At 41.2% G+C, this 139,914-nt stretch overlaps 3 protein-coding genes across 7 annotated transcripts; 1 reads left to right on the top strand and 2 right to left on the bottom strand.

Moving 5' to 3' along the window:
* Positions 1 to 14,261: 14,261 nt before the first annotated feature.
* BAMBI (BMP and activin membrane bound inhibitor) lies at positions 14,262 to 19,149 on the bottom strand. The gene is made up of 3 exons (XM_051611938.1): positions 18,798 to 19,149; positions 15,503 to 15,793; positions 14,262 to 15,061 (listed from the first exon to the last, which is right to left on the bottom strand). The coding sequence occupies exons 1-3, from the start codon at positions 18,871 to 18,873 to the stop codon at positions 14,643 to 14,645; spliced, it is 786 nt and encodes a 261-aa protein (XP_051467898.1). The 5' UTR covers positions 18,874 to 19,149; the 3' UTR covers positions 14,262 to 14,642.
* A 24,506-nt stretch (positions 19,150 to 43,655) lies between these two features.
* WAC (WW domain containing adaptor with coiled-coil) lies at positions 43,656 to 105,079 on the bottom strand. 3 transcript variants are annotated; one of them, XM_051609350.1, is made up of 14 exons: positions 105,062 to 105,079; positions 104,230 to 104,266; positions 102,622 to 102,820; positions 79,860 to 79,966; positions 78,988 to 79,103; positions 78,463 to 78,575; positions 76,706 to 77,014; positions 66,233 to 66,478; positions 64,117 to 64,239; positions 62,249 to 62,397; positions 57,621 to 57,739; positions 50,959 to 51,145; positions 47,252 to 47,379; positions 43,656 to 44,879 (listed from the first exon to the last, which is right to left on the bottom strand). In XM_051609350.1, exons 1-14 carry the CDS (start codon positions 105,076 to 105,078, stop codon positions 44,810 to 44,812), a joined length of 1,920 nt encoding a protein of 639 aa, XP_051465310.1. In that variant the 5' UTR covers position 105,079; the 3' UTR covers positions 43,656 to 44,809. The 3 variants fall into 3 exon arrangements, with proteins under 3 accessions (XP_051465310.1, XP_051465309.1, XP_051465308.1); XM_051609349.1 differs by lacking the exon at positions 105,062 to 105,079 and adding an exon at positions 104,410 to 105,012 and having other exon boundaries at positions 50,959 to 51,142; XM_051609348.1 differs by lacking the exon at positions 105,062 to 105,079 and adding an exon at positions 104,410 to 105,012.
* A 110-nt stretch (positions 105,080 to 105,189) lies between these two features.
* On the top strand, positions 105,190 to 106,685 carry LOC127380449 (microtubule nucleation factor SSNA1-like). 3 transcript variants are annotated; one of them, XM_051609353.1, is made up of 2 exons: positions 105,190 to 105,331; positions 106,194 to 106,685. In XM_051609353.1, the coding sequence occupies exon 2, from the start codon at positions 106,236 to 106,238 to the stop codon at positions 106,539 to 106,541; it is 306 nt and encodes a 101-aa protein (XP_051465313.1). In that variant the 5' UTR covers positions 105,190 to 105,331; positions 106,194 to 106,235; the 3' UTR covers positions 106,542 to 106,685. The 3 variants fall into 3 exon arrangements, with proteins under 3 accessions (XP_051465313.1, XP_051465312.1, XP_051465311.1); XM_051609352.1 differs by lacking the exon at positions 105,190 to 105,331 and adding an exon at positions 105,425 to 105,516; XM_051609351.1 differs by lacking the exon at positions 105,190 to 105,331 and adding an exon at positions 105,446 to 105,516 and having other exon boundaries at positions 106,191 to 106,685.
* The last annotated feature ends 33,229 nt before the right edge of the window (positions 106,686 to 139,914 follow it).

Consider the following 139,914-nt stretch of genomic DNA (forward strand, 5'->3'; position numbering starts at 1 on the left):
GTGATGCTCATGGGCTGAGACGGGCAGGGGTGCCATGTCCCAGCAGCAGAGGTCCATCCAAGCAGCCTGATGGACCCAGGAGCTGTTGGCACAGAGGCTCCGTATCCAGCAGAGCCGGTGCTGATGGGTAAAGGCTGCCGGAAAGGAGGAGAGGCTGAACAGCAATGCCCTTTTTGTCAGAGGAACTATTTTAAACCGTCTTCTCTGTGGGTAGCCCTTTTGGCTCCCAAGTCTGTCTGAGGCAGAGGTGTAGAAAATGTTAGAGGGCAGAACATCAGAGCAGCACTCCAAGAGGACAAAGACAGTCTGTCTGTGCCGGAGGGCAGCTTTTCACAGAGCTAAGAGGCACACTCACACTTGCTCATCTGAGACCAATGGTAAAAACATATCCAAGGCTTCTGTAGCTACCTCAGAACTTCAGTTATTTAAGAATTTTTTTTTTTTTTTTCCTTTTTCTTCTTACACCAAACACCCCCCTCTTACTGCACAATGTCCATGCAAGCCATGGAAAGCTGCATGACCCTGGAGGACACCAGTTCACAAGACCCTGATAGAAAATCACTGATTGCTCCAAGCCACAGCTTCTAAGGCTACTCAGATGTTAGTCAGATGAGCAGAGTCTAAGGAGATGAGTTACCAGCATTAAGATGATCACTAAATCTGTTGTCTACAGTGGTAGGGAGGAAGAAAGCCAAGAGCAAGACAGGGACAGACTGCATCCCCTGGGACCATGGATAAGAGACCTGTAGTCTCAGGGGTTGCTTAGTCTTGGTGAAGCAATTCTGCCTCCTTACCAGGGCTCATGTCACCAGCTGGGCACCAAACAGCCCCTAGCCAGGGCTGGAGGTCTCTCCTGGCTGGAAACTAGGGCTGAGAAGTTGGAGGCAGGGTAGACTTGAAAGCAGAGGGTTCTAACATCACGAGGAAGCCCAGTCTCCCTCTCCCAGGGGATGCCCATGCCTGTGGGACATTTGCTCCCCCTTGGCGCAGTATGGAGGGACACAGGGCATGGGACCTCCACAAGTGTTGTAGCCCAGCTTCAGCCTCAGCTGACCTCATGGCAAGCTAATTCCCAGATTTTGAAATCCTGATAGATTGAGTTTCCCTTGAGCTTTCACTGGTAGCAGTGACTTACTTTTCTGGCATATGGGCAACGTGCCTGACTGTCCTGACAAAATATGTCCATGCCTTCCCATCTTCAGCAGAGACCAAAGGCATTTTCAGCGTAAGGCAGAGCTGCAGCAACTTCTGCCTAAACTAACATTTCATTTCCTTGCTACAGCTCACTTCTATTGTCATCACTTTCATGCCTCTAATTAACTTGCATCTGTTTCGTGTTTGAAGTTTATAACACTTGCCCACTTTGGCTACAGTAGTTTATAACCCAACGCTAAACATATGTTTATGTTTACTGCACACTAGCTCTGAATCCTTTGCTTTAGCATTGTATCAGCTCATTATGCCATTAATGGAGAGCTTCTGAGACAGGGCTGAAGCCTTCAGTGGCAATAAATCGGGGAATCGTTTGGAGATGATTGAAAAGAGGTGGCCAGTGAGGACATGCCTGGCCTGACATCCAGAGGTGTTGAGCACTTGCCACCCACCCTGTAACCACTGGAACTTTTAGCACCTCCAAACATGAAACCACAACAGCTTTCAGCAAAACTGTCATGTGAATCTCAAAGAAGAGACTTAAATCCTGTGCCATCTTGGCTCCAGAGGCCCTCCTCATCCTACCTACCTTTAAACTAAGTGTCCATTGACTTTGCATTAAGGCTAATGAGATCATCAAAAGGGTCACAGATGGCTGGGAGGGAGGGGGTGTTGTGCATTGTACCATATTACATATATAACGTATAGCATATTGCTAGGTAATGCTTAACACCTGCTCTAGCTGCAAGGTAACTGGCTGGTGTACTGGCACCAGCTGAGGTGAATATTAAAGTCCATTTGGCCATTCAGATCAGTTTTACTTTCATTAGCATCAGTGGAGCTACTTCTCATTTCTATCAGACATGACAAACCACACCAGCATCTGGGTGAAGTAAGAACACTGCCTCCCATAGCCTAAGCCATTAAGGTGATGCCTAGATAAATGTGTTTATTTTTCATACAGATAACAGGATGCTCCTTAGAGCTAATAAGTATTTACTTTCTCTTGCATTACTATTATCTTCTTCATTGAGAACTGTAATTAGCATCATTGATCGTTTGTGTAGTTTGCCTTCCAATTTTAGGGTTTTTGTTTTTGTTATTTGTTTTTTTGTTTTGTTTTGTTTTTGTGTGTTTGTGCTATGGTTGACTGAAACTGCAATGTGCATTATGTCCATACAGGAAAAGTTATGTTTGACTTCTGCCTTTGCACTGTTTGGACTGATCTACCCAGGAGCTGTGCATAAGCTAATCCTGTGACACACCGCAACACTTTACAGTGTGCATCCAGTTTGTAAGGGACAACCATACATTTTCCATCCAAGCAAAGTACCCTCCCTTCTAATATTCTCACCAAACACTTGAATTAGCTGCTCCCACTTCTCTTGTTGGTTTCTTGATGGGGATAGACAGCCAAATCCTGAGGTTCTTGCTGGGCAAGTTTCTATCAAACAAAAGGGCAGGTGGCATGTAGCTCCTGTCTGGGGACCCAGAGATAGGAGGACTTTCCCCTCACTCTTCCTCTGCACAGGCACTACTCTCAAGAGGTGGTTTTACACAGGACATTTTCTGCAAGCATGTGATCTCTTGCTGACAATTAAAAATGTCACAACAGTCTGCTTGTTATTGACTACGTACACAAGGATTAAATAAAACCACAGCCATGACGCATAAGGAAATGCCCACTCGTCGAGCCTGAGATGTGGAGATCAGTGCTGTATTGCTGAAGTCAATGTCACAAAGCAGCTTTGCAGCAATAGATATCTGACCAAGCATCTCCAGGACTGTCCTTCCTGTTTGGGAGAAAGCATCAGTTTACATCCATCTGCAGCCATCCATTTTTTTCAGATAGCAAGAGCTACACAAATAATAGATTTACAATAATAAAATATGTACAGCAAATTGACCTGGAAACTAAAAACCTATCTACAGCTTTTATTTTTTTTTTCTGGCTTCCATACACTCACAAAAGCGTGAGCACACACTGAGAGAGGCACACTATGAAGAACCCTTGCTTTCCAAGCAGTCTTGAAGGAAAAAGCCATTCCCAGCACGAGAGCCACTAGAGAAGGACCTCAGCACCCTTGGAAGTGTGGCTGCAAAGGACATCAGATCCTCCAGCATCCCCCTGCAGGAAGGGTCATCCCTAACACCAGGGCAGGCCAGCCACGGAATCACCCAGCCAAGGACAAACCAACCCAAAGCAACAAAGCTTTGCTTCCCCTCTGTATCTTCCCAGGTGTGCATTACACCTGAGCTGCTTTTCAGTAAGAAGCAAGCTGGAAGAGAGTCATCTCAGCTTTTGCCATGTCGGCCTGCATTACTTCCTAACCTATTAGAAATCTCCAACAGGGAAAGAGTCCTTATTTCTTTTGTTTTCTATCAACTCCTTGGACAGGAAATGCCCAGACTCTCCCGTAATTTGGCAGAAATTCAATTCACCTAGTCTCAGACCTTCAGAGCAGAGAAGAATCCATTAAGCTCATTTCCATTTGTCCTAGCAATGAATCGGTATATGGAGACATGAAGAAAATAATATTTAAGTACCTTTTCCATTATCTAGTTCTCACTTGCTGCCATTTCTCATTCGCCTAGCCTGGCTTCTTTATTCTCCTTGCATCCAGCCCATAGCAATTATCTCAATATCTAGGAAAAAGCATTAGGTTTTAAGATCTCAGGCTCCATTTTGACAAAGGCTTTGCAACCCAGAGACACTAAGTGGAGAGGGTTAAACCTCCATCTGTTTGCCTTGAGGGGGCAAAGCAAAGAAATCAGAGAAGGGTCTCAAAAGATGCTCATGTGATAACACTGCACACTCACTAGGCAGGAAAGTCTCAGGTAAGATACAACTGCTTGGGAGTCATCCCAGTCACAAACTGGAACAGGTTCTTAAAAATTCACTTTATGCACAGCAGGCTGGAAAGATTCCTTCAGATCCCTTCCTCTAGAGTGCCTGATTGCCTCTCTAGACCCATGTCATCTTCAGCTACAGTTCTTCAGACAGGAGTGAGGAGGTGGGCTGAAACACCACTGCAGCATCACTCAGAGGGAGCAGAGAGATCCTGAGAAGGAGTAATCCCATCCCTTGGTAAGGGTGAGCATCCCATAGCACAGCCAGGGCAGGAGGGATGGTGGGACCACCACCTGCTCTCCTGCAGCACCCCAAATCTGGGACAGTGCCCTGTCCCCAAGGAGTGGGTGTGCAGGAGCCACCATAGTCTGGCCCCCACACTGGGCAGTGGCACTGACCTTCCAGGGACAGAGCTGAGCACAGCCGTGACTCATCAGCCTCCACTCCCCACCACTGGCTGGTGACTAATTGTATTTACTCCCATTCTTCATGTTTTGGGGAGAACAAACATAAACAGGCTTAGCAGTAATTGTTGCTATGTCTCTACTGTTTCCTCCTTTGGTTAAGTAGGGTTTTTTCCCCATACACACAGTTTTAGAGCAGCATTTTAAGCTTTTTTTCTCTTTTAGTATTTTTTTTTTTTTTAAGAAACAGTGTGAAGGTTTCTCAGCTAGTGGGAAAAGAAGGAAGGAAACTCCAAGGAGTCACTTCTGATTTGGTGCAGACTTTGCTTCAGTAACCTGTCTATAGAAGTAGGGCTGGTCTGCTCTGGGCAGCAAACATTGCCACAACACGAAGCAGATTGCTTCCCAGTGCCCTGGAGAAGTCCCTGTCAACTCTGGAAAGATCAGCTGTGAGTACTGCATCTGATGGTCCAGAAAAAACAGCATCCTTGGAAACAGGTCTTCTGGCAGCAACGTTAAGCTTCCCAAAGGCTAGTTTGGAGAAATAGCTGCTTCCCAGTCATTGACTGGTAAGTGTTCACATGTGTTCATACACACATAGCTATAGTCCCTTGCACGTGCTTCTGCATATGCAGGTATTATTTCACTTAGATGTATTTAGTGGAAATCTGCAGCTCTTGTCTGAAAGGGGCCTGAAAAGTCCTTGAGAGGTAAAGTCTCCTCCCTACCTGGAGAATGTATAGATTGGCCAAACAAGGAGAAGAGCAAGGGATAAATCTACAGTCTCCTGGACAGGGCACTCAAATTAACACAGGTTCTGCTGAATGAGTTAGTAGAATTATAAAATCCTAGAATGGTAACTATATTAAAACATCACACAATTATAAAATAAATTGTGTAGTATCTATTTACAAATAAATTATGTAATTCCAGCCTCACCCAGAAAAATCAGATTATATTATTTATAAATTTTATAAACATATCTTTTTATGTATTTTAGAATATCTATAACATAAAGCTCAGCAAGCAGGACCCTTTCCTGAGAGAGGACCTTTGCTCAAGCTTTCAAGTACACAAAACCCAGAAGACTGTTTAGTGACAGTGCCCTGGCAAGGCAACCTGACCCAGCCTGGCCTCAGGCACAAGTTGCCACCCAAACTTGTCATTCCAGGTTTAAGCTCAACTCTGTCCTCTGCCTGCAAGCTGGCCGGCTTAGAGAGCTGAAATCTTGCTTCAAGTCCCGGCAGCGGGCACCCAAGGGCTCCATGCCCCCGCAGCCAGCCCCGCGCTGGCTTTGCCCCTCTCTGGGAGAAGGGAGCTCTGGGGGGCGATGCCGCCGCAGCCTGCGAAGCACCAGACACCGCAGGGCCCTGACTCACTGCCCTGCAGGTGCTGCACACAGAGCAGAGCACCAGCAAAGAGCTGGAACTGAGCTGCACTCTCTGCGCTCCCCAGCGCCTGCTGCAGCCGTCTCACCCGACCCTCGCCCAGTGCAGCCATTTGCAGGCTGTGACCTAAGCTGGTCCTGCAACCCCACACAGGCATCGAAGGCTGGAAGCCACATTTCAGTGCTGGGATGGGTTCCTTTATTGCTTTCCCTGTTAATTTTGTATATCAACCCTATATGATAGTCTTGACAACGCTATCGCTCTTTACACATCACACCAGAGGGGGATTGCTTACCACTACACCTACAATTGTGACTATTTTCAGGGAAGAAATGAGACTTTGCATGCTCTGATCTTCCTTTTGTGCCAAATCCACCAACTTGCACTCAAGCAAAAGCTCCCGATGGCTTTCTCTGGAAGGACTCCACCACCCTGTTCTGAAACCTAGTGTTTCATGGCAATTACTCTTCAATTACTGCTATTCAACCACGGCAGCTTTTTAGAAAGCTGTTGGGAAAAAATCCCAAAAATGAAGAAAAAAATTAGTTTAGTATCTGTCAGTCCAGATGGGCAACTTTTACTCAAAGGAGGAGAATGGCTGGTTGTGGAGGAAATCAGTGGAATAGGATAAAGACTGCAAACTATGCCTGTGTATTATATTTCTGATGAATTTTCATTGAATCATAGAGGTAGCAGATACCTGTAATCATGCTGTTGGTGGAGGTTTCTGTAAAACAGTGCTGGGACAAATATCCTCTGAAGGCATTCCAAGCTGTGATTAAGCAGACACCAGGCAACCTGTCCTGCAGCAGCCTCTTCTCCAGAGCAGAAACTCCAGAATCCGAATACTGGCAACTACTTACCAATTTGTAAACTATTTGCAAGTAAATAATTCTATGATTCTATTAATTCCCAGAGGATTTCATTGCTCATTACAAATTTGCAAATTGTCCTTGAACGTTCAAATATGAATATGTAGATAGGGTGCAGTATCCAAAGGGATCCACTATTTCAATAAGAGATTAGTGGTGTCCAATGGGCACCCACCCACCTGGTAATATAGTTGGACTGTTAACATCAAGCTGATAGATTGCCATTTAAAAACAGGAAATGTCACTGAATATACATATTAAATTCATACATTAATATGTATTGAAGATTACTGGGCCATTACAAGCTGCTTGCTAAGATGCTGATAGGAGAGAGCTGAACACCTCCCTCCCTGTGTGTGAGGAGACACTAAGTACAAAGAGCTCCTGAAGGCCTTGGGGCAGTGGGTGCACTGGCTCCAGCACACACACAGCCCCAAGGTGGAGCAGACTATTTTTCTGATACATTGTACATAATACTCCACCCAAGCCTCCCTGTGTAAATAAAAAATAAAGTCAAATTATACCAGTAAAGAGTGGATTGCACTGGTCACCGGGAGTGCTTGTGTATGTTCAGCCATAATCTATGATAAGGTGCTTGCCATAAAATGCCTCCTAGAGGCAGGTCTCCTGGAAGCTGCAAGATGCCAGCAGAACCACCAAGATTTCACTTCACCTGGTGGAGACAGCAAGGAAGGGACTGAGGAACAGGTCCAAGTCACTCAGGTTCACAGAAGTCCCCTGGGCTGAGGGGGTTCCATCTCTCTTGCAGGAGAAATGCAGCAGCATCGATTGCCACCAACAGATATGAGGGGACGAAGTTCGGTTCAAGAGGTAAAGGGTGACAACCTTTCTACAGACAAAACTGTCGTCCCACGGTCAGTAAAGCATAGCAGTAATCTAGGCACAGATAACAGCATTTAATGAAGACAGAGATTACAGAACCCCCCAGCAAATCCATCCTGCAGAAAGAGCTGCCGTAAAGCAGTTTTAAAGCTCACCTATAAACACAATGAGAAATGTGATGCTTTGGTACAGGATGTCTTTAAGAACAAAAATTTATGTGAAGTTTCATTGCCATTATGATACACTTAAAAAAAGTCTGAGCAGGCCCCAAATTTGATGCATTTCCTACAAACAGAAGAACTTACTTCTGTCATCCATTGATGCAGAAATAAGTATTGTCGACTTCTGATACAAAAGCCACATGAAAACTCACTTCCAAGAGAGTTGTTTTTATACTTTTTATTTATGAAGAGGAAGTCCCTGGTGTTTGGACCCATCCCATTCTGAGGTGAGGCTGCTCATGGGTCACTCACCCATCTGGGAAGCCAGCGAGGGGGGAAAGACACTCCCAGCTGCCCTCCCAACGTTGAGCAGGCGGGTGGAATTGGGTTTAAAGAAATACTGTATTGGTTGTCCCTTACAGTCCCCCTAGGGAAAAAAAAAATCATATAAGGGAAAGGTTATTGCAGACTGATAACAGCTAGGGAGGCTGGGTACGGTACCTGTTGCCAGGGAGAGTTTGCTTCAGTGCGGGCAGGGCCCCCCGCGCCTCTGCTCCTGCGGGGAGAGGTCGGGGAAAGGCATCCAGGGGAGGGAGGGAGCTGGAGAGGAGCACTGCTACTAGATGAGGAGCTGAGGAGAGATTGCAGCCAGCCAGGCCGGGGGCCCAGGTGATCAGGGAGTGAGATTTGAGGAGGGGGTTTTGTGGGAAAAAACATCACAGGCGTTCATATAATTAAAACTTTTGTCATCGTGCATGTGCACCAAGGAGGTGAATTGCAGCTGGAAGTGGAGCTTTGAGCGCTTGGTAGCTTTTAAGAGCTGCTCTTCTGCAGGTTTAGCAATCATTTTGTGATTTCTTGTGTGCAAAATAATAAAGGGCCGTAAGCCATGGAAACTTTTTGCAGAAAGAAAGGGAAATGGAAAAGAGCAAACCCGCCAGCAGCAGATTACTGCAAAAGTACCCACACTTCTGAACTTGCTGCTTTATCCTGCTCTTGCTTGAGCCCTGAGCATGCTTGGGAGCAAGCACAGGGCTGGAGAAGTGGAGGATGAAATACATCACCCCACTGGCTGGAAATCAGTCTTATAAAGCCACAGCTTGCAGTGGGCTTACATGCCATTGTGGTGCCCATAGGCACAGGGCAGGGACAGTGTGGATTTACTGGGCAGGCATTGTTTTGGGTTTGGGAAGCAAAACCAGCTATGACTTTAAAACCTTTAAAATGTGTTCCCCCCTGAGCACAGACTAGTCTCGCCATGCAGACAACCAAACCCAGCCCCCCAGCCACACAGCCCCCCTTTCCTTTGCACTGTCAGGGTGCTCCTCCCCAAGTCACCTGCAGGAAGAACTGGCTGCAGCCCAGGGCAAGGCTCCTGCGCCAGGTGAGAGGCTGTCCCTGACAAACACACATCCATGCTGATCGGCACCCTGAATCGTGTCCAGCATGGGCATTTGCTCCCCCACCACCACTCCCAGGTGTGGCAGCTGGGCCACCACTGTGGGGAAAACACCAAACTGGTAACTCTGGTAGTGTGATTGAGTGCTGGCTTCATGACATTAACTATCAAGCCCCCCCCAACCAGGCTTTGACAAAGTAAAGGCCATGTCAGGAGGGACCCCCCTGTGCCTGCTGTGCCCTCCCCAGCAACTGGCCCGCTGTGATCGCAGGTGCCCTAGGAGGAGCTCAGCAAACCCCCACCAGCTCAGTGACAAACACCCCACCTGGGACCACAGTAAATTATGCACATGCTTTAATATTTGCAGGTTAGAGGCCTTTGTTCACTGGGTTAAAATACCAGAAGAATATAAAACACCCCTGCCTCTGGAACCCACTGCACTTCATAAAAATCCTAGGGACCCTACTGGAGCTAAGCCATTGTTGATAGCCATAAAAAATTGGTTAATTAATCTTCCTCCACTGATGAAATAGCTACTTCACAGCCAGAACTAAACAAATTGAGCATTTCAAAGCAACCTGCTTGACACAAGCCCTGATTTGCACACCAATACAAGTATCCCCACTGCCCAGCCTGGGCAGGACCCTGAGCCCTTGCTGTTCATCCCTCCCTGCTGTCACAGCCAAGTGCCAGGAGAAGATTTACTGCACCAATATTTTCCTCCCAAGTGACAGGAAGGGGATTTAGCTCTGCAACCCGCAGGCAGTTAGGATAAAACGATCCTAAAAGGAAGACCAGCCTGGTACAAGGCAGCCTCACTGGCTAACTGCACCAGCACTGGTCCCTGCTGTCTGGAGCACTGTCATAAACAGACACTAGAAGTTCATTACAGTGTGGGTTTTACCTCTTTTGGTTGCCCTCTTTTTAAAAATGGCAATGTGATTAAAATAAAGCAAATTTCTTATCTCACTCTTCTGAACTGTCCTAAGCTGCTCTGAAAGTTTAACGTAATATGTGAAAAAGCAATGAAAGAAGAGGCTCCATTTTTAAAAACAGTCTCAAGTCAGTATTTCTTAAATACAGCTGATAGCCAAGATGAGGAGAATAACACATTTCACTAGCTTTTCCCAACTGCAAGGCTTTTGATATATTATAATAGTGCTAACTAAAAAGAGGTGGGACAGGTCCTGCTTCCAGGCAGAAATATTCAGTGAAAAGTTGCATCTAAATATTGATGTTTCAACCAAACACTATTCGCTTACCATGATGTTCTATATTTGCCCAGAGAATCACATTAGTGAAGAAAAAGCACATTTTTAGGCCCTTTTAGCAACACTGGATGACTTGAAAACAGTGATGAGCAAATACAAAATTTTTCAAAACCATTTGATTTGGGGCTCAGATTTCCTGGTAACTTGCTAGGGTTTGGGTTTTCGAGACAGGTGTTTGGCATTTTTAATCCCTGTTCCCTTTAGGAGACATCAAACTGAGCATTAAACTCCTACAGTTTTGAAAGTTCAAGTCAAGGTGGTTTCTGTTTTGCTTTTCCCCCTGAAGGTCAGCTCAGAATTGAGTCCTTTTGACAAGGTTGGCTGGAGAGCAGAAGGCTCTGTTAATCTGCAGGCACTGCAGCTCCCTCCTGGCTTCCTTCCCTTGCAGTTTGTTTTACTTCAGGAATCACCCCCTGGGATTATAAAGGCTGCAGACAGGGGGGGGGTTAGAGGTGAAACAAAGAAAACGAGATCGGTTGTTTATTCAGAGGGAGTGAGAATTCATAATGTTGGAGACACTGGGCCCATCCCAAGAGATAACTGTAATTTTACAGCACCTCTCCACAACTTTTTTCTTCCAAAAATAAAATACAGTGACAGATCCTAAATACCACTTCCCTGAGTAACTCCTCGAACCAAAACAAGAAAGAGGTTTTTTTCCTGCAAAGTGACCAGCCACTGTAACAAAACAAATGTGATCTCCACGTGGGAAACCATCTCAAGAAAGAAAAAAAGAGGCAATTGCCTCCTTCAGAGACTTTTCTACTTTTATTCACTCGACTTGTACCCTATTATGGAGGTATTTTTTTGGCCACAGATCTTCTTTCCTTGGGAGATAATCTTCTTAACCCCCTTTTCAATGAGAAGTCCAGATTTTTCTTTCATTTATTCACTCTGGACCCCCTACTGACTGGGAGCTAACAGGCACGTCCCATCCCATATCAGCAGCCCAGAAAAATATTTCCTCTGTTCGTACCTCGTTTTAACAATCACAACAGCAGCAAGGGATGGTGCAGATGCATCCATCGCACCTTAGGAAAAACACTGCTCTTTTCCCAGGCTTTTCTGGGTGTTTGCCCTCCAGGGCAGCATCCACTTGCAATCAGATCACTGGATTTACAACAGAGCAAGTGGTTGTAGAACAACAAAAACTGGATTCCTGGGTCCTGATAAGATGGTAAAGCGTCCTGCAGCCAGAGCCTGGCCAGCCACCCGACCACTAATCCGGGGTGAATCTGCTGGCGTCAGTGGCTTTACACTAAGCACACACTGGGGTGAAAAATGAGAGTCACAGCTCAGCTCAGGCAGCCCTGCTCCAGCACTCTGCTACCAGAGGTGGCTGCTTACTTTCAAGCTCTCTGCACAGCCTGTAATCACCCAATATTAAAACCAGATTTACAAGCTCTTTAGAGGAGGAGAAGTTTGTGATTTCCAAAGCAGACGCATTTGGTATTTCAGAGAAAGGTCAAGCCCCCTGTGGGGTAAGGGGGTTTTAATAGAATCAGTTCAGCAGGAGTTAAGAGGAGACATACCAAGCCAGTGGCTCTCAAAGCCAGAAGCAGAGACAGAAGAGAAGCCACAGCAATTACTGTTTTGAGGAAAGAGTCAGGGAAAAGAAAGAGGCACACGGGAGGCTAAATTACATCTTGGACATTTTACTTCATTTATTCCAATCTGAAGAGACTTTTAATGTTAGAAATATAGAGGCTTGTCCTTCTTACACTGCAGGGCTTGCAGCAGTTTCAAAGAAAGGAGTGTTTGTTATTGTCCACAGAGGAAATCTGAGAGCAGCACAATGACAAATCCAGGCTCCTAAGTCAAAGGCATTTTAAAAGGATAGCCAGCACTTACCGCCTCACCTCTTCAGCCTCCGGCCAGGTTCTTCAGCTATTAACGTTTGTTCCCTGCCTTGCTAGCTCACAAGCAGTGAGTGTCTGGGACTACCTAGTTCCACATGGGTACAGCTAACTCAAGAGCAGTCCTGAGCAACACCATGGCCTTGATCCCAGGCCTGCAGGGGATGGCAAACAATCTCTTTTCTTCTTTAAAGCATCTCCACAGCAAGGGGCCAATTAAAGCATCCTGGTCTTATGGGACTTCTAATGGCAAGCATAAATAGGCCCTTATATATTAAAATCAGCAGAAAATGACTGGTGAAGGTCACAGGATGCTTAAATGACTATACAAGATGCTCCCCTCAGATTTCTGGAGAAAGCACTTGAAAGGTTTAGCCATCAGATCTTCTAACTTGTCTAGTCATCCTAAGTACTGGTGCAGCTACGGCAGACACCGTATTTCAGGCTTGTCTCTTTCAGTACCAAGCTCCCAGCCATTCCCAAAAACAGTATCCTTTGCAGAGCAGGCAATTGCCCTGGCCTTTCAGATCAGTACAGAAGAAGGGGAGAGCTCTTCTAGGAAAGCAGCACTATGAAAGGTCAGCCAGAAGACCACAGGCCAGATTCCAAATACAGCTGCTGCCACGTAACTTCTTAAACTTTAGCAGCAGAAAAAAGGTAAAAATCAGAGAACAGTCTGGAGCATTAAAAGCAAGTTTTCAGGCACTTTGAGGAAGTAGGAAGAGTCAGCAGCTTGAGGTATATAGATTAAACTAATCCTCTAAACTACATTTTAATATTGCAAACAGGGGCATTGCCAAGGCTCTCACTGCACTCAGCTGGTACAAGTAAGTCTGAAATATCAAGACCTCTGTTTGCACAAGCAAGTGACCAACTTATCTCTAACAAGCCTGCCACAGAGTTTAAGTGTGCTTTCAGGAACACAAACTGGTGACTTAAGAGGGGCAGGTTTCCCTTGCTAACATCCCTTGGCATTTCAGACCGTACATCCCAAAGCAATCTACCACAGTGAGCAGAACAGAAGACCAGAGCATTGCTGCAAAGACGTTGCAACCCCTTTTGTGCCATCCTCTTTTCCACTGGTGGCAACAGTAGTGGCTCAACTTTAGAACCAAAGCATTTCTAAAGCTATTTAAAACACAGATAAATACTATCTCTTGCAAGCAGCAGCATTCTGAACTTCTCTTTCATGGCACGTGTCTTTTAAGCATATCTACTTTAATTACTGCAACAGTCTAATAAAAGAAAAATAAATACAGTAAGCTCCTTTAGACAATCCAGAGGTTTTGTTTGTTTTTAGCAACTAGGCATTGAATAAATAAAGTGATCAAGTGAAGCCAACTAGCTGAAAGAGTAAGAAACAACTAAGTTAACAAACAGGCAGGGAAGAAAAGCCACCTATGCAAGAACAGCACAAAGGAGGAGCCAGAGATTAAAGAGACTACACTGTTGATTCTTCAGTCCCACACAAAAGTAGCAGCATGTGATACCGAGTTACACTACAAAAAAGCAAGGCAGATGTTTACCACTGTGCCCAGAGGGGTTACCTACAGAAAAATTTACACAGAGCAGAAAAGGCCTTGTGGTTTTGGGGTTTCCCTCCTCTTTCCTCTCCCCCCCAAAAAAAAAGTTGAGTATAAAGGTACAAAAGGAAAAAAGATCACAGAAAATAAGAATTCAGAGACAAAGGAGGAAATCCAGCTATAAAGAATGAGAAGCCACTTTCTGACACGCTTTGCACAGAAAAAGGGAAGCACTTCATTAACAGAGAGAAGGAAAAAGTCACCACACAAATCCGCAGAAGAATTCAACCAGCTTATGAGCAAAATGCAACAGCCAAGAATTGAGGATGCAGGTTCACTGCTACCTACACTTCAAGCATCAAAGATTAAAGCTGCCACTTTCTTTCTGGAATAACCACCTAATTTCCCTCACAAGAGTAGAAAAATAGACTCTGAGTTTAGAATCTAATTGTTAATGCACAGCATTACCATACATACCTCCCTGATTTGTTTCACCCATCCCCCCCCAAATTGTTTTCCAAAACAAAAAGTCACAAGCAAGTTTCAGACAAAATATATATATTTTAAAAATCTTTACAATAAGTCAGGAAACATAGGAGCTTGCATACAGTTTATTAGAATAACTCAGCTCTCAGCTCCCTACAGTTCAGATAACCCTGGTGACAGTGTTTACAACTTCTAATTTTTGCTTTCATATCTTTAAAGCAAACAATACATTTGAGTGTATTTTACTCTGTGCAAATAAGACAACTTTTGGAATCCTTCAAAAGAAATATCCAAGATTCTGTTTGCAGAGGTCCTTTCTTTCTCAAAGATGATTTATGAGAGTTTTTGTTTTCAGATAAAGTGCTCCTGTCCAGCAGAACCCAAAGGCCTTCAAGAGTTCAGAGAGTAAGTTTAGCTCAGATTAAAAAATAATTGGTCATACAAATTCCAGCTTCCCATGTCCGCTGTACATTCCCCAGTGGACTAATGAAAGAATTTTATCATTGCTGAGGTCTGAATGTCTCATTTTATCACAGGTCATGCAGCAGTTCTCGTGACCAGTCACAGGCACCATGCATTCCAAGTCCAATTTTGCCACCTGCCCTTTTTTCGAATGATGTCCGTGAAAACTATAGTGCAAACGGGAGAGCATTTGCTGTCGTTGATCTTGCAGTCTCTTATTTTCACTCCTGAGCATCCGCAAAGCCAGCATAATAAGGAGCACCAAGATTAGCCCTCCAGCTATAGGAACAGCAATTACAGCTGCCCTGAACCATAACTCTTTTGAAGAGGTCAACTCCTGCACCTTGGTGATGAGATTCCTGCTGTTGTCATGTTGATATCTGCTCCCTTGCCCTGCAAACGGGAAAGATGTGAAGTTTATTTCAGCATCAAGAACTGACTCACATATACACACATCCCTTAAAAGCCACACTGACAAGTTTACAGAGCCACAGCTAAACACTCTACTATCTACAGAAAATATTCATACGAAGTGAAAAATTAGTTTCTAAGGCTGTTTGTAACAGGGAATTTCTTAACCTGCTAGCTGATTTAACTAGAAATGCCACTGCCCTTTTTAGAAGCAAGGTCCAGTTGGCAAAACAGACCTCTAACATTAATGCAGACAAAAGCTAGTCAGCCAGGATGCTCCCATCTGTCCATCTATCCCACCCACTTTTTCTGCCGGTGCCTCTACTTAAACTGACTACTACACTAATAGCAGATCTATGAAGTCTCAGCTGTCACCAGCCTCACGGCCAGAAACCATATTTCATTGAAGCTTCCTTGCCCTACCTGAAGTCTCACTCCTGGAAGGAGACAAAACATCATGTAGTCCTCTGTAATTGCACATATCTTCATGACAGCATTCCAATGTGGACGTGGTGGTGGTGCCAGAGTGGTTTTGTGCTTGTTTGGCTTGGCAGATATCAGCTGTGCTTGCAATAGAGTCCAAGCAGCCATGAGTAAGTGGGGAATGTGTATTCTGAGGATCAAGCAGTCTGGAGAAGCAGGCACTAAGCTCAGATTTGCACATATAGCCAGTTGCAACACAGTGTGCAGCATCACAGTAGCATCTGATTTCACCTAAAAAAAAAACCACAAAAATTGTGAAAGAAAGGTAAGAATTCTTCCCTTTAGGGACATGTTACTGGATACTCTTATTTAGCCAGAAGCATCGCACAGCCTAACTCAGGGCCAGTTTTGGGGTAATCCTCCAGACTGTAAATCCACGAGAGCAGGGGTTGTTTCCTTCCCATCACCTTACAGTGCCTAACTCATAACCTTAATCCCTGCAAATGCCTCGGGGCACTTGTTTTAATTACTAGTACTATAGTCCTTTGAATTAAAGCAAGAACATTTCACCAAAACGGGGATTGGGGGAGGGCTGAGGAAGGTCACAGAGGCTTTTTTCCCCAAGGTAAATAACTACACCACCATTTTATAGCAACTTCCACTCACCTTCAGCAGTTGCATTAAAGCACATTTAAAATGAAATCCCAGTTTTAACAGCAATACACACCCCTTCAGTCCTATTAGGAAGTCACATCTATGTTTTAGACCATTATTACTGGAAAAGCGCTCTATTTTTAAAGAGGTAACACTTCTTTTCACTGGGCATAAGCACACAACAAAAATACTCGGTTTAAATATTTATGTGACAAATGAAAAAAAAAAAATCGGAACTGCTGAATTGTTTATTACCTCTCAATACTGTGCCAAAATTTAAAAGGTTGAACTAACACCTTATAAAGCTATTAGCTAGAACCATTACCATCTAAGTCTCCCGGTCAGGAAGGTTTTTACTGTGTGAAACTGCACAGCTATTTAATTTCTCCAGAAAGGGAGAAATTCTTAAAGTAGCCATTCATGCAAAATGGATTTTTTATCAGTACCATAAAACAGAAACGGTGCCATTTATAATTAATATGAGTCAATGCCTCTCAACTCAAATGTAAAGTTATTAAATGGGGTGAAATTGCAAGGCTAAAAGCTCCCCCTTGCCCCTCCCCAGCTTTGCATGCAATCCAACATGCGGTCAAAAGGGGAAACGCTTAGACTGAAAATCCTCTACTGGCTCTATGAAAAATCTCTCAGGAAACCTCAAAAATTCCTGAAGGAAGCGATAAAAAAGTTCCCTTCATGAAACTCTTCATTTTGTGCTCTCCAAACTGCTCTGGTACGAATTATATGTGTCCTGCGCTGAAGGGAAAACTTTCTAGGTAAGTTGCAACCCAAGCATAATTCAAAGTGCCATTGATCCAAATCGTAAGAAGGAGAAAGATTTTGGAGCTATCTTTAGAAGAGTGGACTTCAAACTACTTCTAACGTGCCTGGTGTATTTGCCATCATAGTGGCACCAAGACTTTCAAAGTCAACTGATTCATCAGATGTCTTCCTACAGTCTGTACCCCAAAAATTAATCTAGGTTTCCTTGCTACTATCCCTTTTTATTATGCTTCCTCCCATCTCATACCTAAAAATTATTCTGAAATATGTTAAAAAAACATCCCAACCAAGTAAGCTTCCCCTCTTCAGCCTACCTTAGTATTTTCCCCAAAATGCTACTGCGGGCTCCAGGCCTTGAAGTTCCCGCTGCTCTGTTTAATAGAAGCCAAATGATGGAGTGTCTCACTGTCGCCAGCCCAACTCCCTTGGGCTTTCAGACCAACTAACCTAATTTACTGTGAATTCACATATACTGTCATCCAGCATGCTATGGAAAAAAGTCTCGACCATTTTCTAAGCGTTTTATGTGAGGTCTTCCCTCTAGACTCTCTGAAAAAAATTTTCATCATTTTCTCACTGTGAGTTAAAAATAAGATGCAAACAAGGAGCAGCACCAGAGCTGACAGTCCTTTCACGAGTCTCAGCGTTGCATGGAAGAAACTGAAACAATACACATACTTCCGTTTTAACTGTTTATACAATCTACTGTAAAAAAACAATAATCTACATTTTATTGACCTAAGAGAACCTTAGAAACAAAATCTGACAGGCCAGTCATCAGGTTAATTCAACTGCTTTTTAATTAAAGCCACGTTTTTGGGGAACAGAATGGACTTAGTATTACTGTATAAAAACTGTATTTCTGTCAATTCATAAAGTTTCTTCCTGTGCTATGCAAAAGGCCAGAAAGGGTATTTAGCATTTTGAAACAGTGAACAATGCCCTTCTGTTCCCTCCTCTTTCTTGTTACTGTATGTAGCTATTAAAGAAAAATGTCTGCTTTTAGTCAAGATGGCTACAGGAGAGACTGCAGGCTTCTTTAAAAGCTTTTGAAGTCAACAGCAGCCAGAAGTCTGTGATCCCCTAATTATATCATTATCAGGCACATAGTTTCAGTATCTGCGACTTCACATCACTCAGTCACTCCCTGTTCTGCCCGCTTTGATGGGGCCAGCAGGCTCCCCCCTGCACGCTGCAAGGGCTGTTATTTAGGGTTAATTACAGCCTTCCTTCCAAAATAAATAAATACCGTCGCACATCATCACCGCGCCAACTTATCCTTTAACCTCCTCCCCAGAGCACAGCGATTACAGGCAGCCAGAGGGTCGCCCCTGCCCCGGAGGGCGCTGCCCGGGCGGGCGGACACCCCCCAGACACCGGGCGGGCTGACACGGCACGGCAGGACAGGACGGGACGGGGCAGGGCAGGACACGGCAGGGCAGGACACGGCAGGGCAGGACACGGCAGGGCAGGACACGGCAGGGGCTCCCGCTTTGACAACCGCGGGCCCCGCACCAGGGCTGACCGACACCGGCGGCCAGGTAGGAGAGACGGGACGGGGCAGGACGGGAAAGCGCAGCCCCGCCAACAAAGAGGCGGCGAGGGGCTTCCGAGACAGCGCGGCCCCGCCGCCCCCCGCTCCCGCCCGTCCCGCCCGGGGGGCGGCAGCAGAACCGGCCCCGCCGCGCTGACCCCGCTGCTGCCCGAACGGCTCCGCCGGGCCGGCCCCCCAGCCTCCTGCCTCCCGCAGACAACAGGTCCGCCCCGCACTCCCGCTTCCTCCTGCGCGGCGCCCCTCAGGCTCCGGGTCCCCGCAGCCCCCGAGTCCCCTGGCTCCTCCGCTCCGCCGGCGCGGCCTCACCTCTGGTGAGCAGGACGGCCATGGCACACAGCTCCAGTTGCAGCCAGATGAAGATGTAGCTGGAATGGCGATCCATTTACCCGCCCGCCCGCCCGCCCCGCAGCGCCGCGCCGCTCGCCACAGCCGGCAGCGCAGGCACGGCCGAGCCGCCGCCGCCCGCCCCTGCCCCGCCGGAGCACCCAGAAGCCGCTCGCCCGCGGGCAGAGCCGCTGCGCGGCCACCGCTGCAGGGGGAACGGCCGCAGCCCCTCTGCCTTCCCCTCCCTCCGCCGCGGCGGCTCCGTCCCCCGGAGCACCGGCGGGCACAGCAGCTGCAGCTCGGCAGCCGAGAGACGCCGCCCGGGCGGACGCTGCCTGACTGGCGGCGGCGGCGCCTCCCGCCCGGTAAATAGGGCCGGCGCCGGGTGCGGGACGGGCCGGCGCGTCCCGCCCCCCGCCCCGCCCCGCCCCCCGCCCGCACCGCTCGGAGCCCCGGCGGGAGGGGCCGCCCCGCCCCGCCCCGCTGCGCCAGGCGCGGTCCCGCCCGCGGCGCCCCCGGGCGGCGGCGGCGGGTCCGGGCGGGCCGGCGGCGCGGGCAATTAACCCCGCTTAATTCAATGATGGGCACTAAGTGCCCGGCCCCGGGTTGCCTGGGGCTCCGCCGAGATAGCGATCGCGGGCGGCCCGGAGCGCGCTCAGGCGGTTCGGGGGCTCGGCGGGGCGGGGGGATGCGCTCCGCCGGCAGCCCTGGGAGCACCCCCCGTGCGGAGGCAGCCGCGCCGAGTGTCACAAGCAGATGCAATGGCTCTAGCTGCGGGCTCGGCGGAGCCGCGTGTGATGCACAACCAGCACTGCCGAGCCCTCGCTCCGTGAGGAAAGGCAGAGCCCAGAGGGAAGCGGCTGAGCCCCCCCCGCTCGCTGCCGGCGCTGCCACCGGGCCCGCAGCGCGTCTGCCGCCAGCCCTGCCCGGCTTCTCCGCTCCTGACACTCTAGGCTACACGAGGATGCGAAAGTGTTGCAACACCCGAGATGCCAGAAGTTTCACTGGAGCCGGGGTGTTTCCTTTTTTTTTTTTTCCTTTTTTTTTTTTTTTTTTTTCCCCAAGGTTACGAGAATCCGGCGCTTGGGCTGGTGCGGTGCGGAGGTAACAGCGACCGGGCTCAAGCGGGGGAGCAGCCGCCGCCTCCCGTCCCGCCGGGTCCGCGCCACCCTGGAGGCCTGGGGCGCACCCCGCGGCTTGGGGGTCTCCTGCGCCTCCCACTCGGCCCCCCGGGATCTTCCGCAGGCCCGCGGGTCAGAGCTGTTAGCACATACACCCCACGGGAACAGAATTGTTGACACGACACTCTTCCCAACGTTTCCTTTCGAAAAACGTCTCTTGGGAATGGAAGCACGAGGTGATGTTCCACCACTGAGCTCCGACAGCTCCTGTGGGTCATGGTTAGCTGGGAGAGTTTTCCTTCACGTGTTGGTCGTAAAAACAACTGCCCCATAGTTCACATTTCTTTGCTAACTCAGTTTTCTCCTTTCTTTTCTCATCACATTTTATAAGCCTTGATTTCTACAGCATTTGCACACCGACTGGTTTCTATTTACGGGAGGAAAATGTTTTAAATTCTTGGGTCTGCAGCTAGTGTTAAAGCTGTTGGATGATGTGTAGATCATAAATAGCAAAAATCACTTTAGAATTTTAATTCAAAGTGTTTTGTGAATCTTGACCATCGGTTTCAGCTCCGGATATAGTGCTTTGTGACAGGGACATTCCTCGCCTGAAAGAGAAAGGAGGAAATATGAAATCTGAGATCGAGATAACCCCAGTTTACTTTGGCAGGGAAGAGCAGACTGGATCTCCAGCTAATTAGTGCTGATGCCATCACACGTTATAATGGTTTTCTTTCGAGTCTTGTGATTTGCATATGTATAAGATAGATACACGTGTGCTGCACCGCAGCCTTTACGCTCAGGTTATACATATTTGCACTCCACCACAAAGTAATTTTCTAATTCTTGTTTCTGTTTAGAAATTACAAAAACAGCAAGATCAGCCAAGCCATATCTCCCACTCTGGCACCAGCTATCAGACACTCATTTGCAAACATATAAAAATATCATTCATTATAACTTAGAATCATTACAGCAACATGTGCAATTCTGCTTCTTCTGTTCCTGCCACTGGTGACAAGCACATTTAGCAGGTCTCATTTGTTACAGGCGGTACCGACAGACTGGAAATGGCTTTTACTCGTGGAGCCACATTACTGCACTAAGTAACATGAGAGACTCCCTGAATATTATAAACATCCTGGCTGAGGGAGCATGGACAGACTAACCAGGAGGCAATGTGCTTGAGATCAGTTTTGAGCAGCAAATTTCATTGACAGCTGTCAAGTTTGAATTGTGAGCTACAATTTACTGTAAAAAAATGCTGAATCTGTATGCTGAAAGCATGCTTCGAGGGCAAAAAGTGACTGAGGGGCTGTGGGAGTCACCCCCCAGCCTTGGTTCCCCTAATTTAAAGACCCTTTTGGGAACTTGTGGATCAAGCCAGGGTGTCAGGAGGGTTTTATTGACTTACTGTGTGTCCTCACTTGCTGGTACTCTGCTGAGGGAGCTGCACAAGGATTGCGTGGGGTCCTCTGACACACCATAACATAAACAAAATCATTCAGCTTCTGCAGCACTAATTTGCTTTTGTTTTAGAGGCAAGAGCAAACAGGGCCAGATTGGCCTGTAAAAAAGGGACAGGAGACAGACTAAGCACAAAGCAATAATAACAACATGTTCTGCAACCAGAAGGAATGTGGGATAATGACTACAAGGCACCATCAAGGAAAGTGCGTCAGGAGCCCCAGGCCTCATGAGGTGTCTCCAACAGCTATGGGAGAGGAGCCTGGAGCCTCCACTGGAACAGGCTGTGCAGCCCCACAGAGCACAGGGCTGCTCTCTCCCACCAGGTACAGTGAAGCTCTTTGATACCAACATGAACGAAGGACCTGGTTACAAAATCAGCCTCTGGGCACCTCTGGGAAAGCACACTTCTTTCTGCATCAGCTCAAGACTGTGTCCCTGACGCAAAATTTTATCTTTAAGAAAGTGAAATTCCCAACCAAAATAAGAGATCATCCAAAGAGGCTTTGCAGGTCACTCAAATACTGGTTTGGTTCTTTATCACACAAGCCAAGAGTTGCAGTGCCAGGAGAACTTTAAGAACTAGTAAGTCCTTCTTATAGATGAATTTAAACAAGCATCCAGGGTCCAGAACTATTCCAGATTGGGGCTTCTCCTGTCAGGCAAGCAGCTGCTCAGTGCAGGGCCTATTTTCAACTACAATCACATTCAAGAAAAAGCTTGCTGTTTTCTGCCAGAAGCACGTGGGCAGTGCAGCCATGGGAGAATCTCCCTCCCCATGTCAGCTGGTGAAATCCTTCAGGTGAAATCCCAAACCACATCCACCATCTTCTCCAGAAGCTCCACTGCTTTTTAGAGCCCCAGCATCGGCACAAAGAAATAACTGGCATAAGGGATTTAGGTCTTTCCCAGGTCAAGCAGGAAAATAAGACAAGCCAAGACAGAGGCTGAACTGCTAGCACTTTCTGATTGTATTACTTTTGAACAAGAGAAAAACTGCTCTTTGGCTCTGCGGGAAAAAAGTCAGCCTCCTCCCCTTGTATTGCTTCTTTTATACATTCCCTTTCTCTTTTCCACATGAATCAACATCAACGCCTCTCGCTGCTGCTCCTGTCTACTATGTACGTGCTACCAGCAGCAGCATCCCTGCAAAACTGATTACATGGAGTTGAAACCTCAGACAGCAAAGTGCCCCTGATTTAAGCAACTAGGTTTGCAGTGAAAAGTAATTCCTACATCTGGCAGCTTTGAACATTATCATGAATTCCTCACCTTTCTATAAATTTGTTTGGCATGCTGGCAATTTGCCACCATTTCCCCCAAATGTTTGGATGGAACCCTTCAGTCTACCTCTAACAACAACCATGTTGAGGTGATATTCTCTGCTTGTTTAAACCCTTCTGCCAGCCTCCTCCTCCCCTTAAAAAAAAAAAAAAAAAAAAAAAAAGATAACAACTGCAGTTTGGAAATCCATCCAAGTTCACTTCAATAGTCAGGACAGAACAGCAGCCCTGTCCTGGTGAAACCGACATTCCTTGGGTAGCTGAGGATTTGCATATTGCTGGATTTACATGTGCACGCTGGCATTTGCCAATAGTGCCACATAAGATACTAATTCCACTAGCAAGGGAGGGTCAGTACTGCTACACTCCAGTAATTTCAAACTGGTGTCAAAAGCAACGTTTGTCCATGATATTAATTCTTTTTTGCACCTTGCAATTATCATTTGGCTGGGAATTTCTCATTTGGAAACAGTATGAAGTAAAAAACATTTGGACTGTTTAAAGCATCTTTCAAGTGATATGAATCAGAGCAGTATTTTTTGTTAACTCCTCAACACTAGCCAACAAACAACTCCCCCCCACAGTTATTTTGCTAGCATTTTTGATATAATAAACACAAGTTAATTCTACTGAATTACCTTTATTTATGCTGATTATTGCCTTTAAAAAAATAATTAAGACTTAAGCTAGCATAGCTATGCTTAACATAAAGCCCAGGGGCAAGGAACATAATATGACTCTCTGTAATTTCTTTAGCTTCCCACCTCTGGGGCTGGCTGGCCATGGATTTATTGACTCAAGTAGCCATTACAGGAGCTAAGACATTGCGGAGCCGAAGCCTGGCTGCTTCCCCAGCCGCTCCCCTGTGACAGACAGGCTGCCGAGCAGGTTCCCACAGGTGAACAACTCCCAGGGAGCTTAATCCCCCATAACTGGGGCAGTTCAAAGGGGTGGATGGAGGCCTGCACACTACACGCCTGCTCACTTTCAGCAGCAATTAGCATGTCCTCAGTGAAACTCAGTTACCTGCAAACCAGGGGAGAGGACCCGTGCTCCAGAGACGCTCATTGATGCCTGTTCACATAAAATAAATAGGAAACAGCAGCATCCAGCTCTCCATATGTATGTGGCACATCACCCAGGTGCCGCCAATCTGCATCCTCCCCTCTCCCTCCCCCCCGAGATACAGGACATGATAAGGAGACACCTTTTAAGGGGCCCAGAAAGTGAAGCATTTCCTGCCACGATCATCAGTTTACTTTTTTTTTCATTTAAAACTAATCCTCCCTCCCCCAAACGAGCTACACTCCACCCCTCCGAATCAATAGGACGATTTGCATTTATCCTCCTGGAGGCATCGCTCCTCGGACCGGGGCCAGAGCGGTTCAATCGATGGGGGGAAGATGGAGCAAGGCTGGAAAAGAAGCAGCAGAGAGATTCCCCCAGGGAGAAATGCAAAACACTGGAGAGAGGCAACAATTATTGTAATTGAAGGTAATGAGGCCGAGGCGCCAGCTCCAGCTCTGCTTAACATCATTCAATACAAAGCGAGACACACATGAAGGAGACAGCCCGAGCCCGGCTCGCCCGCCGCAGCCCTGCCCGGCTCCCTGCCTGCAGCCCACGGCCAGTCCTGCCCTTTGCCACAGCCTTATCTCCCGACTCCAGCCTCCTCGGCTACAGCCCCCCGCCGGCTGCAGCACAGATGCTCCCAGGACAGGTCTGTCCCCTGAGGTGACAGCTCAGCAGCACTGGAGATGATGCATTTGGGAGTCTGACTGGCTCTGGGGTCACGGAGTCCACCTCTTCCTTTCCACAGGAGACTCCTGTGTCTAAAGCATCTTCAGTGTATTTATCCTTACTGTGCACCGAAAGTCACATGCTAAGCACCAAGGCGCTCGACCAAGGACTAATGTTCTGTCCTGTGGCAGGACAATAAATTAATCCCCTTAACCTTCATACCTGCCCTGAGCATCCCCCTTTCTGCCATGCCAGCCCTCCTCGTCCGCGGCTTCCCGGGAGTGCAGGGGGAGGTGGGGGAGCAGGCTCATCCGCAGGGGAGAGGGGTGACGAGGTGCTTCTGCTGCCTGTGCATTTCCCTTCTGATGCGGCCTAGGCACGGTGTAGGTGTCTCTCTACCTCTAGTACTGCACCTGGCCTGCACATTTGCTGGCACTGGAGCAGAGTTCACACGAGCTTTATAGGCAGCGTCTTTAAAGGAGGCACAGCCGCATTTTCTCCTCTGATCCCTTAAGCACAGAGACCCCCTCGCAGCTTCAGTAGCCGGAGGGGCGGTCAGTAAGCCGCCAGCACCGTGACAGGCTTATGGAACCCTCCGTTGTATCAAGGCGGCCGGGGCCGAAGCGGTGGCTCCAGAAGCGGAGGCCGGGAAGGCAGCAGCAGCCGGCTCCGGACCTGCGGGCTCAGCGCGGACACGTCTTGCCCTCTGCTGGCAAAGCCAGCCCTAGCAGGGAGGTGCCGGAGCCTAGGAGCTTGTCCCGTGCAAACGCAGGGCCAAAAGGTGCGAGACAGAGGCTTTTTGAGAGAAAGATGCAGCTGCCTGCAGGCACTAATCCCATTGCCAGGACAGGCAGAGCGGTGCAGGACCCGGTGGTGCGCGGGGGTCACATCAGCTCCTGCCCCGGGCCACATCCTGCACGCAGGAGCTGACGTTGGAGATTCAGCCATCACCTTGTGAAACATTCACATAAAGGTGTGACATGTCAGAATTCGTAAACTGTACCTAAGAAGTCAAGCACCGCCTATCAGATCTGAGTTATCAGGTGTCTAGAGATAAGGTGTGGCAAATATTAGGAATTTGCTTTAGATCCCAAGCATGAGAAGCCATTGGTTATGTCCTGACACAGCATAGCAGGCATACAGGAGAGCAGGGGTAGCGTGGGAGTCATGGCACCGCCAAAATAAGCTGGAAATTAAATATCACTGTAATGGGACAGAACATACTGTTCAAGTAACATTTATTACAAAAAGCTATCGTTTGGATATAAGACATCTAGTGAAACAGTCAAACCAGGGTCTCTTTTGAAAAAAAAAAAAAAGAGCCTGATACCTTTCTAAGGAAGCATCTCAGGCTCATTTTTGCATGTGGAAGACATACTGTCCACAGGATCTGATCACAGCTGTCAGTTCTTTGAAGGACTTCTACACAGCAGTCAAAACCATGGACCTCTACAGGGGCTGGGAGCTACAGGAGGCTGTTTTCTGCTCTTGCAAATAACTACTGTCAGCAGCTCCTCCACAACAGCAGCTTTAAAAGCTTTTGATGCAAATAAAGAAACTCTCCAGTGATATGTTACTCAGTATTAGTCAATATTTATTGCTCAACATCTATTTTCTGAGCTGCATATTTCAGAGTGAAATGCCAGAGACAAGGTAGTCAATGCAAGTCGGGAAAGCCTATACACATTCTGATAGACTGGAGTCTGAGCTACTTAAGTAGGCAGCACCAAGCTCCAGTTCTGACAGGTATTTGCAAATGCAATAGAAAAGGCCAAAGACAGAGCTAGATCTCAGAGCAAGGACCAGCAGCTTTGAGAAGATGGATATATATCTTAATAAGACCTTAATAATTCAGCCCCAGAAAGCTGCTGTTTGAAAAGAAGTCAGCAGGACAGCTAAGCACAGACATGCACTAAGTGTAAAGCCTTAATTCTCACTTTACCATGAAAAGCAGAAATGACAAGAGTATTTGTGAGACAGGAAATGTGAGGAGCTGTGAGACAGGGAATGTGAGGAGCTGTGAGTCAGTAAAGGCTGTAGACCAGCTTAAATTCTAACAGAATCTGGTGATGTGCTATGGGATGGCCAGGGAGGCCGTGGCCACGAGGGGAGAGCCTGGAGGTTTCCCTTCTCTGGTTCTAGGGCAGAATCAGTAACTACATCAGAGACAGCTTCTAATGCTGATAATTGGCAGACAGAAAAATTGTAAAAAGAGGAAACAACAGGGCAAAAGGAGCTGCAGCAAGCTTTGACAGATACAGAACAGGCTGGAGGCACTGAACACCCCATCTGCTGGGTAGGGCACCTTGTGAACCATCTCTGGTGGGTTTAATCAGGGAGGGTGAAGGTGGTCATATCCTCATCTTCGGCCAGCCCTCCCTGAGGGACTCCCACCCTTGTGGCAGGGGCTGCAGAAGGGACCACCCATCACTGTCATTCACAGCCCATCTCTGAAGCACCCAAGGAACAGGTTTGGGTGCTGCCCTGCCACCCTCCAATAGAGAGGATAATCTGAGGCAAAAGAGGATACTAAGTATCCAGTAACTTATTGAGATGCCGCAGGGGTTTATCTGTAGGAGCACTGCAAGATAAAAGACCCATAAGGCAGAGGAAAGAAGGGGTGGAGTGACACAGCATGTTGGCAGAAATTGATACCGAGTGGGACAGAAACTCAAATTCCTCACAGTCCAGGGCTGAGAGGCAGTGAGAGGTCAGGGAAGATGAGCTGAGAGAGTTGATAATCCTGGAAGTGGGAAAAAGGGTGACCCCTGTGTTTTCACAGCCACTAAAAGGAAGAGCACGAGTCTTCAGAGTTACACAGGACTAAAAATTCAGAAGCCTCAGAGTAAGAAAGCAGTCTTGATTACTCTCTGAGCATCTTTTATAATGCAGATTATTATATAGTAGATTGGGACATTAAACTGAGGTCCTCCCCACAGGTAAAGGCTTGCAAGGCAGTAATTAAACATGAGAGTTCAACTCCCTGGAGGCGGGGAGCGGAGGGTGCTGCCCAGAGCCCCACAGCCAGGGCTGCTGGGCAGCCAGCTCAGAGCCTTGTCCCCAGCCCCTGCCTTCACATCTCTGCACCACAAGACACAGCTGGTGTTTGCCTCCTCCAGGCTGCCATCACCCTCCTCTGCCATATCTCCAACATGCTGCTTTACCACGCTTTTGTGTTTGTCACACCTTTAAGGAACAGTTTTCTTTCACTTATTATTCCTCCTTTTTGTTTATACACAATGAAGCTATAAGAAGGAGGTAGTGAGAGTGGCTTTGTTGCAGTCTGAGAGCCAAAGAGAGCTGGGCTGTGGGGATTGAAGCTCCTATCTACCAAAAGGAAGAAAGAGGTTGAACCATGGCATTCAGCAGATACGCCAGTCTGCCACAGACCGTGTGTGTGTGCTGGCCAGCTGCTTTGTTTTACCTTCATTGGCACTCCTTAGATACCGATGGCAGCGCTGTGCTGCCTGTCCTGCTGCAGCCCCCTCTGCTGCACACCCCTACCCTGCAGGCAGGACCACGTCTCTCCTGCCTCCTTTTTCGATCAATTCAATCATGATCTAGTTCTCACTTTCATCTTCACTATCAGAGTCCTAACAAAACAAAATTATATTAGTCTCTTTCATACACTTTCAGCCTGATACTAGGAATGCCTCTTTAGCTCTGTTTGGAGAGCCAGGCAGGAAGATTGATAGTGCACGGAAGGATGTTCTTTTGCCTCCCAAGCACAGATTTTAGACTGATCTTATTCAAACCATGAGAGTACCAGAAGGGCCGGTATTGGAAGACCAATTAAAGGAAACTGCTGCTGAACTACATAATGAAAACCAGACACAACAATCTGCATTAATTAGTATCTCTCTTGTTAACCCTAGAAACATGCATTTCTACATAAATTCAGGTTATATTAAACTGAACTGCATTCCCATATAAAAACGCTGGACTCAAGCTACATGCCAAAGGAAGGGGGTCCCTGTGAGCTTCTGTTTTCACAGTAGAGGTGGCAAAGGGGAGCACTGACATCAGCTCCATCCCCTGTGCCACCTCCAGCCAGGATCTTTTCATCTGACCAAATGTCTTTCCTCTTCCTTAAAACCTCAGGTAAAAACAACACCAGCTAATTCATGACACAAATCCCAACTGAAACATTTCTATTTCCAGCAGCAAGAGGTGCCATTCAATTCAGTTCTGAGGAGCCTGGCAAAAGATTTCTCTGCCTGTCTGCCCAGCAGCTCTGCCTGTCCCCCTTGCTGTGGCAGAGACAACACCCAGATGCCCAAAGTCACCTTGCATGCACTAGATAACATTTTTCTACCATTAAAGCAGAAGGGGAGCTCAGTAGGGGAGTGAAGGAGGGACAAAAATAGGGCAGAAGGAGAAAGGAAAGTCACTCATGAAGATGAGAACAACACCAGCACCAGCTGAAGATGCTGAGGGGCTGTGGGTAGCAGGCTGGGTGTCCCACCATGTGAGCCTTCCTCTGTAGCACCAAGCACCTCCTTCTCCTGCCGCTGCTCCTGGGCAGTTAGCAAACTGTCCTACATTTCATCTCCAATGTTCAATGATTTACTATCCAACTACTACTTCTCCCTTGGCCTTTTACAGGAGAAGTTGCTATCTTCCCACCTTTCTCCAGCCTCATTCTTTGTCTCTGGAGAAATCTGTCCTGTAAAGCTGTGTGTGACACCACGTCAGGCTGCTTCCTGCAGCCACCTGCCTGTGCCCTGGGGCTGTGAGACATGGCAACTGGCACAGCCATACAGGGCTCCTGGGCTTTGCACAGCTCCAGGGCTGCTCTTGGTTTTGTGCCAGCCTTGTGCTCAGGCTGAAGCTGATGTTATTCTCCCCACCCTCAGCAGAAAGGCTGGGGAAAGTGATGAAAATACTGCAATGGTGACAAATAGAAAGGGGCTGAGAATAAAAGCAAGTATTTGCCTCAGAAACACCACCCATGGTAGGAAAGCTTTCTCATGAGTACCAGCTATGCAGCATGTCCTATGAACAGTCACACTGAACTCACCTGGTATCATCTGAACGCTTTTGCTGCAGAGCCAAGATGTCCTTTTTTCTTCCTTCTGACCTCCAGACTGGACTTTGTGAAGACTCTTGGCCATAGGCACTGCCAAGCAGCTACTCAGGAAAGATGACAACTCACAGATTAAAAGTTGACCTCAAGTGTTATTAGGGCTCCTGCTCTTGCAGGGTTACAAGCCCATCCAGCCAATGCTGGCTGCTTCAAACCCCACGTGCTACACGAAGCCACTTGTCTTCCCAGCTTTTAACTGTTTTCCATGGCAGGACACATTGCAGTGCCTGAACTATCCACCCCTTTCTTGTGCTGGTGGGCTCTCCCCCATCTAAATCTTTGTGCTTCACATATTGTCAGTACCCAACGAGCTCAAGGTCATCCTTACTGATACACTCTTCAGGCCTCTCCCCAAAATCCTGAATTTATCTTTGTCTCTTCTCTTGCTCACACTATTTTCCCCTGTATTTACACATGAAGCTAGAAAGTAGCAATGGGAAGATGTAGCAAGTAGTTGAACAAAGTGAACAGGCCAAAATGGAAAGGAGCCCAGAAAGTTAGCAAGGAGGAAGGATGAGAAATGAGCCAGCAAAGCAAAAAGCAGCAAGTGGATCCGAGCACAAATCCGCAGAGAGAAAAGCTGGCCCTGGCACAGTGCTGCAGGAACAGTGTGAGATGTGCCAGGAAAAAGGGATGTGGTAATGAAGGCTGAGGACATGGTGACTGACAGGCACTGGCACTGCCAAACATCCACGTGTGAGAAATTGTCCTCTTGGTCCTCTATACTGGCATGCAGTTTGACAAGCTGATGAGCCCAGCTGGCACTGCAGAGGTGCTGGGGAGAACTGGGGATGAAGGGTAGGTGCAGAGGGAGCACAAAGAGGCCAAGATGCACCTGAAGTCTGAGAAGCAGATGTTTGGCTTGTGACAGGAGGACAGGAGCCTTGCAGGGACACCCCCTGCACAGGACAGTGCTGTCAGGATCCCTCATCTCTGTGGAAAGGGGCTCCCTGCGTCCTCCTTGGCAATTCTGTAACAGCACATATACTTTCATTCCCAAAACATGATACCTTGCTCCAAAACCAGAGAATTATTTCCAGGATGCCAAGCTCAGGATTTTTCACTGTGCCTAGAAAGTAAGTCTCTCCATGGAGAGAGAGACTCCATCTCTGACCATCCTGCAGGAACACTTGGATGAGTAATATCTCACTGTGGCTGATGGAGTTTTTTCCTTTCTGATTTCAATGACATAATTAGGAAAGCTCAAGTGATGTGCCTTTTCAGAAAGCATGCTCCTTCCCTCTTTGCTGGCACATATAGAGCAGTCCTCTACACTACATTTGTGTCAGAGATTTACTTCATTTGTGCTGAAGGAAGCAGTTGTCAGAAATCTGGAAATGGAAACCATGCCAAGGTCCTACCTTAATCCTTAAAACTACACAGCTGCCTCAGGCTCTCTCAGCACAGATTGCCTAAAAACACAGTGATGTACAATGACTTCCCACCAGCAATCAGCAAGGATTGGCAGATGTCAGGAGATACTCTCTGCTTATAAAGCATGTTTCTTCCAGAACATCCCCAAAGCTCAGTACAAAAAACAGCCAAAATCATTAATTCTTGTGTTATTTGATTAAAAGATCTGTGCCTTCTCAGCTGTGGTGCAGGTGACAATCCTGAATAGGTATGCACGTGCCAACTCTGAAGCAAGTGAAATAAATGGCAATTGATTCTCTGTAAATTGTGAAGCACATCATTCTGTCACCAACCCCCATAGCTCTTATCACAATATTAAACTTCACTGGACCATTACCAAGAACAGTCCTACAGCTTATTCAGAAAGCACAACAACTTGCTCACGAGCTTCTTATTTCTTCCAGCCTTAACGATTTAGGCTGGGATTCTTCAGGGGAATTTAATGATGCTGAACTCCTGTTTGCTACAGAAACACTCATTTCTGTTGCCAAAAAGCAACAGTTACAAACAAGGCCTGAACGTGGCAGACGTGGGAAGCAGAGCACATTGCTGTTAAAAGCCGTGCAGCACCTACAGCCAGGAGGAGTCTGTGAGTTTGCACAACCAGCAGTAACACTCCTGCAAGTGTCCTCATTGGAAAAATCACACTTACTTCAACAGATGGTTTTCCCTCAGCAGAAGGCAGCATAGTGTGGACAGAGTGCTATACGGCAGGAGTCCAGTAGACCTCAATCCACAAGGTCTTCTCTTCTCTTGGATTTCTCTTGAACAGCACCCTTACCAGCAAAGTGTTAGGAAATACTAGCCACATCCCTGTGGAAGTCATCAGATACCATCCTGTTTGACACCTTAAGACTAGAGGAGAGGAACAGAAATTAACTGTGTTTCTGAATCCAGTTTCAGAAAGTATTCAATTATATGAGTGCTGCCCTGTCCTGAACTGGATTCCTTCTCCAGTACATAAAATAATGTGCAAGACTTGTTCAGCATCCAAAATTGAAGCCATCAAGTTCTACAGATGTTGGAACTTCATTTATAATAACGCAGAAACAACAAGAAAAGAGCTGCAGGCAGCAATAAAGAATTCCAGTATACATTATCACTTCAGAACCAAGGAAAAATAAAAGTAATGGCTGATTTAAAAAAATCCCAAACAAAGAGAGAGAAATAGGGCTAGGAAGGACCTTACAACTTGATTGAGGCCATTCTTGGCCAGAGCAGGATCATATCTTTCTACAGCAGAGACTTGTACCAGATGTTCTTCACTGGCAGACAGTGCAAGGGCCCCACAGCTTTCAAGGGCAGCTCTTCCCAGCTCTTTACTTATTGTATCTTGTTATAATCAACAACCCAAGTCTCCCTTGGTGCAGTCTAAGCCACTTATTTCTTGTACTACCTGCCAAGGACACAGAACACACTTTTCTTGCAACAACCCTCTATATATTTGAAAATTTGCATATTGCTTGTTCCCCTCTTTCCCCTTTAGGCTTCCCCAGGCCAAGCTACTCCTGTTTTTTCAGGCCTCTTGGGCAGGTGGTGTTTTGGAGATCATTGTCCTTGTTCTCTTTCAAGCTCTTTCTAAACTGCAGTGTACAAAAATGGACATCACACTACACCTCAGGCCCTCCCACATGAAAGGGCTTCAGAAAACCTCTTTGCCTGGTTTTGTGTATCTCGCAGACTAGAACACAATTTATACCTCTGAGCTTGGTGCTGTTCTGCAACAGCAACACATGGGGACATATCCCCAAAACCACTCCCTAACAAAGACACCAATCTCCCTGTTGTAAACACAAAGTCTGCTCTAAAAGATGTTTCAGAGTAGTTTTCTTTGTAGGAGAAGACTCCACTGATGAGGGAGGGAGTTTCAGAAGACTGGCATCACTAGGCAAGCCATGTTTGACAGATGGCCACCAGTGACCACATCCAGCTTGTGCTCCACAGGACACAATCTCAGGCAAACTGCAATGTGCTTTCTGCAGGCTGCTCCCCCAGCAGCTGCTCCCCAGTTCCTGCAGCGGGCTGTCCTGATGGAATGTGCACATTTTTTCTTTTCACCAATGAATTCCAACCCATGTTTCTCCAGAAGTCTACTTTTCACTTTCTGTACATTCCTACCCTGTGAAAGAACAGGCCACATTTTAGCCAGTATTGCCTCCTACTCTTTTTTTCTGTTCTTCATCTGTGCTGGAACTACTTCTTTGCTGCTCTTAGCACTTTTAAAAATTATTTAAAGGAATTATTTGGTTTGCTTAAGTCCTTTTTACTGTAGGTTTCCTGCCTAAATTTACCAGCTAATTCTGATTTCACTCAAGACTTTAATCTTTAGCCTGCTCTTCTCTTACTTTGTATTCCTAAGCAGTACAAACATGACCTTTTATCTTCACGCTCGACCAGTTTTGCTCTACTAGTTAGACTCAGACCTAGAATTTATTTATTAATTATTTTTTATACATAAAGAAGGTTCAAAAAACTAATTTTCCATCTCCTTCATACAGGTAGAAGTAAACATATGTATGTATGAAACTCATAGCAACAAGCACTGGAATTTGTCAACATCCTGCATCCCACTCATCCTTTCCCAGCAAGTGTGCAGGATTAGAGCCCTCCATGACCATCATGATCTGTGCTTTGGATGACATTGCTGGTTGCTGAAAGGCAGCCTGGTCCACCTGATTTTCCTGGTATGGCAGCATGTAGAAACTCAAGCAGCCATAGCTCTCCTCTCCACTTTTGTCATCACTCATAGAGGAAATAAACCCCTGTGAAAGTGATAGAGGGGCTCCCAACTCCAGCCTTCGTATCTTCTTTGGTGTAATAGCCCCAGATTGCACAGAGGTTAAGGTGTGTGGTGTTTCCTTCTGCACCAATGACACTTGGTCCTCAATTTGTGTTTGCGCAATGATCTAGACAATCTTCCCTATTAAGGAGCAGGTACAAGCACCAAAGCAGTGACTGTTCTGTCTTTGCAGAGCAGTGTTTCCCCTCTCATTAGTGATGTTGATGCAAACCCCCAACTACCTAGCTTTTTCCTTCACAGGTCTCTACATCCACCCTATCTGGGTCTTTGGGATGATGGACCTGTCTCCATCTGACCTTGCCATGCCCAGCTCTTGCAGTCTGCTTCTACATACATTTCCCCAGCACTACTCTCCACACTGGAGGAGGTTGTTCTCCTCAACCTCACCAGCAGGGAAATGTAAATTCAGCCCTTGGTAACGCAGGCCAGGATCCAGGCCAAAGCAGGTTGTGTTTGTGGCGACTATATGGAACTGGCCCTCCTGGCTGCAGGTCAAGGAAGATCTCACCTCCAGCAGCTGTGTTTCATTGTTCCTGCCTGGCAGACTGTGATACAGCCATCAGCCATGTGAAACTCCCCCTTGTTGCCCTCTTTTCACTTACAGCTGCTGGGGTTCACAGATGCCCAGCCTGGCTCTGTCCCTTTCTCTTCTTAAGTTTCAAAAAGAGGGCAGAGATGCCACCCCTCATTAGACTGATGTAGCTGGAGAAGCAGCAGCAGATGGCTCTGGCTGGAGGGATTATGCGGTTGTGTGGGATTCCCTAATAACTCGTCATCTCAGTCAGACCAGTTTTGTCACAATGTGGAAAGACTAAAAAAGAGAGTCTTAAAGCAGGGAGAGAGGAGGAGCATCAGAGCCACAACTAAAACCTTTCATCTGTTTCTGGAGAAGTGCATTGCTTCTGGCTGCCAGTGCAGCTTGTCTCGCAACAACAGGAATCAGGCCATCTTCACCAATTCTAATCAGCTCTTTTCACTGCAAGATTATCTGGTGAGAAAGACAGCTGAGATTCACTTAGGTGAGCTGGTCTCTCCTTTAAGTAGACACCTGCACGCCATCAGTTTTGTTAGTTGTTAGTGTATGTGTTAGGCGTCAAAAACACTAACAATTGAAAGGAGGCAGGTGAAAATTTTAATCTGTGTTATTTTAGCTACTTTTCTCATCTGGTTGAACACATATTGTCTATTTTCAATATAACTGAAAACATGTTCAGTTTTCTTCCAATGTTGAACATTATATAAGAGATGGTAATTATGTTCCCCTGTTTCTTTAAAGTCAATTCTTCAAGCAGTTCATGTTTTGACTTACTTGCGGCCACCAAGTTTCTCCAATCTCAGAAAGACTGGGTTAAGATCAAGGTTATATCCCCCTAGCCCAAAGGTGTACAGCTGGCCAGGTGTCAAGCTTACTGAAACAGAGCCACTTCCAAACCACGTTTATCAGTCGACGATTTGAAATAATTGTCAAAGAAACAGGAATAAATTATTGAAGTTTTTGTCTCAATGTCATCTCAACATTGAAAGAAGCATTCCTACAGATTTAAGTTGAAAGAGTTCTGTGAAGTCTCCACATTTTGACATTTCCAGAAACTTTCCCCCCCCCACTTGAACATACCACTGAAAATATTTTGTAATGGGCATCTGCACTTCTGCATGGTACCCAACATTGCTGGTTTGCTACCTCTGCTGCAGGACCTGGGACCTTGGAACTGCTGAGGTCTCAAGGAGAGGGATCATGGGGCTGGGAATGGGATATGAAAGTGAAGGGAGTTTGTAGAAATCTCACCAACGGATAACTTGGATAAAGCTACATGGGCATGTGGGGTCAGCACGCCAAGATGAGGAAAACTACCCCAAAATCCATGACTTAGATGTATGCTTCTGCTCCTGCCTTGGAGGAGCAAATGATAGAGGGAACATTAGAAAAGCTAATTAATCTGATGTGCTACGTTGTTGCAGCTCAAACTGAAAAATAATCACACCAAGATACCTGCTTATCACAGTAGCTTCCTCCCTCCTTTCCTGGTCATTTTAGAGGCTGTAAGTCCATCTTGTTTTATAACAGACTGGGCTGTGCAGAGTGAGGGCCGTTGCCTAGTCCTGAAATGCCCCAAATAATTTCTGGGACTCATAAGCAACTATTTCCCATTCTCAACTAAAACTATGGGACCATTCCCACAATTCCTCCCTATGTGAGTTTTCACTCAGCCTGAGCTCTGTTGACTGTTGGCACAACCCAAAGCCACAGAAGACCCTAGTGACCCTTTCAGCTGCCATAGCATGGCTACATTTGACCCATGAGTGAACAGGCATAGGACAGGACCTCCACTCAGGTCACACCCAGGACAGTATTTTCTTAATGCTAGACATGAGTTTATGGCACTGAGACGAGCCTGTATCCAAGTAGATTTGGGAAGTCAAACATACAGGAGCCAAGTCTCGGCTCTCACATTAAAATCCATCAATTAGACTTCTTAATCATCTTGTTGCAACATTTGCTTGTGCTGCCAAGCTGGGCTAGTCAACAATTTTTTTTTCTCTCCAATATACACTGGGACTAGCAATACAAGCTACAACATCCCCTCTCATGTAGGAGCTGCCAAGGCCTCTTCCTTCATGAAGATGGATGCAAAATCAGGCCAGAGAGCAGAACAAAGAGAACGGATGGTCACAGCATTCCCATTCTCTTGTCCAAATTTTATGCCTCCCAAATTGCTGAGGCCTGCAAGAAACTGAACTTATGCAGCCCTGTAAAGAAGCACAGGGCACTTAGACAGAAACCCAGGGGAGAGCTGATGTCACTGAGCAACAAGCACTGCTAAACAAGAGGGAATATCCAAGAAAACAGAGCCGTCTAGCGAGTTCCTTGGGGACAGTCCCACTTTATACCCAGTATGGATATTCATCAAAAACCCTTTCAAAAGCAAATATTAACCTTTCTTCAGTAAGTGAGAAAGTCCCACGTAACTGCTGTTCTCCATGAATCGAAGCACCTTGTGAAGGGTCTTTTCAGGGAGTCACTCAGCCTGCAGTCCCCCTTTTTCACCAGCTTTGCACTGTGAAAGCACCTCCAGCAAGTGCCAGCAGCAGTCAGGGCACCCTGAGAGTGGCTGAACACTGCCACACTCCACCACCAAGACTTCCATTTCTTACTACACAGAATGCCTTTGGCACAGGCCTTCTACTGCTCTTTAAAGCATTATTGTGTGATTTATCACTGCAAGCATAAATTAAAAAAAAAATAATAACAAATTACAAAAGAATGCCTATGGAAGAAAAAGGAAGAAGAGGTTTTCCTTCTTAGAAGGTGTTGCTCTTAGTTCAGCTTTTATTCAAAAAAGCATTTGGAAGAAAGCAGCTTTGGAGCCTGTCCCTGCCAGCATCACCTGAACAGCATCACTTCTCCTTGTAGCTGAGCAATAAGCCATAGCACTAGTACATGGCTCTGTGATCAAAAAGTAATCCCCCTGTCCTTCGATATTTTCTGCCCCATGGTATGTCCTCTTGTGGTCAGGAAGCACTAGTTTCACATGACTGTTTTTCAGCACGGCACCTCTGTAATGAAAGACGTTGCAGCTGTGCCCGAGCTTTTGGCTCAGCCTAGCACAGCAGGAGGTGCTGCAAGCAGGGGGTTAACATGTCACAGTAACCACAGCCCTTCAACTTCCCCTTGCAGCCAAATGCAGAACCTGCCAAGGGCTGCATTCCAATAAAATGCAACTCACACAATCTGTGAGTGTAATAAAATAGCTGTTAACAATTCTGTAACTCTCTCTTTCTAAGCTTGTAAAAGCCTGAAGGTCAGCTGGAAGTCAGGCTGCATTTTTTTAGGAGGAGGGCAGGGAAGTCTTGGGTGACTGGGTCCTGTCCTTGTATCTCCTCCTCTAGGGTTTCTGAGGGGCCAGAGTTGCTCCTGAAAGGGTTTCTCTGCTGTACTCTCACTACAGAAGAGCAAACAGACCAGAACACTGCATGACCAGAGGGAAGCAGGTACCAAAGGACCTTTCCATTACAGAGCTGCTTAGATCTGCCTTCCACTGGTGGTGACACTGAGTGAACATCTCAGTTTGGAGGCTTGGGAGGAACAAGCTAATGGTTTCCCTTCTCTGAACTCGATGCTGGAGATCCTCAAGACCCTGGAGTGAAAAGAGAAGCAAGTTCAAATCTTGTCCCTCCAGGTAGAAGCAAGTCTTACAATTGCATGGTGACCTCCAGGCTCACTGGGGTTAAGGGCTGGGAACACAAACCCAGGCACAGAATTCCTGCAGTCTTGTACATTGGAATGTAAGGCCACAGATCAAGGGAACAGTGACTTTGCCATGTACAGAAGTGGGGAAGCAGGATGGAGGCAGAGAGGGTGAAGAAGGGTAGGGGAGGCATAAAGAATTCATCACCATTCTCTCATCACGGGACACTCCGTTTCCAGTTTGGCAAACCAAGTGAATTTATTTGTCATCTCCAGGGTCAAATGCCTCCTGGTTTAATCACTGCGATTTGGAGGGATGGAATGTGTCAACACTTAGAGTAAAAACAACCAATATTAAAACAATGTTTTCCCCAGTAATTTCCCAATTATGTCCCCAAGCACATAAAATTATTGAAAGAAGCAGCGTCCAGACAAACCAGACAGAGGCCCAAGTAACACCACCGGGGCAGCCCTGGTGAAATCAGCAGACATTGCAAAATGGCATAATCTCCTCCAGTCAACTAAAAGTAGTAAGAACAAAGCCTACATGGCTGGCTCCTTTAATTGTTTTAGAAAATGCTGTTATTATATTTACCTTCTGTTTTACACTAAAACTGTTTACTTCAGCTAAGGAAGGCATCAAAGCATGGGGGGTGGGGAGGGCAGGGAAGTGCATTAACCTGCAAAAACAATTAAAAAACAGGCTTTAAGCTCAAGCATCTCTTCCAGGGTGACACAGGAGCACCCAAAGCTGTGCTCCCTCCTAACAGGCTTTTGCTTGCCAGTACATTACAGAAGCTGAGGCCAGGGGTTCTGTGGGCAGATTTGGATGAGCACTGTGAGGAGGAAAAGTGAGGCTGGACACAGGCAGCAGGCAGAGCACCACCCTTCCCTTCAGGTGCTCCAGGTCCTTGTGCATAGAAGAAGTTCTAAGGTATAGACATACTGACTTTAAAATTATTCTTTAAGAAGCATCCTTTATAAATCCCGTTCCCCAAAATATCTTTCAAAGAAGAGCTCCAGTGGCAGCTCAGATAACAGTAAGATGTGTGAGCAGCAAAAAACCCCATCATTAAGCACATCCAGTTTTTCACCAAGCTTTTAGCATCAGTTGGGCTTTAACCAGGAAAACATTTGGATTCTCCTGGGGTTTGATTACAAGAAAGAAGCTGTAAGCCCTCGAAGAGGATGGAGCTTTTCCAGGGGAAGCTGGTGGGGTGACAAACTGCAGAAGTTCAAACAACTGGCATCAGAACAACCCCCCGCATGCTCTCTTCTGGGAAATACCACAAGAATATGATTGAGGTGTAGGTGGTGAAGAGAATGGGAAAAGATGAGCACTGACATGCTGCTGTGTTTTTCTCAACCTTTGTTTCAGTGGTTCTCTTTCTCTGACCCTCCAGGGTCAGATCCCTTGTGGATGTCTGAGAGATTCCTGCACCTTGGAGCTTCCTCAGCTACTACACCACTAAAAAGTCCAGTTGAGTAAAGAAGTGCCAGCTGAAGCAGAGGTTTTTCACCAGGATATGCACTAGTGTGTCGCTGCTGAGCCAGGGCGGAGCTGGAACAGCTCAGATACTGTGTTCTGCCCCAAGCAGGGACCAAACAGCTTCAGCCACCAGAGAAGCGAGACAGATTGTCTGGAGAGAGAAAGCACATGCAGAGCAAGAGCCTGCCTCTCTCCGTGTTCTGGCACAAGACAGAGGTCTGCCAAGCACCTGAGCTGGCCCCCGAACCGTGGGAGATCCCCACCCTGGCAGGCTGCTGGGGACCTGCAATGAGGACACGTGCTAGCTTACAAGGCTCCCACAGGGGAGCCTGCAAAATCCTTACAGAACAACTAAGGAGTTCAGGAAATGCTCCAAACTCATCAGATGGCAGATGAGGACAGCCAAGCTGATTTTTCGTCATTTTTGAGAGAGGTTTGGTACCTGAAGAAATCGTCCAGGTCAGGAATAGTGGCTCAGTGTTAGTTTAACAGGGAGTAATAGTTGAAGATGAAAAGCATCTCCTGGGAGACACTTCTCCATTCATATTCCAAACCTTTTAAAGATGCACCATTTGCTTTGGCATGGGTGCTTTTAAACACATTATTGAGAGCATAGTTGGTAATTAGATCTTTACTCCTGCTTAGTTGAATATTCATGTAGCAGTTAATCTGGCAGTTTAGTTAGGATTTCAGCTTTCAGATGTTCAGCTGCACTTCAGCTAAACACTCAGAGATACTAGAGTTTCAGACGAAAGCATCCATACATCCAAACCTCTGAAGAACATGCCTAACTCAGAGTGCTCTCCATGCTCCGAGCTCTTCTCCCTGCACACATACCTCAGGGTTTCAAAAGCAGGTACTTTACCATTGGAGCTTGCTGCTGCCCCAAGAGTTACTCTGACCTTCAACACCAGAAGGTGCCAATCATGCCCTTGCTTTACCCGTTGGTGTCAACCTCTTCAGCTGATGGAGTTAGCAGACATATTTACCAGGCAGGTTTCTGCTGGGGCTTCACTCCCTCAACTGCTTTAAGGCTGTCAAAACGGGCTTGCAGGAGCACATCACTGGGAGTAGGGAAACAATAAGGAAAGGTCTGTTCTTTCTGCAGGGAGCTGGATGTCAGATAAGCTCTCCCAACGTGTGAAGCCTCACCCTCACCAAGAAATTATTTCAGTGAAACCACCTATGAAGCAAACAAGAGTCCTTAAAGATCATCCTATTACTATGTGTCATATATGCATTCTGCACACTCATTCCCTCAGATCTCTAATTGTTCAGGTGAAGAGATGCTGAGGGACATGAGAACAAAATATACACCACTTTTTTTTGTTTTAATTAAGTGAAATTCAGATAGCACCCTAGGTCAAAATGAATTCTGAGAAGTTTTATAAAAAAAAAAAAACAACAACAGTATCAAGGGGTTCAGTTATCCATACTTCTACTGGAAACATTATTGCAAGCAGAAAGGCAGGTTTATTTAGCAAGTGAAGACAGGGGAAATGCTGTCAGTGGATCATAGCTTTCCCATTTTAAAAACATAGAAGACTTACTGTGGAATTGAATCCTTGACAAGAAGAAAAAGCAAGCTCAATTAAACCTTTGAGGATGTAGAAGAAAAAGCCTTTACTCCTAGGATGCAGAGCAGCAGCTAAAGGAACCTGGATGGATGGGCATCAGAGTACCTTGGCACCACCAGGTAGTCCAGACTTGCTCACAACACATTCACCTTCTGTAGCACCATCTGCCATGGGCTTTGGTCACTTTGCCAAATAACCGTTCCCAGTACTCAGTAAACAAGCTCCCTGCTGCTAGTGGGGATGCATCTAGCAGAACAAGAACTTCAGTCAAAATGCAACAGCATGCCAATTATACCAGAAAAAGATCTGATCACAGATTATTGGACACTGAAGTATGTAAGATCTTGACAGCAAATGTGCCTGGCCAGGCATGAGAAGAAAGCTGTTCAGAGCTTTTCAGGCAACACACTAACAGATGTCCATGTGCCACCAACTTCAGAAATCTGTGGAGGAAGAGAGAATCATCTGAGTTGCACCATTCTAGCTACTGCTGCAGATGACTGTGATAGTATTATCCATAATTAATTGGATTATTTTCTTGTAACAGTAAAAGGGAAGATGAGTATAACCAACCATTCTGAGCCTCACTATATTAATGCTCACTTTTCACTCAACCCAAATTCTAAGATGTGAAACTCAAGTGAAGGGACTCATCTTTGATCATGGTGCTGCCCGCAGAAGTAGATGGCATCCCTTTGCAAATGCTCTCTGGCACATGTGACTAACAGAAGGTGACAAAACACCGTCACACTTATTGTTGAAAAGAGAAGGCTATTCAGGATGTGTTTGCAAACTTGGTGTGCACAGCCTGGTAGACAGAGCCATGTAGTTCACCTGCCATATGACCTGCAGCTCCAGGCAGGACCTGTCTGGGATGCAATGAGACTTGCCAGGATGCTCCCATGAGACAAAATGTAACAGTTCATTGTCTAGAAAGTCCTAGATCAGATGGATTCGTGTCTTCATTACAGAGAGAAGCGCTTCAAGACCTCCAGATCCTCAGCTAGTTGGAGCCCTAAGTGGTATAAAGTCTACAGCAGTCCCTTCCTTCAGATAGGATCTTCAAACAGATATGGTTGGGAAACGCAGACATCTTCAGTGAGGAGCATCTTCCAGGATTATTCCAGCCAAGTTAGTTCAGCAGCAGCAAGACAGGCATCCAAGGTTAGAAGAACAGAGCTGGTATTTACAACTGAATCTTTCCAAACACCTGTTGTAGGAGACCAAAGAGACAGAAGGCAAGAACTTACAAGCACCTGGAAAGAGCAATGTGTAACTGAAATCCAAACCTGTATCACAGCTGAAAACAATGTTCTTTGCAAAAAAAGTGAATGTATATATGGATCTCATTTGCAAATGACAACTTTTGCTTCACTAACTGCAAAAGAAAACAACTGCCAAAGAAGTTACACTCAGCAAAGAAACAAATTCCTCCTAAATCAAAAGCTGATTCTTATGAGATCATATAAGCAAGAAAATCAAACCAAAACACAAAAGAAAACCTCACAGACCATTAATCAGTAAATATGGGCAGAAGAGTAATGCTACTGTCAATTGGATGGGACTTCAGCTGAGAAATATTCCTCTGAAGGAAACTTTTGAAAGTCAAGGTGGTATTTTTTAAATATCCAGAATTGTCTCATTGTCATCTTCTGTCTGTAATGAGATTGTGTGCTGGTGAGCACAAACTATTATTCTAGGGACAGCAACAGGGATGTCGTATTCACAGAAACATCCAGCTCCTAATCCCAGCATCTCTATTAAAAGCAATCTTCATCTCATGAAGTAATGAAACAGCAAAATACCAGAACTAAGGACAGTCACTGATGGAAGATCACTCATCCATTTCACATGCTACTGCACCACACTTGGGCAGCCTAAAGACCACGAGCATTGCGAGTCTCAAGAAGCCTTCTGCCACTTGGCCTTGGCTCCCTAAAATTGCAGAAATGCTGATGTTAAAATTAATTCATTTAAGATTATTCCCTACTTTCTGAGCAAAAGCAAGTAACTGCATGATATGAATCACAACAGAACATTCTAGGTTAAAAAGTAAAGAACAATTACAAGTTAATCTGTTCTGATTTCTGATTTCAACTTGTTCCATTTCAATGTCTTGTTTGGAGAGATCATTCAGCTTCCACTTATTAAAAACTGCTTTTAAAAATCAGTCTCAGCCCACTCAACACAAGACAAGACAAAATAAAAATCAAGTAATGATTCTGGTGCTGAAAGGCAGTATTTTGAGGAACAAAACATGTAGCATCACATGTCAACACTTTTATCATTCTTTTTTTCTTAATCCATCACCTACAATCTTTCTTACTTAACAGACTAGTGGAACACATACACCTCTGCAAGTATTCAAACTAGTACCGCCATTGTTCTTTTTGTGGTTGTTTTTAAGCAAAGAAAAAGTCACATTTTGTAGTAGCAATAGTTTCTTTTTTATTTTTAATATACTTTAGGAAACAATATACAAAGCTGAGCTTTGCCACCATTTTCAAACAGTGGGTTGCTCCAATTACACAAATTCAGCGTTTTGTGATGGTTAAGAACAGCAGTCAGCACCAGACTTAAACAGTTAGCTACAACACAAACATCCTTCCAAATGAAATGTCGTAATATCAAGACAGGTAAACCAGGAATTAACATATGACAGCTGTCGGGGAGGTGTCTTAAATCATTCTTGTTGAATTTTATATTTCATTAAATATTTTATACACATTTTCCTGTTTACAAGTTTTAAACAAAACCTCCCTTGAGGAATTATTTAAGTACAAAAACGTTCAACAAGAACAGTTCTACTAAAGAGTCCCCAAACAGATCAAATTTTAATGTGTTGACCAAAGGAAATGAAAACCAGTGTTTCTTTTGTTTTAACATGTTTATTACAACAGATACAATTCACATCTGACTAGCTTTTTTTTTTTTCCTCTTTCCCCTCCCACAACCATGTTAACATGTTCATTGGGCTATTTCCTTATATTTGAGCAAGTAATGTACTTTCAGCACACATGCCCAGCAGTACTATAAGTCCATTCTTACAGGGTGCAAATGGAAATACGTTTCAATAATTTATACAAACAAGTGGGTTATGCTCAATCACTGCAATTTTAAGCTACTGTACACAGGAATGAAAAGATTATAGAAAAAGTGCCATAGCAACAGTGCCTTAAGAAAAGAGAAAATTAGAAGCATTAAAAAACTGATAAAATCAGATTTAGGATTTCACGGGGAAATGGAACACAGAAAATGAGAAACATTTCTCTGTAAAACAGAAACGGAGAAGCACTGCTCTTGGTTCGGTGCAAGTGTGGAAACGGTTGTTTCACGGTATTTTGTACATTACCCAAATTGTTGCAGCCTTAGACACAGATCGCCTGGCGCTTGCATTGAATTTTAGGAAATGCAAGACTTCTGAATGATAAATTAACTAAAAAAAAAAAAGAAAAAAAAAGAAGAAAAAAAAAGAAAGCTAATTTTGCAGACAGGTTTACATGTAAAAGGCTAGGTATTTAGCCACCTCAGCATTGATTAGTTTTGGATGTCTAAGCTCTGATACACATGGCTTCCCATGGCTTCACTCTACAAAACATATTTACAACGTGAAGAATACATCTACAAGAAATCTACATTTCAAGGGTTTTACAAATCATTCTTGTATCTTTCCCCTGAATTTGACTCCCTCCTGTCCCCTTCCCCATGTCAACTTTTTTTCTGCCCAGCTCAACGGTCCAAAGTCTACTCAAATGCAGCTCAAAAGTGTTAAGACTGGGCATCAGTTTAATAGTTCCTGTACTCAAAACCATGTGCAATTGTTTACAACTTTTCACACCATGAAGGAATTCTGATTCTTTAGCTTTTCAAGTTCTTTAATTTGTTGTCTCAAAAATAGTATCCTGCAAGAGAAAATAATTAAATTAGTATTAGTAATATTACTATTACACAGATACATTAAATAAGTATCTCCACAAGTACTTCTACAATCTTGGCAAATTATGTCAAGCTCCTTAGCTCTATTAATGCACTTCAGTTGAATGCCCAACCTGTTCAATCACCTACAAACACTGCATGCAGAGGCACAGAAACCTGCAGTATTCAATTCCTTAGTTCACAAAATTTATTTGCTGTATTTCATTATGACCAATACACAGTTATGTTTAGGCTTCTGCTTCACCTGAATTTAACTCCCAGAAAAAACAAAATACTGGAGGAGGATGTTGAGTAACTGAATGTTCCAAGAGCAGAATTATGCCTGTGTGATGCAGTTTTCAAATTCAAAGAACCTGTGAATTTTTTTTTAAACAAGAAAGTTTTCTTCTAGGTGCAACACTTTCTAATATCTGGCTCTGTGGCTGATACAACAACCATTTCTTCTAAAGCTAGCCTCTACTTATGGTAAACTCCAATCTTAAAATATTTCATCATTAAAAGACATCTAAGGAAATAAAAGCTGTAACTACACCTGACTTACAAAGAAATTGCATTGCTAGCAATTCCCATCTACATTTTTCCTCTTCTACTAAACTGCCATAAACTACTACTATGATTAGCAAACATTTGGCTTACATACTGTTTCCCAGAATTTTTAATTAATTTTTAGTAACAAGATTTCATGACACTGAAGTGTAACGCTAGCATGTAAATTAATTTAGAAGATCTTCAAGGAATTCTGAAGTTTCATACAAATACTCTATAAATGCCAAAGCAACTTGAACAGATGCAGAAAAAAGCATCCACTTGAGCATACTTTTGTAGAACACTTGTCAAATATGTGCCCAGTTCAGTAAAAATAAATTTTCTGCTCAAAAGTAGGTGAGAAACTATTAGGATAGACACACTGAAAAAAACATTGCACTTAAAAAGGCATGGACATATGAAATATGTCAATTACATGCTGTGAGTTACAGTTAAAACAATATACTTGTTTTGCCCAGAGATAAAGTTCCCTCTTAGAACAAATGTAAACAGTTCCTTCTGTGCAAAAGCATAGAAATAATATAATTGTTCAAACCTATTTGCTTTGATAATCACATCCTTTGCAAAAGCCTCCCCCCACCAACTTGTTACTTATGCCATATATTCCACATCTTTGGGATTGCAGCAAAAATAAAAGACACATGTTATCATAGATTCAAAGTCATAATAGTCATTATCCATTGATAGTTTAGTGATACACAGTGCACATGTAACAGTACTATTTAGAGAGGTGAACAATGACATTTGGCATGTTATTTCAGATCAAATGTGCACCCAGAGGCAGAAATGAAACCTTAGGAGGTTTTACTTAGTCTGTAAGAAACCAAGCAGTTCATTATATATTCTATAGAATCTGTAATTTATGTAATGAAGTTAGAAAATAAAATTTCAGAAATAATGGGACTTTTCTAAAAGTCCATTATTAGGAAAGATTTATAATTATAGCCTACTTCTGACTACAACGATTGTTTCACTAACTGCTAAAAAGAGCTTCTAACACTAGTTGTTTGAAAAGCACCAAACACTATTAAAGCAGCTTAGAACAATAAATGAGAATCACTGCATTCAAACTGTAGCGTAACTTAACAGATAGGACAACATAACTGAAAACGGAAACTGAATATGAAAGTAGATGAACATCATGACTACAGGTGAAAAAAGTTTCAGCCTGTCTTGTAAGACTGAACTCTTCAATCTTGCACACAATGGACTAATGACACGGCTGTGTACTGCCTCAGTGAATACTGACTTACACAGCAGAAGTCTACTTTGCTATAATCAACCTCTCACTAAAGAACCCAAAAATGATCTTAGACACCTCAAACCTACATAACAGATGTTAATTTTTCCTCAGCTTGTGGTATCAACAAGACCTCTTCAAACTTCTTCTGGCTTTAGACCTACCAAATTGTCTTTTGCAAAATGTAGTGTAAATCTACATGTAAACCGTATCATCTATGCATCATGAATGGACAGATATTTCAGATGTATGCTGAACTAGTGCGAGTTAATCAGGTTTTCCTAATGCACTACTGTACCTGGAAAGATATTGCTGTCCTAAGTGAAAATACATATAAAAGTTACATATTCGGTTCTATTCATTGGAGACTAAGAGTTACCTCTGTGATTAAGAGGCAGAATGTACATAGGGAAGACAACCTGCAAACCTGGCAAGTATGAGCATACTTCTAAAGTCATCAACAAATACAGCTCACGCAAAACAACACCAGAACGGGAATTTTAACACCTTGAATATTACGATTTTGGAACTAGACACAGAGCATACACTTACCTTTGCTCACGCAAAGTTGCTTGAATTTCACATACTCGAACTAAAGACCTTAAATTCTTTAATTCAGTACAAATTTCTGACATATGGACACTTCCCATGTTATGGGCTTCCTCACGTAATCTTGATGCCTGCAATGGTTACACATAAAGGTTAGGATTTTGAATCATGCATCCGAAACAAGTGGCTGTAAGCCAAAGGATTGCTAGATGAGTGTGTCTTGAAACAGTAAAGCATTCCAACTTCAAAAGGGAATATTAAATCACATTAAGTTCTCTACAAAAGCCCATTTAAAGCCAGAAATGAACAACTGTCTGGTAAGAGATGGTCTAACCCAGGCCCATGCTAAGGCAGGGACAGTTTAAATTTCCTTGATCCTAACAGATGTTTACCCAAACATTCTGAAAGATCGTACACGTCGAGGCTCCATGTTTCCAGTAATTTGCTCAAGTAGGCAAAACTCATCACCCACTATTTCAATGGCAGACAAATTTCAGATCTAAATTAAAAGCCTTAGGGACAAAAGTAAGTGAATGCCCTCTTCTCTCCAGCTACCTTATAAAGAAAAAAACAAATTTTGCAACCCTCTTCAGGTGTTCTCTTCCAGACAAATTCCATTATTGTAATATCATCACTCAGTCAGGTGGAGAGAAGCAGAAGTATAAATTCAGAAGGCATGGCCTATTCCCCAATTTGTGCATTTCTTACAGTCTTGTCCCTTAACTGGATGTGTGACTACAGAGACTCCTCAACAACACCAAGGAGACTAGTATAATTACTCTGAGATGCTGTGTATCACACTGCAATAAGGGAAGAGGGCTTCTTGCAAGCAGCACACTGAAAAAAATAGTTCCAAATAGATCCTTCCTTGCAGTATTACTGTTTAACAATGTTATTCTGAGTGTGGCTGGGATGGAGTTAATTTTCTTCACAGCAACACCTGATGCTGTGTTTTGGGTTTGTGACCATAACGGTGTTGATGACACACCGATGTTTTACCTCCTTCTGAGCAGTGTTTACACAGCATCAAGGGTTTCTTCTCCCTTTCTCTCTCTAAACCCCACCCCCCAGCAAATATGCTGTGACTGGACAAAAGACAGGGAAGGAAAGCAGCCAAGACAGCTGATCCAAACTGACCACAGGGATATTTAATAATATACAATGTCATGTGTTCAGCAATAAATCTGGGGGGCAGTTTTCCAGGGGTTCCATTACTTGGGGACTGGCTGGGCACTGCTTGCCTGGTGGTAAGTGACTGCTTTTGCAACACTTCCCCCCTCCTTTTTACTTATTAGGTTGTCCTTATCTGAACCCATAAGTTTTCTCATGTTTGCCCTTCCAATTCTCTTCCCTATCCTACTGGGGATGTGGTGCAGCTGTGTGGTGCTTAGATGTCCTACCAGAGTTAGTCCAAAATATCTGATGAAGTACTTGTATACTTGATTTTCTGCTCCCAAAAATAATGGTATTTAGCACAGGTCTTAATTAACTTCTGGCATTTCTCCAGTTCAAAAAAAGCACTTTGTGTTCTAATTCTGTACATTAGAAGTTTTCCTTTCTGGAGTGTGTTGACATACAGGAGTGCTCTGGTCTCCAGTAGGACATAATTTTTCATGTCCTCCCTACACAACTCCAAAGCCTTGTGACTGATAGCAAACCTTCAGTAACAACTTGTGAAGTACCTGTCACCCATCTTAAAGTAATCTCATTTAAAAGGCCTTAAAATAATTTTTGCATACAAGATTCTTGGTAAAAGATGTTAACAGTCTTGCTGCAAATCAGGAGATAATGCTTATTTGCTTTCTTGTGTTATCAAAGTTTGAGTCTTCATCAAATAAAAAAAAAAAAAACCCAAAACAACCAAAATTGACACAATTTCTTTTTAAACAGTCCATGATGACTATTATCAGGGTTTTCAAGTGTTTGTAAAAAGGTAAATTCATAATTTTTTCTACTTAGAAATTGTTCAATACTCAAAGCACCTCTGAGCTGAGACCACTTAAGAGTCTGTTTCCCACATTCCTTAAAGATAGTTATATTGATTATTTTCTAATTAACCACAATACTGGCTTGTTTTCCAGTTTTCATATTAACTGCTTAGGAGTTCTGCAAGAAAACTGCTAGTGGTTCAAGAATTGGTTTAGCTGCTAATTACTGCACAGCACATTTATTCAAGTCTGCTTTAACACATACCTGTCTTGGCTCATTTATAATTTATATACTTATTTATTTTTCAGTTTATTCTGGCATATACTCTTATGCCCTAATTTCTATTTAAATTATGCATCTGGTTAGAAAGTTGAAGAAACCAAGGCATATTTTAGCCTCTCCACTTTCATCTAGCTTACCTTCTTTAGATTACACCTATACTTTCATTCACTTTTTCTATCAAATATCTGACTAAAGTTCCTCAAGTGTTACTATTCAAAATTGGTCTATAAACAACAGTGTCACGTGAAATAATCTGAAATAGCAGACAGGACAATACAGCACGTTACACTTCACACAAAGGTAAAAGTATCCAACTGAGTATATGACTGCCTACCATTAGCCTTTTTGTGTGGGTTTTTTTTTTTTTTTAATCTCTGTTACTAACAGTGGGGGGAAAACTGCCTATGAACTGTATAAATCTGTATTTTCTGCATTAAGATATATGTCAATTCAGTACACAGCAAAAATAACACTATCAAAACTATGGGCCAAGGCCAGAGAGAGAAGTGGCTGTGCTTGCACCATTTCCTTAAACACATTCTACAGCAGTAGCTCAGTCAGTCATTTGACTCAGTATAGGTTGGTAATATCTTAAAACTGAATTTTAAAAACTAATTAGAAGTAACAAAACAAGAACCCCTAAAAGAGTCCAAATAGGGTATCAGTCTAGACTGCACTTCTAAGATTCATCCTGCAAGTTACTACCCAAAAGCCTCCAGTGTAGGCTAGAGTCAGCATGGAACCACTCTTCAAAGGACCAAACTGAACTGGGATAGGTAAGATTAAATATCCCATGCAGACTGTGTCAGACAGGGTTGCCTCTGAAAGGACTTGAACTAGACTCAACCAATACGGTTCCTTTGAGTAACACATTCCAAGCAGCTGACATGCATCCTGTTACCCTGTACTACACACACCACAACAGGACAGGTTTCAAGCAGCTGGTTTTACAATACTGATGGCAATTCTACTGGATTTCCCATGATGTAAAATTAGCATAAATTCAGTCTGAGCCCTCTATATAATCTTAAAACCTGGGTACAACAAACAAGCCAGAGCTGCTTTCACACTGTGTAGAGCTAACAACTCAGTGACTCAGAGTTGAGACTCAAATAGTTTAACTGTGTCACCTAATTCATAATATTTTCCACATAACAAAAATATCATTATTATAAAAATCTGTTGAAATTTACGTTCTTTGTAAATGTCAAGTGTAACTTCGGCAGTAAGGAAACAGTTATGAGGATCACTATTCATCAGAGAGAATTTCAAAAGCACTGGTACTTTCAGGAAGACTGAAAATACTCAACTGTTAAACGGCATTCACAAGTAAAACCTGCAGACCTGGCCTCATTTCTCTATCCTCTTTTCTGGCAAAGGCCAAGATTGGGGTTTTTAAAATACTTTTAATTCCTAGTAAAAGCAACCAGTATAAGAAAACCACATTTTAAGCTACACATTTTGCACTCTCACAGGGAACAAAGAACAAGGGTACTCACCTGCTTTTCTGCATGATCTGCAGGCCAGCCTTGAACATGCTTTATAAGATTTTCATTGAAGTGTGCTGCTAGCGTAGGTGTTAAGGAACAAGTGGGTCGTACAGATGTGTTTTGTGGTGCAGGCGTTGAATTTGATGCACTAGTGCTAGAGGTATGATTTGGACCTGGTGATGGGCTTCTTTGACTACTAGAAGAAAGAATAAAGAAAAAAAAAGGTGATCATTTAAAGTCACAGGCAAAACTACAGAGAAACAAAAACTTAAAATTCATTGCTTCCAGCCACAAAAATACATAGAGCATTTAAACCACAAGTAAATACTTCTGGCAGACCAAACCTGCACCACTTTTCCACAAATCTACTTTTATGGAAACCGTTTGAGTGCTACAATATACCAAGGTTTGCTACACATCTGTGCTACTGCACAACTCTTAAAATTACTTTTTAAGTTTGTTGCTGTTCTTCACTTTCTGTATTATCAGCAAAAGACAACTTCACCATGACTTTCACTAACATAAAAACTGCTATTTGGTGTATCATTGTTATCAAAGAATCAGAATGTGGGGGTTTGTCTCCTCCTTGCAAGCACTGATGTCCAGGTGATCTCACTTCTAGGACACCAAAACTTGGACTGGGAGGAGAATATAATCTGTGATGAGAAGGGAAGCTTAGAAGCTGATGTTTCAGCACATGTCCTTTTGTGCTTCCCGGTCCCTTGTGAAAACAAAGCCTCTACATACTTGCCTTCCCAGCATTCATTTCATCACTCCCATTCCCTCACCCCACCCACAGAAGGGGCTCTGTTCCTGTTTTGCTAAGAAGTGGTGGGAGCAGCACTAATTATATATGCAAACATGGACAAGGACACATCAGGATGAAAACAGTCTGCTTTGTCCTCTCCACCCATCCCTTCTAAGGGAAGACAAAGGAAGCAATAATCTCAAGCAGGACAAAATAACATCACTAGCACCATATCTGCGACAGTACCTCACAGTTACAACGTTCTTCGGCACTACCCACACTCAGAAATAGTAGTACTAATTTTTTAAGTACCTAGCCATTACTCATAAGATCATGTTCACAATCACTCTCTCACTGGCAGCAGCTTTTCAACACATGCCATGATTTCAGTCTATTTCTCAGAACTTTATTACTCCTTGCCTACAAGTGATATAAAGTAACATGAAGAAAAAACAAATTTGAGAGGAATCTTAATTCATCACCTAGCCTACCCCCTTGAGGACTCCGAGCATAATGCAACTATCTTTACAGACCAATGCCCAGCCATTTATCCTAATCACTCATACTTGCAAAGAATTACAGAACGTTTCCAAACAAACAGCCAACAAATTACATACAAGACACTGTTCTGCAGAAGACTTTATTCTTTTCAGTTCCCCAAAATTGCTTAAAAGCTTAGAATTGGAAGAAAAAAAAAGGCAAAAAAAAAAAAGCAGAAAGATTTTGACAGGCAGTTTTGTTACAGTTGTATATATAAATTTTCCTTTAATTCAGGCTGTAGAAGTTGCAAAATGGAAAATATGACATAACTGAGGGGTGGGGGAAGTATTCTTTGGATTTTGTGCTCTGTGTCCTCTTCGGTAATTAACTCAACTACTTCCAAACTACTTCCAAGTGCAAAAGCTTAACTGTAGAAATGCTCAGTTGATAGGGAAAAAATGGTATTTAGATTTTGAAGCTGGAGTTGAAACTAGCGAAGAATGTGAAGGGTAACAAGGGCTGTAGATCAGGAGTAAAGGAAAGGTCAAGGAACTGGTGCACTGCCCCTCTTTTACAAGGCCAGGGGACCTACAGACAAAGGACATGAAAAAGGCAGGACAGTTGGCAACTTTTGGCAACTTTTGTCTGGGTTTTTACAAGTATGGTCTGTCCTCAGACCTCCCACATGTCCAAGCACATCAACAGAGTCAGTCAATGCCAGTGAAGTATTATTCACAGCAGAGGTAGAAGTTAAGGAGCAGTTAAGCCATCTGGATATGTGTCCACGCAACCAGATAGTAGACAACCAAGGGTAGTCAGGGAGCTAGCCAGTACAACTCAGACGCTGCATCATCTTGAAGCAGCATGGTGAGCAGGAAAAATTCCTGATGTTGGGGAAAAAAGCAAATGTTAAGGTCATCTTTCAGGAGTACAAGGAAGACAACCTGGGGAACTACAGGCCAGTTGACTTTCATCTCTGGGAAACATGTAGAGCAAGTTTTCCTGGAAGGGCTTCCAGCTACATGAAAGTCTCAAAGGCAAAAAAAACCCACAACCCACCAACAAAAAAAATGAACACACACACACACAGAAAAAAAACAACAAACCTGGCATAGATTTAATCAAAGGGAAATTATACCTGACCAACCTTGCTGCCTTCTATGATGAGATGACTGGCTTAGAGGATAAGGGGAAAGAGCAGTGCTGTTGTTTACTTGGTCTTCAGCAAGGCCTGTGGCATCATCTCCCATAGTATTCTTACAGCCAAACTGTTCACTGACCCAGTCCATATTCCATGTGTAAAGTGGGGGGAAAAACTGAATGAACTGCTGGACTCAAAGGCTGTAGTCAGCAGTACAAAAACAAACTGAAAGACTAGTGCTGTCCTTCACTGATTGACACTGGGGCCAATAATATTTAATATTTGTATTAAAAATGCAGATGGTTGCACACAGTGGACCTTGTAAGTTTGCAGATGAAATCTACCTGGGGGGAGCAGTCAATATTCTGGACGGTAGGTTGTTATTCAGAAGGACCTGAATGGGCAGTCCTGTTCAGAAGTTCAAGTTCAGAAAATGCAAATGCAAAGTCCCGCACCTGGGGTGCAACAATACCAGAACAACCCTGTGAACTACCACAGGTTGAGTGGGTAGAAAGCAGCTTTGCAGAAAAGGACATGAGGATCCTGGTGGACAAATTAAATGTGAGTCAGCAATGTATTCCTGCGCCAAAGCAGGACAAGCACCTGCTGGGCTGGATTAGCAAAATCATGGCTGAAGTAAGCAATTCCTCCCTCTCTTCAGAGCTCATGAGATCCACAGTACCTGCAGCACTGTGTAGTGGGGAGCCCAAAATTGAACAAAAACTAAACTGCCACACCAAAAGAATTCAGTCTGGAAAAGAGAAGATTGAGGGAAGGGGATTGAAGGATCTTCTTTCTGTTTTTAACTACCTATGGGGAGAGCAGACAGCCAGATTCTTTTCAGATATACACACTTACAGGAGAAGAGGCAGAGAAACAAATTTTAACAAGGGAAATTCTATTTCGACATTTCCCCGTAAAGGCAGTCAAACATTAGAAGATGATGTTCAGAGATATCAAAAATCACCACTGTAAGAATGCCCTCAGCAAGTCAAACTTGCCAGTTCTATCTTGAGTTGGTACTTGGAATAGATCACTACTACAAGTCCCTTCAAACTTACATTACTCTGTTTCTATGCATTCATACAGCATCAGCATACTGACAATGCAGAGAAAGGCTACATTTATTAATGAAGTAGAACTGAGGCATCACTTTCAATGTTTATTTAACTCCTTACTTTTAATAGGATCAAAGTTCCCCAGTTGCCTCCTCTCAATTTGTCAAAGGCTTCTCTGACTCCTACTTCATCAGTAAGATCCACTCTAACACATTAGCTACAATTCAGAAGAATAAATAAAATCTACAGGCTTCTCAAAAATAAAGTTATGCCTTAATTATGAATTAAACATACTGTCACAAAATATCCTATGTTAGCAGCAGGGGGAGCTATGAATGCAGTGATGATAGTTCCAAACTACTCCCAATATTTTTAAATGCTTCAATAAAGCCTAATACCTGTCATAGCTGCTGGAGGACTTGAAGACTGACTGTGCCCCAGGTAACAGAATACTTCCTGAGAGGCAGAAACATCTGTAGAGGAGTATGAAAACAGGATGGTTCTGAAATACACTACTACAAACTACAAAATCTTACAACCTAAGAAAAATGGGAGGAAACACTTCCCTCTCCAGCAGTTTTCCTTTTCTAAGGTAAAGGAAAAACATTCCTAGTCCTTTCTGGAATTGAAGAGGAACCAGCAACCTGATTAAACTATTAATTATGGAAGCACTCAGTTCCATTTTTAAAGCAACCATAATTCATGGTATGTATTTGGAATAATATCTTACAAAAAGTCTCACTGTATGCTACATTGCATCAATTTCCTAACTTACATGACTGAAACTGTCACAACTTTAAAGTTATCAATAATTGTTCACGTATTTTTTAAGACAGTGCTCCTTCTCAAACAAGTTATTAGTAAAAACAAAGGAAATGCAGATACAATTAACTTGTGCACAATGAACCTGCATTTAAGCTGTAGAAAAATGCAACCTTAATTCACAGAGCCTCTTTTTGGACCACTGGGCAGTTCAGGCTGCTAAACTGTTGTTCATTCCTATGAACAAAGTCAAGAGAATTAGCCCCAAGAGCAGACCCCAGTGCAGCAGGCTGACTGTGTTCATCTTCAAAGGAATCATCTCTTCTATATAAATTTGGAAACACTGCCTGCACACAAGAAAACTTCTGCGGTTTCGTAAATCTACACCTGAGCCAGTCCATTTTAACTCAGTTCCACTGCACTGAACAGAAGAAAACACCAGGCACACGTTTTTCCAAATCACCTGTTTTCTTAACCTTCCGTTTTTTTGCAAACAAGACTGCCAAAGAAACCGAAATGATGAACTCACGATGTACAATATACCGTCACAAACGTTTAACAATTTGAGAGATATAGGATATCAAAAATACTAATATGTAACAGTATCTTTGATACTGTGCTGCACTCTGTTTGTGCTCTGCCTCCTCTGCTGCCTCCTCAAATACTAGGCAGTGCTACCTGCACAATCCCCCTGCTCCAGCTGGTACAGCTGCTGGGACTAACTTCCCTTTTCCAGTAAAATGCTGATGCCAAGCAGATCAATAGTCTACAGAGGGCCAGTAGATCCCTAAAGGGAACTCAACGTGGATTAGGGTTATGCCAGAGTAGGAAGTCTTATAACATGAAGAGGAGGGGACACACACAGTACAATATGGATTAGCAGGCTACATGCCCACCTGTATAACTTTACACAGACTCCAGGCCATGGCAAATGTTTCAAGGAATATAATTATCTTTCTTAGCAAGATTTCTTATAAGGAAAGAGTGATCAGCTAAGGACAAAAGGGTTTGTGACTGACAGCTATTCCCAAAAATCTCACCTTTCCTTATAAAAATGTCATCTCTTTATTAAAAATGTTTAGCTGGAGGCCAAGTATCATTTTAGTTTTTGTACTGTAAGTCAGAAAGATTTTAACAGCACCATCCATAATCACTAGAACTGGAGCTAGTACACTGTGCCATTATTCTACCCATAGATGAAAACGGGTTGTAGTTTACACACCCACCAAAAATTGGTATCAAGCTTCTGTAAATCAGCCAACAATGAAGACTCAAAAACTTCTGACTTGCTTCTGTTTGTACCCTCAAACCAACTAGTATCACAGTGTCTCCAGTAAAGACAGTCTCTGGGACAGGACCACCAAGCAATAAGACAAAAAACTCACCCCCCCAAAAAACCCCAAACGTAAAACAACTCCCCTCTCCCCACAAAAACAACAAAAAGCAATGGATTTGAAAATCTAACAGTAAGTTAGTGCATGATGACACATAACTAAAGGTCGTCTTCATTACTAGTCTCAGAAGGACAGTTAAAAGGACCTCACTATTTTATGATCTGGAAAGCACCACCATGTAGCTTTAAGTATGCTGACAAGGAAAGAGTGTTGTTTTGTTTGTTAATACCATATCACATATCTTACTCAACCACTCTAAAAATCTAGCTTTTTGGAAGTGCAAAACTTTTTACATTTACTGGAATCTATTCTGATGATGCACTTTTCTAAAAAAGTCAACCTGGAAGTTCCTCCTGCCACAGTCCTAGATCATGACTCTATCACAGAAGAAACTTAGGACAAATCTTTGGTTACAGCTTTAGAAATAATATGATAAAGTGCACAGGATCCTAAACAATGAAAAGTCTATCTTCCCAAATGAAAAATTTCAGACAAGATACAGATTCTAGCCCCACTTTGTATATCCATGGCTACATGCTCCTATGTGAATATGCTACATGCAATATGTGAATAAGGTGCAAAGTGGATGAAAAAATCTGGCCAAGGAAAAGCACTTGTGAAAAACATTTAAAAATGAAGTTTCATTAAAGCAGCAACATCACCCACAGACAACAGTTCTTACTAACTTCAAAATCAAATTACACTATAGCAAGACACGACGAGTGTCTAACACTATGCAAATCAGAGTAAAAGCATTTAATCCCATAACTGTAGAGAAAGAAACAAACTCCAAACTCAGAAATCACAATACAAGGAAACACTTGTAAAACTGACTTGAGTGACAAGGTAAATATTAATTCTATTTTGCTTGTGTGAATAGAACCCTAGTGGTGGTCCTAAGATGGAGAATCTTCCACATTAGCTCTGTAACGAAGATAATTACCTGCATCCTTTTGGTAGCAGCAGACTTAAATCACACATTCAATAAACAGAAAAGAAAGAATCCACAAATTGCAACATATACAACATATGTTGGGTCCAGAGCAAAACCAGAGGACAGCTGTATTTCAGTAAGTATTTCAATATACCTTGAGCGCTGAAGACTTCGTGGAGAGGCAGGTTCATGACCTGCCTGCTTGTCAGCTATTACCGGCTGCTGAGGTGCTGCCTGTGAAGCTGGTCCTTGTTTAACACCAGGGGTAGCAACCTGGAAAGATCAAAACTTCATTAGATTTCCTCCACACTAAATACCAAGTGTAATAACCAGAGAAAAAGCACAGAAATTACAAGACCAGAGAGGTTTTTTGATATGTTTTTTGTTGACAGAATTTTTATACTCTTTACAATGTGCTTGTTTTGTTTTTTTACAAATCACCTCTAGTTCCACCATTGATAGATAGCAAGGGCAGAATAATAATGGTAGCATAACATCTCTATCAGAAAGGGAAAAAAACTGTAAAGCACATCTACCAGTATGCTACTTCCCATTCTTAATTGTTCTGTCAAAACGAACTACTCAAAAAAAAAGTCACCAGTAGCTTCCTGCTTTTCATTTGTAGTACACGTTCACATTTAAGACGTTAAGACACAAGAAGTGAGATACTGTCTTTTTTCTGTGAATTCTTGAACTGTAAGATGAAAAGACTTGTAACACACTAGTGTCCAAGTTACAGTAAAAGCAGTTCAAGAAACTTTTTTTTGCCCCATACTCTGCATACCCCTGTTCCTTTTAAAGTACCTACAAGAGAAGAACATGCTCTAAAATTTATCCCCAACTCTGGAAAATCAAGCTAACAATTTTAAGAAAGAAGGAGGGAAGAAAAATGGGTTCTAGGGATCCATAATGACAAAAAAGGTAAATCAGGCAGCCTGTCTGGCATTTGTTGACATCAAGTTGGTGCAGATTACTAACTAGTGGTCATCTGAACCTCCCAGAAATTCTCTCAGTTTCAGAAAGTGACTCCTGTGAAACAAATCACAAATGCCAAGTCAGACATTACCTGCTAAAGTAAACTCAAGACAAAAATTCATTTATTCAAATATACAGGAAATTGTAATGCAATCTCAAACATACTTATACTCCTAAGAGGAAAAGGCACCTTTTAAAGTTACCACCAAAAGCCAAAAAAAAATAAAAAATCTGAATAGGACATGAAAAAGTCATGCTCCTGGAAAGATAACACAAGATGACTCAGTGTGTTGAAATCAACAAAATTACACAGTTGTCAGAGGAAAATAGTAACAATTCATAAATTGATTTTTGAAAGAATACCCAAATATCTTTATAAAATGTGTAACACAACAAGCTTTGCTATCAATGCCTGCATTTTGCTTGCCCTGGGAGCAGACATAACCATTGATGCTGTTCAAACAAGACTAAGTACCAAGAACAGAAAAATAACAAGGGCTAAAAAAAATATTCCATAAGCAACATTCTTCACTGAGCTTGACGTTGTCTAACACAGGCTTTAGACAGTTATTTTGCAGAAATTTAGAACAGTTTCTAAACATACAACACAGGCACAGTTAAATAGCAAACAAAATGTGATGCCTAGGATCCAAGTCTGTGGCACCTGAGCTGCCAGGTGCATAATACCACACTTCCAGGCAGACAGACCAGCTTCAGTTTAAAAGCAGTACAGACATGTTCATGCAGTCCTAAGTAACAGGCCCTACTGTGCAAATAGTACTACATTGTTCCCAGAACCAGTCCAAATATCTGTGACAGTGGCACTGGGCTCTGCTTGCACGGTGTCAGTTCAACTTCGGCTATGCCTGCTGCATAGAAACACCCTAAGCTGAAGAGCTTGTGCTCTGAAATCATGTGTCCTGGTACAGCACCACATCTTGATTATGCATAATTCCCTTCAAACTCTTAGAACTGGGTATGCTAACATGATTGACATATCCAAAGGAGTACTAAAACACGTGTTTACACTGGAGCTACTACCACCTAAGTTCTCACCTGAATTCTATCTTAGGGAATTGAATTATATTAATACAGGAACTTCTCAAGAAAGCTCCTTCCTTACTAAACTGAAAAAGTATCTGCTGCTGAACTAGAACTTGTTACTTCTGGGACTAACACACATGCAATTCATATTAATATTTCAACAGCTCTGTTAGCTAGCAGAAGATTTGAGGAACAGAAAAAACCAAGACAAGCTCCTGCTCTCAAACACTACTACTAATTTTATTTAGTTGATCTGTGAAGCTACTCAAGGTATCTAGAAAATAAAAAGGTTTTATGCTTATGATAACCCAGTGTAGTAAGAGTTACAACTCTATGCATGTATCAATAAAACATAATAAACTAATTTGAAAATACCAGAGGTGAAATCCTGCATGTCAAGTCACTAACCACAGGCAACCACAAAGCCCTGTGTGTCATTGCAGATTCTCATATCAGACAAAGCATAAAATAACACATTTTTGTTGGTTTTTTTTGGGGAGAAGCAGCAGCCTTGCTGTAATTACGACTTACAAGGAACTCAGATCAATTTTTCTCAAACCTGCATTTAGCCTTGAAATTTGTTGCTTCCACTGAAAACCCAAGGGAAGGCTTGTGTGTCCAAAAGGATATTCAATTATACAGTTAGTCTACAAAGACAGACATGCCCTACTTCGAACATTTGGCTTGCCTTCACGTTCTCTTAAGGCATAGTTTACTACCACACCACCTAACTTCACATGTATAATGCTGGCCTTGATACTGGGTGAAAGGCAGTGGGTTCAAGTTTGTCTGCACTGTTCTAGGGAAACATCTGCAGCAGGATGATAAACGCTAAAGCAGCAAATTCTCTAAAACAAGGATAAATATCCCTGGGAAAAAAATTATGCTGATCTGTCCTTCTTCCAAGTTTTCTTTCAGAAAACACTGTAGATAAAGAAGATCCCAAAGGATTAAGCTTTTGCCATGTTTCTAACATAGTGAATGAAAGTGCCAGACAACTCCTTTCCTTGTTTCAAGTCTACTTTTTGATAATTTCATTACTTGTCCCCTAGCTATGGGATGTGGCCCCACAGATTCAGGATGCACTCCAAGGGCAGAAACAAAAACAAGTAAGATTAGTACATACGAGGTTCACACAATTCATTGTACCATTGTCAATCACAACAGACCAGCAGAATCACCTATGTTTTGTACCCATGAAAAAAATGCAAACATAAGAAAATGAGGTATTTAGACTAGAATGAGAAATGTAATCTGTCCTCCTGATTATAAAAGTATTCCTTAAAGGTGTTCAAGATGTAGGAGGCTGTCTTCCAAACAGAAATTTGAAAGAAAGTTTTTTCATCTAAGCTGGGGGGAGAGATACAGGGATTTTAGGGAAAAAAAAATCAAATCAAACAAGACTGGTATCACCCCAAAGTGTAGAGTCACACTTCTTACACTGATAAGATACTAAAAACACTGAGCAACACACTGATAAGACTGGGTTAAAATCTGAGGGTCTCAAGGTTAAAACTAAGGTCTGTACAATGAAGAGACAGGAGAAGTTCCCTTTGCATGACAACATTCAACCTCTGGGAGAGCCCCAAATCCTACTCAATGGGCTTCAGTTTTTCACAGCCAAAACAACACTGCTAACTGCTAAATTTGTTTTGTTTTTTTTTTCAACTTGTCTGAAAGGCCCAAGAGTGTTATGCCCAGCAGCTCTATCACTACAAAACTACCTTTAATGTAAAAGGCTGCTTTCCACCAGAGGGTGCAAGTCAACAGCTGTGCCTTCAGTCCCCCTTAGTAACAAAATCCTCCTTCACAATGTCCTTTAATCCAGTATCTCTTCCCACCCTTCATCTATGCATCATTATTCTTTAAACAAGGAAAAATAAAAACTCTTAATAAAACGTGAGGTTCATCTTAAGTGTCTCTAATTACATCTCCTTTCTCCTCTGTACACAGCAAAACAGAGTCTCTAATCTGCTGGACACAGAAATTCTATAAATAAATACATAATCTCAATGTCAACCATGTTTATTCCTCAATAACCCTGCCTCCAGGATATGGAATACCAAGCTTGGATTCTGCAAAACACATTTCTCCTTTGAAGAGTGACCTAATAGAGGGATAACAAGCACACTAAAAAATGTAAAAAACAAAACACAACAAAACATGTTTTCTACTTTTAATGTTTTCTATTTCATCATTAGGAAGAACCTTACAAGCTTATTTGTTAGCATCAATTAATGTTTCCTTGATTAAGGAATTGAGGAATTCTTAATTAATGGGGGTGAGGGGCTGTGGATGAAAAGGGACATCAGATTTTTGACCTTGTAAACACCAAGAACATTTCTAAACCAAATTTGACACTACATCAGGTCAACTTTCCCGAGAACTTCTGTCCCATTCTAACAACCTTTTAATGCCTGAAGTCTGAAGAACTACATCAGCTGCTGCCTTTGGAGTAAGTTTTTGTTTCCATTTGAATGTGTTAAAATACTAATCTCTTGGTAATATCTCCAGACAGCTTCTGAAGCAAGCACAAGACTTCCCTCAAGAACAGAAAAGTGTACTAGAATTCTATGCTAGAGTTGTACTGCAAAAATACAGCCAAGTAGTTGCTTTTAGTTGTTTTTGTTTCTATTGGGAAATACAGCACACATTCTATCATCCTATATATAGCTGTTAGCACATGGGCATATAGCAGCAACGCTACTTAATACATATAATGGTTTCTTACAACAACGTGGTATAAATCAGAAGCAGCTTTACCTTCTGCTGTGATGACACTGGTGGTGTAGTCATCAAAGGTTTAAGCGGAACGGTGTTAGTCTGAGGCGTGCTTATTCTTGGAGATACATATGATCGTGGTGATGAGGCATCAGATGTTAAAGACATTGGAGACTGATTAGATGGCTGAGCTGCAAAGAAAAAAAAATACTTTTTTTAATAAAACCATATCCTATCTTAAATGTGAATGAGGTTTTATTTTGGCACTTTGCAGTATGCTATATTAGATAGCATACAAACATTCTCAACTTCAGACAGCTGAGGAGGTGAGCAACTGGAACAATCCTAACTGAAGAACTGTGTTTTCCCTAAACCCTCCACTTGTAAAAACTTAGAGGGGGAAAGAGAAGAAGCTATTATGTAGTGCTTTTTACACATGAAGAGACTAAATTTATTTCACTGTGATTCCTATTTAACTGAAAGAATGCATAAACAGATTATCTAGAAACCTATTCAGCCATTCTAGGCACCTACCAGCAGCCCCCCATCCACATTTTAATTTCTGGTTAAAAATGAGCATTAGCATAATACTACTTACCTACTAAATAACGTGACTGCATTTACAGAATCACAGATTTTTTTGAGTTGGAAGGGACCTTAAATTAAAGATCATCGAGTTCCACCTCCCCTGCATGGGCAGGGACACCTTCCACTACAACAAGCTGCTCAGAGCCCCATCCAACCTGCCCTTGAACACCTCCAGGGATGGAGCCCACACAACATCTCTGGGCAGCCTATTCCAGTGTCTCACTACCCTTACACTAAAGAATTTACTCCTGATCTCTAACCTAAATCTCTCTTCTTTCAGCTTAAAACCATTACCCCAAGTCCTCTCACTGCAAGCCCCTTGAAAAGAGACCCTCCCCAGCTTTTCTCTAGGCCCCCTTCAGTTAGTGGAAGACTGCTATGAGGTCCCCATAGAGCCTTCTCTTCTCCAGGCTGAGCAACCCCAACTCCCTCAGCCTGTCCTCATAAGAGAGGTGCTCCAGTCCTCAGATCATTTTCATGGCCCTCTGGACACATTCCAACAGGTCCACATCTTTCTGGTGCTGGGGGCACCAGAGCTGGACGCAGAATTCTAGGTGAGGTCTCACCAGGGCAGAGTAGAGGGGCAGAATCACCTCTCTTGATCTGCTGGCCACAATTCCTTGATACAGCCCAGGATGGACTTGGCATTCTGGACTGCAGCTGCACATTGGTGGCTCATGTCCAGCTTTTGATCCACTAGTACCCTCAGGTCCTTTTCCACAAAGCTGCTCTCAAGTGTGACCTCCCCCCGGCCTGTATTCATATATTGGGTTATTGTTGTGGTTTAAGTTTCCAGCTTTATTAAGTTACAAACCAGAATGTATTAAGAGACATCTGAAGGAATACCTTGCCTGCAAGCTGAAAAATACTATTTACAGAAGCTTACAAAAAACCCCACCGATAAATACTTACAAAGCATTTATTCTAAGGCCTCCCCCAAGAATCATAGTTGCACGGTATTACAAGAAGGGTGTTCAACCAAGGAAGAGTTGTGTTTTATATTGAACATTTCATCATCTAATTAAGGTTCAGAATAAATTGAGGGAATCTCACACATTTCACATTACTCACATAGAGTTAGCTAACATACATGGAAAATCCCAAATGGTGAGACACAGAAGCACATTTACTTCATTGCACGTCAGCTTCCTGCTCCCAGTCTAACAATTTCTTATCCTATCTTTGGAAAAAGAAGACATTCCACATCTTCTACACCAGATGGCCAAAGATACAAGAGACAGATTCTACAAGTTTCAATTGTATCAGCTTTTACAAAATGTAATGTAACAATTTTACATAACTGAAAAGAAGACTCTGAATACCTTGTGTAGACAATTGTGCAGCTTGAGAAATTAGGGAAGTGATATTGAAAGCAGATGGTCCAGCGGTAAGAATTTTATGGAGTATAGACTGCAGAGAGGCTTGTGTCACAGCTGCTGTTAGAACTAAAAAGAAACATTACATTTTACTGGCAATTCTAAAACATCTTAAAACTGTTCAAAATGGCTAAATATATTAGAAGCACACTTCCTTTCTGATTTTGTTCCTTTCTCTACAATAGACAAAAGACTTAAACTATTTTTCAGTGACTTGAACTCAATTTGTTATCACTTGCAACATCGAATTAAGTCCTTCATTTAGAAATTTTCTCTTTCAGACAGTACACTAGAAAGTCTTTTAGAAAATCACTGTAATTCTTCAGCCTAATCTTACGGATCGATATTAATTCTTGCAAACATAAAACCAATATTTGTTCAATTTGTTATTGTAGTGAGCAGAATGTGTTGTGTTTTTTTTTTTTCCTTAAACTACAATTAAAAAGAAGCAAAAAAGGAGTATCACTTCAGCTCATTAGAAGAGACAGGGTTGGGTGATTTTCTGTTCAAGGAAAAAGAAAAGCACTTCCAAGTTAAAAATCCAGACACACCATGTTTCTTCTTTAAAAGAAGAAGGGGCTTAGCTGTCTCATTCATCACTCCTCCAGTTAAAAAAAAATAAAATTTTCAACCATTTAAAAACTGCACTACATAGGAAGAGCATCGTACAGCATGAGATGATGAGATCCAGCCTCTGAATTAATCTTTTCAGAAAGGTCTACAGGCTCTGTGGGATACGTCCTGGACATACACTACCCATGGAAAAGTCTGAAAAAACTGACTCACCAGCACAAACACTGAATTAACTCTGCATCACGTGCCCAGTAAAGGTAGTCCTGCTGCGCAAGCTGAAGTCACTCTGCCCACAGAGACCTGCCAGCCAGGCCCTTATGCCATCACAATACTCAACACCCTTGTTCCAAGACAGACACAGCTGCTGCTGCTCAGATATGGTGAGATACAATGACTGGGAACTTAAATTGGCAGCTTTCTAATAAAATACAACTAGAGCCTCGATTAGACCTTTTATTTCTCAATAAAAGCAATGACGATACTCCTACTTTTTTTCACCCAACCTAGTGCATTAGTTTTAAAAGTTTCTCCCTGCACAGGAAAACATGGTAACTCACCTGTTACTACTGAATGAAGCTGTAATACTGGCTGATTAAAAAGAAGGCAATTGATACCCCGCTCCCTTATAAACCATTGTAACATACCTAACAGGAGACTTTTAAGTAAAACTTTAGTGTTTTGCCTTTCATGGTTTGCACTTCTAGAGAAGTTAGAGATAATTAACTTTAGGCATTACATGTAAATTCTTTGCTTCCAATTTAAACTGGTGATCAGTGCACAAGAAGTTAAAAGAAGCAAACAAAAATCCTGTGCCATTTTCTTCATCAGTAACCTGCCATAACAGAGACACTACAGCAGATAAAATTACATTCGAAATGTATCAACTCTACCTGTTCTTGCAATGAAAGGCACTATAGCTAGCTCTAAAGTTTCTTCAAATAAACTAGGCCAATATGACAAAAATCTAAGGGATACCCCAATTACATGCATAAATTTAACCTGCTAGCAAAATTAGAGATGCTTTCTTTATTCAGAGAGGCTAGCATGTTCTGTTGAAGAAAAACGTTGATAGGCAACAAGATTTAAGAATCCCTAGAAGTTTCAGTATTTGCAAACACATTATTAGAATGGCAGCACAAACTACAGAAAACAAAGAACATTGCACGAAACAAAAGAACAAAAAGCTTTGACTGAATTTTGTACAACAGATGAATGCTGATACAGCAATTACATCACCAGTCTCAACTAGACTGTTCACACATATCAGCATATATTAGCTTAACAACCTTAAATGTTACTTGGCTAACTTAAAAAAATTTAACAGAAAAAAAATCCAAACTACCACAAACAAAAACAATCTCCACTTTATCTAAGGATTCATTTATTAAATTTGCTCACAATGTAAGGCTTACATTTACTGCAGCTTAGTAATGAATAATATGCAAATGTGTGCAAATTAAAGATTACATCAACTTTAAAGAATCCTTACCTTCATTGATTTTGGATATATCTACACTAGAATTATTAATTTGCAAGGTGGCTTGCAGAGCAGGCAGCAGCTGTCGAAGCAGATTTGGGTCCTGAAGTAGTGGAGGAATTGGTGATTGTGGGACAGGTGAGACAGGAACTGTAGGAGCAGATGAAGCAGGTGCAGAAGCTGGATTCAGTCCAGATGCAGAAGACGTAGAAGGAGTTGTGCAAGAATGGGATACAGACTTGTCCACAGATGCAGACTCTGAACAGAAGATAGACAGTAATTTTCATTTTCCCCATAGTATAACCTAACAACTTCTCATTAGTACAATATTCATATTAAAGTTTAGAAGATCAAATGCTTAAGCATCGTTATAAGAAAAAACAGTAATATAACAAAAATTAAAGATACTTGATATCTAGTGTAATTTACACTACTTAATCTAGTATTTACTAGGAACACACACACAAAAAATTTCTACTTCAAGATACTGGACTGAAAGCTGCCAGCATTATGAACGGGAATTTTTTTTCTCCCTAATTTTTAGGACAACTGTGGGCCAAAAATTATTTAGTGATTTTTTCCTTTTACTGTGCATATACTCATATTCTATTTTTTTACTCATTATTGCATTTTTTTTTAAATATGCTATGAACAAAAACCTTATAGTCCATGGACTTTACATATAGGCTAATATGTCAAATTTGAGAGAATGGTGTAAGCCATGCTTCATTTATTCAGAGATCAGACTATAATAAGCTACAAAATAAAGACAAAAGTCTATCATACACAGTCCAGCTACATTGCTTAGGATTCATAGCTAGGATAATAAGCTGTGTTAGAAATGTAAAACAAAGCCATTACATCCCACAGAAGAGTGAAAAAACTTCCAAAAATGTATCTGCCATAATTGATTTCAAGCTTGCCAGCTTCTCCTGAAGCATCAAGACCAATATCTTTTATTTTACTAATCTCATTTTAGCAAATATCAACACACTAACCACAGAACTGCTTAGTACTTAAAGTCAATTACATGGTATGGCAATTTGTTCTAATTAATGTGAGTTATTTAAATAATTTTAAATTTGGCTTCCAGTTAACAGGAAAGTTTATCTTCCACTCACGTACTGTGAGAAATTCCTGCACACAAAGGATCTCCACTCACTACAGGTATATCATCAGTGACTTCAAACATCCTCCCTTTAAAAAGCCTGGACCACTGTATTTCAATTTTAGCTTCCCCTTCTCTCATCCAAATTAAATCCACCAGGGACTTAAAAGGCAGTCAAGACCAATGCCTCTTACAGCACCAAACAGGTTGGATGAAGAATGGAAAGACAGATATAGATCCAAGATCTCACCCAGGATGGTTGCCCATAATTTTGAAGACCTGGATTTTAAACCCACCTCAAACTGGGCAGAGAATGTCAACCTGGATATCCCACATTTCAGAAAAAAAATCTCAAAACTAAGTGGCCAGAAAACTCTTTTACTCAAAAGGTGCGTTTTGTTTTTCTTCCTTTGGAGAGATGGTCAAGGTAAGAAGAGGTCAACTTTTAGTAAAGAAGAAAACTGAAAAGATCTAAGTACACTATGTAAAAATAAAATGCTACAAAATTTCTAAGAACATTTGTTTTCTGACAATCTTAATTGCAACTTCTGAAACTAATTTGTAGACGAACTCTAAAAAAAAAATAAATAAAAATTATTGGAGTATTAATAAGTAAATGAGATAAGAAATCTCAGTTAAAAGAAAGGGGACTTCTGCTTTCATGCAGAAATGCTGAAATAGCTCTTAATATGTCACAGATAACTCCAAAACACTCCCTTCCAGTCAAGTAGCTGAAAAATCTAAACCAGAATAAACTGCTGAAGAATCCAAATTTAACATCTTACAAGGATGCAACAGCCAGGGCACACAGACATATTTTGATGTTTCAGGCAAACATATAAAAAAGAGGTGGCCTTATCTAGTTACAAGCTCCTCAGGATAAGGAGCTGATTTTCAAGGCATGTATCTGTAAAGGGGCCTGGTCATTTGGCCAGGAGCTTTCATAAGAAGAACTTACAAAGGGACAACATGTGCTACAAAGCCTGAAGAGGAGAAAAAGCAGTTACAAAATATTTATCTGATTTTCAGTAACATATGACTAGGACAGTTGATTAGGTATTAGTTGTCCCCCCCTTAAAACTAAGTCATTAGTAAAAGCCTCTGCTACAGAAGCATTATATATAAAAATCTTATATTATGGTGTTCAAAGTAAACTTATTAAGACAAGACATATCAAGCAAACAAGAATCTTACCATACTAAACAAAAACATTCAAGTTTTAAACTGAACTTGGATCTGTCATAGTCCACCCAAGGAGGACATACAGTGACAGACAAAAGCAAGGGAATTAAGCACAATGGGGCATGTTAGTACAGTTTCCTATCCTACAGTTCTGAGAACTTTACAAAAAACCCAAAACAACCAACCAAACCCAAAACACAAACCAAAACACCCTAATTTAAAAACAAAAACAGGGAAAAAATACTAAGCAACTATCAGCACTAATTTCAAGACATATTTAAAGTACTTAAGCTTGTTTTCACAGTCAAATTATTTTAAGCAAAGAAATAACTCGGTACTGGATTATTAATGCAGACAAGGAATACCTGATCTTCAACCCACATCACCATACCAAACAGCTGAAAGGATTTTTCACCTCTGCTGCAGTTTTGAACACAAAATAAGCTGAATCAAAGGCAAACTCAAACCAACAATGCAGTGAAGACAAACCTTGAGACCAGCTCTGGGTATTTACTCGTTGAAAACCACTTAATTCCAAGAGGTCTATAAAAGTACTTTAGTTTGAGCGAGCTTTTCTTCTATTAAACTGCAAACTGAATTACACCAAACCAACATAGACCCGTTGATTCTTTTACACATTATGCAGACACTATTCTGTAGCTGGTTCATTGAAGGTGTTTTAAGTATGTGTTAAAACATACCTGTGAAAGACTTTTTTTTTTACAATCACCCAGATTAAACGCCTAGAGAAAGTTATGTGAAAAAAGGATGGTGCCTAACACTAACATTCTGATATTTTGGGCTAACATAACAAAGCAAATAATTCAAATGTTATGAAAGAATACATCTCTATGATCACAAATATCTACACGTGCATCCTATTATAACTCTGTGTTATTGAACATCATGGAGGATGAAGAGTACAATGGATGCTCAGAACATCACTGCAGCTCACTATTTAGTAATATAAGTCACTTAAAGTGAAATAAAGGGTATAAACTTGTTTCTATAAAAAAAAAAAAAAGTTGTAAAAAGTGTATGGAAATACAAGTATTTCTTGTTTGTATTAAGTCGCCTGAATGGCTATTCTCTACAAAGGGAAATTCCTTTTGTGATTAAAAAAGCATACTAAAAATATAGACTACAGATTAGTTAATAATAATAATCACAACTTCATTACCTTAATTTAAATGAACCTATCTTACTTGATGGCTTCCTGACTGGACATTTGATTTCATAGAATAAATCTAAGACATACTGCTGATAAAATGAAGCCTCTAAATATTTACACATCCATTTTTGTACAATATAATTGCAAAGGTTTAAAACTGGTTTAATTTATGATGCTATACAGAACTTGCAAGTTTCACCTTTCAAATTAACACTAGTCAAACCCTCTCAAGATAAAATGTTTGTTCCACAAAAATCCTCAGATATCCCTCAGTGAGATGTGCACATTTCCCCTTTTTCCAGAAAAAGCAGAAACTTCCAACTCTCCTTGTTTTTCTTCCCTAGTTCCCCTTTTCTCATCTGCTTTGAGACTGTTCCATTGAATATTTTGCCACACAGTAAAGTTTACTTTTCAACACTTAAACAACATTTCCTAGTTTCTAAAACATTTTCTAGGATTTACAAAATATTTAGAATTATACAGTTCTGTAACTCTTAAATGCATTTGAAGCCTCAACAGTCACAAAACAGTCAAAACGAATGCGGCATACTGAGAAAAGCTGAGCATCTTCACAAATCCAAGTCCTTTAGCTTTAAAACTCTTACACACTGGTCTCCACACCTGTGTCAAAGTCACTTCACATTCATTAACAAGCTAACTACACGATTTTTGCAAAATACAGCTTTTAAGTGGCTGTCAATCATAAACCTAATTTGAACCATTAATACATCATACTATTTTTGAACCTACTATTTATATTTTTCAAACAGAAAACACAAATTGGGTCTGTACATGCAAACACACAAAATACAAATATACAAAAAAATATTCTTAAAAAGATGAACTATGCTGCAAGGCCTGCAGAAGTCTCTTGGACAGGGCAGCTCTGCAGCCTCTTCAGTGTCAACACCAACTTCCATACATATGCTATGCAAATAACTCAGCAACCTCACATAAAATTTCAGCTATAATCATGAAAATCCCAAGGAAAACTTTAAAATTAAAAAAATTAAAACCAGAAGCAGACCATATCCTGCTGCAATCTTTTCAACTGTCAAAAACTTTGTTAATGGAAATTTAATTTTAGCTTTTCCTCTGAATAAAAAAATAAAACATTATTTTTTCTAATTTTTTTGTGTGTGTGATTTTAAAAAAAATTTTTTGCACCATTTTTTCCATAATAAGCTAAGCACAATCATGTTTTGACCTGTGGAGCTTTTAAGAAAACTTCTGCAAGAAAAAAACAAAACAGCATTCTCTTTGTTGTGACAATACAAAAAAACAGTATGCTTTCTGACAGGAGGCCAGATGGCAAGCAAAACTAACCAAAAGTCAAGATTAAGTTAATGTGAAGAAATATTGTTTATTTTACATTAAAATGTAACACAAAAAATATTAATAATGAAAAATATTTTTTTAAGACCACAATTATTAGGGAATATCTTTTTATTAATAAACTCCTTCGCTGGAGTGTGACTTGCAATCATGTCTTTCACACAAAAAGGAAAGAAGTCTGAGTTATCAGGCGATACTCACTGACAAGAACCAGTTTGCCAAACATAGAATCACAACATCACAGCATCTTAGAACCATAGAAAGGTTAGAGTTGGCAGGGACCTTAAAGATCATAAAGTTCCAATTCTCCTGCATGGGCAGGGACACCTCCCACTACATCAGGTTGCTCACAGGGCCATCCAACCTGCTCTTGAACACTTCTAGGGATGGAGCCCACACAACATCTCTGCCCAGCCTGTTCCAGTGTCTCATCACTTTCACACTACAGAATTTCCTCCTGATCTCTAACCTAAATCTCTCTTCTTTCAGCTTAAAACCATTACTCTTTGTCCTCTCACTACAAGCCCTTGTAAAAAGCCCCTCCCCAGCTTTCCTCTAGGCCCCCTTCAGTTAGTGGAAGATGGCTATGAGGTTCCCATAGAGCCTTCTTCAGGCTGAACAACCCCAACTCCCTCAGCCTGTCCTCATAAGAGAGGTGCTCCAGCCTTCGGATAATTTTCACGGCCCTTCTCTGGACACATTCCAACAGGTCCACATCTTTCTGGTGCTGGGGGCACCAGAGCTGGACGCAGTATTCTAGGTGAGGTCTCACCAGGGCAGAGTAGAGGGGCAGAATCACCTCTCTTGATCTGCTGGCCACAGTTCTTCTGATACAGACTAGGATCTGGTTGGCCCTTTGGGCTGCCATTGCACATTGGTGGCTCATGACCAGCTTCTGGTCCACTAGTAGTACTACTCCCAGGCCTTTTCCTATATTGCTGCCCCTCAAGTGTGTCCTTCTCCAGGCTGTATTCATATCTCTGGTTGCCTTGGCCCAGGTGCAGGATCCTGCATTTGGGCTTGTTGAACCTGATCAGGTTCACCTGGGCCTACTTCTCCAGCTTGTCTAGGTCCCTGTGGATGGTATCCTGTTCCTCTAACCAGCTCCGTGTCATCAGCAAACTTGCTCAATGTTACTGTCACTATAATTAATGAAGATATTAAACAACACTGGTCCCAGTATGGACCCCTGAGGGACATAACCTGTTGCCATTTTCCATCTGGACTTAGAGCCACTGACCACTACTCTCTGGATGCGACCAGCCAGTCAGTTCCTTATCCACTGAACAGTCCACCCATCAAACCAATATCTCTCCAATTTAAGACATGGGGGACCATGTCAAAGTCTCACCTCTGGTGTGCAGAGTTATTCAGGCACCTTGGTGTGACAAAGGAGTGATGAAAAAAGAAACAAGAAAAGGAATGGCATTTTTTGTGCCATAACTTCCTTCACGTTTCTCCTGACAACTAACATACTAGTACTCCCTATACAATGAGGAGTTTAAAATACTGCACTATATGCACGTATCTTGCTTTTCTTCTGCCACATATATGGACAGTGGGTTTATTCAAGAAAGATTTTTTTTCCTAATGGCATGCAAATTACCATTACTGTTGACTGGGTAATTCCCAAATTATCAATGTGATCCTTTGAGTATTCCAATACCTTTTAGTACTGATATAATCTTTTAATGCCATTTAAAAAAAACAACAATGCATTCAAAGTTATTCAGATTCAATGCTAGAACAGTGAGTTGAGTTGTATCTTTGCTCTGCTAGCAACAGTCAGGCATGTGGGAGGAAAACTCGTGACAAACTTTTCTGAAATTCAATGCCTTATTGCCCCATTAACCTCATCTCTATTGTACTGATTGAAAAACCACCACCTAGAACAGCTAACTGAACTGCTTGATTTACTGCTGATGATTAAGAATCCTAACACATTCATCTGTCCTGAAGCACCTTAAGCCTACAGTTGACAAACTAAGCTCTCTGAGCAGTGACAATCACATCTACTTATTTTATATAGTTTGGTTCTGGTCTACTAAGGACCTTAGGCCACATAAGTACATATAAATATTAAAAAGTAGTGTATTTTGTAAACACATTCAGCCAAATGAAACTACAGCAACAACAGTAACTTGAGTTCTCAAATACACTCAAATTATCTAAAACACAACAAATTGTTTATTTTTCTCATTTGGGTTACTCCAGTCATAAAACTGGATTTTTTACCTTTTATCTCTGCTGCCAAAATAAATGTAACAGAAATGCTCAACAAACAAGTATAAAATTACTGGAAGAAACCTCTAACAGTCTTGCTAGTGTACTTTTTTCTAACCACTGTATGAATTGAGCAAGATTATGATTTAAACTGCAAAACTTGGCCAAAGAAGATGCAATGATACCAGGAGCAATGTTAATAAGTGACTGCTAAAAACTAGCACATGTTACAAGTAAGAAAATCACAGGGTGAGAAAAGGATGAGGAGGAAGTTCAGCTGTCACTGGCCACCCACTTGAGTTCATCAACATCAAGGTCACAACCGACCCAGCATTGCACTGGCCAGCTTGCTGAGTTTTGTCAGAAACATTTTAGAGTATTGCTGAACTAGAAACAAAACTGCTGCCTGATGGGACTTGGAGCAAAGATGTGAGAAGTATCCTACAGACAGACACACTGTTAAGATACGGACAATACAACATTTCATTCAGTAACTGAATTAGAATTAGGAAAATGTGATGTGCCCTACAGATAAAGCAGCCAAAAAGTAGGAAAAGCAACCCCACACTTTACCTGCATAAAGCACTCACAGTGAGCACAAACAGAAGCAGCAGATTCTGACTGGAACATTCAAACCAAAGGGTAGAGGTCAAATAGTTCCCCAGGAACTCTCCACTACTGCCAGCCATTGAGGGCAGAGGACTACCGCTAACAGCTGAGCTATAGTTCAGCCAGGGATTTTATTCAATCTCCTTGTGGGACTACAACATACCCCTGCAGCAAAAGAGATTGAGCTGAAAAAACTGTTGTTGTTGGTTTTTGTGGTTTTTTCTTCTTTTGTTTTTCACAACTATTACTGCATTAAAAAATACACACTAAGAACAGAACTATCAAAACAGTGCTACATATATGCTGGCATAAGGCTGCCAGCAACACATTGACAAGAAGCAAGAACTCATTTAGGCAAGGACTACTGCACATACTATTCAGTCATTTGGACCAAGCTATTTTTCATAAGCAAAAAACACAGCTTTACCTGTTTTTAGAAAGACAGAGAGGGATGGCACAACTAATGAACAGAAAAAGATCAAAGGCTGTTTGCTCTACTAGTGTAAAATAAACTCCTCAAACAATTTTCCAATTTTACAAGGATACTTGTAGAAAATTGTTTGAACCGAGTGTTTCAGGACAATTTTATTTTTCCAATTTGTATAACAAATACTTTTAAACACTGCATACCTATAGTACTACAGGTTCACAGTCATCTCTGTGAAAATGAGTAACAGAAGTAAACTACCCAAAAACATCCTAATTTAAATACGTAAAATGTTACAGAAATTACACTGGTCAAATTTCTTAGTAAAAAAAAGTTCGACATTCACAAAAAACAGAAAAAGGAAAGACTACTGAATCTAATCTTTGAATGATCTCTTATAAGCTGCACCAAATTATTCTGTTTCTGTAAGAAGAGAGGTATTCAAGCAACATGTGAAAACTCACATTTTCTGGAATAAGTATTTTAAGCCTAACATCTATTCTAATTCCTCAAATACTTACTAACTTCCTGTAATCTACCCTGAGGCTCAGGAAGTATTCTATTTGCTCACAATGAAGTGCACGTACATCAACGAGGCAAAAGTATTACAGATAATCTATCCATTTAAATGACGTAAACATTAAAAAAACTACAAAAGAATACGTAAATTAAGTGATTATTTAATATGAAACCATCCATGCTAACATGGATTCTAAAATAAGGATTACAGTGTCAAACCACCCTCTACCATCATTTTCAATATGCATACCCAACTGCCTGTTCTTAAATGATTGTCGAATATAAGAAACACTAGGACTCCCTGTCAACATGCGTAGCAGTTGTCACAATGGGAAATTCCTTCAACTGCACTAGGGTTCAGTTGCTCAGTTTAAGTGAAAGCAATTAATAAAGGTATACAGTAAAGCAGGGAAAGAATGTATCCAGTTTGAAGCCTGGTCACATGCCAAACAGAAATCAAGTACATGCCAGAAGTGAGTTAAGAACAAGGGTTTCCTTTACGTGTATTTAAAAGACAGTAATGAAAATATAGAAGATACACTAAAGGAGAGAACACGTGACATGGATGTTTAGCACTGTTGTTTAAAAGTGCATCAAACTGTAATCAAAACAGAGGCTGAACTGAAGCAAGTAACTCTGGTGTTCAGAACAAGAACGATGCATGAAGCAGGCCATCTAACTTCTTGCTTTACTGTGTTGAATAGAAAAAAGCTGGCTGAAAATCTCCTGTTCCTCTGTAGGTTATAGTCAACATTCATAACACCAGGTCATGTAAAAATTGCACAAAGTCTGAAGGAAAAGATCTAAAATTTCAGTACATGCACAATTTTATTACATTGCAGTATTTGACAATGTATGCTATTCTTTGGGTATTCTGGATGGCCAAATGCACTTATATCTGTGTAAAAGCTGGAATTTTTTGAAGAAAACTGGAAGGCAGGAAAGCAAATGCAGCGTGTAAGATCAACGTCAGACCCAAGTCTTTTTGATCTTCTTTTTAGTGCTGCACTATTCTTCTGTAACTAGACAGACTTGCAAATATCAACAGGATAACAAGCCATCTTTCAAAAAAAAGAATTGTGCCATATTAATGAAGAACAATTTTAAATTAAATCCAGACATGTTTACAAATAATTGTTTTTTCCCCTCCCAAAGACCCCAAAATGTAACTTTCTTACACAGTGTTACTAGGAACTATACCAAATTATCACATTATCACTAACACACATCTTCATTCTCACAATCTTCTTGAGCTCTTCTTCCCTAATAATGAAGTAAATCCAATTAAAATACAGACTTTTGAAAGGTCACAAAGAATGCACAGCAAAGTTCTGATCTTCGCTTGATGACTCTAAATGTTCCTGATACATATCATACAGAAATACAAACTTCCAACAGAAAATCCAGTATATCACAAGACACAGATAGAAACAGAATAGCTGTTACAGTCATGCAGAAAACTATTGGCTTTCTGTAAGAACTGCACTTTGTTTAGTGTCCATTTTGACACTGGCATTCCAAGCAGTAATTGCAGTTCACAAAATACAATGGTCCAAAATGACTTTCAAACTGTGTTTCAATGTTAAGAACTCAAATAATAACAATGATACAAAATAAGATGAGGAAGGATAAAAACTAAAATATGTCCTACTAAAATACATTTTTCATATTATTATTTGAAATTATAATTTACAGAGTAAGCCACTAAACAGCAAAAACTGCAGCACCAATTCGAAGCTGTGTAAAATATAGCAAACATGGTTTAAGGGGGAATAAACACATCAAAACAGCAACTGGGTCCTAAGCACACACAACAGGAAAAATATCTTTAAATTCTAAAACATATTTTGAACAAACAACACAACTGCAATGCATCCTATTAAATAGTAGAAGGAATTTAATTAGACGTACCTTTTCTCTCTGTTTTCTGTGCAGGGATGGAAGATGTGGATGTAGGCAGTTTTGATAAAGTAGATGCTCCATTAGCATCAAAGGATTTCTTTGGCTGGTGATCAGATTGTAGAGAAAATGGACTAGGAGGAACAGTGCTTGGGGTAGCAGTTGGATGAACTACTGGTTTGATGGGATGCTGTACTGGAGTAGAACTACTGTGAGTCTCTGCTCTTGGCAGTCTGTAGTCTCTGTCATTGTGCCTGCTCGTTTGAGATAAAATATTCTGTGGGAGGATACTACTGGCGTCACTGGAATGCTTGTCTTCCACTTGTTTCAGGATTCCCCAAGTAACGGTGCAATAAGAAAAAAAAAGATTAAATTAGAAACTTGTCTAAGATTGCAGTGACTTTAATACAGCTGTACATCAACAACCAGAGCTGACTGAACTTCCTACAGTTAAAAAAAAAGCCTCAATATTTAGCATCCAAAAAGGCAAAATTTAATTTTACTCACTAACAAAATGCATTTTCTCTGATCTTTGTGTGATTTAAAGTTCTGGTTAAGCACTGTATTTTATTGAAAGGCTGCTCTATAACAAGTGTTACAGTCAAGTTAACTTTGGAAGTCCCCTAAAAAATCTAAACAAAAATCTATTATTTCCATCTTATATTTAGCGTGAAGAAACAGATTGTGCAATTTTTGTTTTGTTCACTGAAATCCTGAACATCCAGTATAATATGTTTCAAACTCAGCCTTCAAAGAATTCCACTTAAAGTCTCAAGTGCCACTACAGAGAATTTACTTTCAGTTGAATCAATTAAAGAAGACTATATAATAAATGAGTGACTAACCTGCATTTGTCACACAATTACAGACTTTTAAAATACACTACAAAGGGGCCATACCAAGTAAATATAGAGACATTATTTTTATTCTTAGATTTTCACCTGTCACAAAACACATTGTTACTGCAATATGCATGTCTGCTATCTTTTTCGTAGGATACAGTATGTATCAGCATATGCAGCATTTTTTCACCATACACAGAAAAACAGCCCTTAATACATCTCTGTCTTGTCAAGTCTCAAGCAAGGGCAGGGTAGGAAGGTCAGGAAGATTAATACTTTGTCTCCTCCCTTTAAATCACCCTGAGAACTATGCTACAAATTCACCCAAATTACATCAGCATACAGAAGGAATCTCATAGTACAACCATTTCTCAGAAAAACTTGACAAAGATTAAAGCTAGGTATCAGGAAAATAAAAACAAAACCAACAGAAATTTGTAGACCAGGAAAGGCTTTGCTAAGAATCTGGTAAAGATATCCTTTCAATAACATACACAAGCCCCCGAAAACCCTGATGATATAATCCATTAAATTATCATTTTCAGATGTGAAATCAGTTTTAGAAGAGACTTCTGCAACTCTATTAAGCTCAGAATATGACATTGATAGGTTTTAATGATCATAACAGTCCAACTACACCATAAACTGTGCAAGTTGTTTTAATAACTACCTATAACCAAATTAGGCAGTAAAAGCTGCTAAAAAAGAGTACCACCAAGTAAAGCATTAAGCAAGTGTTCCACTAGTAAAGGCTCAAAGTTATATGAAGAAAAAATATTTGGAAGAGCTGTCTGTGCTATTCACTTTGGACCTTTTTTATATAAAGGCAAGAAAAACGCTAAGGAAAGGAATTTTTAATATTGTTTAAGTTTGGAAAACAGCAATGCAAACCAGGCAAGAATATATTACTGTAAAAAAACCACATACTTCCACTGGCAAACCCACTGGCAGCTGTTGCCTGCATCACCTCTCTTCTGTAATCCCTATCTTTTGGAAAACTGTTAACTGACATCTTGCTTGCTTCTTTTTGTCTCTGCTCTCTGAAGAAGAGAAAACACAAGTTAAGCAAGAACTTATATTATCTAATAATATAAAACTTTCTATGGGTGAAGTTACACGAGATGAATTAAACTATACTAAAAGCTTCCTGCTACAGATGGGATAGGCAAAACTCCAGCCATTGCTACTAGTTCAGCTCAATAACATTAAAAAAACCAAACCAAACAAACAACAAACCAACCCCCAGAAAATCCCACCACAACGAAAAAAGCCAAAAAAACGAATCAACTACACTTCCCTTATCAAGGGATAAAATAGGTGCCAGAGGTCATGGTAAGGGTAGGAACACAGCAGACTTGGACCACAATTTTTTATAGCATTTAATCTATTAGATAAGCTCAATTGCTCTTAAATGAGCTTAAGAATATTTGTTCTTTATACACACACATATACCTTTCCAGCCACTCTTTTGGTTTTTCCCATTGTGAAACTTCTGTTCGGCAGTTGTAGTAGTATTTTTTGCCTGAAGAGCTGATGTGTTCAGACCAATCATCTGCAGAATCGTAAGCCTTTAAAATACAATGTTGGACAAAAGACTACCTGAGAATTTTAATATACCAATTTAAAAGCTTCTACCATTTTTAAAATTACTTGGCATCCTCATATGCACCCTAATCACTGCTTTACATTTACTCGAAATGTTTGTTTCATTTTGGTAGTTTAAAGATGTGACCACTACGCTCCTGTTGCATCCTGCAATAGTTTACTCTACTTTGATACCATCAACCCTGAAACAATCTAATACTATGTTTAGCAGGATACAATAATATCGATATTGATAACATTAGTTTCCTGCACTTTAAAACTTCCTAAAAATTATTAGCTTTTCAGAATTTTTCTAAACTTCAGAAATTTACCTATTTTCAGTGCCATTTTTAATAAACAGCATCTTAACTATTAAAACTAGCACATAAAGTGTCTGAAATTCACAATATGTAACGCATCTTAAGTAAGTAAAATCATACTCTCTTCTTTGCATCTACAAAGAACTTCATGGGAAACATTTCCCTCTATATTTACTTCATTTAAATAATCTGGTATTTTAAAATTCAAGACAAGTACCTCAAAGCTTTAATGATTATCAATTAGAATAATTCTACAACATATAACAACTGTGGCTTGGGTTTACAGACTATATAAAGACTGGTGCTGGAAAACTCAGTGAAGCAGGTAATTGTACATGTTGCCTGTTTTAGACAAATAGATGCAATACAGCATGTATGAACAGGTTGACACAGGGATGAATATCAACAGCAAATACTCACTGCATCAGACGTTTTGCTTGGATTATTGCTGGGATTAGAAGAATGTGAATTTGAACTATGAAGAGCACTGTGGTTATGTGAATTTTCTTGTGGAGAGTAACTGGTCCCTAAAGAAAAAAAGAAAGACTGTTCATCATGTATGTTTTAAAAGAAATCAACCATCTGTATTCTAAGAATGTGGAAAGGGAAAGGAGAGGGGAGAGGGCAAGTTTTCCACAGCATAGTTAAGATGCAGAAGTATTTCAGAACATACACATAATTCTTTTTCACACAGCATAAAGCTCACTTTGCCTTTCTAGTTACAATAATGCAGCATTTCCCTTCACTTGTCTTACCTTCAAACTACATTCCACTACAAACAAGTAGCCTTTATATTTTTTGATGGTTAGAGGAGTCCTTACAGAGCCATTCAGAAATTGAAAAGACATCTTCTCCTCAACATTAAGTCCAAAATACAGAAAAACAGGTTTTCAGTTCACTGGAGCAATGCTGCTTTCTTAATCTTTTTGAGGCTACTTATAACTGCTACTAGGGAAGTACTTCTATTTATGCATATAAATTACTTTACTGGCTCCTCAGTCTCTGCAATACAGATACTAACATCTAGAATACCAAAAGTACTATTTCTCAAACCACCACCTGCTTCTGGCCTCCCTAACACATTCTTCTCAAGGTAACACTTTTCTCCCTTGCCAGGAAACACCTTAACACAAAAGAACAGCTGGGAAATCAGGAGAGAATTCTGAACATCTCAACCCTCATTTCTAAACAAGTAAAAATCTCCTTCATTCTTCTTAATATGATTTCCTCTTCCTAAGTTTTAAAGGTTCACATAAGTCACACCAAACTAAGGAAAACCATTTTCATACGCATTTCAGGGAAAAAAACTTATTTATCCCAAATACAACACAGTCTCTGCCTTTTTATTCTTCTGCCTACTGAGAAGTATAATAATCTAAATACACAGGCAAAGTGCTTTGCAAATGGCAAAGACTGTATTTTACAGGCAACTACAATAAAGAACAGGCCACTGAGTGGACTGATAGGTGGGAGTTAATGTGCTGTCATTTTTTTTTTTTTCCCCACATCTTCTGAGAACCACATACAGAGAAGATGACTAAATGATAGATCACGGTGCAGAACGGGAGATGACAAAGCAAATTCTATCTTCTGAGCATTCTCACTACACAAGTATTGTCAAAAGAACTATTTCAAACCCATTCCTCCCTGCCTCTAACCCTGCAGGTTAGAAAAATGGCCCATCACAAAAGCAAAGAGGTACACCACGACTAATCTGTTTAGTACCCTACAAAGGCTGAAGGCTGAGTTGCACACAGGAGTTATTGCAGCCTGAATCATCAGTATCTCTGAACCTTTTCCTACACTATTTTGGCTAAAACCAGTAATAAAAAACAACGACAACACTCCAACCAAACCAACCAAAAACCCAACACAAAAAGTCTTGTCCTCCCACACAACCTTCCAGAAGTGCGACAGTTAGTCCTATGTCAAAAGTATCTTGCATGCTCAGACCCAGATGGAATGATTTATCATGGGGGTAACTTAAGCTTGTCAAACCAATACTTGCAACATCACATGCTTGTGATGCACATGAATAGCAACAAAAATTGAATTTTGTTGTGCATGACGTGACTTTACATGTTACATACATTAGAAAATTCCAGAATGTAGACTTTAATATATATTTATAAAAGCAGACATTTAATTCCCATAAATAAATGCAAGTAGCATATGATAATTACAAGACCGTACTCCTCAACCAGTTACACCAACAATTTTTTTTTTTTTAAACATTGATTATGGAGCAAGATGGCTGCTTAATGTTTCTTTATTAATAATTCTGTTAATAGTCTTTATTACTTAACTATATCTTTCCCAAACTCTACTAAGATAAAATGATTAAATTTTTTTCATGTATTTATGTACTTTGCTTAATGCAAATGCAGCTTAATGTTCATTTCTATAATGAGGTCAAATCATCTCCCTTTTTAAAGGAAAAAATAAGATTAAAATTTACCAGATGGCTTGTACAGTTTGATATTGGTCACTTCAAAACTTCAGAAAACACCAGTGTAGTAATTCACTGTAATCCCATATCATGGATTCAGTAACACTACTTTTTTCAGTGTACTCAGGATGCAGTTGGTGATTTTCAAATACTGTAGTGGTCTGAATACACCACTAAGTGAATCGCATTTTCCAAACATGAGAAAGAGCCAATGACATATGTATTAAATAAATAAAATACTTTAAATCCAACTGTATCCAACTCATAAACAAACTCCTCAGCTTTCAGCTCCTGCGTGGTCTAACAGCTCAGCAGCATCCCCCCACCATGCCACACTGTTCCCTGCCACCCTGGTTCCCAGCCCGGGTACTGAGTCATGAAGCACCTCCGAGCAGAGTATCAGAGCTGCTGCAGCAGTCACACCCACCTACAGCTGGCCCCAGATAGCAGAAACGCCCACTGTGCGGCAGTTTCTTCATAAGGAGCCCCTGGGCCTCTCCGCACTGAGCTGCAGTCCTCCCAGCAGACCCCCCAGGCTGCACATCCATGGGCTTGCCCTGAATCAGGCATCCTGTCCTACCTGGGCTGGCCTCAGCTGCATAAAAAATTCATCATGGCTGTTCTGGCAATAGCGATTGCTTCAGGTTGCCACGACAAGCTACATGGGCTTTTACAAGGGCCAACCATAAATACACATCAGATGGTTTCCAGAATAACTACACGGTGTAATTACAGGTGCAGGTTCACCCCCATTCCTCCATTTTATGCTATTACTGCTTTACATTTTGATCACTACTCAAACTTCAAGTGAATGATGTATGAAAAGGCTGCCAAACTGTTATTTGCTGTTGGGAAGCTTCCAAGATGGAAGCAGATGATGCTTTGGAGAGCAAGAGTTTTAGGTCCTTCATACAAATTAAGGGCTTAAAGATAATATATAAGCACTGAAACCGTATCACTAAACTAACCTTGCTGCCTCAGTATAAAAAAGGTACATACCTGCACAGCAGTTACTTAGAAATTCTGACAATCCAGGCAAGCAAGCATTGCCAGCTCAGGTTGCCAGGGAAAGTTGCTCAAGATCTTTAAAAGGCCAACAAATTAAAATGGTATGCAGAGAGCATCTGCAAGTGGAGGTCTTCCACTAAAACAAAGGAGGTTCATCTTACCAGCATGCTAGCTTTCATCATTAGCCAAGCCTAACCCTGAGCCATTTTAAGGTGGCTGTGACTTGCAATCAGCTCTGTCTCCCAGCTGCACTCCTGGCAAAGGAGATTGAGAACAGGATCACTAAGATTAGTCCATACCCTAGAAACAGGCCTGATAAGTTAGACAGCATGCAACTGTCCCTCAACGCAGACAGTTACAGCCCTTCTCACCCCTTCCTCTTACAATTAGATGTTCCTTACTAGTCCCGCTTTCTTCAAGAAAGAGGAATAAAAAGACTTGTTTTTAAAAGGTTTATTAGCATACCTAAAGATTTAGCAATTGCAAATATACATCTTTGATGCACCATAGGGAAATTCATACTGTGTTATAAATCCTTCAATTCAGTTACAGAACACCCCATGGAAATGGTTACTGCACCATCACTGTGATTTTCCTCAGCTTAATCATGATTTGGGGAAATTTTGTTACATCTGGAAAGAGCTACTTCTAACTGATGGAAGATGGCCAAGAAAAGCATCAGCACTACAGCTATATAAAACCGTAGTGGTGCAACTGCGTGAGCAGGCCTTCACCAGCCCTATCTCTAGTGATGAACAGGTCATAGTCAGGGTTAAACTATCTTCAAGTCTTCCAAATGAAAAAATCACATCTTCCTCACTAACACATGAAAGTGAGCAGAAAGCACAAAAAAGCATGGTTCTGGGAACCAAATCAAAAAAACAGGCTATGACTTAATGCCTACTACAGATCTGAGATTCTGCCACACCAAGACTCCCTAATGTTTTTGTAAGTAGTCTCCAGATCCCAAGTGCTGAATCCATGACAGTTTGAACAGCAACAAGGCTTCAACACTATGCTGGACTTGGAAAATAGATACAATGTAGGGTAAAATAAAAATATTCCATTTTGCAAAAGAGTCAAGTTTCTCTGGTAACTACCATTTTTAACTAATATCTCCATTAACACCACTTCAACTCTGTGAAATTAAGAGAACTTGAAATTCTGAGTTAGCTAAGGATCAGAGTGCTCTAATAAAGCAAATGATTTATCTCCCTTCTCCTCTGCCATCTTTCAAGAACCAGCTATAAAACTCATTACTTTCCAAAACCTATACTAGCAACTACAGTATCCATTTGTAACCAGTTAAAATAAATTTTCTTGCTGCTTGATTAGAAGAGTCAAATACATCTCTTTAACCTATTTAACTCTTTTTAGCTCGTAACATTATACAGTATCGTAAAATGTCCAACCAAAAGGCACAAATCAAAACATTGAGACACACTAGAGTTATTTTCAGAAGAGAATCTACAATCCAGATCAGTAAACAGTAAAAACATAAAATGCCATTTTTCATCATCTTCAAGCAAACACTGAGAAATTGGACAGTAAACAAGTTCACACACCTCCAGTCACATCCAAGATTTTAGCCAGGCACGAACAGTAAAATCACCATAGTTGCAGTAGTATGCTGTTGCACTATGAAATAGTTAACTTTATACAGTCCTATAGAGAGCATTTATATTTCCTTTTCAGTAAAATACCTTGTTAATATCCTAACTCTCCTTTTGTCCATAATAAAAGGTGTGAGTACCGAAAATACAAAGGAAAGTTTAGAAATGCTCACCAGCTGGGCAAGAAACATGATAAATGCTCCCCAAAAGTAATGAGTGCTGTACATGGAACTTAAAGAAATGCCCCCCTTCACTCCCTCCAAAGGGAACAGAGATCCAGGACAGGCTCTGGAAGAGTCTTCTGTGCCTAGAAACCAGGCATATGGAAAGAAACACTGGGCAGCTAAAAAGCAATGAAATTAATTCCACTTATTTCAAGATACTCTTCTATGACTCCACGTTCTACCTCTTAGCTAATATGGAATCAAATTAAACTAGAGACACTATTAGTACTATTGACACTATTGAACTTCCTCAATGGAACAGATACTGCCCAACTGACAGACATTAATTATTTGTTAAAACACAGAAAAGAAGAGCAACAAATCCTCTTTTGAATGAGGCCAAAATATTTTTTTTTCTATTTTATGGGGATAACTCATTAAGAACTGTTTATTTGTGAGAAGCCTAAGTTTAAAGTCTAAAATGTATTTCGACTAATATCTTTGTTACTTTGGTGAAAATCTTGGTGCAGAACACTTTCTGAAGTTCTGCATATGGAAGGAAAACGAGCAAAACACAATAGCAACAGAATATCCAATGCCTCAGCAATAACTGAACAAGCTATTGTGGCCATTTTTATTTGCCACATGTAAAAGCAATAGGACAAACCACAATTTTTCTTCACTGCATTTTTGTGTGGCCTGCTGTATTGAAATAAAATCTGGCAACTAAAAACATAAAATCGTGCAGTTTTTCTAGTAGAGCAATAGCCTTAGAGAACACACCAACTGTGCAGTAACACTTCCCAGAAACTTTTAACATACTAAGTTCAATGAACAGTGCTCTGCCAAAAGAAAGAAAATCTAGCCTGATCACTGTACTGCCCAATTATATATTCATTATGGGCACCAAAATAAATGTTTTATACAGTCAACAGTAGCTGTATGAACAAAAAAGCTTATAAAGCCTCATTTCCTTCCCTCTTCTCCTATCCTACTGAATCTCCTACCCAGGACAGCAGAGTCTATGCTTTTTTGTAATGTTTGATTCACAGGATACTTGTCTCAATGTAAAGAGGTTCTTATCTTTTTCTCCAAGTTACCCACTCACACAAAATGTCATGGAAATTAATAAAAAATGTGAGTATAAACAGACCAAGTGTCACACAAACACAAAGTGGGACAAATGACCAATTAGGGGTGAAAATTACACTTTAAATGTATGGTATCTTTTATAATAGAATTGTTCTTCTAAAATGGTAGTAAGCAAATGCCACCTCTACAAGGAAAAACCAGGAGCAGTAAACCAATTAAAGCCAAGAGATCATAATGTTTTACTAATGAAATACTCAAAGAATGCCAAGATATTACTGAATACTAAAGCAAGAAAAATTAGCTTCAAATGTTATCTTACACATTGCATAATGTAACGGTAGTTTGCTAATTTGCTGTCTTCTGCTTACATTTTAAATTACATCTGCTCAATTTAATTCAGAAACTGAAGTTTAATTTCAGGGCAAAAAATATAAACTGCTCTAGAAAGAAAACCAGTTATTTGTCCATCAAAAAGGAAAACAAAAGGCAGTAATAAAATAAATCAATCTTCTGAGTTCTCACGTAACAATCCAGTGACTTACTACTCCAGCAGCTAACAGGCAGACTGTTTTCCTAGGGACTAAACTCATATAACAGCTTGGGTTGTCCTCACTGGTAGAACAGACACGAACTTCTTTTTGTCCAACCAACCCCTTCTAATTTGCTCCTTTCCTTTTTACAGCAAAATACCTACATAAAACGTTGGTTGTTTTCCTCCCATCAGTTCATCTCCCAGTAGCAGTGAGAAATCACTTTTCAACTTACACATAACTTAGAAAAGGATCCAGTGACTTTCTGGAAGATCCAATAATCAAATGTCCCAAGTCAGATCCTTCAAAAACGCCTAAGGGTTGAAACATTAATTTCCACCACACTCTAGACTTTCCCACCCCCCACTGTTTTCTTGACATCCCTATCATTAAATATAAGAAAAAGAGAAGTAACTTCACCATCACTTGTAAAAATACTATTATTTCTTTCTGAAGAGCAGTATTTGAAAGAATTTGAAAGAATTCACCTGTTTCTCCTAAATTAAGGCAAGGTTCAACCAGCTCCTAAACTTTTCTGGTAAGAACACCTTAGAAAGACCCAACAGTTACTAAAGTAGATACTTCTAAAAAAATTGAAATCTACAAGTTGAATTTACATATATTAAGTACTACAGGTGGACAAGCAATTATTCAGATTTACATTTGCTATTTCCTCTATTTGGGTTCACATCACCTAATAAAATTTCTAGCAACATGCTCAACGTCTCTGAGGCACCTACTTTGTTTGAGATCAATCAACTTGGAAAAAGCAGCTTAAGCAATTTTTCCCATGGAAAATATAAAAAAATACCATGAACTTCAGAAACAGTCATATTCCTAACTCTCTACTTCAATACCCCAAAAGATCTCAGTATGTTCAATAAAAAACAAACTGCTGCCACATTATTGCTAATTACAGTGAATTTTAAAGTTTTTTTAATCTTGCAACACTTATTAATGTTAGCACATTTGTATTAAGTGGAGTGAGACATTCCTCTCACAAGAAGCTAGAAGCACTTGAGAATAAAGCCAAACGATGCTTTCCTTCTTGACAGTAGCTCAAAAACCATTTAGGTCACTAATACTTCTAATACTCTAAGAAAGTGCAAGAGAGGTTCTTCTGTCCTCAAATAAAAGCTTCATACAGAAAGGGGCTTCTTAATTATTATGGCATGCAAAATGAGAAATATTACAACTGACAGCCAGTGTGGATTAGCACAGCACATGGGCAATAAACTGAATTTCTCCCTTCCAAGCCCTCCCCAGCAACATAACAGGAAACTCAAATGAAGAGCTGCCGTCCCATGAGCATACTGTAACACAGTATTGAGATTCAAGTTTGGAAATGGAGGTCTAACAGCACCACAACAATTCACAATCCTACCTCAGCCAACAATATTTCCACATTCCTGATCAACTCAAGAGTAACCAGAAGACTGCTTCAGATCAGTCTAATGCCGCCTCGAAAGATAACAACTCTACTTCACGAACAGAACAAGAAAGGTGTGAAGAGGACATCAGGTTATGTCAAATAAAGTATTTTAAGGTTTTTAAACTGGGTCCTAAGTAGAAACTAACTTTACGGCTAAGTAACTTTCACTTTAATAGAAAACAGTGTGTGTAAAAGTGTACTCGGTATATGTCACAAAAAAGCATTTCACTTTTGTGAAATGCCCCGAGATGCCCTGAATCTCTCTGCAACAACTGAAACACATTAAATGTCAGTAGAGAATTCCACTTTTACAAAGTTTTTATCTCAAAACCCAAGCAACAGACTACATAGAAAACTCCAGACATTTCTAAAAAAAAAGGATGGGGCTTTGAGTAACCTCATCTAGTGGGAGGTGCCCCTGCCCATGCAGGTGAGTTGGAACTAGATTATCTTTAAGGGTCCTTCCAACCCAAAGCATTCTATGATTCTATGAATAGGCAAATGCTCACAGGCTTTCTGAAAATTAGGCTTAAGGGTTACTAAAACTGGATAAAAAAATCCCTCAACATTGTGAAGGGTGGGATGGGAGTCACAATTTTTTATTTTAATTCAAGGACCTTCACAAAGAACATAAATATATTGGAAGAAACACTTATGTTTAACAACATATACCTCGGTGATACAAAATGGATGTTGCTTAAGTGCAGACAATTTCTAAAAACTGGGTATTCCAATGTTTTAAGATTACAAACAGCACTGTAATACTATGAAGGACTGATACACCATAAACTGGTCATCACTGACAGAAATGTGAATAAAGTCAGGGGACACACAAAACATTTTCTGCTTACACAGAGGAAAAAAAAAAAAGCAGCAGCCAGAGAACAGCTCTGGGACTACTCATCCATTTTCTAGGTATCAACAGCACCAAATCAGTCATCCCACTCAGAAGCTCCACCAATTAATCAAGGTATGACAACTTATATCTCCCTGACAAAATCCACTGAGTAAAAAGTAAAACAAAGAAACAAGCCATGCTGTTTAGCAACTCTCAATTTTCTTTTTACACTTTGGGGATAGTTTATTGGGGACAAAGAACTTTAAGCAGAAGATTCTGTGAATGCAGTATTACTTACTAATTCATTTGCAGGTAAGTTTCCATTACTCTGTTTAAAATAAGGAAGATGAAGATGCAGCTCCTCATGACTGCATGTAGTGCTATGCAGTGACAGATGCTTGCAACCTTAATCCCATTTTAAAAGTTTCCTTCATTTCAATTGAGCATGTCACCATTCAGAATCAGCAACTCTTCAAGTACATGGTGTTGTAGAAAGATTAAAAAAGAAATCTCTCAGAAAACACTATCACAGCCCTGAAAAAGGCCAGTCTCAAATATAACTATCACACCTATATCCTTACTGAAAAGCTGTGGCAGAATCAATGCCTAAACACATTTTTTTTAAGAGGCAAGAAGAAAAAAGACATGATGTATCTCCCTCTTTAAATGTGTCTTTAAAATATTAACTGTAAGTCACAATTTCAGATTTGTATCTCAAGAGACATCAGCTATGGCTACCCTCCAAAGGCATGCAGAATTCTATTTCATTCAGTTCTCTGTTTATGGTGTAGGCTAACACAAGAAAGCCTTATTCGTCCTCCAGTTACTTAATAACCATACCTGACAAGAACCAAACTCTACTTCAATACGAGATCACTGCTTAGGTGCTATTAGTGTTTGCTAGTTGCAGAGAACTTAGCTTGTCTTATGAGATTACCACAACATCCTTGAAATGTTAATTAACTCATCACAAATGAGGAAAGAGAACTTGAAAGTATTTAGAAGCAGCAATTGCTCAATCCACTTTTAGAGAATAACCTGTGAAATGATTAGGCTTAAACAAACTATTCTTTCCGTTCAGGACATGCTATACAACATATGTATTTACTAAAGTATTCATAGGTAACATGTATCAGGATTTTAATTTTATGCTTATTTTATCTTCAACTGGGAATTGGTTTTTAAAATAAGAGGTGCTAGTAACATTCTGGAAAACAACCAGTCCAATCAATTTGGTCGAATAGAAGTTTTTAATTAAAAAAAAACAAACACAAAAGGACTGCTGTCCCAGGGCCCAAGGTGGAAGGGCAGAGGTGGGAAGCAAGGATCCACCTAAGAAATAATATATATAGTGTTGTGGTTTTAATATAACAGATTCACAGCCTTAGTTTCAGGCTGGACATTTAGCTTGGTTTAATATAGGTATTGTGCATTACGGTGTTTAGCAAAAGCACAGCAGCTGACAAGACAATTCTTCCTTCTTTCCATTAAGAAATTCTTAAATATACACTTAGACTTTCAACTGGTCTTTTCCTAGAATTTCCGCACTGGAGGAAAACACGCCTCTCCACAGAAGCCACAGCTATGTTTACAAAATGAAAATCTATGTTCTAAATGTCTGGTTGCTTAAGTGTTTCATTTTATTTCCTTAGTTAAGTAAACACTCTCAAAAGAACTACACAGAGGCTGCAGTATTTTGCCAATAAAAGAGGTTAACCTGACACTGCTTGAAGAGGATCATATTATTTCTTGTATTAAATCAAATGGAAATAGTATTCTTTCAAAAGAAAAGAGCAGTTTTGAAAATTAGATCTGTGTTAACCTGTCAGCAGCAGGTGTGTGAATGAGCAAACTACTCCATTACTTCACTAGAAGAGCTCTAACATCAGTGGGAGTTCATTCAATAGGGATGCCTGACATGAACGCACCACCATCCAGAAGAATGTAGTAATGTGAAATAAATGCAAGCAGAATAAATCAGTCAACTGCATTACCTAACCTGTACATAAGCACATTACCCCAATTTGTAGAGAAGAGTTTATGCACCCATGTGCAGCATCTTTAATTATATGCTTTAATAAAAAAAATTATTATTCAGGTTTTCTCCACATTTGGGAAGGAGTAAGTATGCTTGTAACATAATAAATGAGATGATCGGGACAGATCATAATTTCCTTTCTCCATTTTTGCTACTGATACATATTAATAATTTATTACTCTGTTGCTCTAGCAAACTCAGTAAAAAATCTACCCAGGAAAGTAGTGAAGCAGCCTGTTGCTTTGGAGGACATAAAACAGCATGACCTTTACAAAATCTAGGAAATCAAGGGAGAGGAAATCCATGTAACTGGGATGGAGCCATAAATACTGCTGCTTAAAAACATTTTCAGAAAGCCCAACATGCCTAAATATATCAGAATTCTATGATAATATGTTGAAATTCAGAATGTTTCTCGTCCAAAAAATAAGCTTAAAAAACAAAAAAATTAGTCTTACTAAGGATACTGAAATTGTTACAGCAACAGATGTAACAGGTTCAAAAAAGAAGCAGGAGGGATTTTTTGGAAAGTTTAACTATGCTGAGATCTCTTCCATAAGAATGTGCCAATACTGGCACTTTAACACAATAGAACAGTCTGAATCTAGTAAAGTCTAATATTAACATGCCCATTATTACACATGATTTTTCAAATTTTGCTTTCTTTTAACAAAAAGGCTGATCTTCAGATTCCTAGAATAAAAAGATTAAAGCGCACACTACTGTCAAAACCATAATCACTAAAATCTTCTCAAACCTTCAGATACAGTTACAAACTAAATTTGAACTTCCCACTTTACCAAAACAGGCCAAAAAATGCTCAAGTTTACACCAAAAATATAAATTATACAGTATATATAATATATATATTTGATATACAATAATATATATTTTATATGTAGTATATTTTAAAGTATTAGCTGATTACATTTTGTTTCTATGAAAATTTATCAGCATGCTCACAAGCTTTCCTCTGGTAGGCAGCTTCTCACACAAAACAACTGCACAGCATAACCACAGTACCAGTTTTGAAGTACACTTTTCAAGGGAAAATAGCAAGTAGTAGTAAATTCAAGATCCATGATATTTGGGATTAAACTAGCCATGTCAACTCTCAAAGTACGAAAGCGGTAGAAGGAGTTCCACGTTGTCACATGAGCTGGGCCCACAAAAAAACCCAAACCAACAACCCACACCAATTTTATAGTAGGAATTTCCTGAGCCACAAAACCATACACCTTCAACCACTGTCTCTTAAAACCAAAGGTAGGAACTGATCAAACTACATGCAGCTAACATTTTCTAACCAAATACATAAACATACAAAATTACATTTTCGAAGCATACAGCTTTTTCCTGCATTTAAAAAAAACCAAATATCACTAATATTTTTGAAAAAGGAAAATGTAATTTTACAAGTTTATTTTAAATTCCTTTATCTTTTCTTCCCAGTAAGAAAGTCCAACAACAATGACACTGCTGCTAGTATTAGTGGTTGTATCATCATTATAGTAATTATTATTCACAATTTAAAGTTACTGCAAAAAGGATGCCCTTATTATTATTATTATTCACAATTTAAGTAAAATTACTGAAAGAAAAAAAGGATGTGACCTTTCAATATTGGCTTATTTAAATAAAAGTGGTTTGCTCTTTATATAAGCAGAAGTAACTTAGTTTATCCTGCTTTTCATCTCATTCTGTAGCCACCTTAGTCTCCAAGACCAGATCTGTTTCTCAGATTCACAAAGCTGAAGCTAAGGACAAGGATCAGAAAAATGGGTAGCAAGGAACCAGATGACACTGTCAAGCCCTTGTCCTCTTTGCTTCCTTTATGGTAAAATGAATTACAATAAAAATATCCAGAAAGGTCATCAGACTTCATATGGAGACAAGAAAAAAAACCAAACAAACAAAACAATAAAAAACACTGACCACAGTTTCATTTGGTTAACTCCTTGTGTATCTTGATTTCATTATCTTATATATTTGAAAGCTGTCCTGACAAACACTATTTAAAGAAAAGCTTTGTCTACTAAATGTTACAAGTTCCTTCTGCCTATAACATGCCTCTGCAAGAAGTTCTGCAATACACAATTTCTGTTGAACAAAAACTTCTGTACCGGAATTGAGAATAAAATAGATTCTAAATCTGTTTAAATTCTCAGTACACAACCAAAAACCTGAACTAGTAAACAAGATGTGGTAACAGAACCAACAGGATTTTAAAAAACACGTTTTACATGTAACCCCATATATTGGTGGGACAAAAGAAAGATAATTTTAGCTTCAGGATTCTCTAAATTCACTTCACATTATCCTGCACAAACACAATCTAGATACAGTAACTTAAAGAGTACAGCATTTCTCTATCCCAAAAAGAAATCTTTATCTACAGAAGCTATCGGTTACTCTTCAACTTTCGTATTAACAAATTTAACTTTAAAAGCAAAGGTATGATGCGAGGTGGTGAGGGGGGAAGGGAAAGGCCTTACAAGTAACTCTAAGAAATGTGTCAGACAAGCACATGAACCTTTCTGTAACAAGTTCTTCGGGCAAAGAAAGCAAGAATTGTAAGAAGAAATTTATGTTCTGTCATATGCAAACTCTGCAAGTCTCAAACAGCAATGCCATTTCAAGATAATCAAGGTATGGTCCAACCAAATAAAGCTGTGTAGTTATGGCCAACAAACTAAAATCCAATCTGGTAAACACATACATTGGTGAAAAACATCAAAAGCCTGCATTAAAGCAGAAGTGTGCAATCATCTTTGAAGAAATACACTCTACATGCTAAGTCTGGTATAAACTGTAATGAACTCCAAATAAATTCTGAACAATTTACATGTCAAGACAGTTCAGAGATCAGATTGTCTAGATAATATTCAATCCTAAAAACTAAAAAATTAAAGTTCTTAGTATAGCTGCTCCATAAATAGTATGTGCTGATAAAGCACACAAAACTTGTAACTGTACCAGTGCATCTGGAAGTACTGAATTTTAACTGCAAATAGATCAGTCACCATTCTGCCTGACCCCACAACAGCACTCAAAACACATTGTTAATGACAAAAAAATAATCACACAGCACAATACAAAACACATTCACAGGTTCATAATCCTCACATGCCATGAGCCACGATCAACCACTTGGGGGAGGACAGGAAAGTCATCACAGGAATGCTACTTAGAAAGTTAATTTACAATATTTAATCCTTTTCAATATGAAGTCCACTAATCTACAACATTTAAACTAGGAATACTCACATTACTCTCTTACCTATCAGTGGACTTCTGACCAAATAGTTCAACTTTCTGCATTAAACCAACGTGAGATAATTGTCTTTTAAGTCATCCAGTCTCAAAACTCTCACTCCCACAAAAGTTACCACAATAAATCATTCGAGTTGTTACTAAGGGTAAAAATTGCCCAAAGTTTCTGTTTTCTGAAGATTTAGGTTAAGCTAACTGGATCTTGCCCTTTTGTTTGCTACATTCAAGAACTCATAAGTAAGGCATTGCTTTTGTCTGTAATTATTAATCAAATAAACCTCAAGTCTGAAGTCTCTCCTTCTAATGCATGACTTTGAACTGCAGTCATTTTCTTGCCTCTTCTCTGAAAACCTGCAGCTCTGCATACTTTCTGAACTGTGAGAATCAAAATAGCAACAGTATTCCAGTAGCTGTCACATTAGCACTACGAGGTAATCTCTCTAGTCCTACATGATATTCCTCTGATCCTGTAACCTTTCTGGCTAACACTGCACTCAGTATTTATGCTCTTAACTGTGCATGAGTTTTGTATCTGTTTTAAGAGTCATTGGTCTGCACAGTATCTACTTTCTGCAAAGTCTTACACTCCTTCCTGTTGTCTCCTTCCTGTGACTTTTTACACAGTGGACCACTTTTACACGCTCCTGTAAATTACCATTTAGTCTTATGCATAACTTCGCTAGCTCTGTATCACTGAACTAGTTTATTATTTGCCTTTCAGTAACAAGTTACTGGTAGGGTATGAAGGATCCTATGATTTCTTTTTTGTAGATAAAAGAAAATAATGTTATTACTTAGGCCCAAGAGCAAATCTATGCACATTTTAAAAAATTTTTTTAAGAAATCGTCTCATTTGATGATGACAAGTCTTACATTTTTGGCATCTATCAGATCTACAAAACATACAATGTAAACAGTGCTTCCTTAGTTAAAGATCTCAAAATACTTTACTCAGTGGCTAAGAACTACCAAGACAGGTCAGAGAAGTTAGTTGACATGTATCAGAAAATTAATGACAGAAGTGTTAACAGAAAAAAAGACCTCCTGAAGATTCCTGCTGCCCTTCAAAACACTGGAAATCTAGCTCTGGAAACTCATTGTTCGAATCTCTGACTGCCTTGCCCTTGTCACAAAGTACTTCAATACTGCATTACATCTCTCTTTTTTAGCGATGACAAAAGCAGGTTAGTAACATTTTTATCATACCTCTGCTGTAGAAAAGAAGTAAGTTACATTTAAAATTGGAGCAGAAAAAGATACAGCATTAAACTTCCACATACTGCTCCTTAGCAACTCTTCTCATTACAGTAGCCACAATAAGGAACAGAAAGAATGATTATCCCAGAGTACTGTGGAGTCTAATAAACAAAGCTATGTAGGCCTCTCATTTCCATTAATTTAAAACATAATATAACATTGCTGCATGCATGGAAATGTAAGTCAAGACCACAAAAGCTTACTAGACATCTCTTAACACATCTGATAAGAAGAGTGAATAGTGTCAGTCATCTGCTCGAAAATTTCTTCCCCCTTTCTAGTAACTTGGGAGGACAGACCTTCCAACTGGACGTTATTCCTGGATACAGCTCTAGTCTACTTCTAGTCAGTAGGCAAATACAATTTGTGCCGTAAAACATGCATTTCTTCACAAGCTTGAAAGTAGGGAAAAAAATTAAGAACTGTGCAAGAGGAAAAGGGGGGGATGCAAAAGTGTGTGTAGCAGAACTCCAGGCTATTTCATTGTTTGGGGTTTCTCTTTGCTGTTGGAAGTTCTGAGAAAAATTTCTGCAGCAGGTAAATAAGTAAATACTAAATTCAAGAGGTGTCTTTGTATAATTTAGGAAGTGTTTAAAATTTACAGGATCAGCAATTTGTTTTAGAAACTTACACTTCAGAAATTGATCCAATTTTGTTCCCTATATATTCATTACCAAACTTTCCACTTATTACAGATGCATGGATTTATAATTACTGTTTCACAAAGCACTTCCAACAAAAATGTCAATAAATTAAAATTTTTGCCTACACAATAATTCTAAGATTACTTCCCGCGCATACAGCTGCAGGCAGAAAGCTCTGATTTCAGAAAAGGGATAAAATACTCAGAAAAAAATCTGTGAAGTCACAATTGCTTTGGTTAGTATTTTTTCAACTGGCAAAAGCACTGAAGGGATACAGGTTCATATAAAAATCCAGATACGAATTCCCTGTGTGATTGGGCTTGTGCTTTCAAATGGAAAATCACATTAATAAAAAGGGAAACCCACCCAAAAATCTGTAAAACAACCAAAAGAAGCTCATTCGTTTACAAGTGAAATATTATTAGAATAAAGGAACAGCTAGTAAACTTCAGATACTTCTTCTAGGGTAGTTTTGTTGTTACAGTCTGGGAAGTCTGTTAAAGATCTTCAAGAAAGGAAACAATCTTCTAGTACTGAAGTTACAGCAGTGAACACCTGCAGTCAGGTACAACCAAGTTTGATGAACCCCTTCATAATTCAAGAGAAAACATTAAGAGGATAACAAATCTTACTCCACATAAAGAAATGCTTCTGTTTTTCAAAGGCTACATTTCACTCCAGAAAGGATTATTTTTTATACCATAACAAACTACTGACAAAGCATGTCTAGATAGAAGCATCAGTGTTGAGAACTACCTTCCACTGCCAGTACAATTATTTTTTCTTCTTACTAAAGAACTAAATAAGAAATAATTTATCTGTACATTGAGAGTTTTGTTTGTTTTTTTCCTGGAAGTGCCTATGAAATTGTATAAAAGCCTGACTTAATACATATATGTAGTTAAAACTTCAGGTCGAGTGCCATTAAGTCATTATTTTTCACAGTACAGTTACTACAGCATCGCTTCCTCTCTCAGACAAAAGAGAGGCAAAGTTTTCCAAGTTCTGCATAGTTTAAATGATACTTGACTTAAACAATACTTTACATAGAATAAATATAGAATATATATAGAATATAGAAACAGCAGGGAAACAAAATGTAAACTCTCATTAAACAGTACTTCTCTTCAAAAGCCAATGTGCTCCAGTGGTCAAAGAACTAACTTAAATCAAGGGCCATAAGAGAATACAGAGTAATCCCAGTAAAAAAAGCTACATCATTTACAAATTGCTCTTTTCTATGTCCTAGCAGCAAGCAGCTCATTTGAAACTAACAATTTTCATTGTTCCTTTTACCATCAGAAAAGCAACCCAAAAGTAAAAGTTTAATAGACTGCATATTCCATTTCTACAAAGTTAGAGGCTAGAATCACATGTTAAGAATGCTAGGTAAAAATCATTCCCTAAGCAAATTTTCAAAATATTGAAAATAGTATTTTCCCTTTTCTAAAACATAAAATAACTTACATACAGAAGCTTACCAGGTCTAGCTATTATTCTGACTTGCACATGTTATTATACTTACAATCCAAAACCTAAGTTTATGAGTTACTAAAGTACTTCAAGGTATCTATTTCCTTAAACAGATCAACCTTCTATTGATTTGGCCTAAAGGGAAACCTTCAGAGAATCTGTTTACAGATCTGAGGCTTATATGCTAGCAAATAAAATAAAGTAAGAACAGTAAGTGAAATTGGAAGTTCCCAACATCTAAGTCCTAACAGCAATGAATTTTGGGAAGTGGCTGCAACTTCCACTTCAGATAAAGTCTATTAATCCTTACTCTCAAAAGCTACACCAAATACTTAAACTTCATTACAAGAAACAGATGATCCCAGACACCTACATGCATAAAGATTTAATACCATCATATTAATATAATAATTCCTTCCTAGTACAAATAATTTAAAATTAGTTCTTTATAGCTTCCATCCTATGCTTTTTAAAAGCAAGCTTTGCAACTATTTTCCAAAAGCAATTTTGAACACCTAAACATAAAAATTTTAAAAGTACATGCAAGAGTTACATCCTTTTACTGTGACTGTATCATCACATACTTCCCAATTTCTCTTCTGTTAGAGATCCTCACAGCAGAGTAACAAAAACCAAAGCAGTGGCTATACAACTGATCTAGCAAAAACTCACTTCAGTAACATTGCCAAATATACTGAGTAAATGTAAAGCTGCTTTCTAAAATTTCTACACTTCTAAAGCAAACTTAAAATCACGCCCCCAACTGAAGGTACTCGTACCAGTGAGACTTGAAAGAAAGATTTTTATTAAAATTATAAAGCAACAGACATTTTTTTTAATCCAGAGAAAAGCTTCTTATAGGTGAATGGTCCCAAAAGCAACTGTGTTCATCTTAAAAAAATAAAAGCCACCTACCCCTGTTTCCTTTAGAGCCATCCAAATGTGGTGTGGGGTGTTCAAAGCATGCTTCATGGACAGCCTACTTATTTGTGATCAGACTTGTGTCATCCCAGCTTTGACCATACAGTCAGTTACAGTGAGGAAACAGTTTTCATAGTAATGAATAATTACTTTAACATTAACAGCAGCTAATACTAACTAGATAGAATCTATTCTAGCTTCTTCCTCAACCCTTTGCTATGCTTCATTACCTTCAGACTTCCCCCTTTTCACCTACCCTGCAATTTCCTCTTTCCAATGCACATTGCTCAGGCAGCTTCCAGTCTCTTGTACCTGCCCTAATGCCCAGTTTATTTCTGACTGCTGGTCAATGATCACACTAATTTAATCAGCAGTTATCCTCCTGTCCACCCCTACCACGAGGGTTGCTAAGACAGGAAAAAAAAGCTAACTCTCTGCTTCCAGCTGTTCACTGTCCCTTTGCTATGAGGACTCTGAACTTCAGGAACCACCAGAAACAAAGCAAGCCAACACTTGGTGACAGAAGCTGCCACCACTACTTTGACAGGAAGTAAGGATTTAAAATATTACATTTGGTCCCTAATAACAGTAGGATTTTGAATCTTCAAACTGTATCACAGTCAGTAACAGTGGGCATTGACAGTATTCTCAATTGCCAATTGAAAGAAATGCAGAAGAAACACATTCACAAATTCAGTTATAATTTGGAATTTAAATATCACAATATTTTATGCTGTGTACATTAATATTCTCCTTTTGCTATTTTAAACAATCCAGTAAGATTACGGAATGGAGCAAACATACAAAGTCCCTTAAACCTAAATGTGGCAAAACACTCAGTATCTTCTTCACAATAAGAAACAACTGAGTGCACATGGCTTAAGTAAACTAACTTTTTTTGCAGAGTTCTACTATGTATCTCAGTCAGTCATTCTGCTCCATACATTGAGAAGAAAAAAACCATCCTTTCCTACTTTTCTACTAAGAGTTACATTTTGCAATTTTTACTCCTACATAATACGCATTATCTCCCTTACTGCACTACCAAAGCTTCCCCTTTTGATCTGACCTCTTTGCTTTCCTGTACATCACCATCACATTTATGTATTTCAGAAGTTCTAGAAAGATCATCTGCACTCAGACTGTCCATCCTCAGGCATGAGAGCTCTCAAATCTTTGTACTTCCCTTTTTTGTTTAATGGAAACACTTTTCCACGTATAAAAGACCCTTCGTAATTCCATTCCTTGTAAACAATGCTAGCTTTAAGTCCCTGTTTGTTACTGTTAAGGAACTTCACACTTGAGTTGGTCTCGTAAGACCCCCTAATCTCTTCAAACTCCACACTTGCCTATAGCAGCTGACCTAGAAATAAGAGATGCACTGAGGGGGGTAGCTGTTCATTATGTTTTAAACACTTGTGTACAGAGACAATGTCCCCATGCACAAGGGCCTGAAAGCAAGAAGAAAGTTACCAGTTTTTTGATAGGCTAGATGTACAAGTACTCTTTGGAAACCAGGGATGTGACAAAAACTTGCAAGTACTCTACCATGTTTATTCCAAGGTAAACTTGGAAGTCTCTCCCCAGAGAAACAATCATCTCTGTTTGTAGTCTCTTTCCACAGAAACCATGCAGTAAGCAACTTTTAAAAATGCTTTGCTTGCACTGTGTCTGTATGGAGGGCTTACCCATAACACACATTTTAAAACCTTAATTGAAAGCAATTGAATTTCTTACCATGGATTACAGTTCTACAAACACAAAAGATTCTACTATGAGTATTACAAAAATAAGCTGCAACAACAAATACCTTTATACCAAAGGTATTCACAGGGGGAGATTCTACCATTTTTGAGTTATTAATTTTTACTCAATTTAATTACAGCTCTTACATTCTATATGTGTACACCTCAATCTTTAAATGACATTTACCCAGTTGTCTTTACCACAAAAAAAAAAGTGCACTAGTCATGACTAAAAGAATCCCTATCAGTATGCTACACCAGTGAATCTTGCAGTTTCACTTCAGAGCAAAAATCACTGAGAGATACATAGGAGTGACTTTTTAAATGCTGACTTGAAAGATTAGGATAATTCAGCTTTACGTTCAGCAGTAGTTCAGAAGTAAATACTGGAGATTTTTCAATGAGGTTCGTTTTGTTAAGTCCAGCTAGATCACAAGGCAGTAACACCTCTGCAGTAATTCCAAGTCAAGCACCACCAATTTAAAAAAAAATGAAATGCATAGCTAAAACAAAAAAAAAACAAACTCGAAAGACCCATGTTTTTATTCCCCCAGGAAGAGTATAAAAAGACAACAATCCAGAAAACTACAGCAGCAGCAAAGTCAATTAATACTCTTCAGTTGCATTTGGCCTTCAATGAATTTTTTTTCATTTTCCAGTGTGTCTGTAATCGCAAAACTAAGGGAATATTGCATCAATAACAGTATCTTAGCGTGATTCAATACAGAGAACATGGTAAATTATTAGATTATGTCTTTTGTGTATCAGCAATACGCAAATGTCCATAATACCATAGTATTTAATATACATTCTAACACCTACCTTCAATTCACACTGACAGAAAGATTTAGGCAATCAAGGTTGATATCTGCCTGCTCACATCTGCTCAGCTTTGGTTTACTACATACAACACACAGGATTTACCACCACTTTGGTTGTTTTGAATGTATTTTTTAAAGGTAAAAGTGAGGCAAAACGGACCTTATTAACAACACAAGAAAAAATAACTTATTTCCATTAAATAGTACAAATGTTCATCTTTTAAAACTAGCAATCTCCCTCAGACTGTTGAGGACTACTTCCCTCTCCTGTTCTATCAACAGATGATGTGCAAAGGACCACTTTCTGATCAGAATAAAGGACATTTTCCACTGTGTTAACAGCTTGGGGAAGGAGAACATACAGTGGGATAGTGTTACCACCACTTATAAAACTACAAATAATTCATCTTCTTTCACTGTTACCGTATACATCCATGCTTCAGGTCATTCCCTAACATACCCAGCTGGACTCAGGGACAATTTCAGAATGTCTTCTCTATCTTAAGAAGAACTCCAACACACAAATAAGCAAATATACTCCCCATGTAGAGCCTCATTCTCCATATGTTTTTACATGTGCATAACTCAACTAAATGTAGCTCCACTGAAGCAGAAAGCATTACTGACTGTAACAAAACTAAACAGTATTGTAGGAGTATGATGGACAAGTATCTTTGGACAGGCAAACAGGAAATACAGGACACCTCTGTGTCCTGGAGAGTAGCACAGAGCAGGAGCCTACTGGCCCTGCACATGCATTTAATTCTGAGAATAGTTTACTTTTGAATATTATCAGATATAATGAATACCCCTGTACTAAAAAAATATGTGCTTTTATATTCCTTCTACAAAATAATATCACATCATCAGTGGTCTACAGAGCCTCTGTATTAATTCAAAGAAGGAAAAACAAATAGGAAGTGTAAAAATACTCAGGTACCATAAACAAGTGTGTTGTGTGCAACTACTATTTCCTAAAAGGTACTTACATACATCTTCTTTGTTTTACCTTAGCTATTACAACAAGTAACAACAGTGCAATAATAAATATATCTATATACAGAACAAAGAAACACTGACTTAAAGCTTTAAATTCCCTACCTCAATATTTTATAACTTCAGACCAAGTACAGTGCTTGCAAAACAGAACACATGACTCCAAATTCAGTCAGCAACCGGAGTTTTCTAAACAGCAACTGTTACCATTTTTTATTAAAAAGAAAATCCTACTGTTTCCTTTCTCTCGGAAGAGAGGATAGAAAGTAACATCAGATTAAAAATATAAGGGATATTACTACTGTCTGTAATATCCTGTAGAAAGACAGGAGGCTGACTTTACTATGAGCATTCTTCCCTAAGCACCTGCCAAGAAAGGCTCTAGTAAGTACTGACTTTGATTACCATTTTCTGTTTTTTAAGTTCCACACAGCAGCTAAACACAAAGAGGATTTTTTTCATTTCTCAACAGTTTTAGTCTGTGAAGTACACAACTACACATCACAAGGCAACACATAAAGTTATTAGAAAAAAAAAACAGTCTCTAAAACAGCTAATACCTATTGTTACTGAAAATTCCAATATATTATTTCATGTTATCAAATGTTGCAGTATGTCTCAAGTGAGACTGGTAGTTTAGAAAAAAGGGAGAGGTTTACTTTATCTTTGTGGATATAAAAAAACCTACCATACCTGTAAAAGTAAAATAATTAATAGGCATTACAATGCCTGAATGACTGCTTCCAATGAAACTTGCACTGCAGTCTTCCAAGCACGATACAAAGCACACTTTGTGTAGCACTTGTCACCTGAGCAAGAATGGCTAAATTTTAATATTGATGATAAATTAGTAATTGCGTAAATAAAGGTTAATTAAAGGTAACTCACCACCATCCCTCTCTCTAACTCTGTGAGTATGCACACTTTTTGCTTTACTGTGCCCTGTGTTGTCCCCATATTTGTTTTCAGGGCTATCGGAGCGCCGCAGCATCTTATTTGGCGGTGAAGGATCCGCGGCGTCTCGCATCTTGTCATGCCGGTGATCGCCGCCGCCAGCGGGGTGACTCTTGGATGAGTACTTAAGAGCCTGCAGCAATCACAAGAGAACAGCCATTGACATCAGATTTGAAGTTACAGAACTGATGTGAAAATGTTATTTTTTAACTTTTACATCTCTTTCCAAAACGCCTTCTGAAGTTAATTAATTTTCATTTCCTATCCATGCAATCAGCATTAGTCTTTCTAACTTTAATTACCAATATTAATGCAACAAGTGCTGTAATTAGAACTCAAACCATTTTCTCCCACTATTATACCAAACATAAGATTTGAAGAAAAACCTAATTTCTTTTCACTGCTGGACTGTACACTTTCAGCAGTAAATGGGACACTTCTGCACTTTTGGGAGAACAAGTTTCCCCTTGGTATTAAGAGTATAAACATAAAGTTACAATGAATCAGTGTCAATTTTGATTATGCCCTCCATACTACAGGCAAGGACACCTAGCTTCACCTCTACCTTGAACTTCTGCAAGGCTTTTTTCACTACTAGCAACCCTGTAGCAGAAGTAATTAAAAAAATTTCTAGAATTCTGGAGACCCAACACATGTAATGAGACAATTCATTTTGAAGTATTTACCAAAAATCACACGTTCTGCCTCACTTTGACCTGCTTGATTTTGCAGTGCAAGCTTCTAAGTGGCAAATGTTTACAATTGCATGAACTGTCACCGACAGCTGCCTTGGACCGCGAGATTACACTTCACACTGATACATATACACAGAAATTTAATAAAACAGTTCAATTCTGTGCCCCAAGGAGAGCAATCTCAAAATATACAGCATTCTATGGACTTACAACCCAGTAAGTGGGTTTTTTTCAGTAGATACAGCAGAGGAATACAGTATCCCCTTACAAAAATTGAGATTATTGTCAGCAACTTAAGTATTTTATGGTTTCTGAATATGCCTAGCAGCTGGCAACTGCAGAAATTAAGCCTTACTAGCAACCCCAGTTATTCAGGGTCTAAAACCATCCCCTGCTCAGGTTACAGTCCACAGCAGCAGTTTTGGGGAGAAGAAAGGACTCGGGGAGGGGGGTGGGGGAAGAACAAGATGCCTTTTGTTTTTAAAAGCAAAACACTCACCTCCCCCTGGATCTCCACTGCAGTACAAGTGACCCCAGCTCCCTCTCCCGCCCCTCGTACCGTACCCTCCCGGACTCGTAGGCCCAAGTCCTACACGGGTCGCACTAGGCCTCTCCTCCTCGCCCCGCTCCTGCAGGCCCCAGAAGAGCGCCAGAGCCCCGCTCCCTCCGCGCGCGGCCGCAGCCGCTCCCCACTTGGGTCCCCCCGGGCCCGAAAGGCCGCCAAGGGCCGGGACCGAGGCCTCCGCTGCACCGCGGCCTGCGGCGGCGACCGAAGCCTCCGTTGGAGTAGTTCCCCCCCCCTTCCCCCGCTCCTCCTCCCGGGCCTAGCGGCCGGCGCCTGAGGTACCTGGTAGGGCTGCGAGTCCCCCCTGCGGTCGTGACAGCTAAAGAGAAAGCGAGAGAAAGAGAGAGACGTTAGCGAACAACCGTTACCGGCCGCCGGGGAAGGGGGCCCAAACATGGCGGAGGGGAGGGGGAGACCCCGCGGGGCCAAGGGCCAGAGGAGGAGGAGGAGGAGGGGATTTACCCATCACTGAGTCTCTGCTGTTTCCTCGCATACATTACCATCAATGCCCGGCCTGTGTGTGTGAGTGTGAGGGGAGCAGGAGGGGACGGCCGCGGCCGGGCCACAAGCGCCGAGGGGGGAGGAGGGGGAGGCAGCGCTCCGCCTCGCCGCCGACCGGGGGCAGGGAGGGGGAAGGGAGGGAGGGGGCGGCTCAGGCAGCTCGGCTGGGAGCAGCGCTCACGGGCCCATCTCCTCCGCGCACAGCGAGAGGGGAGACGCCAGCAACTCGGCCCCGCGCGCGCTGAGACTCCCCCGGGAGCAGGGACGCCGCCGCTGCCGCCGCTGCCGCCGCCGCTGCTGCTGCCGCCGCGGCCGCCTCCTCCCCCCGCTGCGCCCGCCGCCACCGCCGCCGCCGCTCCTCCAACTACATCCGGGAAACTCGGGCGACGCCGCGCTCGGTTAACGTCGGCTCTTTTCGGCTCTTTCCGACACGCTCCGTCCCCTCTGTCCCCTTTGCTCTCGGGCGACTCTGCCTTCGGGAAACATCGGCTGCCTTCGCCCAGCCCAACGCCCTTCAGTCTCCCCCTTCGGCAAACATCGGCTCTTTCCGTAACTCTCCTCCCTCCCACCTCCCACTGGCCGGCCCGCCTCGTCCTCCTCTCTCGAACGCTACCTGTCTTCGGAAAACATCGGCTATTTCCGTAGAGATGTTGTCACGCTCCCGTCAGGGTGGCGCCGCGTTCGGAAACGCTCGGGTGTTTCCGTGACCCCTCGCCCGGCCACGCCGAAGCACCGCGGGCCGGAGCAGCCGTTGGCGGGTGCGCCCGGCGGGTTGGCCCAGGGGAGCCCCGCGCGGGCAGGCGGGCCGGGCCGGGCCGGGCCGGGCCGCGGAGGGGCAGGCGGCTTCCCCAGTGGGAGCCGACTGGGCGGGAACGCCAGACAGGTGGGGGCAATACAGGGGATTGCGAGAGAAGCGGCGGGGCGGGGGGAGCGGCGCCCGGCCGCCAGATAGGAAAGGGAAGGTCTCACCTCCCCCCTCCTCCCCTTCCGCCCGAGGACTTGATGTACGGGCAGGAGCCATTTTGTGTGCGGCTTGTCTGCTGCGCGGGAGCGCTCGGCGGGGATGAGGTCGTTAAAATGTCCCAGGGGAGGTGGCGGTGGCCCCGCTCTGCAGCCTGGCAGGAGTGGCCCCAGGGAGCCGGGCGCGGGCGGCAGGCGGGCCCGGGCGCGGTGGAACCGGAGGGGGTGCGGGGCTGGCGGGTGCGGGGCGGCCGCGTCGCCACAGGCGCCTGAAACGGACCTTCTGGCGCCCGCGGGTCGCTAACGGCGCCGGATCCGTGTGGTTCGGGTGGCCCGGGCTCGCTGAGGGAGGCGGCTGCCTGCTTGCGGGAAGAGCCCTTCGTTAGAGGCCGGGTGGGTGCCGCTGCTCGTGGCGGCTGCTGAGGTTGGGTTATTTCTGACCAAACCCTCGGAATCTGAGATACAAATCATCATCTGTTTAGAATGGTATTAAGATACTATAAAATATAACAAGTCTTTGATACCAGAGGTGAGCATTGCTGTAAGGGTATCATAGGAGAGACAGTTTTCAGTAAAGGTACAGTGTAGGTGCTGAATTTTGACCTGCCCTTTCCCTGAAAGGGGAAGAGATGTAGCACAACTCAGAACTAGCATGTTAAGCTTAAACAGAGCATCTTTTTCTATGGATCTGTTCTAGTGTAGCATCATTCATGATAACTCTCTTACAGAATTTTTTCTTTCTGTTGCTTATTGTCTTTTTTTTTTTTTCTTTTTTGTTTAAGCAGAGAAGGCTGTTGCTCAGAGGGGACTTCAGGAAGCAGTGGAAAATGACTCAGCAGGGAGCTGTGCTTCAGGGTTACAATAATGAGCTAGTGAAATGCATCGAAGACTTATGCATGCAGAAAGAAGAGCTGAACAAACAAATCCAGCAAGCAGAAGAGGAAAAGAGTAAACTTCAGTATGAAATCCAAGTCCTAAGCGAACAACTGGAGTGTGTCTGTGAAAACCTGGCCCAAAAGGTAGCTTCACGGAAGGAGCTTGATAAAATTCTTGCTGAAACTGAAGCTGCTTACATGAAGATTTTGGATAGTTCTAAAACTTTGCTCAGTGTCCTGAAGAAGTGGGAAGCTTAAAGCATGTGCCAGAACTGAAAACCAACATAACATCAAATGGTCAAATGTTTGGACTCTTCAGTGCTAAAATTTCACTAGGTGAGAATTGTGGTTAGCCACAGAACCTTACAACCACAGTAAAAGCAGAGAGGGGTTTTTTTCCAACCTTTCTGTGTGTTTTGTTTTTATTTTTAAATGCATTAGAAAATAGTTTAAATAAAGTTACTATTTTGATTGAAATAAAAAAAGTCTAGTTACTTAAACACTACAAAGCTATATTGCAGGTAGGTAGTTGAGGCAGATATGTGGCTGTCCTGACATGGTGATGCTTCAGGGCTATTCTGAAGATGAAAAAAAAAATATCCATATTTTATTGGTCAGCTTTGGATGGCTACTGGTGAATTCCTGTTTGAAAACTAGTGGATGCAAAGGAGATCAGATACTATTTCTTTTCACTTGACAAATGCTAAGGCTTTACTGTTGGGGACCAAATGAAATCAACTATTTAGCTTTCTCTAGGAGTCTGGAGTTCTGTCTGATGCATGTATAAAGATGTTTACTATCACATCTTACTGGAATAATGGAGGGGTTAGGTGAAAAAACTAATGCAGGGCATGGAGACTTAAACTCTAGGGCTGTATATATGGTTCATGAATCTTCTGAAGCTATACACAAAAGCGTTGATGATAAAGGAGGAGCACTGGAGTGGAAGACAGGTTTTGGTCTAAGTGGGTGCCTGCCATGTGCAGCACACAGTCCTGCAGGCAGCTGTGCCTTGTAAGCTTGGACCAAATAATCCACTTATAATAAGGAAAAGATTACTGTGTTTCAGTAGTGTCTAGAAGTCCTGAAAAAACTTCTGGGGTAAAATAAAAAACACTGTTAGTTAAATACAAGGCCAAAGAAGATAATCTTAGCTAAAAGCCAATAATGGAACCTCTGGAAACTTTTTCCGTCCTTTTAGCTTTATACTGATCTATTAAATGAATGTAATAAGGTGGCAAAGAATAGTAAACAACCTGGAATGGAAAGAAATAAGTATAAAGAAAGATGAAAGTAGAAAATGAGAACTAGTTTGCAGCCATCAGACATTCTTACTGGTGAGGTTAAAATAGAACCTAGTTTAGAGATCAGGGAGGAGGTAACAGCATGGCAGAAATCTCAATTTAATCTCATTTTCTAGTAGTTACTAAACCTCTGTGTGTGTGTACATATGCATGCATTTTGTCCTGCTCATTCATGTGTGAGAGCAGTAACACTAAGCTGTATATTGTAGTCAAGTCTTCATTCTATACCAATTAACTAAATTGAGAGAAGTGCAGTTGTAATCTCCTTACTTGATAATTGTGTGTCTCTCAGGTGGCAGGTATAAAGGGTATGTAGGTGTGAACAGTTTCAGTAGTAGCTCTTCACCAACAAAATGAAGCCAATTTTACATTCTCCTGGTTGCCATGCTACATCAGGGGTTAGTGTGGCTGAGCTGATGAACAAATTACTGGTATAGCATTTCCACTGCCTTCTCTTGGGTAATGCTGAGGTGATAAAATTAGATAATCTTGGGGGTACTGCTGTTGTTGTAGTAGCTCAAGATAAACAAGGCAGTCCTGAGTATTGAAGTGAAAAACAAAAATGTTGCAATTTTTTGGGAGCAAAGAAGTTACTTATTTGATTGGATGTTTCTTTGCATTCTCTCTTCCCTTAGCTTGGTAGTAGTAACTAATTAAAATCAAAATAGTAAGACTCAGGTAAAGATACTAACTAAGGAGCAAGGATTTTTTTGTTGTTGCATATGTAAACTGCGGCTTCCTATTACCTGAAAGGGAACTTGAAATTCTCTACATGAGGAAAAAAAAAAGTATTATAGAAAGCTCATAGATGGAAAACAGTACAGTTAATTTCTTGTATTATATGTCTTGGACTATAATTACGGGGTTTTTTGCCTTAAGATAGTTATAAATTATAAACAATGCCTCTTCTTACTCTATGTAGGCTGTTAAAGCTAAAGAAGTTTTAAGAGAAGCTTTGTAAGTCTTTAAAGAAGGCTACTTCGGGACCATTATTACATCTAAGTGAACATACTGCAGTGTCAAAACTAAAATACTGGAGGTGTTTGAATTTTTTAATTTACAAAACTAAGAGAAAATGTAACTGTTGGCCAGTATTTAGACACGCTGGAGCCTCCCAACTTTCAAATAAAATGCTGAAATGTTGGTGGAATTCCATTCATTTATCCCAATCTAAAATTTCTGTTTAAATTTGGATTCACAAATGGAGAGCAATAATGCTGTATCTCCAGGGCTTGCTGATCTGTGGAATAACTCCCAAGTGTGACAGTCATTGTGAAGTGAGTGCACCTGCAGAGTTGTTACTCAAAAATAGGTCTTTCCTTTATGTTCTGTATTACTGAACATTTGAAGTTACTGTTTCCTTTTACTGAAATGGTAAGCTTTTTCCACTGCTGTTTCAGGTAGTTTAAATCTTGACATAAATAGCTTTTGTTAAACAGCTTAATTTTGTTAAGAATAGAAAATGTGCAAGCTAAATTAATATACAGTATTGTTAGAACAGAAATTACAATTTGCAGATTACAGCAGCTCTGTTGGGCTCGCCTGCAACAGAGTTTTCCTGAAATAAGGCAGGTTATAAACTTACAGCATCATACTTATTCCTGACTTATTTTTTATGTAGATTTTATGACACTCTGGGTTAGATTGAGTAGTTGAGTGCTTACAACCTATGAGCCTTAATCAACAGAAGTTCAGGTTTCCAAATTGTAGTGCCTAATTTAAAGTGCTGTGCTGAGTGTCCTGTAGTTTATTTGGTATTCAGTATATGAAGAGACAGTTTTTGAAATTCCTGCCTGTGCTTGATTCAGAGCTCCAGTGAATTGCATCTAGAGCACTGAATTTATGTAGTGGCACCTCTACCTGGCTTCCAAATAACTACAGAACTGGAGAGATGATTCCCATCTTTTAGAGCTCTACTTCTTAAATATGTACCTAGCACATACACTCTAGTGAGCAGCAGGTTTTTCAAAACATTTCAGTGTTGATTTCTGCCAAATAAACTGAAGTTTATTATGTGTAATGGAGTTTGGTGGTTACCAAAAAAACTGCTTGTGGGTGGCATGTTGAGAGTAACACTCTCTGTTGAGGTGATTGTATAAACCATTGGGTAAAGTCCCACACACCTGTGGTCACTTTAAATCTGTCTCTGCAGAGATGCTCACCCCTCAGTACAGGGACTGCCCCACATGCAGTTCCTGCTAATCACCTTACAGAACAGAGGTGAGTGGATTGGGAGGGGTCCTAATTTTGGTGTGGAGAACAAAAAGAAAGTATGGGTGTGGAGTTTGGGAAGACAGGAGCACCAGGGAGTGTGATAGAAAGAGAGGTGAGCTTAATTTCTGTTAGTTTTAAGTGTGCTTGTACTGAGCTACTGTCTGTAGTTCCTGCTACCCAATAGATCAATTTTTAGAAATCTGAGGTTCACCAGAAATCCAAACTGTCTCCTTGCTCCTTTAAGTCCACTGACAAGCTGCAGAGGCAGCCTATGTTTTGCTTCCTTGTTCTGCCTCGTGCTATTTTCTGGCCACACAACTTGGCATGCTCATCTGCACGGTGGCCAGTTCCAGCAGGAGGCTGTGGAATCTGAGCCTCACATCTGCTGGGTGAGCGTTCTGCTGCTGCTTCCTCCCCTGGTAACTCTCCAATGAACAGCAATTGGTTAACTACTTGGGTTCTGTGAGGAACTTAAGTCCTTTCAGTGTAATAGGTGCACTTTGTTTATGTCAGATTGACCTCAAGAATTTAGGCAGAGGTATGACAATTGTTTGGCTCTTGGTGAATGCAAGAGATGTTTCCTTGGACTAGGAAGCCTTCATATTAGGAAAACTAGGAATCTTCAAACACCCAAAGAATTGCCAATTAAAGTAACAAAGCAAGCTGTAAGCTAAACCCAGATGCCTGGCTCTTGGATTGCAATTTTAGAATTAAGTACCTTATTTCCCTGTAGCTCTTGTGGTGTAAGTGTGTGCCACTCCAAAAGGGAGTAAGTGGATTAAGCTTAATTGGAACAAGGTGCACTTTTGGCACAAGAAAATTCAGAAGATTGTTAAAAGGATCCAATGTCTACAGCTAATTCATCATGTAGGTGAGTCCTGTGCAGAATAGCAATATCTTTTACTCCTTAGATGATTTTGCTTGTTAGGAAAAATCTGAGTTAGAGGATACAGCTCTCGGCCATTCTTGAAAGTTTTCCTAATTTTTAGTAGACCCTGGGCTCTTGAGATTTTATGTAAGAAGTAGGTAAACCAGTTCATTTTTTAATAAGGCTTTTTCCTCCTTTTCAGTAGTGAGCAAAGAATTATCAATAGATGCTTTAATATTGATTTGTTAGTGCGCATTTGTTGGTTTGGGTGTTCTGTAGCAGATGGGTAGACAACTTTTTCTAAAATCAGAGTGCTCATTTAGTGTTTTTTAAATGTATGTGTATGTTTTTAAACATAGGTATATCATCTTTTTCTCTGTTGGAAGAAGGACAGATGAGTCTTTGGTTTGGTTTGTGCACCAATTGCTTTGTCAGCTGCTGTTGTGTTCCTGTGGTGCAGGGGGAGGCAGGCACTGAAGCCACTGCTTTGATGACTGTTCTCTGCCTTTTTTTAAAATTAGAAATGTTTGGGGTTTTTTTGTTCTTTTACTGCTTTGTACATTGGTCTTCGATTTCAGTTGTCCCAGAGCAGTCCTTGATTGTTGTATTCCTCAATTGGTTTCCAGATAAAGTTTCAATTATCTAACTGTAAAAACCAGATGTGTGCAGATGGCACAACTTGCTTGCATGTTAGCTATTATTATTATGGTGGGGAGGTTCAGGCTTGCAGAAACGGGAGTGATATGTTGGTCATCCATAACTTTATCTTACAGGATTTGTGTGAAAAATAGTTCAGTGTTGTAGTTTGATTTTACAAAAGTATGTTTGAAGAAGCGGAGCTAATAAAACACTTCCATTTCGTGGTGGTTTCAAAAGTAGTTTCACAAGATCTTGTGGCATGGGACAACCTGCACTTTTTTGTCTATTTGTGCAAGACCTGACTATCGATATGCTGCAGTAACCACAATAGCAAATTAGTAAATTTTAGTACAAACTTGGATATCTTACTTAGCAATGACATTGAAAATAGTGGTGTCAAATATTTGCAATTTGATTGTAGGAAGCCTATTTCTTGCTACGTCATTCAAAGCTGGTAATATTTCTAAGTAGACCTAATTTGAACATCATAAATGGGAAAATGTTGCTCTTGGAATAGGATTAATCTGTAGCAGAAGAAAATGGGCACATGCAGACAGAGATCACGCTGGAGAGAAGGCATTTGGGAAAAGGCAGTTCAGTCTCCCTCCTCTGGAGGTGAGATAGATGATCGTGATTCCACTGTCTGCCATGGGAGCTTCGGGTTTGCTTGCATCTCACCTCAAGGGATATGAAATTATGTGGGATGACTTCTCTGAGTACCAGCACTTGTTTTTTTTAGAATGTGTACTTGGCCCTGAAGGCTTTATAATGGTGTTGAGTGTTCTTGTTTATTATTTTTTCAGAGGCAGACGTGTAACTTCCTGCAGTGGCTAGCCTAAATAAAAAATACAGGTACAGACTGTAAAATAAAGTAAGAGATTGAACAATTTTTAACACTTTAAAATTTTTTTGAAGGATGGTACTAGATAGCCTGGTCATGCAGCATTCTAAAATTAAATTTTCATAGGTATTATTTTTTTGAGCTTCATATGTATAGGTTCTCATGCTCCAGTGAGAGCTCTTTTATTGAGCTCAAGGTTTTCCTTCTAACATAAACTGACACGTGGTATGTGGCAACACTTAAAAAAAGTATTTCCATCATAGTCCACGACAGATCTGTAATTCATGTTTTTTGAAACTTTTTTTTTTTTAAATCTACTTTATATAGTTGATTTAGTTGAACACAGTAAAAAAAATAGCAAATTTATTTCCTAAATGCTTTCAAATCTCCCTGTCTGTATTTAGAATTAGATCAAATTATTACTTGGTGTTGTATGGTTCATAGTAAGTTAATGCAACTTAGAGACTCATTCTGATTGGGCATGTGTCTCAGTTCCAGAAACAAAATTCTTTTTCTATTCTGCAAGCTTTAATTTTTTTTAAGCCTCTTTTTGAGTTGAAAATCAGTGTGAGAGACTCCCATGCTGTGTTTTTTTTAATATAGTGTTCAAGGCTGAATCATATTCTGTGAGATAGTTGAAAACATAAAAAACTAGCAATTATTTGCTGTAGTTGACAAACCCAGGGTAGTTTTTATTAAATATGGTTCTTCCTCAAGAATTATTGATAGCATGAAGGGCATGGATACTTCATCCTCAGGGGGGTTGTGGGACGAAAGACCTTGAAGTCATCATCCTGCTCTACTTGGCACTTGTCAGACCACATCTGGAGTATTGTGTTCAGTTTTGGTCCCCGCTCTACAAAAAGGATGTGGACAGGCTGGAGAGGGTCCAGAGAAGGGCCACAAGGATGATCAGAGGACTGGAGAACCTGCCATAGGAGGAGAGGCTGAGAAAACTGGGTTTGTTCAGCCTTGAGAAGAGAAGGCTTCAGGGAGACCTTATTACCATGTTCCAGTATTTAAAGGGTGGCTACCAAGAAGATGGAGACTCCCTATTTACAAGGAGTCACATGGAAAAGACAAGGGGTCATGGGCACAAGTTGCTCCTGGGGACATTCCGATTGGACACAAGAGGTAAATTTTTCACCCTGAGGACAATCAAACACTGAAATAGTCTCCCAAGGGAAGTGGTAGATTGCCCCACATTGGGCAGTTTTAAGTCTCAGCATGACAGAGTGCTGAGCCATCTCATATGAACTATAGTAGTACCTACAAAGATTGAACCAGATGATCCTTGAGGTCCCTTCCAACCTGGCTTTCTATGTTTTTTTAATAGATACCACCCAACTGTGGAAAGAGAGAAGCATCTTTGTTAGCCTATCTCATGGTAAAGGCTTGTGAGATCATTCAAACCAAGTGGTTATAACGGTCATACTTTACTGTTGCAAAGCCCACTGAAGCAAGGTGAGAAAAGAAAAGCCAGTCCTTGCTGTTCAGCCACTAGGAATGTGATACCTGAGTGCAATCAGGTTGGCTTGGAATGCAGGAGATGAGGTACAGCTGTCAGCACAGCTGCTGCAGTACTGGGCTCAACAAGGGTTAATTTGCTCTGCCAAAAAGCAATCAGCCGTGTGAACACACTTAAGAAATTTCAGGAGTCACTGGACTTCGTAGAGAAGTAACCTGTTTCTGTTCTTGAAACACAGGGAATTCTGTCTTTTGGTGAAGTGCAACATTCTGTATGACTCCACGATAAAGATGTTTGCTTAAATTTGTATTTTGGGGGCTTTTTTCTGAAGCCTAAAGTGTTCTTGCTTTAGATTCAAGTTGTTTACGTTCAAAAACCAATGGCCAAGGGAAACATACAGATGCCCAAGTTCCACTGAAACCCATGAGCCTGTAAGTGGTTTGTGTTCACTGCATAGCACACCAAGGTCCTGGTCACATGCTAATTCTTCAGTTGAGTTGCAAGTTTTGTGGCTCATTTTAGTAGTTTAAATGATTTGCAACAAGTCTTGCTTGTCTTAAGTTGGAATGTGCTTTCATGTAGCCTCCTGTGGCACTCTGTTATATGCATTCATGTTGTGCATGTGAATATATGGCTTTTTTTTGTGGATGTCAGAAAGAAACTACCTGTACAGCAACAATTTAAGGGAAACAAGATTTGGGTTTATGCCATGCTGGTTTTAATTTAAAACAGGTATATGCATATATATTTATATAGGATATCTAAACAAGTGCTTCTGATCTATAGATCACAAAGTACCTTACTGAGAGCATAAGTATCTTTATCCCCCGTGATATAGAGTGACACTCAATAGGAATCTGCCCCAAATCAGGGACAGATCTGGGAATGGAGGCTTTGTTTTTTCAGCCTCAACTGAATACTCTGACTTGGACTGCTTCCCAGGGATTCATGTCCTATTTGGCATTTGACACAAACCAACTGGATTATGCATTTTCAACCTGTGTGTTGGGGGAAGGAAAGGAAATGCAGTAAATGCATACTTTCTGCTATTACTTCATATCGCATAAAACATCATGATGATGTTTAAAAGTATCAGTTATTTCTCCACAAATAAACCATTCATTACAAAGTATCCCAGCTCCAGAGCATCTATTCTCACTTTCTAGATCTGCTCTCTCCAAATCCCTACTGATACAGATTTGGGAAGTGACTGTAGGAGACAGGTCACAGGAACAGAAAGATCTTTTAATGATAGTTGCTAGTTAATTACCTTTCACAAGTTCAGACAGCTTGTCTATACAGACCCTGCTGTATAATTTTTATCAGGCCTGTTATTACCTTTGCTGTCTATGAAAGACCACCAGGTATTTGTACCAGCAGCCTTTAGGGGTTTTCTAGACATAAGGCTCCTTAGTATTTAAATGTAGTGGAGGATATTCTAGTCCATCTAAAATGGAATGTAGACCACATAATAGCATTCTGACCACATACAGCACCAACAGGCTGTGTGGCAACCCTATTCCCTCACAGCTCATTTTGGGTTAATGTAATTGCAGAGCATGGCAAGTGAGGAATCACAGAGATATGGATGGATAGGACTCTTCTATAGGGAAAAGAAGATGTATCTATGAATTCAGATTAAAAGCTAGTTTAATCTAGGACAGGTGACACCTGGCACCACTATTCTTTTACTTAATCTATCACAGTAAATACATAAACACATAAAAATAAACTAAGCAATTTAAAAAATATACAACGTTCTTGGTAGAAATCTCTAATATTTCAGTACTACCATTAGGAAGCACAATTTAAATAGGCAGGTCATTAACAACTTGTGTTAGGTTGTGTACCCTCTGCTTTGAATAGCCCCCACAGTCTTCCTACTATATAAAACAGCATTTGTAGCCCTGTCCTCTTCTGCTGCAACAGCTTTTGTTGCCTGTTTCCTAGCGCCTTCATTTAGTTATCTCAAACTGCTGACCAGAAATGCACTGCTCCTCTGCAGTATGATGGGTTGGAGATACTTCCAGCCTTTTAATAATTGTCCAGATGTGTTCTGGCATATTTGGAAAAATTGTTTGTGAAGATAAACGGATTTCATTCAGTTTGATTGTGCCACAAAAGCTATGGCCAGGCAAGGTAGGAATACTATACGGTAGAGAAAAAACATACCTAATCTGAGAGGAGTTTCATCCTATGAAAGACCCATCCTAAAAAGATTTTAGGTTGAAGTGATGACTGGATGGAATGTGGCATTCCTGGTACGATGCGGACATTAAAGAACAGAAGTTCATTATGTTTGTCAATGAGAATGACATTTGTCATTGTTTGTCCCAGCAAATGCAGACTTTGTTACAGCCTTCTGCAAATGACAAAGGTCTACATGGGATGCTGTAATTTAGTTAGTAATAAGCTTATGTGCAGAGTGGCTTGAGTTTTTTCCAGAAATGATTGTACTGTGTTTGAGAAAACACTGTAACTTCAAATTGAAAAGAGGAAAAATAAACATAATGCTGGAGCTTGCAGATCAATGATCTCATTGAGGAAGCTGTTGCATATAGGTCAGCTATGTAGTTCTTCAAAGCTCTGAGTATAACCTATGTTGCAAAATAATAAACACATGCTAAGATAGTGGATTACACTCAGACACAGTAAGGCTACTTGTGAGAAGTGATGTCAAGACTTCACACGTGTTCAGCAGTTTTCTTTGTAATCTTGCTCTGTTGTACAAACTAATACATTCACCAGTAAGGTGCGCTAGAGAGAAACATTCCAGGTGCTTTCCCCTGCAGAGAGGCAATTAGAAGTCTGCATGCTGTGAAATCTCTGGGTACCAACAATGTCTGCACAGACTTCTATGTTGTTTTAAGGAACAATTGGTTTTCCTACTGTCTGGAGAGACTGAAAGCAAAACTAGTGTTTGAAAGAGGACGGTAGCTCAGTCATTTTCACACAGGCTAGAATCCGGCTGGTTTGCATAAAGGTTTCTATTTTTATTTCCTGATAGGAAAGTCTTGGTGACAAACTGGCTCCTCCAGACCAATTATATTTTCTTTTATTACTATGCATCATTTGGTCCCTGACAAAAAAAGGGCAGGCTTCTGATAATGCAGTGGAAGAACCTGGGGCAGAGCCATGTCTGGTATTGGCCCTATCAAAGAGGAGGAAAAGGACAAAATGGCTGGTCTTGGTCTGAGTCGAGCATGATTTCTTGCAAAAGTAACAAGGGAGAGGAGTTTTTTCCTTTTACTTTTTAAAAATTTTTTCTTTGTTCCTTCATGTATCGTTATTGGGCTGAGTAAGGAATTTTTTTTCTCTTTAAAGGTATGAATAGTAATAAATGGGATCATTTGCTCCAAGAAAAGCCAGTTCCACATGGTGAGCAGCAAAATCTGCCCCATGGGAGTTCTGTTTTTTTCCTTCAGGAAAACATTTTCATTATGCAAATTCTAAAAGCCAGCAACTATTGAAAGGGAAGGAGAAACAACAAAATGCTGTGTTTTCTTGTAATTGCAGAGCAGTTCTTCTTCCAGTAGCTGTAGTCCTGTGTGCAGTTTCTTGGTTGCAATACTGCCTGTCCCAAACATGCTTGTTTGGTCTCGGACCAGTTAAGTTTAAAATACATTTTGTAGTTTAGATGAGCTAAATAAGGGGTGCACATATTGGTGCTTCTATTGGTATGACATTTGTCTATAATAGTTAAAAGTCCTTTTAATTGGCTTATGTATTATTACACCATCTACTATTACACTAATGTAGCTAGAGCAAAGGTTGGTTCTCAGATATTAGGATGACCCTTTTAACTTAGTTTGTGTGATATGTATTTTATAGTTTCAGGTGTTGAAGTCAGCAGCGACCAAACACATCAAGATGTTACATGACTTCTGTGAATTTAAATATTCCCATATTACCTTGCATTAACATTTTTGTTTTAAGTGACTTCTGCATTTCCTTGTTTGATGGGAAAGCACAGCTAAATGTTTTAAAGAAATATAAAAAAATCTGTTTTGGCAAACAGTCCACTTCCTGGATAATCTCATCCAGGACAGATTTTGAGTGTGGTACCTGTTCAGAGCCTGGATCCTCAGCACAGCCCCTTTTCCCAAGTTCATCATCCTCACCACACCTGAACAAGCCAGTTGGTTTTGCAAGAACCGTGGGACAAGGGACCATCTTGTGGGTGTTGGCAGAGAGTAGGTGATTAAATAAATGATGGCAAAGTGTGCTGTATAAGAACAGCCCAGGTAGGCTCATACTGAGGCAGGCAGAAGGACTTGGGAGTCTCTTCTCTGCTTCTACTCTGCATGAAGTGTAAATAAATCTATGTGTGTGTGCATATGCTGCTTGAGCTACTTGATGCTACCTCTGCTACATTGAGATTCTCTTACATTGGGAAGTTATGATTTAATCTGTAGTTAAAATAATTTAATTAGCATGAGCAAAGCCCCTAACACCAACCAGAGAATTGGTTGTGACATGTTGCTGGATTTCAACATGCTGAATTTCCACATCTGTAACTTCTGATTCAGTGTCTGGTATGATAGCAAAGAGGGTAACAAAGCTAATTTTATAATTCTGGCATGAGTTTTAAGATAATACTAACAGTTTAGTAAGTGGTCAAGAGGATTTTATACCACAAGATCTACTAAAATTTAGTGGATCTTGTACTCTGCTGCTAATGGTGTTCTTGGCTTTTAAATTCAGGATCATAGAATCATAGAATGGCTTGGGTTGGAAGGGACCTTAAAGATCATCTAATTCCAACCCCCCTGCATGGGCAGAGACACCTCCCACTAGACCAGGTTGCTCAGAGCCCCATCCAACCTGGTCTTGAACACTTCTAGGAATGAGGCTTCAACGACTTCCCTGGGCAACATGTTCCAGTGTCTCACCACCCTCACACTAAATAATTTCCTCCAAATGTCTAACTTAAATCTCCCCTCTTCCAGTTTTGATAACTTACCTTTTGTCCTCTCACTACAAGCCCTTCAAAAATGTCCCTCCCCAGCTTTTCTGTAGCCCCCTTCAGGTACTGGAAGGCTTCTATGAGGTCCCCCTGGAGCCTTCTCTTCTCCAGGCTGAACAGCTCCAGCTCTCCCAGCCTGTGCATTTCTCCTGTAATCAAGGTGTTTTCTTTGTTCTTCTCCCCTCACCCCTCTGAAGTTATACTTCTGTTACTTGTAAAGATAAGGTTGAAAACAACAACAACAAAAAAAAGAGTAAACATGAAAGCTCAAAAATAAAAGGCAAATATAAATATGAGCTTGCTTTATGTGAATATTTGAGTGCCTCTCTTACCATCTCTATCATCTTCACCCAGATTTCTGCATTTGCTATGCATTACTTGGATGTGTCAGGGCAGCTCCTTCCAGTCCAGCCCCAACATGATCTGGAGATGGTCATGTATCTGGAAACTGAGCTTCTAGGCTGGCAGAAGTTGGAAGCCCCACAGGATGGCAGAAGAAGAGAAGGCTTCTCCTGGGACCCAGCATATCCAACAGCAGTACATGGCCTCTCTTCTGCCTGAAGAAATATCAGCCTAGCATGACCCTCCCCAGAATCAGGAATGGTAGAGGAACAAGCAATTTCAGGGCTGAGAGAGGTTCTAGGGGATCTCCTAACATCACAATATATTTAGCTCCTGGAAATGAATACAGGAAAGGTAAATGGGAAGATGACTGAAGAGATGGATTTTCTAATATTTATGGAGATTTCTTTGGAGTCTGAAATGCCAAAACCAGCATCATAACATCTAGCTGGAGGCTGAAGATGGGATTTAGAAATGGAATAATTTATCAAACTGGAGCTAAAGACAGAAGTAAGTATGCTGTATAAGGGGCAAGATGAATATGTTTTAGTAAAACTGACACTGTAAAAGAGAGGAGACCATCCAGAGGAATTTTCCTGAGAGGAAACCATCACAAGAGTTGCCAAATTGTCTAATTTTTCAAATGCTTTTTATTTTAAAAATATAAAATTAATTTCTAGCATGAAGAATAATTAAATCCTCAGCAAAATGAAGATGAATTTGGATACCATTCCACAATTATTCTCTACAAGCGCTTTTAATTTGGCCCAAACAATAGCAAGGAGGCTTTGTGGTTAATATAATATGTGATTTAGACCTGAATTATTTGTTTCAGTCAGCACAGAGAGGGGACAATAAGAGGGAACATGACAAAAATATAGAAAACAATTAGTTGGGCTGCACATAATTTTGGCTCTAATTTTTATAATAAATCTCATGGTACTTTGTGGTTTTCTTAAAGCTTCAGCTCCCAGATTCATGTAGTAAATAAGAATCTAAGATTTCACTAAGAAAAACAAGTTTCTAGTGTTCATTATTGCAAGAAGCCTTAAACAGAGCAAGAAAAGGAACTAAAACATGTCTTTTAAGAGACTACAATTTTTTTAGAGTTTTTCTCAAAAACTAAAATCTACCTTCTTAGCAAAAAAAAAAAAATAATAATCCAAAAGCATAAAGCCAAGACTTGATCCTGCTATTAGAGCCCAGGCTGGTATTTACAGAGTGTTAGTTCACAGACATTGCAGAGCCTTGTATCCCATCATTTTCTTGCCTTAGCAACATTCTCTTAGAGCCTTGAAAACATGTCTCTGCCCTCTCGTTTACTTGCTGTTTCAACTTCAGCAGATGTTGACGAGCCCAGCGTCTGATTTCAGTTCTGATCTGGAGCGACTCCAGGGGCGTGCACGAAGCCATCCCACTTCTTCCCTCCTAAGGCAGTGGTACCGGGGAGGAGGGTCAGGACCATTGTTCTCCCTCCCGCAGCAGCCAGCATTGTTCCTTTTTATTTACTTCCCTCTCTCTGTAAAGCAGCAGGGTTGGCAGCAGAGGGACTCGGCTCTCCTCGTTAGAATAATTAGGCTGATTTATGAGAGAGAACGGCAGAGGGAAGGAGAGCTCTCCTCCTGCAGCACTCGCCAGCTCACCCTCCCACCCCCAGCTACCCTGCAGCCCGGGGGGTCCCAGCCCTGCAGCCTTTGCCTCTCGGGAGAAATGTACAGGATCCCTGCAAGAAACACCTTCTCCCTTCGTGTGGTGTTCTTCACAAGTTGTATGTTCTAAGGAAATCCTGAAGGTGTAATTGAAATAATAAAGGAAAAATCCCATGTTGGACCCTTCCTTTGCATGAGCTGAGTGGAAGTTCTGGCTTAGAAAATGCTCCTGCAGCCAGTTTGCTGTGTCGCTGGAGCAGTGGGAGCTGGTGCAGCTTTGTTCCTCTCCTGCACTGTGGCAGTTTAGCATTATGTTTGAGAAAGGCTTATGTACCAGGAGTTACGAAATTTCCTTCTTGCAGGGAAAACATTACGAGTATCTTTTGTTGATCACATTTCCTTGATATCTTCATGGCAAAATACAGTGTGTACCTGGGAATTTCTACTGCACACTGGAAGACCCATTTCAAAAGCATGTAGACGTATTTAAAAACACATTGAAGCTTTAAAAAATGTATTATAGAAACAAGTAAACAAACAAAAAATCACTGGCCATTCTGCCTGTTGTGTTTCTGCCTGGCACCAGAATCAAGCACCGAACTTGCAAAAGTTGCCAGCTGCTTCCACTTCCCAGTGTGATGTTTGTGGTCACCTTTATGAAAGAAACCATACCCATTGCTTGTCTTTGCTAACATGATGGCTTTTGTAATGCCTGAAAAGCAATTAAATAATCATGTAAATCACCTCCCAGCTCCATAAGAATATTTTTTGTTTGGGAACATATCGATGGTGCCAGAGTTTCAAGAGCCTATTCAATAGCCCTCCACATTTCAAACTCTATGAAAACCCTCAATGAAGCCAAGGAGCTCACAGTATAACCAAGCCAGAGAAGTGAAATAAATAAAGAGATGAAATATGTATATTACAAACTGACATGAAAAATCCTATTGCAATTGACTGTAACAAAATGCCTCATACCACCCATAGGAAAAAGCAAGTCGGCATCCCACATTTTCTGCCACCTTCACATTGTCCCAAATGCTCTTAAAAACATGTTCTCGGCTGGAACATTTGCCTCTGTCTTTTGCATACATGGAAAAACAGTGCAAGACCCAGTTTCACCCACCCCATTCCTTCATGCAAAGCCTCAGTATATTTTTAATTCGGCAGATTGGCAATCCCGACTGGCACAAAGTGAATCCATGTGGAAATCTACCCTCTTTTGACAAAACTGCATTCCAAACATTGAGCAAGAACACTCCCCTTCAATTTATAAGGCAGGAGAGGAGTGGGCAGGATAACTCCAAGACCTGGCCACTGTGCTTTGCAGCCAGAATTAAAAAATGCTTTTTAATACCAAATTACTCTGTGTTCCCTAGGAAACAGAAAACATCTAAAAACCTATCCAAACCACAATTTTATTGTTCAGAAGTCAACGGTTCAATATGTAAATCCACAACCTGATTTTTTCAGCTTCCAGATACAGTGATTTCACTCATGGACATTCCTGTAGGAAGAGCTCAGTATTAGTGCTGCTGTGTGCAAGGGTCATCCACGGGGAAGAGACACAGCTGTAAAATGGAGAAATGGTTAAAACAATATACAGTGTGCCTCTCTCATAAACAATCATACTGTACTTGCTTTCCCTCTCTCTTCTCAAAATTGCTGCCTTGGGGAGGTACAGGATTACTGCTGCCATAACCCGTAATCAAGATCAGATGTGCAAAGGGAAAGGCCTTGCTCAAATATCAAAGGAGTCTTGAACGGCCAACACAGAGCAAGATAGTGAAATCCTGAGGGAATCAGAGATGTAATTTATGACTGAGCTTTGTTTTAAGTGGGAAATGTGTGCTCTTGAATGGCAACACTCCCATGAATGCATGTTTTGTTTTGTTTCAGCTTATTGGGAATCTTTGCTGCAGCAGCATTGACCTAAAGCTCCCAGACAATGAACCCAGGATGAGGAATCACATATGCATTCCAGAAACATTTTTCTGCACTGAACTAGTCTCAGCAGTGACAGTGCTGGGCTTTGTCATCCCCTCTGCTATGGCATTGCCTTCTGGGGCACGCCTCTTTGTGTTTACATCACCACTTGCCTAAATAACTCCACATTTTCTGTATTCTCATAACCCAGTTGTCTGGATTTGAGAGAAAAATGAGATAACAGCTCCTCAAGGGGGTTTTTTGCTGCCACAGGAGCAGTTGATGTCTGGATGAGCATTCAGTCATTCAAAGGCCAAGCATAACAAGAAAAAACATGCATATAAAATTTTTGCAGTCAAATGTAAAACCATAGTGTCATGGTGCCTCAGCCTCTCATGTGCTGCCTCCCTTTTAACATTTCACAGGGTAACATTTGACTGGAGAGTCTCTACACTTCCAAAAAGTTTAGTTGAAAATATATTTCCATATTTATCTTTGTAACAGACCCAATGGACCAAACTGCACACTGAACCTCGGGCCAATTCAGATCCACATTTCCAGCTGTATTTTATGCCTCAATTCCAGCCATGGTTTACAAGAAAGATGTTTAGCTGCTATCAGCTGAAGTCAAGTGCTGTGTTCCCATGCCTTCCCATAGGATATGCTCTATTAGAGCAAACATTGACTTCCATAATCTCAGAATTATGTTCCAAATTTCTTTTAAACTCCAATTAAACAGTGATGAAAAAGCTTATTTTCTAAATAATACCTTACATTTAACATAAACTGCAAGGAACGACAACACTTAGTGGTTCCAATGAAAAGAAGAGTTTATCAGGAAATCTTGTGGAGTTGTCCTTTCTGAAGAAACATCTCACCAAGATTCGTAAATACACTTACTGTCTGATAAACTGAAAAATATAATCTGTCATAAAAGTCTGAACTCCTTCACTGTTTTCCCTCTCATCTTCTTCTGTGAACAGCTGTCAATATGTGTATGAAACTAACACTTAAAAAACAGATAGTCAGGTTTCGTGTTTGTTGCAAAACAAACTGATCTTTTAAACTGAGCTTTTTCAGGTAGAAAATCCTTTGGAGTTAATTGGATGGGAGTACTGAGGTTATTTTTCATCACTGCAACATGTTGTTTTGCAATACAAAGTATGTCCATTTACAGTAAACAGAGAGATGTCTGCAATAAATTAACTTCAGAGTTTCAGAAACACAGATGGTATTTCTTGCACTTTCCCAAAGGGCTACATTTGCTCTAGTAAAAGCAGAGATTTTAGCTGTTCTGTTATTTTTAGGAGTTTATGGATCCCCGTTTCTACTTCAGTGAGATAAAATATGACTTAAAGTTCATCTGCAATCAAGCAAGGAGATCAAACAATTTATTTTGTCACTTGCAATATGTTTCTACTGCCTCCAGCATTTATCTTTTTAAACTGCATTTGTAAAAGAAATAATAAAGATTATGTACTCAAAAAGGCAAGTCTTAACATTCAATGAATTAGGGATAGGAAAAAATACGCATTCGTGATGCTCCCCTTACTTCCCCTCCTGGCAGCAAGGGCAAGCAGAAAATAGAATAGGACTAATCTTTTTTAAAGATTTAACATACAAATGAGTAAGTATATGTAACATTTCAGAGCAACATTGTTTAAGCTGATGTTCCTGAGTGTCTTCAACATTTTAGAACTTTCACCCTGCATTACATTGCAAGACATTTAGTTCAGGATACTGGTGAGGGCAGAATTGCTGTGTCCTATAAACAGAAAAGGTAACTGAAGCATTCAGCTTACAGTAGGTCTTGCTCTCATCCCACCTAATTACAGGCATCTAAGTGCGAGGGCTCACCTAGAAGCCAGCTTGCCTTTGCTTCCCTCTAGAGTCGACGGATAGATCTGGCAGCTCCAAAGAGTGATTCAGCACACACAGCTATCACAAAAATCCATGCAGCTATCCCGTCACACAGGAAAAAAAGATATAAAGATTATTCAGGCTTTGGGGGCAATAAACCACAGCATATTTTTTGTATATCTCTAATTGTGATGCTTTACTAATGCAAACTGAACACTGCAAAGGAAAAATCACTACTCTTTCATTATCGCATTATAGCACACAGAAGATGGCTTGTAGATGTAACTTGCCACTGTCCACCTGTTAAGAAGTGAGTGAAATGTCCTTGTGGTACAACTGTCACTAATTAACTGGCAAAACCCATGAATTAACTCAGGGAAGAATTCAGGAATTGAGACACCTCTCAAGTTACAAAATCTTTCTGAAAGTAGACCAAGTTCTTCTCTCCTGAATCACACATTTCATGTTTATAATAAGCAAATGGTGACTGAGGAACATACGAGGGCAGAGCAGCAATATGTGCAAAGTGCTCCTGCCTGGCAGAAGCAGCAGCACTTCCCTCTGCTGCCTTGCAGATTCCTTTGCTGTCTGGCATTCCTCTGGCCTTTCTGATTTGACATTTTCCTTGCTGTTTCTGAGATCACAGCAAACACACATTAACTGTTCATCTTTTACAACTCAGTTCCTGTAGTACTGCATTTGCCTTTAGGATCACTTGTGGCCATAATCCTAAAGGTGTTCAGCAGCTCGATGACATTAGTCCCTATTTAATGGAAACTTTAAAAAGTCCTGATGAGTGCCTACCTGCATGTGCAGACACTTAAAATTCTTTCACAATCTGGTCCTTGCTTTGGCCACTTGCTTCTTCATTCCTCCAGCTGATGGATGACAGTGACGAAGCAGGATTCAAATCAGATTTTAAATCTGCAGACAGCCTGGCTGTCTTGTGTATCTTGTGTGTATTGCTCAAAGAAAAGACTTTTTTTCACAGGTTTGGCTTTTTTTTTTTGGATTTGAGATCTCTCTTCTGTTTTTCTTTTGTCTTTTCTTGTTCTGTCCATAGATAAAGTTGTTATTTCACCCACAGAACAAATAAAAATAACAACTTGGCTAACTTAGCGTCATCCTCAGTGACATGTTCTCTTGCTTCCCTGAGGAGCTGCATGACACCCTCAGATCCTTATCAACACTGAGTCATGGGATGCAATGCAGCAATCTGGGTGGACAGGAGAGAGGACAAGCTCTCAGCAGAGCTGATCCAGCCAACCAGCAGCATCTCTCACTTCCTCCCCTGCTATGGGAAGCCATGCAGCAGGGGCTGTAAGAACGGCTACAACCTACAGGTTACAGGGACAGATTATCAGGAAGTAAAAACAAAACTGACCAGGTTCAGAAATACTTTATTAGTAGAACCTACACTGAAGATTCAGCTAGAAGCACCACTGGGGCATCCCACCAGAGGAGAAGAATTCAAGGTCAATTGGCCACTGCGCAGACCCAGTCAGTCTGGACTGGCATGCAAGTCCAACATGCCCAGACTTGCTGTCTGTCCTTGGCACAGCCTCAGGCTGCCAGGATGGTGAGTTTAGCCACTTTCACGTGCATGCTCTCAAGGTCTACTGAGGGTTTGTACTGTAGCATTTGTGCAGGTCCAGGCTTTCTCCCAACAGGCAGCACAGCTCTACGGGAAAGGGGAGCTTCTGAGACATTCTGGCGCCAGCCTTGATTCTTCAGTGCCACAGCTTGGTTGGAATGATCTCTGCTTGTGCAAAACTGAGCACTGCTGTCCTTGCCAGAGACATAAATTGAAAGACATCGTTCACTTGCCAGAGAGCTGCTCCTTCATATTTCATGTTTTCCACAGTAGCACATACAGACACAAATATTATTCCCAAGGCAACCCGCAAGCAGTGCTATGTCCTCATCCTGTTGTCACAGACCCCTCCAGTTTTTTCCCATGCGAGTAAAACTCTGCCTTTACAGGCTTTTGCAGCTAAGCCACAAGCTACCACCTCTGCTGTATCTCTTTTGCAAAACCAGATGGGTCTTCTGCTGTGTTGATCAGCAATACGTGGTGCATCACGTAACAGAGCCAGCTGCTCAGAAGGAACAAGTTGTGCTCGCTGCGGGGCCCATGCTCAGGCCCCCTGGGTGGGTCACATACCTCCCAGCTGTAGAACAAAACTTCCCTGTGGTGGGACCAAATGCATCCCTAAGTCAGGAAAAGCTATTACAGTAGCTAGGAAAGGGAAACATTTCTTTCTGCTTCTAAGCATGTGAAGCAGACTCCCTGGTGGCAGAAGATGCCCGGCACATTTTGTTCAGTGGTGTGTAAAGCCTGCAACTGTGCATTGCACCAGGAGCAAAATGTCTTGCAGTGCAGGATCCTGGGTAAGGGCCATGTGTTAGCTAAGTCCCCTTTAGCTCCTGCTTTGTGTAAGCCCTTGTTTTCTTTCAAAAAAGGTCAATTCCACTGGTATTTAATTTCCTTTTTTACAAATTAGAAGTTTGGTGTTTTGATGATGTGGTCAACTTCTGATGAAGAATGTTTTGGTGATGAGTACAACCATTAGGGAAATGACAACAGTGGGTAGAAACAAGGGGATGTGTCTTTCAGTGGCAGGTATGGTGACACACCCTGCAGCTTTCCAGGGAAACAGGGGGAGGGGGGGAGCAAGGGGCTGAACACTCACCAGAACCTGGCTTCAGTGACCTTCCAGGACTGCTTGTCTCTGCTGGCTGAGCAGGAAGGCTCTTGCAGCTCTGTATGTAGCCACGCTAGAATAACTCTTGATGGGGCCCCAGCCTGTTCATGACAAATGAGTTCATGACAAATGTCAGCTTATGACAAGTACAAGTATTTCATTTACTTCTCAACTTTGAAGCTAGTGGAAAAGACCTTCAAGGGATACTGGCAACTACTCACTTTCTGTTAAAAGTGTTTTCCCTCTACAGCAGCATCTTTGAAGAAGCAACAACTGAAAGAAAGAAAGCTGGTTTATTCTCTTTTCATGGTCACTTTTGTGCAATGATAATGTTCTTTCCACTAGCACAGTTTCCACATTAACCTTATTTTTTCTTTTTTGCTCTTGTGGGATGGATCTGTGATGGTAAGTATAGAACATACCTAGGGGAACCTGAGGACACAGGGAACGCCGAATCAATTTCATATTTCACACTGAAACCCTCCTTTAGCTCTTGGTTGCCATTGTTTTACAAGTATAAACCTGGCAGTCTCCACACCATAATAATCTCATCATATACACCTCCTGAGTATTTTTGCCTACTGAGCATAAGATAAAACCTTCCTTGCATGAAAATTGATATACTTTGCCACAGATCCAGAAAGGACATAATAAATTCTGTTTCAAAAATTCCTTTTCCTGTTTGTCTGTAAAGATCAAGGACACAGAGGCATAAGAGCCCAACCTCCATCACTCAGAGGACCCAGGGAAGCTTTTGAAGCTGGGAATCCCATGCAGAGGTGAAGCTAGTACCTTCACAAATACTTCCCATGCCCATAAGGTACTTTCGGGTTTATCCCTTCCTGGAACAAAAAGCCTCTCTGGGTCCTTCTTCCTAGGGGCTGTTCCAGGGGTACTGAATGTTTACATCTGTTTTGAAGAAGTCTAGAGGTTAGGGCTCTTGCTCTGGAAATAATAGACCACTTTAATTGCCTTCTAAGATGAAAAAAAATTAATTGTTTCAATTAACATTAAGTTAGTAGGGTACAAAATTATGTGTGAAGGGAACAAAGTCCATCTCTCTTTTTGAAACTAGGTCAGTTCGAGTCCAAGAGTGACATGGCTAGAAGGAAAGGAAACATAGTGGAGCCAGAATATGTCGTCCACAAGTTAGGATCTTAGCTGGGAGTGTAATCTCAAAGCAAAAGAGATATGGGAACTAGTGTCATAAAATACAGAAAGTCTTTGGCACCCAGACTTCACATGCTCCTGATCTAAGAGTTCATTTCTCACTGACCATGTCCTCCTCCTGTTCCTTGTGGGCTCTTCAGCTGCAGTGCTGCAGTATGTCAAGTCCTCACAGCCCATTGTAACTCAGTTTCAAGAACTATCAATCAAAATGTTTAGGCTATTAAAAGCCAAGTCTGAGGCTGGATGTAAAATGAGCAAATAAAGTTTCTAGGCCACATTGGTCTTCATTTGCAGCTCTCAAATCTTTAAAAAAAAAATGTCTGAGAACTTATCTCCAAAAAGACTGCAATTAAGGGTGAAAAATCAAACTGTCTCATTATAAGAAAAATACTTCATGGATCACTGTTGCATGACCAAAATTTGGATGGTGTATTTCCTATGAAAAACATACTTACTTGCTCAATGAGAAATTCTCTCACAACCTGTACCTTCACAACAGCAGCATTCTTGAGCTGCTCCGTTAGTTCTCAACCATGTGCTACTGATGAGCATGGAAAAGAGACAAGGAGGGCACAACAGGCTTTTATCTTTTTTGTCCCTGCCTGACTTCATAAAACTATGAGCTCTGTCAGACCTTATCCTTCCTGGGAGCCTTGGGGCACTTCTGAAAGACTTAACAATCCTCTCTTTGAACTTCTGTACTCATCTATGCTTTATTTTCTTTTAAAAATGGCAAGTGGGAAATGAGCTGACCTCCTGTTCTGATTTCCTCCTGCCTGTTGTTTCTGAAGGAGGAGGCCTCTTCTCAGAGAGGTGCAAAGTGCTGGCCCCAAAATTCCCACTGCCTCCAATGGAGTGGAAGGGTTGAGATCCAGGCAACCCTTTGAACACGCAGGATGCTCTCTGTGAGTCTGTATAATGCAACATTCACTACTCATACCACTCAGAGTTGTAGGTCTGCTTTTCAAAAACAGACTTCTGAGGTATGATGTATCAGGTAATGTAGTAATAACACTGCCTGCCTGTTACTTGCTTTGAAATTCTCGATTGCAGTTACCATGTGTCCTGAAAAATTCATTCTAGCTGAGTCTGGTGTGTCAGTTAAGGGGTACGTTGCTCTGGTGCTGTGAGTCAGAGGCTCATTTGTTCTTTATCTGTGGCACTGGGAGCATAGTCAATGAAAGTTGTATCTGTGACAGCTGCCTTATTGAAGTGCTAGGGTTATTGTACTGCCTGTAAACTCATAGGAAAGAAACTCTTCAGGATTCTTTTTTTTTTTTTTTTAAGTACAGACATGTTTGAACCAAGACATTGCTGCTTCTCATAGCTGCCAGCTCCTGAGCACAAGATTCAATGTTTTTCTTGTACTTGCTATAAAACTCCTAATCAAAGCTTTCCCTGCTCTGTTATAGCTGTTTCTTGATTTATTATGGTAAAAGTATGAATTACTGAACTTCAGCCTTGGCAGGTGAGTGAAACAGGAATGAACTTTCAGCTCTTTGGTTTCAGAAGGTGAGTAAATCTCTGGTGGAGTTTGCACACATGGTTGGAATAGTTCCCCTCATTTACACTGGCACAGCTCCACCGACTGCTGCTGCACTGCCCTGATTCACACTTCCAGCAGCAGGGAGTTGCAAACTCAGGGGCTTGAGACAGCTGTAACTTTTTTGTATTGCTTATCCAGCTTACCTTTTCAAACAGAAAATTTAAAATCATACATGAAGAAAAAAAGGATTTTTCTCCTCTGAGTAATTAAGGGGGACTTGACCAGAGAGAGAGAGGAAGGAGCTGTAAGTGATGTGCTGACCCTGGATGAAGGAGAGGTTAAATAAAAGTATAAATATTAATTGGCTCTTGAACCAACTCACGCACAGCATTTCTCATGTATTTTACACAATGCCCTGGCAATAAGGATCTCCTTTTAAACCTGGTTTCCCTAGGAAATGTAGCATGATGTTCACACTGTCTGCCTGTCACGTCTCCTCCCGAGCCTTCCTCCTGCAACTCGCCATTTGTCCACTTGCTGGCATGTGACAGAGCAAGTCCAGAAGTGAAACCTGGTAGTTGTACAGGGGAGAGATGGATGCCTGGACACCCAGTGTGCAAAGACAACTGCACCACTGGAGATGGGGCTCTGGCCATGGCAGCTGCACCAGGGCAGAAGCAGTGGCACCTCTGCTCTGCCAGAGGGGATCTCCAGGCACCTAGGGATGCTGCAGGAAGGAGCAATGGCACTGGGATGCAGGAAGGAACTGGGAGGGTAAGCGGAACATGGGAGAGAAATCTGTAGGAAACTGGCCTCCCTGAGCTTCAATGCAGACAGCAGTTGAACCTGACATGAGACAGGCACTAAACTAAAAAAAGCCCTTCAAAGAAGCAGATGTGTTCTTTCCAAAGTATCCACTGGTAAAATACATGTAAGCCAGTTTAAGCTTCCATGTCAGCATCCAGCAGTACAGCTCAGCCCGGTTTACCAGCCTGCTTAGCAGCAGCAGGCAATGGAAAACTAACACTTTATAATTTAGGATGCTTGATTTTAGTAGCATTGACATACTATACACTCGGCTTTTAAAAAACAGCAAACACAAAGGTGTCTGCTCGCCTTGGGAAAAGGAAATAAATATTAACTTATCTGCACAATGTGTGAGCGGATCTAGCCTTGTTGCAGGAAACTCATTAATCTCCCATGGAAAATAAATAAACCAGAAGAGAAAAGGATGGGTGGGATTTTAACTTCCTCTATTTCCGCAAATCATTATTTTATATGAACAAGTGCCTGCCAAAGGTTTTTAAGAGGAAAACTGCAAAGGACAAATAATTTTGTTGAATATTATAAAAGCTTTTCAGTGGAGGCATAATTTAGGGTGGTGTTGGGAGAACTCACCTGTTAAATGCTGACTGATAATTCACAGTCTTACACCACATTTTCCATTGCTGAAGCCACTGTCAGACTTCAGCCACCAAGACTCACATTTTCCATGGCAGGTGTCTGCCTAAGGCTGGATATGTGTGAGGCGTGTGTGCACGTATCAAGAATTGCCTCAGACTGAGTGTGTATAAAAATTTCAGCCAAAACGGTTTTGCTCTTCAACAAGTATTAGAAAAAATGTACTGTTTGCCTCACATTAAAAAGAATGGCAACTTCTTCTTTAAACATTCCCAAAGGCCCCATTCTTTGCTGGAAAAGCATGGAATTTGGCAGGAGGAGTGCTTTAGCCACTCTGGAAATCCACCTCAGTCTGGTTAAATTATGGGCATGAGCAAGATCAGTTTGGTCTTGATACAGCTTCACAGCTTAGTATTTCAAAGATTCTGGCTTCAGTGATTCTGTGCTAGTCTGGGGCAGATGAAAGTTTTTCTCTTCAGCTAGTTTCTCCTCTGCTCTTTCAGACCCTGCTGCTAGTCTGGGGCAACACAGAAGAAATGGTCAACCAAGGAAGGGACAGGCTGGAGAGGGGATGGTGAGAGAAGAGATGAGAGTGCTGTCTGGAGAGACCATGGGACAAGGGAGGAAGGTTGAGATGAGAAGACAAAGATGGTGATATAGCAGAGCTGGGGCAAGACAGGGATGGAGCACAGGAGTCCCAGTCTGGGAGAAAGGGATCAGAGGGTCTGTGGCTGCTATATCCACAATCAATGACTAACACATGTGTCACAAGATAAGACAGAAGCAGTTTTGTTTGTTGATGGAGAACATGAAGGTGGTGACTGACAGCACATTCAGAATTACACAGTTTTGAGAGTGGCAGAAAGTAAAGTTCAAGCTCATTTTCAGTCTTGGAAAAGTTGGACTATTACTGCATAGCCATATAAAAAATGAGAAGAATTGGGAAATTGGTGATTGGCCCTTATCCTCCATAAAAATATTACTCTGCACCTGAAAATAGCCATTACTGGTGTTCTTGCCCTTTCTTCACAGGTGGCAGATATTGTTGCTCAATGCCTTGAAAATTCAAGTACTCACTGAGATGCCTTGAAAAGGCTTCAAATGTTGGCCTTTCCCAAAGACAGACATCTGTGACCAGGGTAGCCAGCTCTTCCACAGTCATCCATGTATGTAGTCAATACCTTTCCAGCATTCTATATCTGCTCTCACATCATTTGCAAAATTAGAAACTGAGGAGAAACACAGTGCACACTGAGTGACTACCAGTCAGTCCTCTCTGAGCCCCGCAGTTTATTCTCTGATCACTAAAGCAGCTTAAAACTGAGTAATTTGTAAGGCATTCACCAAGCCTACCCTGCCAGGACGTGGTTCTTTCTTCAGATTGATGTAGAATCCTTGGCAGTCTGCAATTGTGAACGGCAGAAATTTCTAACAGCAAAATATCACTATAAATACTCTTCTTTCAGGTTTTATGACATCCAGACCATCACGCTCTAAAGACCTTAAAAGCCACTCATCACAATCCAGAGCTACATTTCTATAAAGATGTAAAGCTTAGAAAACAAGCACAGTATTTATGAGAAACAGAGAACTTTTAATTTAAGGTTAGAATTAATTTAGTGAGAATACCAATTTATGGTCATAGGGTGGGTGTGCCACTACTTCAGACAAATGTGTTCCTGATAAGAACACAGGCTGGAAAAACAAATGAAAGCAGGTGTGAAAGAGTACAGGAACATCTGCAATCAAATTAAAATAGCAAATAGCATATTACCACAGGACAGCTTTTTTACAGTATATATTTAGGAGAGCAGGCATGGGGTATTTGAATTGCTAGTTAGGATGACAAATACACAAAATTCAAATCAGATTCCACAGCCTTCTGGTAGATAAGCTGGGAGGCAGGAATGAAATTTCAGGGATGCAGCTTGGGCAACATTGGGACAGCCCAGGACGGAAAGGAAAGGAGGGCACGTATGTTCTGTTTAATGGCCCATCTCTGTTTTCATACCAGACAAAGAAATGGCCATAGTACAACAGTCTCTACACCAAGGATCTATACTGTGATTCCCTCGTTTTTCTTCCATGCAAAATTCTGATGGAAGCTTTTGTGATGGTTTGGATGCTGGCAGACCTTGGTGCCTCAAACAGATTCCCTGACACCTAGTAATACCTGAGGTCTTCTAGCTTTTTGGAGTGAGGTTGCCAATTTTTATTTCTTTCCTGTGTCAGCTGCCTGCTTTCACAAAATTGAACTTACCTCTGAGTAGATTCAAACTTATCTCTGAGACTTGTGGCAACTCTGAATTGCAACTTGCTAACAAATCCAAGAATTACCGTGAAGACACAGACATCTAAACCTTGATACTTTAGAAACTGAACAAAAAGAAAAGAAACTAGAAAGAAAGGGAAAAGGAAAGAAACTAGACGCTAGAAAGCCTTGTAATATTTTATATGTACTGAGAAAATGAATTGGGTTAATGCAAGCACATCAAAGCCTAAAAGTCATTAGGATACCTTCAGAAGTCTCAGCAAATTCACTCTCCTCCACTCAGCTATTGCAAAAGCTTCAACACAGTGGAGGTTCTGCAGCTGTGAAGTGCAGCCATGACACATAACACAGCTCTCTGCAATAATCTTTTGCATCCTTATGGGAATAGAACTGTGAGAGTTAGTTTTGAAGTTCAAAATAATGCTACAATCGAATTCTGGCTGCAATGGATCCTCTGTCTGTAAACCCTGTCTCTACAATCTGTATCTGTTTCTGATACCAATGGATCATTACTAGCTTCAACTTTAATGAAAACTACCTACCCAAAATACCACACCAACAGTCAGTCTGAAGTCATACACTTGGATTTTGCAAAACTGTTTGCAAAAAGGAGTATTTTCCTTATTGCCTGAATATACAACTAGAACATGTAATATTATCTGGATGTAGTTCGCATTAAGTGATATGGTTTTGTTGTACCAACCGTTTTGGGGTAGGGGAAGAGATAAGAAAATGTTACTTACCTAGCCAGTTGGGTATGGCTACATTGGAATTAAGTCTTCTGTCTTTGATTTAGGAGTTTGAAAATGAACTGAAAGTAGCTATATGTTTTTGATCTCTATCCTGAGGATCTCTGTGAACAATACATGACAGATGGACAATGCTGAAAACCACAACAGAGGAACTGGAACTTTTACTGAGGGGTACACAACTCTTTGATTCAGGCATAAATGTTTCCTTATTTATTAAAAGTTGGCCAGGGGAAATCAAGAATTCTGGAGAAGTTACACATATTTCTGATCATGCTGATATATGTCTGAAGAAGGAACTACTATTCTCAAAACAAAGATGAGTAATTAAAAGTTATGCTTTGTGGAATCTAATTAATGTCTATATGATGTCTTTAATGTCTTTTCTCACTGGTAAGATATTTATAGCCACACACAAAAACAAGAAGAGGGCCTAAGGGAACACAAACAAAACCCCAGCACCTTAACTGAAGCATCTGCAAGACAGCAATCATGGAATGCTTGATGAAGTGCTTAAGGCTAGGAAGGCTGATAAGGAGATTTCTTTTAAGTTCACAGTGCTGCACATTAAAGAGACACTGCCAGCCTGATTCTGAAAGGAAAACAGTACATAGAACACACAAGCTGTTTTTGTTTTTATAGAAGAGTTGTTTTCATCAGCATTTGATGGTGTCTAGAAAAACACATGGGTTTAGTAAGCAACGTACTTGGACCACGAGTTTTCCCTCAAAAAATCTGGGGTTTATTTGTTTGCTTTGTAACACTTCAGTTCTGATGTTCTATCTGGCAAGTGCCCCAGAGAGGAGAGTGGTTCTGAATATCCACTTGATCAGCACAAAGAGCAGGAGATCCCCAAGATAGTACCTATCATGCTAAGTGCTGTCACATGTACAGCGTAAACAACACAAAACTAGATAGTTCCAACTCTCTCTGCTCTGTTCAGTGATAGAAACTACTACCTTATTTGCTGCAAGATCAGATCTGGCATCTCCAGAATTACATGTGAATTATCAAGTAGAAAAAAATTCTAGTCAATGTTAAGTCCAAATTTAAATTATTTCTTACAAAACCTAATATTATTTTCCTGGTACAGAAGCCTTATATAGAAGGACTAATAACCTTTCTTATAAAACACTGTACATGTTGTCTCACTCTTATCCCAACATAGCTGCTTCCAGGAGTTTCTTCGCAAAAATGTCCTTTAACCCTTTTTTGTTGAGCTTTCCTATTCTAAAGGGAGGTGCAGTGGTAATGCAAGCATGTTCCAGCTGCCTGCATGGACTAGTCCAAATTAACTTTCCTGTTTTTCCTATCTCCTGCAATTTTTTTCTCAACAACTCCTGGGATGAGAAAGAACATGAGCTGACAAACAGGTAGAGCACATAAATATATCTATATTCACCAAAAAATACATTAAAAATATTAATGTTGCACAGCACATATTAATGTTGCACTGAAACTTGGCAAAGATAATTTTGCAATTTTAACTTTTAGCATAGTTTTAACTTACAACATTGCATATTTGTTTTTCAGTCCTGCTGAAACAGTTTCTGAACCATCTGTTTTCTGCCAGACCCTTGTTGCCATTGTTGCTGAAACTGGAAAATGAACAGTGAATGACACAGGCGACTGCATGAAGAAACAGGATTGCTTTACAATTAAGGTGGCAGAACGCTGTCCCCAGAGGACTGGAGTCTGCTCTGCTACTGATAGACAGTTCCAGCAGAGCAGTTCTTATTGTGTTGGTCTTTAATTTCATATCCCTAATTTGGGTGCTGACTTGTTAACCTAGGATTTGATTTGCTGACACATTCAGATGGCTGTAGCTGAAGATGCAGAAACTGTGGTTTGAACATACAAAGTGACATACTGCAGTAGGTGCTACCAGGGGGGGGAAAAAAAAAAAGAGATCTTAAGAATAATGAGCTGAAATTAAGGGATACTTTTAATATAGCCTAATATTCAGGTTTGTCAATGTGATGCTCTAATTGACACAGAAGCTTGAAAAGAAGCAGTAGCACTGACTGTCCATCTCCACACCTGTGTGATGCTGCAGGGCTGGCTGCCCAAACATGGCAAAAAGCTACTGAAGACAAAAGTGCTACTTCAACAGCACTGCCCAGTGCTCTGCTGAGCTGCAGCCACCCACGCCTGGAGCCAGCTCTCCTAGCAGGAAAGGCACCTTCCCTGGCATGCCCTGGTAAGGTCTTGTAAGTGACCTTTTGTCAGATTTCCTGCTGGACAAAACATCAACACCATCACAATCACTTAGTCTGTTAGAGAAGACTGTCAAGAGAATGAGAAGAGTGCAACTGACTTCAGCTCAGAGTAACCCCCAGTATCAGCTGGCATACTACTCCACTTCAGCCATCCTTCCTCAAGGAGCATCAATGGCAACTGAAGTGTTACTGTGGTAAATATTTTCATGGGCTATGGGTCACAAACCCACCCCTGGAGTTCCAGAAGAGTGATTCCCACAATACTCTGTGCTAGCACCAGCCTTATTGAACATACTTCTTCATTGTTTATAAAACACCACATATAAGAGATTCTTAAATGCTCATGGTTCCTAGTTGATCTTAAATGACAGTAGGCTGGCTCAACCCAAATGGTGACAAGCTGCTGCATGAAGAGAAATGAAGAGAGAAATGAAGACCAGCCAAAGGCTGTGTGAGTTAACAATCTTCTGCACATAGGAAACCTGAAGACAGCTGGAGTTTTCGTTAAACACAATCCTGAGTAAGAGGATCAGCCATGGCCATATGCATCAGCCAAAAGAGGAAGATCAGGAACTATTTCCAAAGTAAGTGCAAGAGTCTACACAAAAAAGCAGTGCCAAGCATAACAATCATTACCTACTACTCGTTTGATGAGTGTTGTGGCCTGTGATATATTTAATCCACAGCAGATTTCACCATTTTTATCTTGCCATGATTATTATTATTAGTTGATTAAAATCAACAAAAGCCATATTGTTACCCAAGACAGCCCAAACCTCTCTGCCTAATATCTGGCATCAGAAAGCAGCCAACAGCCTGACCACTAAGTTGTGGCAAACCAAGAGCAGGTAAACATCACACTAAAAGATCTAGAAGATCCACCCTGAAAAAAATGCACACAAAGCAAGTGACTTCATCAACTTGCCATGCCAGCAGGAACACCTCTTCCAAGAGCTGCTGACAGCAAACCTTCCCACAGTGGGCTCCCACATCCTTGCCAGAGCTGGTGGAGCAGGCAGGGCATGGTCCCCTGTGCAGCCTGGCAGTGTTGGCAGGAGCTGCAGCAGCGTGTGAATGGTGCAGGGGTGCATCCTGAGTTGAGGCAGGGCAGCTGCTCCTGTCCTGGACTCCCTCTTGTCTTCTCAGGGTGAACACTTAAAGGCCTTGGACAGAAGATAATTTGGCTGCTTTTTCTTTTATTGCAACTCTTGCCTTATTTGGTTTTTTCACAGACTTTCTCTAGAAACAACCCCTCATATTCAGAGTCCCAGCTGAGCCTACACTCCCCGTCTCCTTGCTCAGGTAATCTGAATTGTCCACTTGCCAGTGCTTCCCATCTCTGCTGGTTTCTAGTGTGATGGAGCTGCTTTTTCAGTATGCCTTCCCTCTCCATCCGGGCTTCTTCACCAGTTTCTTTCTTGTGTGCTCCAGTTTCTTCAGCAATGTGTTTTCTCCATCCTACATTCACCTCTAGCATCCCTTTAGCCTACAACCCCTGTTCTGGATCTTCAGCTTCTCTCACCTGTTATTTCTTTTGGTGGCTTCAAATTGGTATTGTCCTGCCAACCCTGAATATCTGCCTTCTCTGCAAGTCCTAGTTTTCAACCCATATGCTTCTATTTCCAGTAGAGCCTGCTGGTTCTCCACAACAATTCCTTAGGCTCTTGCTCTGTCTGCCCCTGAATCAGATAGCTTCTTCCTTCGCATTGCCTAGATGCCAGCAGAGAGGTCACTGAAAGTGCAAGAAAATGTCCCTGCTCTCCATTTGTTGCTTGGCTCCAGCTCGGCTCAGCATGTAGTTGCTGGAAACAACCATTATTGGGAAATTCTGTCTCCATCGTGTAATCCTGGGCTGCAGGATGTGTAGTGGCTTTGTAGGGAAAGTGCATGCCCAGGCGAGGAGCTGAGAGGGGCCAGACAGCCTTATTTGAACTGTGGGAATGATGCACAAACAACAGGGCTGTAACTGTGAGGGGCCATAAGCTGATTCCGGAACAGTCTTAACCCTTAAGCAGAAGCAAGTGTATCTGTAAATCAAGATTTAAAATACCCTAAAATTTGGCTGAATTAGAACAGATTTTCTGTGGTGAAGTGAAAAGCATCTGAAAAAGGCCTCCCTTGCTCCCTTTCAAAGCAAACTTTCTCCATAAAAAGTTTGATTATTTTTTTTTTCTATTGAAAAACAATATAACCTCCCTACATTTAATTTCAGAAGTGACTACACACTTAAGTTGATATTTTCTCCAGGAAAGAAAAACATCCATATGATGCAGATAATCAGTATGGACTTTTCCACTCTGAATCACTGTAGCCTGGCACGAACAGCTGAAAGCTGGGTCTTTCGTCAGAAATGTCAAACCCTGCGTAACAGGCTGTATGGGCTCTTTAAAAACTTGGCAGAGCTGCTCACTCTACCTTACGCATGTGTTGGGAATCAGCCCTTCAGCTGATTCCCAGCAAGCAGATTTAAATAGGTTTCCAGCTTAGGGAGAGAAAACGATGTTTGTCTCCTAGGGAAGCTGCTCCTTCCTCCCATCTCTCCCTTATATGTGCAAAAACATGCACAAAAAATAAAAGAGAGCAAAATAGGGATAAAGGTACTCTCCAGGCGGAAAAGACCATTCCTCTATAGAGACTTTTGGCAGAATTAGATAGTACTGGAGTTTAAGTGAGTTTAAAATAAAAGACTGATAATGAGATTTTGCACTAGATTGGCTGGCTTGTGCTGGCAGGCAGCAAGCACAGCCAGCCTGCTTACAATTCACTTTAGATGAGCTAGCCAAAAATAGAAACAGAAGAACCACAGGGCATTATCCAGTTTAGAGAGGTAAAAATGTTGACTTGGAAAGACCACCACTCAGACAAAATGACAGCTTAGTTGCAGCCACTGGCTTTTCTCTCAGTTGTGTTAAGACGGCATTTCTCCTCCAGCTGCAGAAAGAGCAGAGCTCTTATTTCAGCCCCCTTCAGAGCTGGCACAACAGAATTGTGAGAAAGGAGAAGTAAGGTGTTCACTGGTTCCAGTCAGACTTACAGACCCTGTTTCTACTCATCCTGAGTGGCTCATAGGGGTCTAAATCACTTTTCACAGGTAGGAGTACAGAGAAGGAGTTCTGGGAAGTTGGTGAAGAAATGACTGCTTCACCTGGGAAGGAAGAACAGATTTGCCAGTGGATTTATGCAGAAGACACTTGTGATCCACATCTTCACAGATGTGAGCCCTATTGCAGCCTGAGCTCAAAGCATCTCTGCTTGTACTTAGGAAGAGCTAAATCTGAGACTATCCCACTACTGCCTGGAAGGCATTTGCCTGTGCTTGAGCCATCCATATCCAATGAATGAGCACAGATCATCTGGCACAAATCAGGAAGCTGTAGATCTGGTGCTGTTGTGGCCTTTTGGTACAGATCGAGTGCAACATAGCTGAGTGCAGTTCTGATATTAAGGGAAAATTTGAGCACACCTTGCAAGGTATAAGAGGAAGGTGTAGATCTTGCAAGGTGCTGGAGGAAAAATTATATTAATTTCTGATGTCTTTCCTGATTTCTGGAA

Source organism: Apus apus, chromosome 2, assembly GCF_020740795.1.
Source record: "Apus apus isolate bApuApu2 chromosome 2, bApuApu2.pri.cur, whole genome shotgun sequence".
NCBI classification, from domain to species: Eukaryota; Metazoa; Chordata; class Aves; order Apodiformes; family Apodidae; genus Apus; species Apus apus.

Bases quoted from the DNA above. Each gene is read 5' to 3' on its own strand.
- BAMBI (XM_051611938.1), bottom strand. From the start codon at position 18,873: ATGGATCGCCATTCCAGCTACATCTTCATCTGGCTGCAACTGGAGCTG. The intron at 15,794-18,797 runs GTGAGGCCGCGC...TTTTTTTTTTAG, and splicing joins GGCCGTCCTGCTCACCAGAG to GTGAAATCAGATGCTACTGT. The intron at 15,062-15,502 runs GTAGGGCAAGGA...TCCCGTTTGCAG, and splicing joins TTCCAGGAGTGAGACTTCAG to GGCAAGGGAGCAGATATCAA.
- LOC127380449 (XM_051609351.1), top strand. From the start codon at position 105,451: ATGTACGGGCAGGAGCCATTTTGTGTGCGGCTTGTCTGCTGCGCGGGA. The intron at 105,517-106,190 runs GTCGTTAAAATG...TTTTTGTTTAAG, and splicing joins GAGCGCTCGGCGGGGATGAG to CAGAGAAGGCTGTTGCTCAG.
- WAC (XM_051609348.1), bottom strand. From the start codon at position 104,450: ATGGTAATGTATGCGAGGAAACAGCAGAGACTCAGTGATGG. The intron at 77,015-78,462 runs GTATGTGGTTTT...TCCTGAAACAAG, and splicing joins CAGTGGGTTTGCCAGTGGAA to TGGAAGACAAGCATTCCAGT. The intron at 47,380-50,958 runs GTGAGTACCCTT...TAACCATTGCAG, and splicing joins CAGATCATGCAGAAAAGCAG to GCATCAAGATTACGTGAGGA.